Below are 144,179 nucleotides of genomic sequence, written 5' to 3' on the forward strand. Positions count from 1 at the left end.
AGAAATGATGAGCAGGCTGATTTCAGAAAAGCCTGGAAAGTCTTATATGAATTGATGCTGACTGAAGTGAGCAAAATCAAGAGAAAAATGTATACAATAATGAGAAGATTATATGATGATTAACTGATCAAAAATATAGTAGTTTAAGGGAATTCTAATAGATTTATGATGGAAAACACCATTTGCATTCAGAGAGAGAACTATGGAGACTGAATGTGGATTGAAGCTTAGTATTTTTACCTTTTTTATTGTTTTCTTGTGTTATTTTTACTTTTGATCTGATTTTTCTTGAACAACATGACAGATATGGAAATATGTTTAAATGAATTGTGCAGGGACAGTAGATGGTGCACAGTGAGAAAGCCTGCAGCACACTAGCCCCAGTGCAGTCAGTGAGAAGCCACTGTTGCCTGCAGAGGAAGATCAGGAAAACCTCTCCTATGCCCTAGGAGCAGATTTCAACCTTTTAAAATTAGCAAAAAACCAAAAAGAGCTCTGACCATACAACGCTACTATGGAGACAGGGAAGATCAGAGCACAAACCCAGAAGAGAATAGCAAGGGCAAAATGCCTTCAGGTGAAGCCTCAAAATAGGATATTAACTGATCTCCAACTCAAAGGGTTTTTTTGAAAGAGTTCAAACAGGATCTTAAAAGAGAGAAGAAAATGGGGGAAAGAAATGAGATCTATGCAGGAGAGTTATAAAAGTTTTTTTTTTTTTTTTTTTTAATTTTTTTTATTATATATATATATATATTTTATAATATTATCCCTTGTATTCATTTTTCCAAATTACCCCCCCTCCCTTATTCCCTCCCCCCGACGACAGGCAATACCATACATTTTACATGTGTTACAATATAGTCTAAGTAAAATACATGTGTGTGAATATCTTTTCTTGTTGCACAATAAACATTAGAATCCGAAGGTATATGCAACTGGGCAGACAGATATAGTGCTAACAATTTACATTCCCCTCCCAGTGTTTCTTCTCTGGGTGTATCTACCTCTGTCCATCATTGATCAACTGGAAGTGAGTTGGATCTTCTTTATGTTGAAGATTTCCACTTCCATCAGAATACATCCTCATACAGTATCGTTGTTGAAGTATAAAAGTTTTTTTTTTGGGGGGGGGAAATCGACTGAAGAAAACAACTCCTTAAAAAAAATAAATTTGGTGAAATAGAAAAAATATAGACTGGAGAAAATAACTTCTTAAAAAATAAATTTGGTAAAGTGGAAAAAATATACTGAAGAAAACAACTCTTTAAAAAATAAATTTGGAAAAATAAGAACAAAATAAACTGGGGGAAAAAAACAAACCTTAAATTAAGCATTCATATCTTTTGACCCAAAGATCCTAATTGCTAGGCAAATACTCCTAGGAGACAAAAAAATCCCATAGACTTTATTTTCTTCCCTTTCCAATCTCAATCCTGTACTTAACCAGTTTATATCTACCCTATTCTCTGTTCTTGCGCTTGTTCCCCTGTGCTATCATAGTTCTTTCTCTGCAAAATCTCAACCCTGGATTACTCCTACCATCTGCCTCCTAACTTCAACTCAGACTGCTGAACAGAATTGGAAGAAATCACCAACTAAGTCAATTGACTAATTTATGTTATCTAATATCGACTGAGCCCCCACCAGAGCAAAATTATCATTTTACTTCACCCTAATTGATTCCTACTATTACTCTCCTCAAATCCCTCACATTTCTTGCCTTACTTTCCTCCCTTCTCAGCTATGGACTTTTCCTCATACTTTACTGAAGTTTTTGTTTGTCCTTCATTTTTAGAAGATGACCATGATATCAGGGAGATATCATGACATGCAAGTAAATTGGATTTCAGTGAGGGAGGACTGCAGAATCACTAGTCTCATTTTCTCCTCCAGAACAATCTGGATCCAATGGCAAGATATAGATCAGAACTGGAGATGGTCCTAATGCAGTGGGAGACTATGGCCTTTTAAAAATTAATTTTAAACTTATTATTTTAGGTTATACTTGTACATTCATTTTTTAATATATTTCTATATGGGGGAAATCAGAACAAAAGGGAAAATCACAAGGGAAAAAAAAGGTGAAAATAGTATGCTTTGATCTGCATTCAGTATAATTTTCCCTCTGAATGCAGTTGGTATTTTCCAGACAAATTTTATTGGAATTGCTTTGGATACCTGAATTGCTAAGAAGACATGTCTATCATAGTTGATCATTACACAATCTTGTTAGTGCTATATACAATGTTTTTCTGGTTCTTCTTGCTTCCCTCAGAATCAGTTCATGTAAATCTTTCCTGGTTTTTCTAAAATCAGTCTGTTCAAGATTTCTTATAGAACAATAATATTCGATTATTTTCATATGCCATAACTTATTCAACCATTCCCAAATTGATGGGAATCCACTCATTTTCCAATTCTTTGCCACAACAAAAAGAACTGCTACAAACATTTTTGCATATGTGGGTTCTTTTTCCTCTTTTATGATTTGAGATAGAGACCCAGTAGAGACACTGCTGGATCAAAGAGTATGAAGAGTTTGACTGCCCTTTGGGCATAGTTGCAAATTCTATTCAAAAAGTTCTTCAGAATGGTTGGATCAATTCACAATCCCACCAATAATGCATTAATATTCCAGTTTTCCCATATCCCCTCCAACATTTATTATCTTTTCCTGTCATCTTAGCCAATCTGAGAGGTATGTAGTGGTACTTCAGAGTTGTCTTAATTTGAATTACTTTAACTAATAGTGATTTAGAGCATTTTTTCACATGAATAGAAATGGATTTAATTTCTTCATCTGAGAATTGTAGGTTCATATCCTTTGACCATTTGTCAACTGGGAAGTGACTTGTATTCTTATAAATTTGATTCATTTCTCTACTTTGGAATATTTTGGAAATGAGGCTTCTATCAGAAACACTGGCTGTAAAAATTGTTTCCCAGCTTTTTGCTTCCTTTCTAATCTTGGCTGCATTGGCTTTGTTTGTGCAAAACTTTTTTGATTTAATGGAATCAAAATTATCTATTTTGCATTTTTACAATGTTTTTTATTTCTTGTTTGGTCATAAATTTCTCCCATTTTCAAAGCTCTGACAGGTAAATTATCCCTTGCTCTCCTAATTTGCTTATACTATCATCCTTTACACCTAAATCATGTATCTATTTTGGACTTATCTTGGTATGGAATATGAAATGGTGGTCTGTTATTAGTGTCTGACATACTATTTTCCAATTTTCCCAGCAATTTTTGTCAAATAATGAGTTCTTATCCCAGAAGTTGGAGTCTTTGGGTTTATCCAACAGTAGATCACTATATTCAGTGGTTATTGTATCTTGTATACCTATTCCACTGACTCACCACTCTATTTCTTAGTCAGTACTAGATGATTTTTTTCTTTTTATTATTATAGTTTTTTATTTACCAGATATATGCATGGGTAATTTTACAGCATTGACAATTACCAAGCCTTATGTTCCAATTTTTCCCCTCCTTCCTCCCACCCCCCTTCCCCAGATGGCAGGTTGACCAATACATGTTACATATGTTAAAATATAAATTAAATACAATATATGTATACATGTCCAAAGAGTTATTTTGCTGTACAAAAAGAATCGGACTTTGAAATAGTAGTACTAGATGACTGCTGCTTTATTTTAAGCTAAGGTTTGTAACAGGTTCTTAATTTGACTGAAGCAATGGTCCATTCAGTAATTAAAACTAGTAAGAAAGGAATGAGGCAAAGTGTGACTTTCTTTTTTTTTTTTTTTTTTAAACTTAGTTTAAATATATAATTAATTAATTTTTAAAAAAGGGAATCCACCTGGGAGGGGAAGATTCAGAAACCAAAATCAACATGTAGAGGTGCAGATAATGCTTATAATGGAAGCTATCCTTTCCCACCTAAAGTCAAGTGAAGTCAAGGGGCTAAGTATTCAATAATCTTAAATTTCTATCAACTTTGCAAGTTGTGATCGTTCTTTACTAAAGTTACTAATACCTATTTTACTCTTCCTGGTGACAGTTTAATCCGTCATTCTCAGTTTTTTATTAACTTAAAAGCTTGCTTCCTCATGCAGGATTTCACTGGGAAAACGGCTACTATTACTCTGAAGTACTGGGGCCAAAGGAAAGACCAAGAGGGGTTGTCCTAGAACCTTTTGTTAGCCAATTAATAAGAGCCAGAGTGATTTGAGTTTAAGGTATGGTTCTTGGGGGAGGGGGGAGGAACTCCAAACTTTACCTGTTCTATATCTCCAACCACCATCTTGACATCCTCAATCTGAAGTAAGCAGTTGCTTCTAGAATCAAATACAAAATCTTCTCTTGGGCTGTATTTCCAGGCTTATTATATTTCTCCCATACACATGCCCTACAATCCATCCAAATTGGCCTCTGTTATTTCTCATAAATGATATTCCATGTCCTATATCTGTGCCTTTGTCAAGGTTGGTATTCCCCCATGCTTAGAATGCACTTTTTCCTATTTCTGCCTCTTGGAATTCCATGTTTTCTTCGAGGTAAGAAACTTTTCCTGATCTTCACTGTCTCCCTTGATTAGTGCCTTATCACTTGTGTATTTATTTTATATTCCTGTCCATTTATTTTGTACATATCCTATATCAATCTATAAACATTCTATCTGCCTGGTAGAATGTAAGATGCTTGAGGGCTAGGACTATTTTGGAAAATATATTATGAAACCCTGCACGAGGCAGCAAGCTTTTAAATTAATGAAAAAACCGAGAACGCAACAGAATAACCAATAAAACTCTCACCAGAAAGAGTAAGACAAGTATTGGTGACGTTAGTAAGAAACGATCAAAACTTGCAAAGTAGTTGATAGAAATTTAAGATTATTGAATACTTAGCCCCTCAACTTCACACCATTTTAGGTGAGACAGGGCAGCTTCCATCGTAACCATGATCTGCAGCTCGAAGTCCTGGAACATGGGGAAGAGGCTAAATTGGGCCGGTGGGAATCATTGGTCGCTCACTCGCATGACGGGCTCAGAACGGTCCAGGACCGCTTCCTCATCAAGTGAGCGACCGCGCCACGCTGGCTCAGGCGGTGACCACCTGGCAGCTCGGAGTCCGCGAACCGTCCCACCCAGACTAAGGATAGAACAGCCCGCCCTCCCAGAAGAGACACACCTCCCCGCAGCCGCTCTTTTATTGGTTTACAGCATTTACTGGTCTTTGTGACGTCAGGGACTGGAAATTGGAGAAAATCCAGATTAGGAGGGTGGAGTAAATCCAAAACGAAGGTGGACTCGTACACGAGGTGGGCGGGGACTGAAGAGAAGGTGTGCCGGAGGCCCGCTGGGGGCGGGGCTTCGTGCGCGGAGTCCGTGACGCGCTGGGAGGGGCGGGGTGTTACCGGCTCGCGGAGGTACCCGAAGCGAGGTAAACGGATCGTTCCGTGCGATATAAAAAAGAGCCGCTGCCTATTCCCGTAGCTCTTTGAGTCGTTGGCCTATCGATTATGTCTCTGAGAAGCAGGCTCTCGAGGCTTCTTCAGAAGCAAGGGCATTCTGTGCTCAAGAAATCCGTTCACTCGGTGGCTGTGATCGGAGCCCCGTTCTCTAAAGGGCAGGTGAGACCTAAGACTCCGCGATGGAGCATGCGGGGGGGGGGGGCAGGACCCCCTCCCTCCTCTTCCTGGAAACCGGAGGACAGTTTCCTCCGCGGAGCATCTGGGCGGGCAGCCTTCTCCCGCTAGAGGATGAGGTGGGGGGAGGGGTGAAGCCGAGCCCAAGCCCTTTGGGAAGAGGGGCGGGAGGGAGCACGTGGGGTCTTCCTGGGAGTGGAACACTAGGTACGGGGCGCGGTGAAGCCGGCAAATTTTAGCTTTAGGGGTTCCAAGTTCGGAGGAAAGGCGGGGAAGAATACGAGGATCTCCCTTGTTAGGGATGGTTGGAAAGAGAGATGATTTCTCCAGTGGGGCTGGAAGAGGAGAAATGGGCGGCTCCCCCACCACCACCCCGAGAGCATCGGGTAGCCTGAATCGGCCACTTAGTGAGGATTTAATGCTCGGGGTTGCAGAGAAGGGAATTCATCTTAGAGGGGGAGAAGGCGTTGACCTCGAAAATCTGTAAGTGGAGCAGACACGAAGGTGCAGCTGGTTTAGGAGAGGTTGTTTTGTTCTCCTCTAGATAGAAGTAGGGGCGGGGTAGAGGAAAGAGCGGGTCCTGGGAATGGGAATTCAGCTAGTCCTAGCTCTGTGACCTTTAATAAGTCGCTTTACCCCCCTGGCTAGTCTCGTTTCCTTAAAATGAATGGAACTAAATACATCTCCAAGGTCCCTAGTTCTGAAGTTCTGTGATCAAACTGAATGTGGCTCTTTTCAAAGTGAAATTATCTGTGATGATGTTTACCTGACTTTTCCAATTCTGCAGTCTCTCAGCCCCTGGACTCTAGCCTTTGGTGAATTAATAAAGTCTTGGGGGGGGATGGATGTTTGTGCTCTAAATAATTTAACCAGCATTGAAGTACAGGTTAACTTTTCAGAGACTGTCTTCACTCCCAACTTAAAATCAATGTCTCATGTGTTTGTGACAGAAGCGAAGAGGAGTAGAACATGGTCCTGCAGCCATAAGAGAGGCGGGGTTATTGAAAAGGCTCTCCAACTTGGGTAAGTGATTGTGGTTTGTATTTGTGCAATATAAAGAGGAAGAAGCTTTGAGTCAGTGATGAGTGGAAACTGATGTGGCAAACCAGGTCATTTCCTCTGAAATCTACTGTTGCTTTCAATTTGAAATAAACACTTAAAGATAATCTGTTTCAACACTAGTAATCATTAGCATCTTTTAATGCCAGGGACTTGAAGCAGAGCTGAACCAAATTGTTAATGTATGCAGTGTTGCTTTCTCTCCTAAGTGACCAGAAAATAAAGGAAGAACTCTCAGTGGTTTACTTGACTTTTATTTCTCAACAAGTCAAATAAGATGACTTAAGGGTTTTATAAAGATAAAGAACTAAGTGATTGTTTTGCTAATAAATTATCTCAATTTGCCCAGTTCAAGCATAACATTTCCACTTAAGACTCACCATAAGCTCATCCTCATTTCCTCTTTTAAAATTCTATTACTGTAAGAAAGTTGTGTCATATTATTGTTGCTGGAATAATTGACATGTGTGAGCATTACTTAACAGCTAGGGAAAAATGAAGTCACTAAATGCATGATAATAGACAAGATGTAGACAGTTTTAAAAAATATTTTTAATTTAAAAAAAGAAAATGGTGACTAAAAGATCAGTCATGATAATAGGAAAGCAATGTAGATAATTGAAAATTTCTAATTTTATTCATAGGTTTCAGCTTATTCCCTTGTAAATCCTCACACTTAAGCTGCCGATAAGTAACAAGACCTGAGTTTTCAATATATTGAAGTTTTTTAGTGAGCTGGAATTTTCAATCTCTTCTATGTACTCCTCCCCCACTCTATACTGACTAATGACTAGATGAATTTCCTGGTATAACTCCTCCTCTTTTATAGGATTTTGGTGTAAAGGATCCTTCATTTGTTCTCCCTTCTTCTTTTCCCCTTAGTCCCCAACCAAAGACAGAGCTTTGGCAAAATACCTTTCTCTACTGTCTTAATAATCTTTCTTCCCTCCCTTCATGAGTATCCTTCCAACTGCCTTTTGGACAAGTACATTCATAGTAGCCTGTTAAACTGTTTTTAAAACCAAGCATACCTTATTCCAGGGGGAAAGACTTCAGACTTAATTGGAAGAGCCCAAGAGTAGAAAAATACAGTTATCATTTGGGATCTGTAGACCAGGATCATGTTTCAGCAACACAGCTTCTGCCCTGATACTTAATCAGCCCAAACCTCATTCCCAGTGTCCTGGCCCTGTTTCCCCCAGGAGCTGCTTCTGACCAAATTACTGCACCTAGATTTCTTTTAGTTATCTTATCTTTGCCATCTCTGTTTCTTCCTTGAGCCCCTTTTTTTGGTCAGTTTCTTTTTTTCTCAATAGAATTTTATTTTTCTAAATACATGTTTTCATATATAAAGATAGTTCTAAGCATTCATTTTTTAAAAGTTTTTTTGTTCCAATTTTTTCTCCTTCCCCGCTTTACCCCCAAGACAGCAAACAATCCTTTTAATCATATTTCCATATTTGTTATGTTGCGCAATAAAAATTAGATCAAAGAGAAAAATATCACATGAATGAAAAAGCAAACAACAAAAAAGGTGAATATACTATGCTTTGAACCACAGTCTCCCATAGCTCTCTCTCAGGATGTGGATGGCATTTATCCCAAGTCTATTGGAATTGTCTTGAATCATTGCATTACTGAGAAGAGTGAAGACTAGCACAGTTTATCAGCACATAATTTTGTTGCTATGTACAATAGTCTCTTGATTCTTTTGAACTCCTTTTTTTGAGGCTGGTTTTAGGCAGGAACCATTCAGACAAACTTTATTGGGCTGCTAGTCTTTGTTGCCTCTTTCAGGCTTAACTACAAACATTTGGGTAAAGTTGTATTTCTCTTCCCCTCTCCTCAGAACAAGTAAGAATCCTTAATCTAGTCCTCTATTATCCTCTAATTCTGTTTCCTTTTTTGCAGGAGATAGGAGATGACAGAATTCTCACCCTTTAATAGTTTTTCATGGTATATAGGTCTGAGCCCCATAGTGAGAAAACTCACCCCTAACTTATGGCTATTCAATGTTTGCCAGATCTTCATTTTTGCAAAATAGGCCATTAAATGGCCATATATTTGCCCAATAATCACTACATAACTCGGATGTCTAGGTTTCCCCAGTTTTTCTTTATTTTTTTTTAAGTATTTGCCAGTAAATGAGTGGTATAGAGGCAGTCAAGTTGATTGGGTCAAGTTTGGTATTCCTGCTGGAAGTTTAATAGATGCTTTTATGATCTTTCCTTATGAAAATAAAACTCAAAACATTATCTCCTTTACCAGATGTAAGGTTATCTTGCTTCTGAAAGAAGCTCATAATTTGCTGGGTACAAAATGCATCTGATTCATATATAGCTTTACAGGTACGTTGCAAACAATTTATATGCTTGTTGATTTATGTACTTGACTTTCTTTCACTGTCTCTATATTGATGGGGCTGCTAAAAGGCAGATGGAGAGAGAAATCTGGATAATTAAGTCACAGAATAAGAAAGACATATCCTGTATAATATACACATTATGTGCTCAATAAATATCTTTTGACCAACTGATTTGAACTCTTGTGCAAAAAAAGATCCTGAGAAATCATAATAAATTAATCCCCTTGTTATATGCTGGACTAGATTTTGAAGTAGTCCAAGAAACCTGATCTGCTCTTTTCTTAAAACTCTAGAGAAAGAATTCCTTCAAAGTTAATTAGAAATTTCTTGTCTCACTACACTTTCAGTCAGGAAGGTTGATTCATGTATCTAGCTTGGGTTTTATTCTGTTGCTGTAAACAATAGTTGCTGTTCCTCTCTTTTTCAGGAGATGGTTTCTTGTTACCTTTTGTTTTTATATCACCTACATTACCTAGTGTGTATGTTTTTTCCTCTTCTGGAAAAGCCATCCCTTTTAACAATAAGAACAACAAAAACATTCAAAACTAACCAATGTATGAAAATATAATATTCAGTGTTTTTACCGTGTCCACTACCTCCAAAAACAAGCAGAGGTGGGTGCTGTCTCTTGTCTCTTCTTTGGGGCCAGGCTTCGTCATTATGGTTCCAAAGCATTCAATTTTGATTGTTTTGTTCTTTCCATTTATATTGTTACTGTGTATATTGTTTTCCTGGCTCTGCCTACTTTATGTTGGCTCATATAAATATTTTCATTCTTTTTTGAATTACTCATCTTCACTATTTTTAACAGTATGGCAAATATTCCATTACATTCATGTACCACAACTTGTTTAGCTATTCCCTAATTAGTACACACTTGTTTTATTTCCAGCTTTTGACTACCACAAAAGTGTTGATTTCTTAGAATCAAGTTTAGGGGCTTGGGTTTCAAAATTGTCCTTCTCCTGCTACTTGAAGTATGTCTTGTATTCTTGCTTTCTCCTCTTTTTCTCTAAACATTTTGTGTTTTTAAGCTCAGAAAGATGTCCAGCTGTTAAAACCAATCAAAATGCTTCTTAGATAACCATTAATTTTATGTCCTACAGTCTCTATTTTATGATGGGATATTTCAATTAAGACAAAATAGGAGAAAATCTGGATTTAACATACCCTGATCTCCCAGTTGTAATTTTTCTTTTTGCTAATGTCTATTTAAGATACCTTAATCCTTTAAGACTTAGAAGTCACTTTTTAAAAGAAATGTTGTTCTCCAACTTGGCTAGTTGTCTCCTAGTAAAATTTGAACAATCTTAAGCGTTGCTGAGATGAATACGTGTTTTTTATTCCACAACAATATAGCTGTACCTTTTTTGTTGACTTTTTTTTTTTAATATACATACTAAGTAGGATTTTTGAGTCAAAAAACATGGATATCTTAAAGTGTTTTTTTTTAAGCATAATTTCAAATTGCCTTTCAAACCACGTTCACAGCTTAAGCAAAAAATGTAATAGCACAACTTCTCCGATAGTGACAATTTCCATCTTTTATCATTTTTAAAAATTTCCTAGGTGTGAGGTAAGAACTTGGAGTTGTTTTGATGTGGATTTCTCTTATTTGTGACTTGGTGGTTAATAGTTTGAAATTCTTCTTTTGATAATTATTTGTTCATATCCTTAATTTATCCATTGGGAAATGATAGGCACTACCTTTTGATCCTCTTGACTCGAAAGTGAACTCTACCTTCTGGAGACGGCAAAAATAGATTCTGGAAATGGACTTCAAGCTGTAAATGACTGACCTAAGCATTAATTCTGCTGAGTCATCCTGAGGGCATGAGTCCATTCCAAAAGTAGACATCCTTCAGTGCCTAAACAATAGGGACAACAAAATCCCTTGCCACCTAGATCTGATTCCTTCATATATTTAAAACTTCTTATTTATACATACATATGTGTGTATACAGTCTCTCCTACATAAATATTAAAACACCAAAATTTCTTTTACTCATTATAACATCTAAATGAGTTTGTCTCTTCAAGAAATACTGAGTTGTTAAAGGACAAAAGTATGTAAGATTTAGTTTTGTTTTTAAGTATGTATAAAAGATTTTTTTCCCTTTTAAAAAATTGATGCTATCTCTTTAAATTGGTTTCTATAGATTTTTGAAAGGCTAGTTTTCAACTGAAGAAAGCAATTTTTTACTTCAGTAATTTGGCCTTTTTATTGCTTAAGTTTATTATATAATTTTTAACTTCACCAAGTAGCTATAATGTATTTTTTAAAAGCTTCTGTGGCAGCTAAGTGGTGCAGTGGATAGAGCACCAACCCTGAAGTCAAGGGGACTCAACCTGGCCTCAGACACTTAACATTTCCCCGTTGTGTCACTTAACCCCAATTGCCTTAGGGGGGAAAAAAGGCAAATCAAAAACAAAAAATTTCCTTGAAGACTGTTTTGACAGGCAGAGATTTTTCAGTCAGCACAGTGATCATTTATGAAGATTCAGTTCTAGCTGCCACATTAAGTAGGAGGGAATATTTCATATCACTTACTTTATTTATTCTTTATATTCCTATTATTTTAGCATTTTTTCAACCCCACTAGGGAAGTTTTTAAAGTGATAGCAAAACTTCAGTTTTCATTGTTCTACCCTTTTCATTTTTTTCAAGTATGATTTAAGTTTTTATTATATCATCTAATTATTGATTTGTCCAATATAGCCTATTAGCAGTCTAACACTGAATTTACGGTAACTAAATCCATGGTCCTAGATGTCTTCCAGCCTGCCTGGAACAAAAATAGGGAGAAGTTGTAGTAGTTTAATATACTTCGAAGCCCACAGGGCACAAAGTAAAAAGGCATCTAGGTGATACAGTATATTGGACTTGGAGTCAGGAAGATCCGATTTCAAATTTTATCACTTGCTGGCTCTGTGCTCCTGCACATATTATTTAACTTCCTGTTTCCTCAACTGTAAAATGGTAATAATAGCACCTTCTTCCCAGGATTTTGTGAAGATAAAATAGATTCCATTTGCAGAAAATATTTATGACAGCGCCTGGAACATAGGCATTGTATTCCTTCTTTCCCTTAAAAACCACCAACAAAAAAACAAACAAATAAAAACAAGGAACTTTCTGTGTAAATATATAAAAGTGACCTGCCATGGAAAGCAATTTTTCCATCTTTGACCTGGTTTTTCCAACCCTTTTACAGGTACCCATGGAACTAATTTAAACTTTGTACTTTTTTGAATAACTATCCAAAGGAGACATCCTTGGACTTTTTTTTTTTTTCCTTTTCTGAGTAGAAGAGGGGAAGCTTCCTGCTTCATAGATCTGTTCATTTTGGATAGCAGAGAAAGCCCAGAAGACCCACTTAAAGATGCATTTCCAGGGGCAGCTAGGTGGTGCAGTGGGTAGAGCACCAGCCCTGAATTCAGGAGGACCCGAGTTCAAATCTAGTCTCAGACACTTAAGACTTCCTAGCTGTGTGACCCTGGGCAAGTCACTTAATCCCAGCCTCAGGGAAAAAAAAAAAAAAAAAGATGCATTACCCTAATCCTCATTAACTACAGCAAATTTTTGATGAGGGTTTCCACTTTAAAATGTGGAAATTCTCTGAAGGAGAACTGAGTGTTCTAGAACTAAAATAGAAAACCTTAAATTTTAAGTTTCTGTCTTTGTAATTATGTGGTAGCTTGTCTCAGTACTTGACTTTCACCTCAACGGAGACATCTATTTTTAAGACTATGAGACTATGTATTGAGTGGTTAGAGAACTAGTTTTAGAGACACAGACACTGAGCTTCTTGCAGTTGGTATATTATAGACCTTCTGCTTCTTGGCTATTTGCTTAATCTCTCAGTGGGCCACAGGCAAGTCTAAAAGATAGTTAAGGATCTTCATCGGTAGAACTTTCACTGGGCATTCCCTACACTAACAAAATCACTTGTCCTGTTCTTTTCCCTCACCAATAAATTTAAGAGGGACTTAGAATAGATGAGTTGCCTTGGTGAACAGTTTCCAATCTTCTGGCTTCTAGTGACATCCTAGGCTTCCTAAATCACTCAGTGCTTATCAGGCACTAAAGGTGTTATCTGTCTTCCTGGATGAAACTAAAGAATCCAGCTTGCTTCTGTGACAACTATTGACAAAAGAACTGTGAGAGTGTTTTATCTATAAGATGTGTCTTAAAGAGGAGGATGGCTCCATTTAAAAAAAAATGATCATTTCTTTAGTTGCCTACTAAATGTGAGTATATTGTGTAAATATGTATTTCTTTTCAGTTTTGAGTGTTAATGATTTTGTCATAATAACTACTATTTGTAAAGCATTTTTAAGGTGTGATAGCATGTGCTATCATTTGATCTCATAACTTTGTAAATAAGGTAGATGCCATTATTATCCCTATTTAATAGATTAGGGAAATGAGACTAGGAGAAAGGCATTTGCCCAGAGAGTGGGGGGGAGTGTTTTGCATTTTAACTTGGGACTTCTGGCTTCAAGTTCATCTTTCAAGTTGCTACTACAGTATCTAGTTTTTCTTCCTGTTTTGAAAAGTCCTTGTCATTTTCCAGTTTTTTGATCCCAACTTTTAATATTGCTATGACTGTCCAATTCCTTCAGGATACAGCCTCAAGTATTTCAATAGATAATTTATTTTTTATTTTTATATTTATGTTCTTTTTTATTATTATAGCTTTTTATTTACAAGATATATGCATGGATAATTTTTCATCATTGACAATTGCAAAACTTTTTGTTCCAACTTTTCCCCTCTTTACCCCCACCCCTTCCCCCAATGGCAGATACCAATATGTATATAAGTTAAATAAAATATATGTATACTTGTCCATACAATTATTTTGCTGTACAATAAGAATTGGACTTTGAAATAGTGTACCATTAGCCTGTGAAGGAAATCAGAAATGCAGGCGGACAAAATTAGAGGGATTGGGAATTCTATGTAGTGGTTCATAGTTATCTCCCAGAGTTCTTTTGCTGGGTGTAGCTGGTTCAGTTCATTACTGCTCTATTGGAACTGATTTGGTTCATCTCATTGTTGAAGAGGGCCATAGCCATCAGAATTGATCATTATATAGTATTGTTGTTGAAGTATATAATGATCTCCTGGTCCTGCTCATTTCACTCAGCATCAGTTCATGTAAGTCTTTCCAGGCCTTTCTGAAATCCTCCTGCTGGTCATTTCTTAGAGAACAATAGTATTCCATAATATTCATATACCACAATTTATTCAGCCATTCTCCACGTTGTTGGATGGGCATCCACATAGTTTCCAGTTTCTGGCCACTACAAAAAGGGCTGCCACAAACATTCTTGCACATATAGGTCCCTTTCCCTTCTTTAAAATCTCTTGGGGATATAAGCCTAGTAGTAACACTGCTGGATCAAAGGGTATGCAGAGTTTGATAACTTTCTGAGCATAGTTCCAAATTGTTCTCCAGAATGGCTGGATGTATTCACAATTCCACCAATAATGTCAATAGCTAATTTATTACGGAAAGGGCCATCAACCTGTTCAAATCATTTTGTTCTTGTAGCGCCAACTTTCCTTTGCTTATTGTTTCTACTCCTGACGATGATAAGAAGAATACTTTTTCTGAATTCTTTCTAGTGTCCTCTAGTTGGGCAGATGGAAAAATGTCTTCAGGGAAAGTTAATTGGAGAGGTTTTTTTTCCCCTCTTCTGACTCATTTTCATGTGTCTAGAAACCCTTGGATTTTTCAATCCTAAATGTCTAGCCTTGTGTGGGATTATCCTCAGAATAAGAGGGAAATTGCAAATCTTAAAAAGCAGTTAAAAATTTTTTCATGATCAATTAGATATGAACTTTCATTTAGGGTTTTCAAAAAGCCAGGTATGAGTTAATAGATCCTGTCCCTAAACTATTCTTTAGCAACAAGGATCCTTTTGACTTACTGATACTTGAACTACTTGCTAAGTTAATGAACTATCAGGTATCAGTGGTATTTTTGTAAGGTAAGCCCAGATGTTTATGACAGAGAAGTATTCTTGTTAAATAACTTGTCTCAAAAAAGTATTATCCCTGAATATATAAGATGGCCTATTTTAAAATAAAATTTGCTACTTTCCATATTGTGAGGATTAATGTAATTTTTCACACAGAGAGCTCAAGACTGCTTGGATTAATAGGTTTCTTTGTATGCTGGCAATGGAGGCTTATGTTGGCATTGTCTTCTGGAATTTACCTTACTTTCATTGAAATCCCATCTACTTTGCTTTTTTTTCTTCTTCCCTGACCATGCAGTATTTTGATTGGGAGAAAAAAAAAATCTTTTCTGATGAGTAATAATGCTTAGGAAGTTTCCTAATTCCTTCACACTGTTCTGTTTATTTACTAGTATCATTTTTCCCCATTTTGATTCTCTTCTGTAGAATCCTGATATAAAGAATACGTGCACAATCTTTTAGCTATCTCCTTTTGAATTTGCCCTAGTTTCCCACTGCTATCTGAAGATAGCTTAAAATGCCCTTTGGACAAAGCCTGGTAGACATTTATTAATATACAATCATTCTTGCTTAGAAAGAAACTGGCAAACTTTTCCTTTTTAATTGAAATTCTGTGTCTCTAGCATTTCCCACTTACATTTTACAGTAATCCTAAAATAAAAGACAGTTCTACCCAAGAGTAAAACATAGGGGCATAGTTTAAGTTTAGAGGTTTTAATTTGCTTAAAAAGAAGAATAGTAATGTCCACTGTGGAAAAACTCCTTCCTGAACTTTGCTGGTTCTTTATCCCTGCCATGTCCACTAACTGTGGGTGTCTCTGAAGATTCTATCCTTGGCTTTCTAATTTTTCCCCACTCAATGACATCACTGTAATTTTATTATAGGTTCTTTATGGATGATTCCCAGGCCAAGTCTTTCTCCTCAACTTTAATTAGGTGCCTCACCAACTTCATTTTAAATAGCTTGAACTGGATGTGCTTGTAAGCTTTTCAAGCTCATCTTCTCAAAAACAATTTTTCTCATCTTTTCCCCAAAACCTTCCCATCTTCCAAACTTTGCCATTACTATTAAGAACACCACTACCCTTCAAATCACTCAGGTCAACGACCTTCACATCACTCTTACCCCCTTTCACTTTACATATCTAATTGGTTGCCAAGTTTTGTTTTTTTCTATCTTCATAACATACTTTTTATAGCTCCCTTTCTTTCACACAGATACCATCATAATTTAGGTCCTTATCACTTCTTGTCTAGACTGTAATAAGAAAGATGTGATTTCACTATATACCCAGCAAATTGGCAAAGGCAAAAAAAATTGGAAGAATTGATACTGAAGGGATTTTGGAAAGATAGGTGGAGCTGTGAATCAGTACAGCCATTTTTGAAAACAGCTAATGATTATACAAATAAAGTGACTCAAATTTTCTTTTCTTTTCTTTTCTTTCTTTCTTTTTTTTTTTTTTTTTTTTTTTTTTTTTTTTGCTTAGAGATTTTACTTCTAGGCATATGCTCCAAGGAAGTCACTGATAAAAAGAAAGAAGCCCTATGTGCAACAGAATGATTATGGCAACACTTTTTGTGGTAGTAAACTGGAAACAAAGTAATGGCTAAACTAATTCTGGTACATGAATAAAATGGAATATGATTGTACTATAAGAAACAATGAATTATAATGAATGTACAAAATAGAAAAATGTACATGAACTGATACAAAGTGACATGAGTAGAGTCAATAGTGATATCTCCCTATCCTACTTCCACTTCTTTGCAGAGGTGGGATAGGGAGAGTCTGTGGACATGGAACAGTGCTTATATTGCCATATTTTTCAAAATATTTATTGGTTTTTATTGATTCAACCCTCCCCACTCATTTTTTGGTGAGGCAATTAGGATTAAATGATTTGCCTAGGGTCACACAGCTAGTATGTATAGGTGTCTGAAAACCTCCTGACTCCAGGACTGATGCTTTATTTACTGTGCCAGCTAGCTTTTCCCTTCCTTAACTTTTAAAGAAAAGATTCCTTGTTTTAATGGAGTACACAGAAGGGAATAAATTAGGCAAAGTACAAAAGAAATCATTTTTTAAAAAATAAAGCTTTTTATTTTCAAAACATATGCATAGATAATTTTCGACATTCACCCTTGCAAAACCTTGTGTTCCAATTTTTTTCCCTCCCTTCTCCTCACCTACCCTCCCCTAGATGGTAAGCAATCCCCAATATATGTTAAACATGTACAACTTCTCTATACACATTTCCCAATTATCATGTTGCACAAGACAAATCAGATCAAAAAGGGGGAAAAATGAAAAAGAAAACAAAATGTAAGCAAACAACAAAAAGAGTGAAAATACTATGCTATGACCCACACTCAGTTCCCACAGTCCTCTCTCTAGTTGCAGATGGCTCTCTTCATCACAAGATCATTGGAACTTGTAGAGAGAGGGCTCAAACTCTGAAAAGGTGGCTTGAATCAGACAGCAGAGCACTTAGGCTAATTATTGTGAGATAATGGCTTTATAAGCATATACTTAGATGATATGGTAATGTGATGGCTCTCCTCATATTGGTGCTTGCTGAATGTGTGGTGGTGAGGTAATCATAGCAAGGATTGGAGGACTGAGGGAGAGAGGTCAGAGTCACTTGATAGCAGGACAAGGAAGAGAGAGGCTGGAGACTCAGGACTCCAGAATCCAGGAAGAGATCTTTGGCAAGCCTTGTGACAGCTTGCCTGCCTCCTTCACTTCTCCCCCTAAAGACCAAGGACTTTGATTTATCCTGACTCTGACTGATCCTGAGGCCCTCCAGGGAGCTAGTACGGACATTATAGGAACTAGTGTGAATCATCTCATTGTTGAAGAGAGCCCATCAGAATCGATCATTGCATAGTCTTGTTGCTGTGTACAATGATCTCCTGGATCAGTTCCTGTAAATCTCTCCAGGCCTCTCTGAAATCATCCTGCTGGTCATTTCTTACAGAACAACAATATTTCATAACATTTATATACCATAACTTACTCAGCCATTCTCCTTTAGGATACAAGCCCGGTAGAACACTTCTGAATCAAGGGTATGCACATTTTTATAGCTCCTTTAGGGCATAGTTCCAAATTATTTTCCATAATGATCAAATCATTTTACAACTCCACCAACAATGTATTAGTGTCCTAGTTTTCCCATATTCCCTCCAACATTGGTCATTATCTTTTCCTGTCATCTTAGCTAATCTGAGCAGTGTGTAGTGATACCTCAGAGTTGTCTTAATTTGCATTTCTCTAATCAATAGTGAAAATTAATTTTTTTCTTTATTTTTATTTTTTTACAAATGTTTTATGCATAGGTAATTTTTCAGCATTGACAATTGCAAAACCTTTTGTTCCAACTTTTCCCCTCCTTCCCCCAGCCACTTCCCCGAGATGGCAAGTTGACCAATAGATGTTAAATATGTTAAAGTATAAATTAAATATAATATATATATATACATATCCATACAGTTATTTTGCTGTACAAAAACAATTGGACTTTGAAACAGTGTACAATTAGCCTGTGAAGGAAATCAAAAATGTAGGCAGACAAAAATAGAGGGATTAGGAATTCTATGTAGTGGTTCATAGTCATCTCCCAGAGTTCTTTCGCTGGGTGTAGCTGGTTCAGTTCATTACTGCTCTATTGGAACTGATTTGGTTCATCTCATTGTTCTTCCATCAGAATTGATCACCATATAGTATTGTTGAAATCAAATTCTTTTTTAAAAAACAGTGATAATCTTTATTTGGTCTGTGTAAATGATAAAAACTTGAATCTTATTTTAAGGGACTCAAGATCCCTCACTGAACTTAATTAGCTCTTTTAGTTAAGGACAGTTTATTTATCTTTGATTTCAACATCAAGGAATTTAGACAAGAACCCTGTCATAATTTTATTTCTTGATAGTTTATAATATAATCGAGGCTTTGTGCTTCCACATTGCCTGCCTTCAGGAAGGATGGTATTCTTGTTGGAAAAGATTCCTTTTTTCATTTATTTTTTTAAGCTGCAGAGCATTTTTTTATTAAAGCTTTTTATTTACAAAGCATATGCATGGGTAATTTTTCCAATATTGACCCTCACATAACCTTTTGTTCCAAATTGTCCTCTCCTCACCACCTCCCCTAGCTGGCAGGTAGTCCAATAGATGTTAAATATGTTGAATACATGTTAGATCCAATATATGTATACATATTTATAGTTATCTTGTTGCACAAGAAAAATCAGATCAAGAAGGAAGAAAAAGAAAAAATTGAGAAAGAAAACAAAATGAAAGCAAATAACATGCTATATTGCATTCCACACTCTGTTCCCATGGTTCTTTTCCTGGATGTAGATGGCTCTCTTCATCATTGCATAAGTAGAACTGGTTTGAATCATCTCAATGTTGAAGAGAGCCATCTCCATCAGAATTGATTGAAAGACTCCTTTTTAAATGAATGAATTGTATTCTCTGCCTTCTTAAGTGCCAGAAATGGCACAGCAAGGAGAGAAACAACACTAAAGACAGGCCTATTTCCTATCATTTTGCTTTAGAACTTTGTAGTTTTTGTTGTCCTGCTCCTCATATTTTTGTTTGGTTATCTGTGGGCTCCTGTAAGGACTCTTTGTTTAGTCTTTGAACTTAAGGTCTTAAAAGTAATTTTGGAATTTGAAAGTCTGGTGTTAGATATGAGGCTCTTACTGCTTTTGTATTTGGAATGCTTTTCTTGAAAAAAGCTTGTATATGGAAAACCATAAATGCAAGGACTACAATGAAAAGCAGCACAAAAAGCAATTAAACTCAAGAATAAATGCAGAGTCTAATACTGAAGACAGAGGACAAATATCCACAAAATCTGAATATGATAGACAGAGTCACTGTATTGGTCAGTTTTACTTGTTATTCTTTGTACAAGGATTGTTACCCTTGTGTACATCTTTGGATAGGTTTGGGGATTAGGAAAGGTAGATAGGGAAAAGATTGTGATATTATAAAAATACATACACACACATAACTTTTTTTTTTAAACTCCCATCTATGTACAACAAAAGTATTCAAGTTTCTTTGAAAACTTTATCTCCTTTGGTTATACTGGCAAAGAAGAAAAATGCCCTTTCCTCTGCAATTTTCCTTCAGGCCCATGTATTTGGCTTCCTGTTTTGAACCTTTGTGTTTTGGTTAACCCAGATATCTATTTCTTATGCAAAAAGTAGACCTTTTCAGTTTGTAGGAAAATATCTATATCTGTAGATATTAAGCTGATATTTTGATACATTTTGATGTACATATTTATGATACACACATATTGTAGATAATAAATCCTTTTAGCAAAAACTGTGAAGGAGGGATACTTAAGAATATTTTTATCAGAATTCTCATTATTTTAGTCACAAACCTTTTGAATATCCAGAAATAATATTATAGAAATAATATATAATATTATAGAAATAATATTATAGAAATAATAAAAAAATGTTTTGAATATCCAGAAATAATATTAATGCCAGTAAGCTTACATTGTAAACGAGGCAACCAATATATAGATTCTTAGTTTTGTTTTCCAAACCAGTAACTAATTAATATTGATATTCCCAAGAATAGGGGCAGAATCTTGTTTTTCAACTTGAAATGACACAATTAGGACTAAATTCTTGAGGCAGCTAGGTGGCTCAGTGGATAGAGCACCAGCCTTGAATTCAAGAGGACCCAAGTTCAAATCTGATCTCAGACACTTCCTAGCTATGTGACCCTGGGCAAGTCACTTAACCCCAGCTTCAGGGGGGAAAAAAAGGACTAAATTCTAACCGGACTTAGAAAATATCATTCCTTTGTGCATACCTTATAGAGAAAATTGTTTAGTTATTTTATGAATTTGTAGTTACGCCATCTGGGATCCTGTGCTTCATTTTCTTCTATATAGGAACTTACTTAAATAATATTCTCAGGATTCTAAGAAGGTTGGATTATATTAATTCCACCATCCTTTCTGCTTTGGTTATCCTTTGATCCACTGACAGGTCAAGTTTATATAGCTCTCAATAATTTAACATGTACTTTCCTCACAGTGAACAAATGAGGAACTTCAGTGCTTCAGAAAGTACCATCCATGCCCTCTGGGTTGGTGAGTGTTTTGGGACACGTGATATAAAAACAAAAGATAAAAATCACAATTTAAAGCATTTAAAATTTGTGGATTTATGTTTTAGAGAGAAGTTTGAGTCATTAAAAGCATTGTACCGTTTTCCAAAGAGATAGCAACAAAACTAACCAATACCACTCAAATCTGAAGATATATACAGTATTTGATAATCATAGTATCCTACTTCTAAATAAGATACTCAACTTTTCTTAATTTCTTAGTTTTTTAGGCTTCTCTCTAAAATGAAGTTGCATAAAAAGGTGTCATCTTAACTCAGGTAGAGGGAGTTTCTCATTGGGAGCTCGCTACACCAATGAGAACTTAAGTCTAGTTCCAAGATTCTTTCTGCTATGTCTTTTGATCTCAGTTGCTATCTTTGATCTTTGTTGCTATCTCTGGTACATTTGTTATTATAATTATACCACTTTCAATTACCTTTTTTGGTTTCCATTCTTTCTGTTTACTCACATTGTTGCCATTTTTTGTGCATACTGTTTACCTGGCTTGGCTTACTTTATTCTGCAACAGTTCACATAAGACTTTCCTTGATCCTCCAAATTTTTCATGTTCATTATTTCTTTTGGTATAATAATATTCCATCGAATTCATATACCACAACCATTTCCCAATTAACAATATGTGCTTTTTCTTAATTTGACAACCCTAGAATAAAATTTTAAAATCATAGATAACCCTTTTATTCTGATTTGACACTTGCTAACCATAATCTAAACAATTTTAACTCCCCCTGCAAATTGTGCAAAGTGCCTTCCCTGAAATCAATTAAGCAAGTTTTGATAATAGCCACTCTTGTGACTGATTTCCTTACATGTTTAGTGACTGTTAAAAAAACAACAACAACAAAAAAAAAAAACAACAACTGGATTCTAGACTCGCATTTAGTGGATATATAACCTATCTTTGTCCTGAAATTTCTCTGCATAATACACATCTTTTTAATGAAAAGCAAGGCAATCTTTTATCTCAAAGGTCTTTTGTAATACCAACTAAAGTTGCTCTTTCTTGTTTGTGGGATGGCTCTTACATGCCTTCCAATTTGATTCTAGGATAGGATGCTTTGAAGTTGGAAGAGCTGGTAGTCCAAACAGAAGTTTGACCTCCATTGGGTTTCAGATTATGAATTATTTTTGCTCTATGGCTGCCATGTTTATGTTGATTAGAAGCTTCACCAACTTAATTAAATCCTAGAATCTGAGTTGAAGATATCTAAGACATCTTCTATACAACCTGAAACATCAATTCCTTTTTATTCCTATTTATAATCATTATTATTATTATTAAAGATCTCTGCTGGCAAAATTCTTTAGTGGCTTGGTCATAAAAAGGTCATTGAGGGGGCAGTTAAGTAGCACAGTGGATAGAGCACCAGTCCTGAAGTCAGGAGGACCTGAGTTCAAATCTCTTCTCATATACTTAACACTTCTTAGCTGTGTGACCCTGGGCAAGTTACTTAATGCCAATTGCCTTAGCAAAAAACAAAGAAAAAAAACAAAAAAAAAACAGTCATTGAGGAAAAATGAGTTGTTTTACCAATCCTTCAGTTACTGAAATTTCAATATCCTGTTAATGACTTTTATTCTAGGATTCCCAGGCTGAAGGTAACATTCATCCCGGTCAATTCTTCTATACCTTCAAGGGTATGTCCTCTTCCCACCCCAATCTTATTATACCTCAAAAAGAAACACAGAGTGATTATTTTCATTGATAAAATCAAATTGTTGAAGTCAAAACAGTAAATAAATAAAAACCAATGACCTAATGTGTCTGTGGCTTGAATTGATTATTCCATAACTTGACACTGACTTTTTTTTTTTCTATTTTTAAACACCTTTTCCTAACTGGTTCAGTTCCTTCAATTTTTTGCAAGTCCAACCTTGAAGAAAATTGTAGAATATGATTTTGTCACTTTTGGTTTTTTTGTTTTTTGTTTTTTAAACACAATACTGTTTCTTCCCTACACCTAATCTACTATCTCCTTGCCTAGAGCTGAGAAGCATGATGTATTATTATCAGTCTCCAGGAGTCATGATTGGTCATTAATCAGAGTTTTGAAATCCTTTCAGTGTTTTCCTTTATATTGTTAAGTGATCATTTCCAAAATTGTTTTCCTGGTTCTGTTTACTTGGATAGCATCAATCTGCACAAATCTCCCCGAGCTTCTGTTTTTTTTAATAACTGTCTTTATCTGATAGCACAATAATATCCCATCACATTAGCTGTTCCATAAGTGCCCACTTGATTTCCAGTTCTCTCCTAATAAAATTCTGAGTAGAATTCCTCATTTTCATCTCTAAAAGACAGAATTGGCCTCAGAATTTTTTAAAATAGTATTTTATTTTTTCAAATACATGCAAAGATAGTTTTTAATGTTCACCTTTGCAAAACTCTGTGTTCCAAATTTTTCTCCCTCTCTCCTCAACTCTTCCTCCCCAAGACAGTGATCCAATATAGGTTAAACATGTGCAATTCTTCCAAAAGTTTTTAAATGTCTAAAATAAAATAGAATTACAAAGGAAACCAATTATATTGAAATATATTTATCATAAAAGAAAACAAATTAATGAACCCCAGGTTAAGAAGCCCTGATCTAAATAATCCTCTACCTCTAAATTTTGTGGTCTATAATATCTCTACCAAGTAATTGATTTACATTTTATCAAGAAATTTCAGTGTCTTAGCCCAGAAGAACTAATTTTTTATTTCAGAGAACCTTTCTAATCATCCGGTACAATCAACTGCTTGTACCTCCTTCACTTAGAGCAGATACTCTAAGACAAATATTTACCACAGTCTTCAAGATTAATTCTTAAATAAACTACTCAGAAGTTCAGTACTCATATGTGTGTGAATGATCTAATTATTCACTCAACTTGAAAGTAATAACTTTACTTTCCTATATAAGAAATGAGCAGATATTTCATACTAAAATGCCCTAACAGTTGGGGTTCTAGTTAAAATTATGCAAGGGAGGCAAAGGGAGACAAAGAGTACCTTTCTTTAACATGGAAGAGACTTGTTGAATTAGAAAAAGGAAGATAAACAAACTTATTTGCTTGCTTCTTACCAAAGAAATGAATCATAGCTGACTGTGCTGGTTATGTGCTATTTTACAAAGAATGAACTGATTTTTCCAGGAGTGATTTTATTTATTTTTATATTTTTTGGTTTTACATTATCCTTATTTCTAAATATATTCCTTGTTCACAGTGCCATGCCTTGTAACATAGAATGAAAAAAGGGGAAAAAAAACCCTAGTAGTTCAGCAAAATATATGTGTATATCTTTTCTACATATATAGAAGTTTAGGGAGGTGTGCATTTTCTTTAGGGTCAATTTTAGTCAGTTATTTTTCAGTTATATTCAACTCTGTGATCTATTGGGATTTTCTTGCCATTTCTTTCTCCCATCAGATTTGACAGGTGATCACACTGAGGCAAACAGGGTTAAGTGACATGCCTAGAGTTCCACAGCTAATAAATGTGAAGGCTAGATTTAAACTCAGGAAAATGAGTCTTCCTGACTCCAGGACCTGCACTCTATCCACTGCACCACATATGTGCCATACTTGATCATAATTAAAACATTCATTGTTTAATTCTATTTACATTACTGTAGTCAATATTTACATTATTTTCCTTGTTTTTAAGCTCATTTCACTTTGCATCAATTCATATAAGATTACCTTGAATTCTTCATTTTCCATGTTTTAAATGGGAATTATTCCATTCACAGTCTATTACTCGATTGATGAACATTTACTTTGTTTCCACAGTAGTGCTTTGATATTAGAGGGTTGTGAATATATTGACATACATGGACTTTAACTTGGGGCATATCCCTAGTAATATCTCAGCATCAAAGGGCAACCACTTTTCAGGGGGAGAGGGTAAAAATAATCATTTATATAGTGCCTACTGCAGCAGTAGGTACTGTGCTTCACTGATATTATCTCATTTAATCCAGAACATCCCTACTAGGTCAGTGCTGTTATTATCCCCTTTTACAATTAAAGAAACAAGGCAAAAAAGGTGAAGGGGCTTGTTTCTGATCAAGTTCCCAAGGCTGAATTTGAACTCCCGGCATCCTAATTACATGTCAAGTGCTCTATCAATCTTACCACTTAGCTGTGTCACACTTTAGTAACTTACATTACTTTTCAGAATGGTTGGATCAGAATTCTTTTTTTATTTTATGTTTTATTGAATTTTAATTTGTTTTATTATTCTCAAATTTTAATCTGGTTTAGTTTCAGTCAGGAGTTTTGCTGAACAAATGCAGCCTTTGAGACCTTTTAAGTAGTGGATAAGACTTGGCTTTGAAACCAGGAATACTTTGGTTTTTGCTTGCTTGTTTTATTTTTTCCCACTTAATAATATTTTATTCTTTTTTCAATTACACATAAAAATATTTTTCAACATTCAGTTTTGTAAGATTTTAAGCTCCAGATTTTTCTCCCTGCCTCTTACCCAGGACAGCAAGCAATCTGATATAGATATACATGTACAGTCACATTAAATATTTGTTCATATTAGTAATGTTGGGAAAGAAAAATCAGAAAAGGGAAAAACCACAAGATAGAAAAAACAAAACAGTAAAACTATCATGCTTTGATATGCATTCAACTCCACTATTCTTCTTCTTGGATGTGAATGACGATTTTTTTTTTTAAATCACAAATCTATTGAAATTGTCTTGGATCATTGTATTACTAAGAGCTCAGTCTATCATAGTAATGCATCAGAATTCTTTCAAGAAAATTTCACAGAATCATAAGAGTGTATTCTATCTCTTTGCTTTGCCCTCCAGTTATGATAGATCTGGATAGTTTTGTTCTGCTCATGGCATTATTCATTTCAGTCTGTTCTATTCTGATCTTCTAGGAGTTGGCTATTTGGGTAAGATTTTACCACTTCTAAGCTATTCCAATTCTTTTCTCAAGAGTTTAAAAAAATTTCCTTGTTTTATACTTCTTGTGAAGAATTTTTTTCCCCCTCTTTTAGTTTCTGCTTGTGATCAAGGAGAGTTAATATCCCCTTAAGGGGAAATCTTAAGCAATAATTTCTTATACTGGTTGGAATTTGATTCATTTACTGATCTCTCCAGTTTTAGTTCCTCAACTGGGCTTTGAGCCAGAGCCGCCCTTGCTGTACTTTTAGATGAAATTGTTGGATCTGTTTGGTCTTGATCTAATAAGTCACTTATATTCCGAGGTTGACTTGCTCCTCCCAATGAAGGATCTTCTCAGTACACTGGTTGTTCATGATCTCTGTGGCATCTTAGGACAAGATTCTAGAGATACTTAGAAGCCTAATATATCCCACTCTAAATTGGCCTTAATTCTGGTCCATACTATTCCCCTTTGACTTTATAATCACCCTGGAGCATTTTTCAGATGCTTTTGCTGTTCCCAGACAACTTTACAGGCTCTTGGCTCTTATTTGCGCTAGGAGTGTGCAGACTTCTTTACTTGGACAGGCTTTGCTGGCTACCTGCTTTCCAATTGTCTTGTGAAAAACAAAATTTGAAATTTTGAAAGTTGAAATTTTGTGTGTATGTACACAATTCTGGTATAGAAAATGCATTTTCTTCTAAAAACTACATTTATTGTAGTTCCTTAATTTAAAAAAAATTTTTCAATAGTATTCTATTTTACAAATATATATCAAGATGATTCTCAACATTCTTTTTTGTAAGACTTTGTGTTCCATATTTTTCTCCTTCCTTTTCTTACCTCCCTCCCTCCCCAAGACAGCAAATAATTTAATATAGATCAGATATGTGTAATTAATTTACACATATTTTCATATTTGTCATTGTGCAAAAAAAAAAAAAAAAAAAAAAGTGAGACCAAAAGTGGAAAAAAACAAAAAGGTGAAAATACTAAGCTTCAATCCATATTCAGTCTCCACAGTTCTCTTTGGATGCAAATGGTACTTTCCTTACCAAATTTATTGGAACTGCCTTGAATCATTTCATTGTTGAAAAGAGCCAAATCCATCACAGTTGATCATCACATAATCTTGTTGTTAACTGTGTACAATGTTCTCTTGGTTCTGCTCACTTCACTTAGCTTCAGTTCAGGCTTTTCTGAAATCAGCTTGTTCATTATTTCACAAATGGTCAAAAGATATGAAACAAGCAATTTTCAGATGCTTGTTTCATATCTTTTGACCATTTATCTATTGGGGAATGACTTGTATTCTCATAAACCTTCCTTAATTTCTTGATAATTATTCAGTTTGGTACAAATGTCTTTTTTAAAATTATAACTTTTTATTAACAGTACATATGCATGGGTAATTTTTTACAACATTATCCCTTGCACTCACTTCTGTTCCAAATTTTCCCTTCCCTCCCTCCACCCTCTCCCCTACATGGCAGTCAGTCTTATACATGTTAAATATGTTATAGTATATCCTAGATATAATATATGTGTGCCGAACTGAACAGTTCTCTTCTTGCACAAGAAGAATTGGATTCAGAAGGTAAAAATAACCTGGGAAGAAAAACAAAAATGCAAACAGTTTACATTCATTTCCCAGTGTTCCTTTTCTGGCTATAGCAGATTCTGTCCATCATTGATCAATTGGAATTGAATTAGATCTTCTCTTTGTCTAAGATACCACTTCCATCAGAAAACATCCTCATACAATATTGTTGTTGAAGTATATAATGATCTAGTTCTGCTCGTTTCACTCAGCATCAGTTGATGTAAGTCTTTCCAAACCTCTCTGTATTCGTTCTGCTGGTCATTTCTTACAGAGCAATAATATTCCATAACATTCATATACCACAATTTACCCAACCATTCTCCAATTGATGAGCATCCATTTAGTTTCCAATTTCTAGCCACTACAAAAAAGGCTGCCACAAACATTTTGGCACATACAGGTCCTTTCCCTTCTTTAGTATTTCTTTGGGATATAAGCCCAGTAGTAACACTGCTGGATCAAAGGGTATACAGAGTTTGGTAACTTTTGGGGCATAGTTCCAAATTGCTCTCCAGAATGGCTGGATTCTGTTCACAACTCCACCAACAATGCATCAGTGTCCCAGTTTTCCCACATCCCCTCCAACATTCATCATTATCTTTTCCTGTCATCTTAGCCAATCTGACAGGTGTGTAGTGGTATCTCAGAGTTGTCTTAATTTGCATTTCTCTGATCAATAGTGATTTGGAACACTTTCATATGAGTAGAAATAGTTACAATTTCATCATCTGAAAATTGTCTGTTCATATCCTTTGACCATTTATCAATTGGAGAATGGCTTGATTTCTTATAAGTTAGAGTCAATTCTCTGTATATTTTGGAAATTGAGGCCTTTATCAGAACCTTTAGCTGTAAAAATGTTTTCCCAGTTTGTTGCTTCCCTTCTAATCTTGTTTGCATTAGCTTTGTTTGTATAAAGGCTTTTTAATTTGATGTAATCAAAATTTTCTATTTTGTGATCAATAATGATCTCTAGTTCTTCTTTGGTTACAAATTCCTTCCTCCTCCACAATTCTGAGAGGTAAACTATCCTATGTTCCTCTAATTTATTTATGATCTCGTTCTTTATGCCTAAATCATGGACCCATTTTGATCTTATCTTGGTATACAGGGTTAAGTGTGGGTCCATGCCTAATTTCTGCCATACTAATTTCCAGTTTTCCCAGTTTTTGTCAAATAATGAATTCTTATCCCAAAAGCTGGGATCTTTGTAGTTATTGACTATTTTGTCTTGTGAACCTAAACTATTCCATTTCTTCAATACCAAATGGTTTTGGTGACCGCTGCTTTAGATCAGGCACAGCTGGGCCACCTTCATTTGATTTTTTTTTTTTCCATTAATTCCCTTGAAAGTCTTGATCTTTTGTTCTTCCATATGAATTTTGTTGTTATTTTTTCTAGGTCATTAAAATAGTTTCTTGGGAGTCTGATTGGTATAGCACTAAATAAATAGATTCGTTTAATGAGTATTATCATCTTTATTATATTCGCTCTGCCCATATAGATATCCTCCCTACCTATAAACTAAAGCATTAAGCATTATTAAAGCCTACAAAGCATTCCCCTTCCTTAAATCCTCCTGAACCTGCTGTTCCCACATTGTCTTTTGTCTCCTCCCTCTTTCAACCAAACTCATTGAAAGAACTATCTATAGTCTCCAAGTCTTTTCTTTTGACTTTTAAAGTTTTTAATATTTTATTTTTATTTTGAACTTAAGTAAAAAAACAAAATTTTTATATGCAAAGTAGAATAGAAAGATGAATATACACAGAACTTCAAGTTTGTTATATAACAGCATATGTAATAAAGAGGAAAGAAACAAACTTGCCATGTACCAGAAATTGTGTACTTTATGAATATTGTTTGATTCGATTCCCCCAAAAAATCTCCTACCAAACTCCCTGGAGGTATGTGTTGTTCTCTCCATTTTACAGTTGAGAAAACTAAGGCAGATAGCTACAATTAAGTGAGTAACTTCTTTACTATAAGCCCTGCTGCAACATGTATTTAAAGCTGCATTTTTTTTTGATCTCTCACTATTTTCTAAAACCTATGCAATTTAAATTCCAACTTAGTCATCCAACTGCAATTGCTTTTCTCAGATTTGCCTGTGATCTCTTAATTGCTGAATATGATGACCTTGTCTCATTCTTTATCTCATCTGCAATATTTGATATTGATTACTCTCTCTCTGATGGTTATTTGAGAGCAGAGACTGCCATTTACTTTTTTTTTTTGTATCCCCAAAATTAGCATTAATGTCTACAGTAAATGCTTACTTAAGAAATGTTTATTGACTAATCATTTTTTCTCAGGTTTCTTTGCTTAATCATTGATCATGTTGTGTGTACCTGGGTCCTAGATGAAGTTGACAGAGAAAAATTGAAGCATTGATGGAACTGCTCCCTGGGACAGGCAGGGAAGGGCACTGATGTGAATTAGTTTATCTTCATTCCCTGGGATGAAAAGGAAATTTCAGCCTACTTGGTGAAAAATTTGATTTGACAAAGTAATTTCCAAGTTCAGGCCTAATCTAACATTTCAACTATTTATATTTGTTTCAGCTACAACTTTGATAGTATTCTTTGTAGTTTTCTGGAGGCAATTATCTTACTGCTTGCTCAAAAACACAACCAGACAGAGAATTTTTATTTGTAATTAGCTGTGGATTTGCCCACTGGAAATGTTATATAATACTGTAATTTTGAAAAATCCAACTAGCATTAAGGGGAGCTTTTTTTTTTTTTTAATCCTTCTCAACTATAACTGCAACAGCCTGCTGATGGGTCTGTCTATCTCAAGTTTCTCTTCACTTCAATTCAGCCATTAAAATGATTTCCCTAAAACTTAGGTCCTACCAGGTTACACTACAAACTCCACCCCCTCAGTAAACTTCTGTAGCTTCTGTGCCTTCAAAATAAAATACAAAATTCTCTGTGTGACACTCATAGCCCTTTCCAGTCCCCTTACATCTTACTTCTTGATGGGTAAGATCCAATGTCTGTTCCACAAAGAAATCTCTTGGTTTTAGGCTTTTTTTCTGACTGTTGCCCATGCTTGGAATGCTCCCTTTTGGCTAAGCCTATTTACTGGTTTCCTTAAGTACTACTTAAAATCTCAACTTTTCCTAACTCATTTAATTCTAGTGCCTTCCCTCTGTTAATTATTACTTATCTTGACTATAGCCTATATTGGTATATATTTCCATGTAGTCTCCCATAAGAGAATGTAAACTCCTTGAGGGCAGGGACTGTCTTTTGCTTTTTTTTTTTGTTTCTCCTTAGCATAAATTCTGATTTTAAAAAATTAATCAGGAGGACCTGAATTCAAATTTGGTCTCAGACACTTAATACTTCCTAACTGTGTGACCCTGGGCAAGTCACTTAACCTCAATTGCCTTAGCAAAAAAAAAAAAAAAAAAAAATTACGAATATGAACTCTGCTGGTGATCCATTCAATCTTAAAGGATATGTAAAAAGGAGTAGTTTTAGAAAGGCCTACTGGAGTCTGTAGGACTTTTCCTTTGGAAAGGGAGACAGAATGAAGCAACAAAGAAACATCTGGGGTGAATGATCAGCCTTAATTATTAATATAAAGAAATAAGCATGTTTATTAGGCCATTTCCCCTCTTTTTTTCCCCCTGAGGCAATTGGGGTTAAGTGACTTGCCCAGGATCACAAAGCTAGGAAGTATTTAATGTCTGAGACAAAATTTGAACTCAGGTCCTCCTGATTTCAGGGCTGATGCTCTATTCCACTGCACCACCTAGCTGTCCTCATTTCCCCTCTTTTTTAAAGAAAGATGCTTAGATAAAAGGTAGAAATGGGGATTAAGAGTGAATTTGGAAACTAGAGGTGATAAGTTTAACCTGGTGGGCATCTTGTTCTTTGGACTTCAGGAGAAGTATGCTAAAATTGTATTGAAATGCTGTTAAATATAATTTTTTAAAAAGTTAATTTTTTAAAAGGTGAATTTAAAATCTATTTTAAAGTTTAAAAAAAAAAAGTGAATTTGGATTAGAAGTCCTAAGATGATTGAATAGATAATGGTGTATAATTTCTGGATGACTCTGAGTGGCATACTTTATTTGGAGAGCCAGAAAAGGAAACAGACAATTATGCACTCTGCCCTGCCTTGAACCATGTTTTTGAGGGTTTTTTTTAACCAAAGTAATTCCCCAAAATCTAGTATCTTGGGATAGACAGAAGCATTATTGAAAAAAGGGAACTAGGAGCCATGTGCCCTGGATCACTTTCCCACTGTACCCACTTAGTAATTTGGTTTTTTCCCTAAGAGTCACTGGGGCTGGTCATTGTTGTCAAGCCATAAACTAATGCCATCGTCTACTACGGCATTTTTTTTTTTTACTTGAAGTTTTTTTGCTTTAAGTTTTTTTACTTGAAGCTTCACCCCGCCAAACTAAGTCCAATTTCTCCAACTTTTTTCTACAAGATTTCTACAATCTCTCAATCCTGTTCTCAGTAACTTATTTGATACTCTGAAAAATGTTTTTCTTGATTTATCAAAATACATGGTAGTAACTGAAAATTCAAAAGCAATAGCAATAATACTTCCTGAAATAAAGCAACCATTAGAAAAAAATGTTTTTCATGATAAATGTGAAAATATATAGAGAGGAAGTACATGTATTTAACATATATTAGATTGCTTGTGGTCTAGGGGAAGGAGTGGAGGAAGAGAGAAAAAAATTGGAACACAAGGTTTTGAAGGGTGAATGTTGAAAATCATGCATATATTTCAAAAATAAAGAGCTTTTTAAAAATGGTTTTGATACTTTATTCTCATCTATTCCTTAAAAAATAGTTCAGAGTTATTTATTTAATATAGTTTGAGCTCCTCACTGGCTCTTGTCTGAATTTTTGTTGACCCTGAAAATTAGAGAATTATCAGGGTGAATGGGTATTTTGATTCCTTTCCTTCTGTTTTGAAATATTTTGTCCCCAGCTACTTCAGCACTTTCTCCAAGGTCAAAGGTAATTTCTTTGCTGATCTAAAAGATCAGTTGGCTGTTAGAAGCTATAAGGCTGCCAGGATGTTGTTGGTTACTATAACTGGAAATATAGAGTAAGTAGGGAGGTAAATAGCAGTCCTATTAAATTCAGTAATTGGACCTGTACTGTGCCTTTGGCATGAATAATTTCTGTGTATCCAAAGGCTACCATGCTCAAAAAAACCCTAGATTCCTTAAATTACTTATGACAAGCTCATTTCCACAGTAGAGCAACTCTTCCTCTAGCTGCTTCAGACCTAATGTCTAGAATTTATCTTGAACCCGTTTTCTCCTAACTGCTCAGTTTTAAACATATTTTACCTTCAACTGGAATAAGTCTTGGTTTTTTTACTTCAACAACCTCATTCAAGCTAGTAAATTAAATGCCACCTCTTTGCAGACCACTTTGAAATCCTTATCTGTAGTCCTGATTTCTCTTTTGAGCTCCAGGCCTACATCTTTAACTACCAGCAGCATTTATAAATTTTCCTTAAGGACTTCAGTAAGTAGGAACTTGTGAGTTTATCTTTTTAAACTGTTTCTCTTTCTGACTTTATTACTTATGTTTGCTGAAAATACTATTCACTCAGTCTCTCAATGTTTAGGATTTTGGGTTTATGCAATTTGGCTGTAATCTTCTTTCAACTCTCCTATCCAGTAGATAGCCCAATAGATAGCTATATGAGCTTAAGCAAGTGAACTTAACCCTATTTGCCTCAATTTCCTCATCTATAAAATGAGCTGGAGAAGAAAATGGCAAAACTTTTAGTATCTTTGCCAAGAAAACCCTAAATAGAGCAACTGAAAACTGAACAACAAATACAATTAATTACTTAACAATTCTGTATACAAAAACAACTACTAGATTCATCCCATTTTTTTATCCCTACTTCTACATTTCAATATTCATTATCACCTTAGTATTGCAATAATCTCCCAATCTTCATTCTTCTATCCTTTTTATGCTACTGCCAGTATAACTTCCCTTGTGCCATGTCAGGCCTCAAGTGTTTGCATTAGTATTTTATTTTGCCCCAATAACATATAAAAACAATTTTTAACATTTGTTTTTAAAACTTTTGAGTTCCCAATTCTCTCCCTTTCTCTTTCCTCCTCTCCTCCCCGCATTGAGAAGGCAAGCAATTTATATACATTTGTAAATCATGCAAAACATAAATCATGGTCAGGTCTCAAGTGAAAAACAAAACAAATTGTCAATAGCTTATTCTTGCTTCCTTGATTAAAAATTCAAGCACTGTAGCCTGGCATTGAGCATCTTCACTGCCTTACCTTACCCAACCTTCCTCACCTTGCCTATTATTCTTCCCCATATCCTCTACACTTCAACCACATTGGACTAGTCTTTTCTTTTCCTTTACCTCAGCTTCTTTCCCACCTTTTTTCTCTTTGCCTCTTTGATTTGTACCCATCCTTTTAAACCCAGTTTAAATGCTGCCTCCTCCAGGCCTTCTGTGTTATGTTCTTTTCCCATAAAATTCACTGACCTACCTTTCTTTCAGCATTTAATGTGTCATTGTGTCTTATAGTTATACATTTGTGTCTTGTACTCCTATTAGACTAAAACCACAAAGATAGGGACATTGCTCAGTTTATTTGGTATGTAGTTCCCAGTGGGAATTTAAATAGATCACTGAACAAAACCTTCTCTTCAGACCTAAAAGTTAATAGTCATAGTCCTAACCTTTATAGCAAGGAACTATTTCTTTTTAGGTTTAAATTTTTTTTTAACAGTGCCCATTTGTGTTTTCTTACTGTTTTCAGTACAGAAGTTAAAATGGCCCCTAGCTTAGACCTAATTATCTAATTGTCTATCTCATTGAATTTACTGAAAATGGTATGGTGATAGGAACTAAAGCAGATGACATTTTAAACTCATTATGGCCAAGACAATTCATTATCTTTCCTCATATTCTACCTTCCCTATTATTATAAAGTACGTTATCTTCTTAATCTTTCAGCTTTACAACCTAGGAATGATTCTGGATTCCTTACTGTCTCTTCATCCTTCTTGCCAAGATCTGATTTCACCTTTCAACATTTTTCCAATGCCTTCCACCCCTCTTCTCTGCCACCATTCTTATCTACAGTATATACAAGTGTTTTCTTCTCTTTACTATGGCCAATACAATGTGTTCCTTGTAATTGTACTCTAAAACTGCTTTGAAAGGAGTTCAAGTTTATAGTGGCTGCTGGATGCTACTGGGGCCATTTGATCTAAGAAGGGAATATGAGAATGGAGTCAAAGGATTAAATACTTCTTACACCTTAGAGTATATATAGGTTATAAGATCTTAATCTTGACTGGGAGATCTCTGCTCATTATTTTGGGGAAAGGGTGCAACCTTAGAAAATGTTTACAGTTGGGGCAGCTAGGTGGCGCAGTGGATAGAGCACCAGCCCTGAGTTCAGGAGGACCCAAGTTCAAATGTGGTCTCAGACACTTAACACTTCCTAGCTGTGTGACCCTGGGCAAGTCACTTAACCCCAGCCTCCCCCCCAAAAAAAATGTTCACAATTTAAAAATGCCATTAATTGTCGCCAATATTTGTGTCAAGAATTTGTCTCTCCTCTATAGAGAAATCCATAGTCATCCTCTTTGCAGTTACTCAGTTACTATGTTGCATCAAAATAGAAATGATTTTCAGACAGAAAGCTTTTGTTGATTCTGAACCTAAGATTGTATTATGAAGCAAAGAGGTTAACTGTAATTAACATATAGTAAGTAGTCTTTTTAAGAAAAGGAAAGCAGTAGTTTGCAGTTATGGAAGTCAGTCTATCATGTTAGAATTTATGGGTAAGATGTAAGGTGATCTTTGAAATACTCAAAGGAACAGTTTCCATAATTAAAATACAAATATTCCCATTATTTCAGTAACATTTGATCCTTTCATTATCACTCCAAAAGACTGAAATGATCTTTGATCGCCCTTAGATCTCCTTCCCTGAACAAAAGATATATAGAACAGAAAACATTCCCTCTAAAAAAAGTCTCATTAAGTATACTGTCAATTTTGCCAGATAAAATTTTAAAACACCGTTTTAGATGTGGCATTCAACTATTTAGAAACCCACTTTAGTTTCCAGGTCCCTACCCAGAAGATAGAGATCACAGGACTTGAATCTAGGAGGGACCTTACAATTCTAATGTAACTTGTTCATTTTACAGATGAGGAAACTGAGCCTCAGAACATAAATAACTCATGGTTGAGTCAGGTAAACTCTGGAAATGCAATACAATATAGAAATAACAATTCTATTGTTCTTGACCCTAGCCTTTGCCAGTAGAGAATGCATAATTAATCATCTTCTTTGCCTCCCTTTGTTTTGCCCTCAGGTTGCCGGGTAAATGACATGGGAGATCTGAGTTTCACCCCTGTGACCAATGATGAGCTCTATAACAACCTGGTTGTGAATCCTCGATCAGTGGGCCTTGCCAATCGGGAATTAGCAGAAGCAGTTAGCAGGGCTGTGTCTTCTGGTCACCGTTGCCTCACTGTGGGAGGAGACCACAGGTAAGTGGGGTACAGGGATGTTACCTTAGTTAATCCCCTAGCTACTCTGGCACATCCATACATGTGACCTTGGGCAAATTTATTTGTCAGTTTTCTTATCAGAAGTAAAATACCTCACTGAGTTGTTGTGAAGATTAAATGATATTATATCCTTACTATTTATATGCTTTAATTGTATAGAGACAAAATAAAAGTACTTTATAAATGAACCTTATAGAATCTGGGAGCTGTAAGACACTTGACAGATCTTCCTATTTTAGATTGGGGAATAGGAAAGCATAATTGACCGAGTCTTCTATTAAGGAAAATTCATTAGGTTTTGGATTAAGTTGAAACCAAAAACTAGAACATTGTGTCAACTGGATTGGAACTGGCCTCTAACCTGTGGGTGGCTGGAGCCAAACAGAGCAGGGTAGAGGCAAGAGAGGCAGGCCTGGATCAAACAGAAGTTTAATTAATTTCAAAGTGAGGTAAATGCTTGCAAGTGGAAGTCCCACTTCCCAAGAAGGAGGGCTTAACATAGCTGGGGTAAAGGCAGTAATTACATACATATATGTGGGCTGGATCATGATATAGTCATTTTTAGGTTTTGTATAGTACCTGTCATAGCAGGCTCATGCATAGACAATGCAGGTATTCTTGGGTCCATTGGGAAGTCTCCAAGTTGATTGCCTTACAGTAGCATATAGAGCCAGAATTAGCATTGGCAGTACCTGGTTCAGTCACTTAGCAGTTACAAGAAACAGGGATTGTGAGCAGGTCAAGAGATATTATGGATCACCTGTTTCTAGATCTCAGATTGAGCTCTCAGTGAACACCTGGTGCTCATCAAAGCAATACACTTTGCCAGAGGGTAAGATCATTCAGAGTACAAAGGATTGTTGTTGGGCAAAGCTCAAGGAAAGCCTGCTTGCTGAGCTTTATCTCTGAGAAACAGAATATTTTGACAATTGTAACTAATATTAATATTTGACAACATAACTGATGCAGTATTGTTTTCACACTGGGAGTTAAGTGTTACTGTCGATCAAACATAATTGACATTTCTGCTAAGTTTTGAAGGTCTACAGTACTTTAAGGGGCTGATTGTTAGTGTTCTTATTCATACACTAGCCAGTATTTACTGTGCACCTACTTGTTAAGGACAGTATGTGACAATGAACCACATATTTGGAGAAATGAAAGACATACTTGGTTCAAGGAATATTGTAGAACTAATACACCCATACATAAAAATTGAGATGTAATTCCTAAGTAGGGATTTAGAGAGGTCTGTGAAAGTTGGAGCCTTAAAGAAGATAAGTAGCTTTTACAAAGGAGAAATAGGGCCCAGCAGACTAGAGCATGGTGAATGTTTAAGTGCTTTTTTAAATTAATGAAATTTCCTGAATTTCTAACTGGAAAAATCCAAAGATAGATAGGACTTTGAGACAGTGGAAAGTAAGTAGAAATAAAAAATCTTACCCCCACAACTCAGTGCTGTGGACACTTTTTTTTTTTTTTTTTGATAATTACTTCTTTATTTTTTTTTTATTCATTTTTCCAAATTATCCCCTCCCTCCCTCCACTCCCTCCCCCCTATGGCAGGTAATCCCATACATTTTACATGTGTTACAATATAACCTAGAGCTGTGGACACTTTTCAATCAACTTCCAATCAATCTTCAACCAACCAACTTTAGTCTGTGCTGTTTTTCCTGTCTTCTGCTAGGTACCTGTATGGCAATGATCATTAAGACTACTGTGTGGACTCTTTAACAGTCTCCATATCCCAGGCAGGCTTGGGGGAGAGGAAAGGAGCACGACTTTAAAAAAAAAAAAAGGGTGAATCTCAAATTGCTAACTTGTTAGCAACAAGTAAAAAAAGGTTTAGTGGGAAGAGAGGTAGAAAAGGGGGTTTGGTTCCCTCTCACCTTAAATTTTGTCACCTTTTAACATTCCCTGCCACCATCCATTATACTATCCTTTTACCAAAAAACTTTCTATAAGGCTGTTTCTATAACTGTCACTTACCATGGATGTTCACAATATAGAAAATAAGACTTTACCTGGTAACAAATATCATCCAGAAAAGCACATTGGTCATGCTTGAAAATAAGCACTTCTCTGCTGAGATAGGAAGAATGTTTTCACTATTGGTCTTCTCTCAAGGGTATTTTCCTTCACATTACTAGAGTTATTTTATAAATAGTTTTTGTTATTGTTAGTTTGTATCCATTCACTCACCTTACAAAGATTCTCTTTATTCTTTACATGTATTACAATGCACAAAATATCTTAGCAGCTAACCAGTTCAGCTGCCCTCACTCATATTCTCACTCACGGACATATTTTTCATCATCAGGTCCTTTCAAACCAAGATTGGTCATTCCACTTCATGAGTTTGGCTGTCATTTAGCTTTATGTTATAGTAGATTTTATATATTTTTGTATCCTGTTTACTGTAAATAAAAGATCTGGTATTCTACCTATTGTAAAATGCTTTCAACTCAACCAATTTAGAGCCTGCTTTATACAAGGTAATGTGCTAAAAGCTGGGGAGAAGGGAAAAGTTGAGATAAAAAGATAATGGAAAGCTTATTGTTTTATCTGTAGTTTTCTTATCTCATACAGTTTATTATTGGGTTTTAACAGGGATGACTCTCAATGATGGCAATTCCACATACTGGACTCAACTATTAGAGCATTGTTTTCTCTTTTTTTTCAGCTTGGTGGATAGGTCACTTTTCCAGGGTTTTCATTACATCCAGGAATGAAACACTGAAAGGAATGGGAATGGGGAATACTTCTAGGTATCTGGATAAAGTCAATCCAATGAAAAATGTCCAAATTAAGGTGTTTTTTTTTTAATTATTTTTTCTAATTCAGTGATCCTAGTTATAATGAATGCTGATTTTTGTCTTTATCTTTCTTTTTTTTTTAAGTTTCATTTTGATGTCTTTTTAAAAACATTAGTAATTTCCCAATATTTTTCTTTTCTAATAGAAGAAAAAAATAAGCAAAACTTTTGATTCCTTTTAAACTTTTGAAGTCTAGATTGATGATTTTTATCTTATTTAAGACACTGTAGACTTCAAATTCTTGTATTTCCTAAATTAACAAATGTTTGCTGGCTGCCTAAAGCAGTTGGTTCAAAGTATCAAAGTGTTATGATTATCTGAAGTTTATACACACACAAACACACACACACAAACCTATAAATGCATACTATTCAGTTATAAAATGAACATTTATAAAAAATAAAACTTTAATTACCAGAATTTCTTCATCTTTCCCTCTCCTAGAGTCTTCCTCTATGACAAAAAAATATTCTTTAAAGGAAAAAATTAATAAAAACCAATCAATATATAGAAAAGTCTGAAAATTATGCAGTATAACACAACTGTGGAATTCCTACCTCTGCAAAGGAAATAATATAGGGTGGCTTCTTATATCTCTTTTTTGTACTCATTTCTGATTGTCTTATGATAGTTCTTTCCATTTATTCTGTCCTTGTTATTATAGTTGTTTTCTTTTTAGGTCTACTTACTTCACTTTGCACCAGACTGTATCACTCCCAATGTGAGCCTATGTGTGATACACTCTTGACCTGTTAAGGTCCTATTAACAGATTAAACCTATAAAGAGGTTTTGGTTCATAACTGTCTCCTGTGGCAGTCACTCCTTTTCATCACTTGTTCTGCATTATCCAACCCCAACTTCATCAGTTTCAATTTTTGTCTAAAGTACAGAATTTGAGAATTAGATGTATTTTTATTAGTATGCTTACTATATTTCTTCTTTGCAGTCTGGCAATTGGTTCCATTAGTGGTCATGTCCGGCATTGTCCAGATTTGTGTGTTATCTGGGTTGACGCTCATGCTGACATCAACACACCCCTTACTACTTTATCTGGGAGTCTGCATGGACAGCCAGTTTCCTTCCTTCTCAGAGAACTGCAGGACAAGGTCAGTCAGTCAAACTGGTTACCAATGTTGAATGTGGACTTAATAAGGCACGAATTATCCAGGCTTTGGGAGGTAGTTGTGGAGGATGGGATGAATTTGATGTGTTAGAGATGGTTCTCACTCAAAGTAGGGAGGGAATGATCAGTGCTTTCACAATCACAAGTGTTTCTGTTATTTACTAGAGAACAGTTTTCCTTAAGGACATGGCTTTGTGAATAGTGAAGTCAGAACCAGGCATTTCTTCTGGCCATGTAGACAGCAAAGCTTACCCTCATTGCAGTGTGAGATGTATACTGCCTTCAGAACTGTGTGTGTGTGAGGGACAAACCTCATCACCATTACTCGGAGCTCCTCCCCATTACTTCCTCTGTCTTTACCCTCTTTTGGTACAGGAAGTAACTTCCTTAGCCTCCTTGAATATCTGTCTTAAAGGTCATATTAAATGGGTAAATATTAAAGTCATATTAAAACTCTGGCTCATCCTTTTTCTTAGGACCAAATTAGGACAAGTGGCACTACAGTTCAGTACAAAGACTACTCATTATAGCAGTTTGGGCTTTTGCCGTCAGCAGCTTGAAACAGTACCAGTTATGCTTCACTAGGATCTGATCTGTAAACATGAAGAGCAGTAGAGAAGGACTTAATCAGCAGTCCTTAAGCTATTTAGATTAGTTAATGAAAAACTGAGGCTACCCTCCAAGTGAGGGAAGATGTTACTCTTTTGGAAAACTATACTGCTGTTTTTTTAGAATTATTAATTGCAAGCGCTGCCCTTAGAAGTATTTTTTTCCAGGTTAGCATGTCCCAATCAGTTTTTCACACAAATACTGAAAGATAGGGGGTAAAAAGTAGATAGCAAAAGCTGTTCCATAAATGCAGTAGAAAGGAAATTATTTTATTATTTGAAATTATATCTCTTAATTTAAAAACAATGTTTTGGGTGAACATGTTCAAAATAAATTTTCATCTCCAAATTATCTTCAAGATTGAGAAATTTCCTGACTTTCAATGGGAGTGACAAAGGATATGTAGGCTGCCACAAAAAATAAAAGTAGGAATTTTGTTTAATAGTCTACTTGCACTGGACATGCCCCTCCTCCCCCAATCCAGCTTTTCCCCCTGTAGGTTTATTAGAGGTAGAACTATATATCATTAAGCATATGACAGGGCTCTGGAGATTATTTGAAACTCTAGTCACATTCTGTACTACTACTTGACTGACAGCTCAGTTAAAAGGGAAAGATCAAGGAGGAAAAAATGATATGCTTATCATTAGGAGGGTTTTCATAGTAAACAAAGCCTAAGTTTATTTTTATTTTTTCCTTTTTCATTTTTCACTTAGGTGCCATCCCTTCCAGGATTCTCCTGGATCAAGCCCTGTCTCTCATCCCCAGATATTGTATATATTGGTCTAAGGGATGTGGATCCTGCTGAACAGTAAGATTTGTAAATTGATTGTCAACGATCATTAGGCCTTATTTGACCTTCTCACAGTATCCCAGGCTCTAGTTCTTCCTTTTGGAGATGATCCAGGGGAATTGTCTTTTGTTTTTGAGGTTCTGGGCCTTCTGGAACTTGCTTGTTTTAAATTTTGTTCTTTTAGTTCAGAGATCTTACCTAAAACCTACTACTGCTAATAAGTTGCCATTCTTGATGTGTGTTTTAGAATTTACTCCTTTCTTCCCCTTGTACATATTGACTTATTTAATTAGGTAATTGATATTAACTAATAATTATAATATCCAATCAAACAAATTAAACAAATTAAATATCTATGTTGAACTATATTTTAATTCATTTTCCTAAACATTTCTAATTTTTATCTGGTACTTTTAGAGTTTTGCAGCCTGAATTTGAAATTTCTGCTGTGGACCATGTGTGTGTTTTTAAGGCTCTTTGTTAAGGAAAAGAACATAATGCAAAAATAAAAATAATACACCAGTGGCATAATCAGAAGGGTATTTTCTTTCTTCCTCTGTTTTTTAAAACTATTTCAACTAGACTAAGTTGCATTCAACCTTCCATTTTTGTTCTTAACAAAAGCTGCTTCCTCCCAGTTACTTCTGGGACAGAACCTCATGGTCTTTTCTCTACAAGTACATAGAACAAACTCATTCACCTCAGCCTAAAAGCCTAGTCTTTCTAAGCCAACCAGAGACATTTCCTGGCTGGTAGAATTTTGAGTGCTCTACAGTTACTAGAAATTTTAATTTATGTTTATCTCTTAAATGTTTATATGTTATAAATAATTTTCTTCACAACAACCCTATGAGGTGGGCAATTTAAAAATTATTCCCATTTTTAATTGGGGAATTTCAAGCACCTGATCACAAAAGCCATTGCCAAGAACACACCTATTCAAGTCCTTCTAGGTTTTCAATCCTAGTGTTCTTTCAACTCCACCAAGCTGAATTACTTAGCTAACTAGTTTTCCCTCCCTCCAGACAAGGATGTACAAATAGACAAATCACAGTCGTCCATGACATGGGTTTCCCTCAAAATTTGCAATAAATGGTCTCATATGGCCGGTCAACTTTCATTAATGATTGTTTTTCATTTGGGAAGTTGCTCCGATATGTTTTGATATATAGTCATCTTTAAATGTGAAGTATATTTGGAAATGAATAGCTACTTTGGAACCCTTAATACACACAAGTTAAAACAAAATCATTAACTCAGATTTCCTTTCCTTTGCCTCACCAGTTTTATTCTAAAAAATTATGACATCTTAAACTTTTCAATGAGAGATATTGACCGCCTTGGAATCCAGAAGGTCATGGAACAGACATTTGAACAACTGATCAGCAAGTAAGCAACTTTAAGAAGAAGAGTTTGAATACTTATGTTCCAGAGGGTAATGGTGCAGGAATTTATACATTGTAGTTTAATCTTCCATCTATTCATTGGGATGGCAGTTCATAAGAGAAAGTAAGGCCTATAAAACTAGAATTTTATACCTTGTCCAATATAGAATTTATACTCATAATTACAGCTTGGTTGCTATTTGTTTAAAAAAAAAATGCACTAGAGAGGCATTCTAACTACTGCTTTCCAAGAATCACCATCAGTTTCCCTGAAAGCAGTTTCACTGACAGTTTTTAGAAGTTAAAGGATTTTATAAAGGTATTTGGAATCAGAGCAGCCTTTTCCCTTAATTACTATTTCTTCAGTATTGAGTGGGTTGCCATCTAGTATCATATTACATCATAAAAGCTGTTAGAAATCTGACCCTTTCATATGCATTAGTCTCACATTTCAATTTCAACCATTAGAAAACTGATGCTTGAACCAAAAAAGGAGTGAGTAATAAGATATGGTATATAAACATTAAGGTCAGAGTCAAATCATACTGTTGTGCCTGGTTAGAGAGCAACAGAAATTGTAATCCAGATTAGCAGAATTTAATTTACATCAGGCAGTTGGATTTAATACAATCAGTGGGCTCATCAAGGACACACATTCAGTAGAAGTAAAGAATTCATTTTGTGGATAGTTCTGATCACATTAGGTTCTTCTGGCAGGTCTCTAGGCCAAGCAGAAATTCTTCCTGGTTGGTAGATTTTTAACTATTCTACTATTAGTATAAATTTTAATTTATATCTATCTCTTTAAATGCTAAAAATAACTTTCTTCACAACAACCCTGAGGCAGGCAATCTAAAAATTATGACCTGGAGTGTTTCTGTCCTAAGCATACAGAATAGGTTTAAGATTGTCTTAAAACAGTTTTATGTTTATAAAATCTGAAAATAGATGTCTACAATAACTTCCAGAAAAAGGAATCATTCCAAACCTGCAGGTTCAGGAGACCACATTTCTAGATGTATCAGGGAAGCTATGGAATTTACTAGACAAATGCAGATCAAAGTATGATTAAATGATAAATATTTCCCCATTTCTGTCTAGAAAACAAAGACCAATTCATCTAAGCTTTGATATTGATGCTTTCGACCCTTCACTGGCTCCAGCAACAGGAACTCCTGTTGTTGGTGGGTTGACTTATCGGGAAGGCATGTATATTACAGAGGAAATACATAATACAGGTATGTAAAAACTAATTACATTTTTTTGGACCTCTTATATGCAGGACATTTGTTCAAAGATCATATTACAGACTTCGTTTTGGACTTTTAAGATACACTATAGTTCTATAGCAAAAAGGCTATTATTACTTATTTATATTCTTAGATGTTGCATCAGCATCATTATGCCCTACTTATAAAAATGATTTTAAAGACTCAGGTGATTGTTAATTTTCTATGTTTCAGTCCCTAAGCCTCTAGAGCATGATTTCTCTAATAATTCCCCTATGTTACCTGTCTCTCCTTAAAAAATAAACAACAAAAAAACTTCTTCCCCAGATGTTTCTTAGACTCATTCCATCATTAAAACTTTTTGGTCTTGATCCATGGAAACATACATCCTAATTAAAACTCATTTATTCAACAGTAAATGCTTCTTTAAATTTTTGTTGATCCTACTACCTGTATTGACAACATTTTGAGTTCTGGGCAGATTTTTTGGTCTAATCAGATATAATCTGTAGAAGGCTAGCATGTATAAAAGAACATTATAATCAAAAAGGAAGCAGGATATCTTTGTCCCTAAGAATAACAAGGTTAATACTTAAATCATTTCTCTAGTTCTAGACTTTCCTTAGTGATCAGGCAAGAAAAAAAAGCTAGAGAACTTGTCAAAGTCTTCCTAATGAAGAAGAGAGCATTTCCATTTTATGACCAGCCAGCCAGCATAAATTTTTAGAAAAACAGACTTGGCAAGTTCCATCCCACTCTCCATCTCTTATTTCTAGCTTTGACAATTTTTCCTCAGTCATAATCATAAAGAAAAAAACAGAGATTGAGCCTCCTCAAAGCAGAGGAAAAATAATAGATACGCATTGGCTCATTGCATTAATTGTTGATCTCCTAACTGCAAAAATTATTGAAGGTAAAATCCCTGATGAAAAAAGCTGGGGAAGATTATGGATTTTTGTGTATGGAAAAAATAAAAAATCACCTTGTGATAAAGTAATGAAAATAAGTTTGATCTTTAGCAGTTAGAAAAGGACAGATCATATTAAGGTTTGTCTGAGGATTTTAATTTAGTATCTTCTTTTTAATCGAAAAATTAAGAGTGAATGGCCAACAGAGGTGCATGTTCTTATAAAAACTACTAAAAAAAATCTTTTATTTTAGCCTACCAAACAATGTGACAGATAACTAACATCTTTCATTTTGATTGCATGCTTTTAAATTTTGTTTTCTTATCATTATGTTAATGGCAGCACATTTGAAGTAGAATATCAAAAGTAGAAGTCAAAACACTTAGGCCACAGGCCTTTTAAAATGAGAGGTAAATCTCCAGAAACAAGCACCATGCTAGGGCTCTGATTAGGATGACAAGCCCCACCCTCCCTCTAGTTGAAATACAACCAGTAAAGAAAATAGAATTCCACTTTACTTCCTAGAGCAAAAGTTATATATTCCAGTAGAAGAATGTTAAATCATAGCAGCTTGAACCATTACAATATAGCTTCCTGAAATAAGCAGTTGGAAGATGGCTACCTTTCTCTCCCAGTCCTACTGACTGACTTCTTTGGTAGGAGGATCATTTTCATACAATTTGTGTGGCTCTGTTCCCTCAGGTTTGCTGTCAGCCCTAGATCTGGTTGAAGTCAATCCTCTCTTGGCTACTTCAGAGGAAGAAGTGAAGGCCACAGCTGGACTGGCTGTGGATGTGATCGCCTCAAGCTTCGGCCAGAAGAGGGAAGGACAGCATGATGGTTACGACCATCTTCCCACTCCCAGTTCACCAGATGAATCGGACAGTGAAGAATGTGTTCGAATTTAGAGAGTTTGTATTTTTTCCACAGGTTTTTTTTTTCCACAATGGGCATTCCAAAGTTCTACAGAGGCACTTAAAAGGGATATTAAAATTGGCAATGTTAATACTGCCTTCATGAAAGCATAATTGTTTAAAAAAAAAAAATCCCTCCTCATTTTTGGTGACCAATGTTACTGTATTCTATAATTGGTTTTATTTAGTTCATTGTGAATTAATATATTAGGTTACTCTATAAATTTAAAGAACTAATAAACACAGCATTTGTTACCTTGGTATATAGCACCCCAGCTTTGTTACCATTACTTCACATTTCCAATCATCATCTTCCTTTCTTACACAGACAATTTGACTGCTTAAACTGCTAGGGCCCTAGCAGTAAGTAAATTTAGTTGGTCCTTTAGCTCTTTAAGGATCCACCAGGAGAATAAAGAGGCAGGGGATTTTCCTTATTATCGAAAGAACTTGTAATAGACTAGTCCTCCCAAGATGGCCAGCTCCAGAAGGATAACCATGGAAAGCAGAAGTTTATTGGTTGCCACTCTACAAATGGAAAAAAGTAAAGGATAGAAGTTAGGACTTGTAAGCCCCCTACTGTGTAGAATGGAAAAGCATTGCAGTTTAGTGGAAAAAAAAAACACTCCACTAAGTCAAATCTGCCATCTCTCTATTAATGACTATATGTGCTCAAGGACAATTCACTAAACTTCTGTTAAGTGTCATGTATCTGTAAAATAGGGATAATATTTGTTTCACCTGGCTGGTTTAAAGAATGAGTAGGAGAAAAAATGAAAATTTAATATTTATACATGCTGGGTGTTTTCTATAATCTCACACAATACCACAGGCATGAAGTGGTGACACTTCTTTCTCCAAACTGTATCATTAATGCAACTTAAGTCCTCTTCCATCTCCTTCCTATCCTTTATTTTAATCATTTTACAACTGGAAAATCTTGTCCTGGTTCTCTTAGATCTCAATTTCTGACCACAAGATGCTTACTATTCAAAAGATAAACTATTCTTATCAGTCTAATAGTACTATGTATCCTATCTAATTTCAGACTGCTCTTATAGGTCCTGAGAACATTATAATCAAAAACAAAAAAACTCACTTGCAACAGCTTAAACAGGGGTCAAGCTACCTGTTGGTGGAGGTATCCACTAATAACTAAGAAAGTGTTATTAACAGCAGGAACTTTTTTAACCTGACTTCAAAGCTGGAGGCCAGAGTAGAAAGAGGCAACAATAGCCAAAAATGGGGTTTACTATAAAATATGTATTCTTATTTCTTCCCTGGTCCTGAGCTGCATAAGACACAATTAGGCCCCTGCAAAGGTGTCTCTGGGAAAGTCCTTACTGTACTTCATCTCTCTATGAAACATCTATGTTTTCTTGGTGATACTGTCATAGTCACTAACCTAATTTAGGTCTTTATCCCTGAAACTCTTGCTTCCAAATTGGTGTCATGGTCTAAAATCATTCCACAATTGCTAAAGGGATTCCCCCCCACCCCAAATGCAGGTCTCATATGTCACCCCCCTATTTCAGTAGCTGGCTTCTTACTGACTTATACTTATTTTTTAGATATTTTAATTTCTCAACTAAGTTTTATAGTGTATAAAATTTAATGTAGGCAGTACATGTACATATGAAAGCTGGAAGAATTCTTTGAAGTAATCTAGTCCAATCCTAATTTTTCCAGATGACAACACAGGTTAAGTGATTTGCACAAAGTGACATAAGATAGTGGCAAAATAGGGTTTGGGTCCATGTCCAAAGATTTTTCCATTGCATATCTCTATTTTTGAAGATGAATGTCATCATGAATTTATTAATGACAGAAGTAGAAAAATGTAATATAAAAGTAACTAGTAAAACTAGTTACACTCCAGTTTCAAACTCACTTTCTAGACATCGACCGCAAGATCTTTCGACTTTTGCTCAAGTTTTCATTTGTATTCACCAACTGAAAAGAAAAAGGAGAAAAAAACCAAGGGTTTGTTTTTTTTTTTTTTTTTCCCCCAATTACAGAATGCTTAAGTCAAAAAATTGAATTTGTGATAATTGATAAATCCTGCTGAGTGTATAGGGACTTTAGTCTATTTCTATAGCTTAAATAATCTTGGGTTCTTCAACTATGAGTTTTCCAGGCTCCTCATCTTTGGGATATACTCTAGGTTTGTCAATGTCCCTTCTAAAATGTACCTCTAGACACTCTTCTATATGCAGTCTGGCCACGGCATAAGTCAACTAGATTATCACTTTCTACCTCCTAGAGAATAAAGTAACAGGTATTAAGATACTGATCTATCTGATGCTTCACTGAACTTGATTGATGCAGAGTGCAGTGCCCATTCAAGTTTGTCTCAAATTCTTTTATAATATATATTTACGTTCTACTTTCTTCCACTAATCCTATACTTATGTTTTTTAACCCAACTGCATAAATTTACATTGAATAAATAAATAATAGGGCTTTAAATAAATAAATTTACATTGAACTTTCCAGCCAATTATGATAGCCTGTCCAGATATTTCTGAATTCCAATTCAATTCCTGAATGTGTTTTCCTGGCTTCACATCAAATTCACAAAATCACAACAATTTCATGTGTATTATCTACACCTTCCTTAGCAATAATGATGAAATATCTTTAGAAGAGGGACAAGAATAATTCTGTGATAAGAATCTGCTGGAACACTTGCTATAACCTAGTCAGAAAGGGAAATTAATATGGCTCTTAGTAACCACCCCTCCCCTTTAAGTATTTATAAACCATTTCTTTTTACTGAGACAATTGAGGTTAAGTGACTTGCCCAGGTTCACACAGCCAGGAAGTGTTATGTGTCTTGACTTCAAGGCTGTTGCTCTACTACATCAACTAGCTGCCCCCCTCAAACCAATTTTTTTTTTATTAAAGCTTTTTATTTTCAAAACATGCATGGATAATTTTTCAACATTAACCCTTGAAAAATCTTGTGTTCCAATTTTCCTTCCTCTTCTCTTACCCCTCCCCTATATTGGCAAGTAATCCAATATATATTCTCTCACCCCCTCACCCTATATTGGCAAGTAATCCAATATATATAAAACATAGTAAAAATACATGCTAAATCCAACATATACATACATATTTATACAATTATCTTGCTGCTCAAGAAAAATCAGCTCAAACAGGAAAAAAAAAAGGCAAGCAATACAACAAAAAAAGTGAAAATGCTATACTGTGAACCACACTCAGTTCTCACACTTCTCTCTCTGGGGGTAGATGATTCTTCATTCCAAGATCATTGGAACTGGTCTAAATCATCTCAATGTTAAGAAGAGTCATGTCCATCAGAATTGATTATCATGTAATCTTGTTGTTGAAGTATATAATGATCTCTTGGTCCTGCTCATTTCACTCAACATTAGTTCATGTAAGTCTCTCCAGGACTTTCTGAAATCATCCTGCTGGTCATTTCTTACAGAACAATATTCCATTCACACACCATAACTTATTCAGCCATTCTCCAACTGATGGGCATCCACTCAGTTTCCAGTTTCTGGCCACTACAAAAAGGGCTGCCATAAACATTTTTTGCACATGTGGGTCCTTTTCCCTCCTTTAAGATTCCTTTGGGATATAAGCCCAGTAGAAACACTGCTGGATCAAAGAGTATGCACAGTCAAACCATTTCATTAAAGAAAAAAATACCTGCTCTCAAATTCTGGCAGGAATTTTCTTAGCAACCTGGAAAGTTTATCCAAATCTAAGTACAATTTATCAATTATTTGTCAGTTTAAGGCTAGAAGGGACCTTAGAGTATTAATAACTCCGGTTAAATTTCCTTATTTTATAGGTGAGAAAACTGAGAATCAGAAAAATTAAGTGACTTTGTAAAAACAGTTGACAAAGTTAGTATTGAAATCCAAGCCCTATTTTAATGACCTAGAAAAAATAACAACAAAATTCATATGGAAGAATAAAAGGTCAAGAATTGCAAGGGAACTAATGAAAAAAAACTCAGAGGAAGGTGGTCTAAGTGTACCTGATCTAAAGCTATATTATATAGCAGCAGTCACCAAAACCATTTGGTATTGGCTAAGAAATAGACCGGTAGATCAGTGGAACAGATTAGATACAAAGGACAAAAAAGGGTACATCTATAGCAATCTAATCTTTGACAAACCCAAAGATTCCAACATTAGGGATAAAAATTCATTATTCGGAAAAAACTGTTGGGAAAACTGGAAATTAGTATGGCAGAAATTAGATATGGATCCACACTTAACACCATATACCAAGATAAGATCAAAATGGGTCCATGATTTAGGCATAAAGAGGGAGATAATAAATAGATTAGAGGAACAGAGGATAATCTACCTCTCAGACTTGTGGAGGAGGAAGGAATTTATGACCAGAGGAGAACTAGAGATCATTATTGATCACAAAATAGAAGATTTTGATTACATCAAACTAAAAAGTTTCTGTACAAATAATACTAATGCAAACAAGATTAGAAGGGAAGTAACAAATTGGGAAAATATTTTTAAAAACAAAGGTTCTGACAAAGGTCTCATTTCCAAAATATATAGAGAACTGACCATAATTTATAAGAAACCGAACCCATTCTCCAATTGATAAATGGTCAAAGGATATGAACAGACAATTCTCAGAGGAAGAAATTGAAACTATATCCACTCACATGAAGGAGTGTTCCAAATCACTACTGATCAGAGAAATGCAAATTAAGACCACTCTGAGATACCACTACACACCTGTCAGATTGGCTAAGATGACAGGAACAAATAATGACAAATGTTGGAGGGGATGTGGGGAAATTGGGACACTGATACATTGCTGGTGGAGTTGTGAAAGAATCCAGCCATTCTGGAGAGCAATCTGGAATTATGCCCAAAAAGTTATCAAACTGTGCATACCCTTTGACCCAGCAGCGCTACTACTGGGATTATATCCCAAAGAAATACTAAAGAGCGGAAAGAGACATATATGTGCCAAAATGTTTGTAGCAGCTCTTTTTGTTGTAGCTAGAAACTGGAAGATGAATGGATGTCCATCAGTTGGAGAATGGTTGGGTAAATTGTGGTATATGAAGGTTATGGAATATTATTGCTCTGTAAGAAATGACCAGCAGGAGGAATACAGAGAGGCCTGGAGAGACTTAGGTCAACTGATGCTGAGTGAAATGAGCAGAACCAGAAGATCACTGTATACTTCAACAACAATACTGTATGAGGATGTATTCTGATGGAAGTGGAAATCTTCAACATAAAGAAGATCCAACTCACTTCCAGTTGATCAATGATGGACAGAAATAACTATACCCAGAGAAGGAACACTGGGAAGCGAATGTAAATTGATAGCACTAATATCTGTCTGCCCAGGTTGCATGTACCTTCGGATTCTAATGTTTATTGTGCAACAAGAAAATGATATTCACACACATGTATTGTACCTAGACTATATTGTAACACATGTAAAATGTATGGTATTGCCTGTCGTCGGGGGGAGGGAATAGAGGGAGGGGGGGCAATTTGGAAAAATGAATACAAGGGATAATATTATAAAATATATATATAATAATTAAAAAAAAAAAAAAAAATCCCCCCTTTGCCTCTAAATCTAACGTTTTTCCCCAGTAACTCATGTTGCCCATTGTTGTGTCACCAAGGAGAAAGAAATATCAGTATATCTCTGGAATTTCTCAAGGAAGGTTAGGAAAGTCATGAAGAGGTAGTCCTTATAGATGAGTCCTCTTCAACCATTTGACCAACCAACCTTGGTAGATTGAACTCCTCTCATTTCTCACCTTTCAAAGATAACTTATATATTTGCTAAATCTAGAACTCAAAAGTGCAGACAACCAATCAATCTTTTTCCAATACTTTTTTTTTTAAATGAGGCTATCTAGGTTTGCTATAAATATTAGAAGAAGAGTAGACATTCATTTCACTATTATGTTCTGCTATTTCTAATTCTTTTATTCTTGAGGAATCAAATCAAACAATTTGAAGTGGGAATGCAGGAAATAAGGAATCATTTTCATTCTCCAAATCTTTTCTGGACTTGAGCCAAGATGTAAATAACAGGCAAATCCAAGGTCAAGTCTGGTCTGCAAGCTCACTTATGATTCTAGTCTTTATGGCTAATAGTAAAAAGAAGATGGGACTACTTTTATTAGCTTATCATTGATAATGCATAGAAAAGTACCCCCCAAGCTAAAAATTATAGGGCAGTTATAGTCTGGATCAATGAAATAAAAGAATAACCTGACCTTCAAATATGGGAAAAGTAACCTTTCCTGTCAAGTAACTTTGCTGTCTCTCCCAATAGAAAAAAAAGATATAAAAATTAGTAAAAGGAACATTAGTCTTGTGACATTTGTCAATAAATAAGAGGCAATATAGCATAAGGAATAGAGAGCTAGCCAAGGAAACCTGGAAGAATTCCTAGTCCCACTTTCAACAGATAAATAGCTGTGAACATGGGCACCTAAGTCACATAAATCAATGTTCTAGGTAACCTTCTGGTCAAGTAAACAAGTATTTGTTAAAAGCCTACTATGTGCCAGGCCCTATGCTAAGTACTACAAATATAAAGGATGGTAAGAGATTCCTGTTTTGAAGAACAAACATTTTAATAAGTCATATACCAATGAAAATTACAAGTCCAATCTCTATTCTTTTACAATAAATGCAGAAATTAAGATGAAAAAAGATCTCTACATTCAAGGAAAGACATCTACTTTAAAAGGTAATTAGTTTACCCTACTAAGAAATTCTAGTTCTTAGGTTCAAAGAAAAGGAAATTTAAAGTTCCCATCTTTGCCTCTAATTCCTAAACTCAGAGCTAATGTAGTTTCTAGCTTTTGTATATTCCTAAATCATAATAAACCTTAGACTTTTATGAAAGACACCTAACTCACCTCTTTCCTTGCCTCTGCCCTCTTCCCCAATAAATCCAGGCAGAACTTACTCGGCTCTTTGTGCGTTCCAACTGGTCTCTTTGGTCCCCCAGTTCTTCAATGATTTCAGAACCAATCTGATCTGTCTCAGTGGCAATCTGGTAGGAACGTTCAATACTCTGAGTGGCTCGATTTAGGCTTTCAGTTCCTTGTAGAAGTAAAACCCTTTGAGACTGCAGCTGATTCTGACCAAAAAATGGAAAAACAATCAGACACTGTAGGCATTTTCTTTATCACCTTTGTTAAGAAAGGAGACAAGGGTACAGTTTTCTAGATAGGAAGAAGAGAATTCAGGACCCAGAACATAGACACATCACTCTCAATTCTTATCCCCTGTTGCTTTTTTGGTTGTATGGGAAAGAAAATACCAAAAAAGTGAGAACTTTTCCTATTTTTAAAGGCCATCAAGAAGCCCTCCCAAAGGGAGTTGAACTGGTTTCAATATTATAAGAATTGTATAGCTTTCTCTGTACTTACTAATAGTAACTTTCCTTTTCACTCATTAAAAATTTTAATTCTATAATGCTTCAAGGTTTATAAAACATTATAGAAAAATGACAATTAAGTGAAGGGAAGGGTCATTTATTAAGCAACTACTTCATGGCAGGCAGCATGTACTAAACACTCTAAAAAAATTTCATTTGATTTTCATAACAACCCTGGGAAATAGGTGCTATTTTACAGTTAAGGAAACTGAGGTAAACAGCACTGACTGAGTGACTTGCCCAGCATCACATAGCAAGCAAGTACCTGAGGCTAGACTTGACCTTGGGTCTTGCTGACTCCAGACCCAAATCACTATCCACTTTGATATCTCATGCTGAATAGCAGTTTATGTTGTCCTAATAGACTTAATTCCTACTTTTCTAAATCTTCACTAAAGCTAAATTCCATTTATATTACTGAGGCAGTCTAAGTACAAACAACATACTTTTTATTTTTAATTTTCTTTTTAAACAAAAATTTTGTGCATAGGTAATTTTTCAGCATTGACAATTGCAAAATCTTTTTGTTCCAACTTTTCCCCTCCTTCCCCTCACCCCTTCCCCCAGATGGCAGGTTGACTAATACATGTTAAATATGTTAAAGTATAAGTTAAATACAATATATGATACCATGTCCAGTTATTTTGATGTACAAAAAGAATCAGACTTTGAAACAGTGTACAATTAGCCTGTGAAGGAAATAAAAAATGCAGGCAGACAAAAATAGAAGGATTGGGAATTCTGTGTAGTGGTTCACTACACAGAGCTAAATCTTTCGCTGGGTGTAGCTGGTTCAGTTCATTACTGCTCTACTGGAACTGATTTGGTTCACCTCATTGTTGAAGAGAGCCACGTCCATCAGAATTTATCATCATATAGTATTGTTGTTGAAAACAGCATACTTTTTTAAATAAAAGTTTTGATTAGTTTTGTTTTTATAACTACAGAATTTCTTCTATCATGCTTCCCCTTCCCTGACAGCCATCCCATATGATATTTAAAAAGCACACATTTCTAGCTCAGAATAAACAATTTAGGATTACAAAACAATGCCATTAGAAGAAATAAGGCTAATGAAAGACTTTTATTGTATTCTATGTATTAATAATCAAACAGGATCCTAGGATACCCATAGCAACTCACTTATACATCAAAACAACTGTCTTTCATTAGGCAAACAGTACCCAGTACTACAGTCAGATTAAATACAGGACACTTCAAAGGAGGACCTGGATTCAAATTCTACCTCTGATACTTACTGCCTCCTAGGTAAGCTTGAGTATGTCACTCAAATTCCCTGGGCCTCCATTTCCTTATTTGTAAAATGAGGAGTATGGACTGGAAGGTCTGAAGTTTCTTCTTCTAGATTTATGATTCTAAACCTAAAGTTGGTTCTTTTTATTTAAAACAACACTATTCTTCTGACTGACAATTAACTAATCATCTATAATTAATTTATTTTGACTGGCCTTATCAGGCCTTCCCTTCTTTACAACCTCTTCCTAATATTAATTATGTCTTAGTCTTTATCCTTTTTAATCTGGATTAAAGATTTTATCTCCTCTACTCCTCAGATTCTAATAAAAGCATCATAAAATTTAATATGAAGAGACTTAAAGTTTGGGTCATATATTTCAAACCCTTACTTTGCAGATAAAAGAGGTCCACAAATTGCCTTACTTAAGGTCACATGATTAGACAGTGGCAAAGGTGGGATCAGAATTAAAGTCTCTAGACTTTCAGTCTCATGCATTACTGTTGCCATCCCCTAAATCATAAAGATTAAGAAAAATCTCTCATATTCCATAGTACCTGAAAAACTTAGCAGCATCCTATATTTTCTGGAAAGCTTAGGCAAAATTATATACATGGTCACTAGATCAAATTGCAAATTTTCTGTGAGAGAATTAAAACTAATGTAGTAACAGCCCTCTCTTTACAGGCTACTTGTCTTGCATAAATGCACCAGAGTAGAGCTAAGATGATGGTATACAGGTAGCTAAATGGAAAAAGAGATACCAAAGTCATTGAAGAAAGTAATTCTTTAAAAATTAGAATTAAGCTAGTGGAAGCTAGTGACTTCACAAGACATCAAGAAACAACAAAACATCAAAAGAATAAAAAAAAAAAGAAGAAGAAACTGTGAAATATCTCAACAGGAGAGATAATTTAAGAATTATTCAACTATCTGAAAGCCATGGTCAAAGAAAGTTAATATGTCAGGGAAAGCTGCCCTGATATCCTGAAATTAGAAGGTAAAACACAAATTAAAACTAAAAAAAAAAAAAATTCATCCCAAAGAAATTGAGGGGATGCCCATCAATTGACGAATAGTTGAACAAACTGTGATACATGAATACAATGGAATACATATTGTTTTGTAAGAAATGGTAAGCAGGTGGATTTCTGAAAAACCTGGAGAGACTTCCATAAACTAATGCTAAGTGAAGTGAGCAGAAGCAGAACACTGAACACAGTAATAGCAACAGTGTGCTACTCTTCTCAGCAATACAATGGTCTAAGAAAATTCCAAAAGACTCATGACAGAAAACACTATCCGTATCCAGAGAAAAAACTAGGAATTTAATAGCAGATTGACGCATACAATTTTCACTTTTTTTTGTTGTGGTGGTTTTTCCCTTTAGCTCTGATTCTTCATTCACAACATGACTAATGTGGAAATATGTTTAATATGATTTCACTTGTATAACCTATATCAGATTGCCAATTTGGGGAGGTGGGAGAAGGAAAACTGGATATCAAAATCTTATAAAAGTAAATGATGAAAATTAATAAATAAATAGAAATAAAAAAAAAAAATCCACCAATTATTTTCTGAAAGAAATCCCAAAATAAAAACTTCCAGGAATATTGTAGACAAATTCCAGAATTCTTAGGTAAAGGAGAAAATATTGTAAGCAACTGGAAAGAAACCCTCCAATATTGCCAGGATTATACAAACTTCCACATCAGAGGACCAAAGGACTTGGAATATGAAATTCCAGAAGGAAAAGAAGCGAGGATTACAATTAAGAATGATCTATCCAGTGAAACTGAGTATAATCTGGAGGGGGAAAAATGAACATTTAATGAAATAGAGAACTTTCAAACATTCCTGATGAAAAGATCAGAGCTGAATAAAAAATGTGACTTTCAAATACAAGACACAAGAGGAAGGAATGGAAAGATGATGTTTGTAACTCCTAAGAACTTTTTTATTATCATGGCAGTATACAAACATAGATGTGAGATGACTGATGGGATGATTTTAAAAAATTTAAATTAAGGAATGAGAAAGAGAGATGCACTGGGAGAAGGGGGAAGGGAGATGAAGAATGGGCAAAATTAAATAAAAATAAAAAATAAAATGGGCAATACTAAAGAACTGCAAAAGGAAGGGAAGATGCATCTTATTAACATTCAGAATTGGTTCAAAGAAAGAATAACACACTCAGGTATAAAAATCTATCTTATACTAACGGAAAATAGATGGGAAAGGGATAAGAGGAAGGAAAAGGAGCTGAAAGAAATGAGGGCATGTTAAAGTAGGTAATGATCAGAAGTAAAACAGACTTTTGAGGAAGGATAGGGTAAAAAGAATAAATATAAAAATAGGATAAGGAAAAATATACAATAAACATAACTCTGAATATGAATGGAATGAACTCATGCATTAAAATGGAATTGTATAGCAGAATAGATTAGAAATCAAAATCCAACAATGCTATTTATAAGAAACATACTTGACAGAGACACACACACACTTGGAACAGAATCTTCAGCTGAGGTAAAAAAGGCAGGGATAGCAATGAGGATCTCAGGCAAAGCAAAAGCAAAAACAAATATAATTATAAATGTATCTGAAATTCAAGAACTTACCATGTGATCATTCTCTATAGCATATGCCCCATATCTACTATCTCCTCGGCCTCCAGGCGGCATTGTCAAAGGAGTGCTCCTCACTTCTCGCTGGAGCTTGGCCAGGTCTCTGCGATAGCTCCGAAGTTTGGCCATCATAGGGTTGCGAAAAGACAGGGGGGCATAGCGCAGCTCCTCTTCCATCTCTGCCAGCTGTCAAGTCAGGAAAGCAGCCAGGAGTATTAACAACTCATATTTAGACATAGAACTTTAAAGTCTTCAAAGTGCTTTCATTATTCCAATCACAGGATGAAGCAAGGGGTGAAGCAGTATTACAGAAGTCAGTGGGATACAGTAAAAGGACCATTGTAGTTGGAACCACAAGTCCCGAGTGTGAATGCTGACACTATTCTTTACTTCCTGTGTGACCTTGTGCAAGTCAGTACATGTCACTTTCCTTACCTGTAAAAAGAACTAGACAACCACTAAGATCCCTTCCAGCTCCAGATCTAAAACCCCATCTAACAGATGAAGACCTTGAGGCAAAAAGAGGGTCATTAATCTACTCCTGGTCACACAATTACTTTTAAGTGTGAGATACAGGAAGAGAAGCCAAATGACCCAGGTGGAGTTTAGCATCTTTGCCACTCCATGGTGACGCCACTAAATCTAGCCCGGTCTGGCCTGGTTGCTCACTCTACCAGGGAATGTACCGGCCTGCAGGCAAATCTGCTGCAAAGCCACAGGCTACTAAGGACACTAGAAGGTGAAGAACTAGAGGTGGGGACACAGTTGGGACAGTCAGACACACTTGTCCTCTTTAGGACAGAGCTGAACAAGTTGTTGTTGAAGCATTTCAGACTCTCCCTGACCCCATTTAAGGTTTTCTTGGGAAAGATAATGGAGTAGTTTGCCATTTCCTATTCCAGTTTTTATAGATGAGGAAACTGAGGTAAACAGGGTTAAGTGACTTGCCCAGAGTCACACAGCTAGCAAGTGTCTAAGGCCAGATTTGAACTAACAAAATTGAATCTTTTTGGCTTCAGGCCTGGCATTCTCTTCATTACATCACCTAGCTGCCCCAAACAAGGATCAGATATCAAGCATTTCTTCTTTTTAACTACCTGAAAATATTCAGTTTTAAATCCCTAATGACTCAACCTGCTATTCAAGGCAAGAATCTAGAAAACAAATTTCAAATTGAAGGCGATTACAAACGTCTCTGAGATAATGCTCACAATGCTCCGGGCTCTGATCATCTCTCCAAATTCAGTTTTGGAGCAAAGAGTTTGGAAGCATAAACCTGGCACAAAAAAGATAAAACCAGATATGCTATTGGAAATAAAATACTATGTCCAAAGGGCTATGAAACTGGGCATACCCTTTGATCCAGCAGTGTCTCTACTGAGTCTGTATCCCAAAGAGATCATAAAAAAAGGAGGACCCACATGTACAAAAATGTTTGTAGCAGCTCTTTTTGTAGTGTCAAGGAACTGGAAAGTAAGTGGATGCACATCAGTTGGGAAATGCCTGAATAAGTTATGAAGGTAATAGAATATTATTCTATGAGAAATGATGAGCAAGCTGGTTTCAGAAAAGCCTGGAGAAATGTACGTGAACTGATTCTGAATGAAGGGAACAGAACTAAGATAACATTGTACACAGTAACAACAAGATTATGTGATGATCAAGGATGATGGACTTGGCTCTTTTCAACAATGAGATGATTCAAGGTAATTCCAATAGACTTGGGATGGAAAGTAGCATCTACATCCAAAGAGAACTATGGAGACTGAATACGGATGAAAACAATATTTTCACTTTTTTTGGTGTTGTTTGCTTTTTTTTTTTCCTTTTTCCTGTTTTTTTCTCTTTTGATCTGATTTTTTTTTTTTTTTTTTTGCATAGCACAATGAATATAGAAATATGTTTAGAAGAATTGCACATGTTTAACTTAATGGATTGCTTGCTGTCTTGGAGTGAGTGAAAGGGGAAGGAGAGGGAGAAAAATTTGGAACACAAGGTTTTGCAAAGGTGAATTTTGAAAACTATTTTTGCATGTATTTAGAAAAATAAAATACTATTAAAAGAAAAAAAAAAAAAAAAGCCTGGAAAGACTTACATGAACTGATGCTGAGTGAAATAAGCAAAATGAAGAGAACACTGTACATAGTAACAAGATTATGTAATGATCAACTGTGATGGACTTGGTTCTTCTCAGCAATGCAATAATTCAAGGCAATTCAAAAACTTGGAATGGAAAATGCCATCTGAATCCAGAGAGAAAACTATGGAGACACAGTTCTCTTGGTTCAGGTATCCTAGAAACAGGAAGCCTACCATCTTTTTATTTTCAGTAGAAACTAGAAAACAGGTAGGAACTGTAACCTAATGAGTAATTTCTAACTATATAACTACCTCTCTAATTCTGAGCACTTGTCTTCCGTGATTAGAGCCTTGAAAAGTGAAAACTTGGATTCAAATCCCATTTGTGACACAAGCTGGGCAACCACTTAATCTCATTCAGCCTCAGGTTCCTCTTTCACAAAATAAGAGCTAAATATTTGTTATGAGGATTTTCTTTTTCTTTTTTTTTTTTAATTTCTGTATTGGGGAAGAGAGAGAAAAAAGTCAATTTTTTGAAGAGAAAAAAAAATAATACACCTAAAAGATAACCTTTAGTAATTACCTTCTAAGAGTTGTTGTGAGGATTTAAAAAAAAAAAAAATGTGCAAAGTGCTTTGCAAACTTTAAAGTATTAGATACTGTTGATTAATATTATCACTACCAACAACAGCTAAATGCAACTTTGGAATCTTAGTTTTAAAGTGTGAACTTTAAAAGTGTGATCAAAGTGTGAACATCACTTCTCCAAGAGGCTTTCTTCAATGGTCCCTCTAAGTTTTCAATATAGATTTATAATATTCACTTTAAGAGAGAAATGACTATCAAGTAAGGATAACCCAAAAGGCTCCTTTGATTCCATTTATGTATGTGCACAAAAATTCTTAAAATAAGATTAGGAAGGGGCAGCTAGATGGCGCAGTGGATAGAGCACTAGCCCTGAAGTCAGGAGGACCTGAGTTCTGACCTCAGCCACTTAATTACTTGGTAGCTGTGTGGCCCTGGGCAAGTCACTTAACCCCAGTCACCTCAGCAAAATAAATAAATAAGATTAGGACAGACTCATTTTAGAGCAGCTATCAAAACATGATTATTCAGAATTATTCCCAAGCCTTCCTTATCCACAGATGCCATCTATCTTTTCTACAGCACCCAACCAATACCAATTTGCCTCACTTTTTAGTAAGGATGACATTCAAAACTAAGGCCCCAAATCGGGTGCAGTCACAGGTCAGATTCAGGCACTGCTTTGGAGAAACCAAATACTAGTAAAAGAAAGATGTCCCTTACTCCCCAGATCTCACCGTTTCATTTGCTTCCTGTTGTTTCTCATCAAAGTCTCTGATTAACTTCTTTTTCTCTTCTGAGAAAAAAAAAAAAAAGTTATATTCCAGTCTGCTTCTATGACCTTTATACATGCCATCAACTCTACTTTCCACCTATTCCCTGCTAACCTCTGGTAATTCTTTTTTTTTTTTTTCTTTTTAACATTAAAAAAAAAATTTATATAGCTTTTTATTTACAAGATATATGCATGGGTAATTTTTTTCAGCAATGACAACTGCCAAACCTTTTGTTCCAATTTTTACCCTCCCCACCCCCCCAGATGGCAGGTAGACCAATACATGTTAAATATGTTAAAGTATATGTTAAATACAATATATGTATATATATATATATATATATATATATATATATATATATATATATATATATATCCAAACAGTTATTTTGCTGCACAAGAAGAAATGGACTTTGAAATAGTGTACAATTAACCTGTGAAGGAAATAAAAAATGCAAGTGGACAAAAACAGAGGGATTGGAAATACTTTGTAGTGGTTCACACTCATTTCCCAGAGTTTTTTCACTGGGTGTAGCCAGTTCAGTTAATTACTGCTCTATTAGAACTGATTTGGTTCATCTCATTGTTGAAAATGGCCACATCCATCAGAATTGATCATCATAGAGTATTGTTGCTGAAGTATACAACGATCTCCTCGTCCTACTCATTTCATTTAACATTAGTTCATGTAAGTCTCTCCAGGCCTTTCTGAAATCATCCTGCTGATCATTTCTTACAGAACAATAATATTCCATAATATTCATATACCACAATTTATTCAGCCCTTCTCCAATTGATGGGCATCCACTAAGTTTCCAGTTTCTGACCATTACAAAGAGGGCTGCCACAAACATTTTTGCAAATACAGGTCCTTTTCCCTTCTTTAAGATATAAGCCCAGTAGTAACACTGCTGGATCAAAGGGTATGCACAGTGTGATAGATACCTCTGGTAATTCTATGGTAATAACTAATTATGGTCATGACAATAACAACCAATAAATATAAATATTGGTAGGGTATTTTCACGTTAATTCATTTAACCCCTTTAAAACAAACTCTATTAATGTAAAAAAAGGGGGGGGGAGGGGTAGCTTTTAAAAATATCTTAATGACTGCTGTCCCCTTCAACCCAGATTCCTAAAACTAATTTTTGTGATGTTACCACTGATCAAAACACTTTGGGAGCTTTTCTTTCAGAAATTTCTTTAATACTTAAGGAACATTTTCCCCCCTCTTCTCAATGGTGGAGAACAGCCTCTTTTAAAGGTAGATTTTACTTTTCAAAATGGTCATTAAGAAGCACATATGGTAAATAAAATGAGGAATCAACAAGTATTTAATAAAACCCTGTTGTGCCAGACATTGATACGTAAGGCATTGATGACAAAACTGAAAGTCCCTACCCTTACAACATACCCATTTTGTAAATACCCTACCCATGTAAAAAGTAATGGGGGGAGGGGAGAAAGGAATACTTCACAGGAGAGTAGAGGAAAGCATTTATTTTGGAGGTGGGGCTTGAGCTGATCTCTGAAGCAAGTGAGGGATTCTAAGAGGCAGACATGATGAGGGAAAGCAGTAGGGATATGGTGCAACAGCAGAGGTGAAGCTACAAGATAAGAGAAGGAATATCTTCAATATTCAACAGTATTAGTAAGGCCAGTTTGGCTAGAATGTAGGATTAATAAAGGGAAGATATAGATGAAAAGGAGTGGATGCCCATTAATTGGGGAATGGCTGAATAAGTTATGATACATGAAAAAAATGGAATATCATTGTTTTATAAGAAATAATCAGAATGATTTCAGAAAAGCCTGAAAAACCATGATTGAAGCTAGCAGAACCAGGAAAACAACAGCAAGATTGTTTGATGATCAACTATGATGGACTTGGGCTCTTCTCAGCAATGTGGTGACTCAAGACAATAGATTTGGGGTGGAAAGTGCCATCTTCAGGCAAAGAAAGAAGTATGGAGACTGAATGTGGGTCAAAGCATGATATTTTCACCTTTTTGTTTGCTTTTTCTTTCTCATGCTTTTTTCCCTTTAGGTTGATTTTACTTGTACAACATGATAAATATGGAAATAAGTTTTAAAGGACTGCACATGTTTAAGGAGGGGGAGGTGTGAGAGAGAAAAAAAATTTTGGAACACAAAATCTTATAAAAGTGAATGTTGGAAACTATATATGTATTTGGAAAAATTAAGTACTATTTAGGGGGAAAACAATTTTTAAAAATGAAGCTAATTCAGCCAAGTAAAAAGACTTGGGGGCTGAATTAACCCCAATTTATTTAAAATATAATGTAGATACAATTGAAACATTTTTAGTCATTAAGAGTAAAATAAATGCTTCACAAAGTAACTTCAAAATAAATTGCCACAAGTATCAGTAGTATCATTGTATTTTAGGATCCCTGGAATATACTCTTTCTTCTGCATAACCCATCTTCTACTCTGAGTGAAATCCAATAAGTTTCTATAGCTCTCTCTCTCTCTCTCTCTCTCTCTCTCTCTCTCTCTCTCTCTCTCTCTCTCTCTCTCTCTCTCTCTCTCTCTTATATATATATATATATATATATATATATATATATATACATACATATACATATATATATATATTTTTTTTTTTTTTTTTAAATGAGCAAGCATGAACTGTCTTTCCTTTCTTCTTGGCAATGAAGAAACCAAGATTTAAGAGCTCAGTGGTCAGATTCCATATAGTACCGCAAGGGAATAAATATTAATTATCAGTTTTGGGGTATGCAAATCAGTTTTAAACAAAAGCTCTCATCAACTTCTAAGACTACCAGCATATACACTTTTTATTTGGAGACCCCTTCAAAAACTCCTCCAAGGCATACATTTATATATACATTTTTCCATTGTATTTACTGATTACTACAAAAAAAAAAAAAAAAAAAAAAAATCTTGGCATTTTTTTCAGCCTTTAAAAAAGTTTCTCCAATAAGGAATCTCTTATGCAAAATTAAAATACAAAATTCCTTGATAAGTCAAACTACTGGGTCTAAATAGGAGGAAGATTCCTCATAAATGAGTGAAAAGATTCAGTTGTTCCGGTTTACAGATAATCAAGCCCCAAAGCTTAAGGAATTCTATGATTACAAGAAAGAGGTCAGCCTAAAAATCAAGTCATATAAGAAAAACCAAATGGATAATATATTTTCTGTACTGTAACATACAGCTAGAGACATGAGTATTTTACACATATGGGACAGCACATTTTAAGGACTTAAACTTAGACCCAGAATTAAATAGGAAAAACAAATCTAAATGCCGTTGGGAATTTGTGACAGTGCTATCGATGATCCCAACTTGGTTGCCAACACACAAAAAACTTATCTTTATTAATATTAATGTCCTTCATTTTCAAAAGTTCTATGAAGAAAAATACTATACATCTCCAGAGAGAGAACCGATAAACTTTAAATGCAAAGAAAATTATACTTTTTTTAACTTTATTTTTGAAGGTTTTTGTTTGTATTTTCTTTTGTAACATGATAAATATGGAAATATATTTTACATGACTTTATATATATATAAGTGATATCAAATTGCTTGCTTTCTCAAGGAAAGGGGAAAGGAAAAAAAGGAGGGAGAGAATTTAGATCTCAAAAACTTTAAAAATGTTATTTTTTTTTACTTTTAATTGGGAAACATTTAATGAAATTAATATATATTTTTAAAATGCTAATGTCCTTTTGTTCATGTTGTATGGATGCAAATGTGGGAATATCACAATAATCAAATAAAGTTCTGGGTGTCCAAGAGTGCAAAGAAAAAACATACAGCAGGAGGCAGCAATGTATTTTCATTAATTATCTGTGTGCAAAAACTGGTATAAGGCATACACTACCATAAAACAATAATTAGAAACTCTGACCTCTTTTTCTTGCTCTGTAAACAGTAATCAGATTAATATAACCCCACTTACTTGTTACTACCCCACAGCTCCACTAAAAATTCCTGTAAATCTGCATACCAAAATTCCCTTCCCTGGATACTATTCACAGATGGGCACTGCAATTCTTTAATGGAATGTAATTTCTTTCATAGAAGGGATATATCTCCAAGTTTAATACCGTGTCTGGGTAGGCATGTAAGTGCTTTTTCATACAACATTTACCCATGCTTAAAACCTCAGTGTAGGTTACAAAGCAATTCTCTACTCTGGAGCAGAATGTAAGTTACAGAAGAGCAGAGAATTGTCTGATTTTAAGGAATGGAGAAAGGAAGCACTGAATGCCTTACACATATTAAGACAAATGTTAAATAAAGTAGTTATGTTAAATAAAATAATAGAATGTTAAATAAAATAGAACTAGATAGTAATACATTTGACAAGTCTTCCTTTGCTAACAGTGAAAACTATGAGAAGATTCTGAAAGAATCCCGATTCTATTTTAGTCTGGAATATGCAGTAACATTTATGCTTGGAGGAGCAGCTAGGTGGCACAGTGGATAGAGTACCAGCCCTGAAGTTAGGAGGACCTGAGTTCAAATCTGGTTTCAGACACTTAATACTTCCTAGCTGTGTGACCCTGGGCAAGTCACTTACCCCCTCCCCCACCAAAAAAAAAATCTATCTTTGGGTCAGGATGAACTCAGGCAGGAGGAAGAGAGTACCTTAGGTTGAAAAATACTTTGTCACAGTCTTTATAAAGTATACATTGTAATGCTTTACAACAGGGGTTCTCAAACTACGGCCCGAGGGCCAGATATGTATGGCCAGCTGAAGAATGGAGGGGTTATGGCAAATGGACTGAGGGGTGGAGACAGTGTGAGGTTTTGTTTTTACCATAGTCCGGCCCTCCCACAGTCTGAGGGACAGTGAACTGGCCCCTATTTTAAAAGTTTGAGGACCACTGCTTTAGAACATAAGCTATAGAACAAAGGATAAAAATAAGGGGGCTATGAAACATGCTCGATTTCCTAATATTTCACACAAATAGAAAAAAATTTTAACAATTAAGAAATGGCCAGGCAAAGGTCTAAATAATAAAGATGAAACTGACCAGCCAATCTGCAATTTGCAGACTAGTAGACATTAGATTTATCTTAGACATTTTTCCTAACCTTTTTCTGGCTTTTTTTGCCCATGATGGACAAAGAACTGAATAGAGGTGAACAGATTGAGGATGAGACAGATGTAATCTATTGAGTTTTCTGATTTTCAAAGAAAGCTGTACTTCTGTATCACACCAGGCTAGAAATCACTCAACTGTTACTCAGTTCAGGCACTCCTAAGCACAGAGAACATATTTCTTGTCTTGAAAATTAATCATGAAATATTACTAGACTTCAAATAAAAAACAATCAGAAATGTGCATTGCTTTTCTCTTTAACATTGTAGCTTTTCTTATGATCTCAAAAGAAAAGTATTACTTCCTCTTTAAAAATTGAAACATTTAATTCCACAAGGATTAGGCATCCAAATCATCAGAGCTGAAAATCTGTTGTTTTTAAAGCCCTAGAAAGACAAAACTTTCATCTACTTCTCACTAATTTATCCCTAACTCTAATATAACCTTTGACCCAAATTCCCGATGGCATAAAGTGCCTAAAGATTACTACTAAAAGCATCTAATATTTATATAGTGCTTTAAGGTCTGCAAAGAATTTTACAAGTATTATTTTATTTGATTATGCTATTCAATGAATTAAACCATCTTTCTCTAGTACCTTTCCAGGTAAGGCAAGCAGAGAGAATGAAGGAGAGCTTATCTAGCTCAGAGAAGGTAATTAATAATTAAACATAATTGAATCAGTTAAACAATGTGAGGATGCATAATCGGAAGAATAGAAAAGGAGCTGTATCTGAAGATGAGCTTCCAGAACTATAAAGCAGTTGAACTTTTGAGACACTAGTACTGAAATAGATCGCTGAAGGTTTCTCAAACAGGTGTCCTAATTGGAAAAGCAAAAATGGGGGAGAAACACATCATCTGCAATATTCGTCAGTTACCTCCATTAAGCAACACAAGGGAAGCTACATTTAGAGGCACAAACTAGGAAGATGGTTGGTAATCATCCATCAAAGCACATAGAGAACATTTTGTTTCCTCTGTCCAGGCACCCAATTTTAGGAAGGGCATCTGAAAAAGAAATAACTTCAGGAGGAAACAGAGTGAAGGGTTCCAAGAGGTCTTTCCCCTGCCCTTTACTAATAGATACTGCCTTCTCTCCGAGAGTTTTCCCAATTTATCTAGTATATGTCTTGTTTGTTGCAAGAATGTATCCCCTACAAACAATATTACTTATTGGACAGGTGGTTTGTTTTTTGTCTTTTTTGCATGAGTGGAGCTCAGCACAGTATCTGGCACATAGCAGACAATGCTTGAAGATAGGATTAACATACTTAAATTGCTCAAACAATAGAGGAAAAATAAATAACAGTTCTTCTCTTAACTGGAAGAAAAGAGTAAAAGGGAGCTGTAATGTCGAAATGAGAGGAGCTAGTTTTGCTTGTTCTCACAAAGCAGAATTAAAAAGATAGCCAAGAGAAAAATTTAGCTTTGACTTAAAGGAGGAAAAAACATTCCTAAATAATAGTTGTCCAAATGAGGAAGCATCAGCCTCGGGTTGGTTCCCCAAGAGAAGGTTTCGTCCCTCATCGGAGTCCTCAAAAAAAGCATCGGTAGGTAGTTGACTGACTATGGTCTTCAGACTACGTGGGAGCGGATTCTAACCATTAAGCACTAAGCAAAAATTAGAGCACACCCACATCCACCACTCATCCCCAGCACGCAAACAATCTCCTACAAAGAACAATATACACCACGGTAAACAGAACACAATAGTAGGAAGGTGCTGGAATTCAGAGGAACAGGGAGAAGCTTCCCGTAGTGGAAGGGGGGATTTTTAGCAGGAATTGGAAGGAAGCCGGGAGGTGTCAAGAAGAGGTAGAGCACCGCAAGCATGGGGACAACCAGAGAAAATGCCTGCAGGCTGGAGATGGAGGCTCTCGTCCCAGTGTCACTGGATCCAAGGGTGCGCGGGGAGATGCAAAATGGGAACACTGGAAGGGGGGTTGGGGTAGGCTTTGAACACCTGCAGAGGATGCTGCGTTTGAACCTGGGCATGATAGGAGACTACTAAATTTACTGTGGAAGGGCGGAGAATAGCCCCGTCGGACTTGCGCTGATCGTTCTGGCAGCTCCAAGGGTAAGCTCCTTAAAAAAGTAAGAACCCCCTCCTTGTTGATTAATTGTGCCCCACGCAAAGAGGCGCTTAGCAAATGTAGCTTGGGATGGACGGGAGTGGGGGGCACTAGTGGCCCCCGAGTCCTTTCCTCCTAAGTCCATGACTGTGACGCAAGTTCCAGAAGGAATGGGGAAACCAGAGGGAAAGGAGGCGCCCCGGAAACTCCCGGACACCCGCCCCCTCCCAGGGGACTCACCCGTCCCTCCGGTCCCCAGGAGCCTGTCAGGGACCCCTCGCAAGTCATCATAGAGCCCGCGGAAGATTTCGTGCAATTTCTCGAAAGGCTCCGAGGACACGGCGGCTGCCATGGCGCAGGGCGAGCTCTCCCCACCCCGGCAGGGCCGAGGTCCTGGGCCCAGGAGCCAGCTTCTCGCTCAGCTTCGCGGATCAACCCGCGAATCTCGAATTCATTGCCCCCGGCAAGTGTCCCTACAGCCCCAGCGTGATGGGAGGGGTTTCCGGGGAACTGAAGCGACGGGGTCCTTCAGAGCCGGAACTCTCGCCACGAAGTCCTCGCCTACCCCCCCCCCCCACGGGGCCATCCCACGATGTGCCTGATGAGAAACCTCAAACATTTCCGCGTGGGGGCTGCAGTGAGTACAGGAAAGAGAAGCCGAGGCCTCCCGCCCTCTCTTTTCCCCTCCCTGAGCTGTGCTGTGATTTGGCTGCCAAATTCGATACGACTAAGCTGTCACATTTGGGGAAGCGATAACTACAGTCACCCGCCCCACTAGACGGGGAGGGGAGGAGGAAAAAAAAGGGCCGTGGGAAAACACTGGTGTCGCAGTGCCTTGCGGGAGTTGTAGTTCGAAGGAACGATTCGTGACCGTCCCAGAGATAGGAAATCCTGGAAGGTACTCAAAGAGCTTCCCCGAGACGCAGTCGCACTGTGCGTCATCACGCATAGTCACCTGTCAGCAGTCCCTAGTACTCTTTGCGTCTCTTATAGTGAATGAGAGGGCTCCAGGTACTGGCTGGTTTGTTGTATTTGTGAGAGTCATGATTCCTCTTTTACTGGGGGGACCACTAAGGCCGGGAGAAGATTTATTCCCAGAAGCATAGCCAGTATTCCTATCCCCAATTTTAGGAAGTTTTATTTTTTAAGCCTTACTGATTTTACTTATGTTTTTACCTTAAAAGTGTCCCGCCTCTTCAGAGTTCTCATAGCTAAATAGCTGAAACTCGTCATAGAGGAGCCTCATCTGAAAGTGCGTGCAACATACTTTTAAAAAATTTGTTACTTTTTTTTTTTTTTTTGGCGGGGGGGGGGGGGTTGATCTGCTTTTTTTTTTTTTTTTTTTTTTTTTTTTTTTTTTTTTTGCAATATGGCTAATATGAAAATGATTTGCCTGTCTGCACGTACATAATCTATATCAAATTGGTTGTTTTCTGAAAGAAGGAGAATGTGGAGCTCAAAAAAAAATTTAAGAATGCTAAAAATTTTTGTCTTGAGAAAAAAATGAAAAAAAAAAACCAGTAAAAATGTAATTGAGAAATATTTAACAAATTTAAATCCATAAAAAAGAAAAAGCATCTAACACACCAAAAAATAAAAAATGAATTAACAAAATTAGATCAAGTATGACTGGAATGAAGAAACATGAGAAGACACTTCTTTGGAAAGTTCAGGGGATGTTGCACATGTTTTCTGATTTTTTTTTCAAAACCAAACAGTGGTACTGATATTTCTTCCTCCAAAACAAAACAAATAAACAAAAAAACTTATATAGGGCATTGCTCTCTGGGAAGGATATGAAGGGTTTATTTGATATTAAAAAGAAAAACATTTATTTTAACAATAATCCAGCTTCTCTTTCACTCTGAACTCCATTTAAAAAAATAAAAAGGAAAGTTTTATAGATACTATGCTGCCACTTAGCAGCCTCAGCAAAAAAAAGAGGCCACAAAACTAGACATAAAATGAAGACTACAAATACATATTTGTTGTCTGTCCTTCATTCTTGAAGAGAACCAGTGACATCAGGACGGTGATGTCATGACTTGCAAGTAAATTGGAGTTTTGTAAAGCAAGGGTTTGAAAGTCACCAACATTACTCTCTAGTAGATAGCAAGTGAAGGATTAGGTCCTAATGATTAGGGTCAAACAAGCATCCAAAAAAACCACTTACTGGTTTCCAGCTTAATTGGGTTGATCAATCAGGGATGGCTGTCTGGCAGGGCTGGGGTCAGTTATGACAGGTTTCACTTGAGAGTGATGTGTCCAGGTCTCTCATTTGGTAACACTGATCCTAATATGACTGTTCTGCAGGCTCTGATAAATCCCTACTGATTCATTGGTGTCTGTATACCAAAACATACCTGTAGCCCATAGCCTTTGGCAGTTAAGTCTGCAGGTGTTCAAGTGCTAAGCTTCTCCACTTCTTCCCCTTTTTTTGGACACTTTTCTTCCTAAATTGGTTTTAATCCAGTGATAAATTCGTAGATCAGGTAAAAGGTCCAGAACACACACAGGACTAATAAGAAATATTAACAGGAGGATGAATAAAGAAATCCAATATAGGTGTAGCTTTAGGGATATCAAGTCCTTTGGCAGTCAGCTACCATTTTCTTCAGAAGTCTGCTAAGCACCTCTTATGTATCTCAAATAGCTTTTCCTGGATCAGGACAGATTTGTGGAAGTATTTCCTCATCTCTGGGTTCCAGGCATTTGGAAAATTCAGTAATGCTTGTGAGTGATAAGACAATATAATTTAGTAAAATGTGACAAAATCTAATTAGATTGGTCTTCAGTAATTAGTTCCTCTGGTCCTACTAACAAGAGAGTTAAAAGAATATCAAATTAGAAACTCATAATTCACTTGGAACTAGCACTTGTTCTTTCTATCAGTACCTAAACCCAGTATCTGGTATGAACAATGCCATCAAGAAGTTGCAGGAAGAACCTTTTTTAAAAAAGGAGCCATACTATGCTCAAAGGGCTATAAAATTTGTTCCAGCTGCACCATTGCTGGATCTATACACCAAAGATATATATAAAAAAATGTAAAAATATTTTTTTTCCTCAATGCTAAGACCAAGCAAGTAGGCTGTGTCTTAACAATAATCCCTTACACCCAGGATAATATATATCACCCTCCATCAAAGAACATTGCTTGGATCAGCACCAGGTGTTCCCTGGAGGATTTAGCTCCTCTTATTTCTTAGGGCCAGTCATCACATGTTCACAATCCCTGTATCTTGTCACTGACAGGTTCTGCACTGCTATTTATAAAACAAAGCTCTGGTTCTGTGCCCCCTAATACTTGGGCCAATGGATGTTCCCAAGGACCCAAGAATACCTGTATTATCCCAAGAAATGCTAACCATGAGAATTATTTCAATATCTAAGAATGATTGTATTTAAGTATGCATGTAAGTGATTCCCAGCATCAGCAGAAAGCCCTCCTGGGCTTCCATCTGCAGGAAACAATATCTCACTCTGAGGATCTGACTTGGATGCTATGAATAGGCAATTTTAGGACAAAGTATCAAAACTAAACATGCTCTAACATGAAAAATGCTCTAAGTCACTACTGATTAGGAGAATGCAAATTAAAACAATTCTGAGGTACCATCCCACACCTATCACATTGGTCAATTTGATAGAAGAGGAAAATAACAAATTTTAGAGGGGAAATTACAAATACTTTGGGAAAGTTGAGATACTATACATTGTTGTGTGTTAGGATTACAAGGTATAACTCGGGCTATCTGGGCAATTCTTTAGCTCAGAATTCACACCTTTGGTTCGGGCCTTTAAGGGGAGTTTACACCTTTGGACTTCTAAAGAGGAGTTTACATATTTAGAGGAGTTTACAACTTTAAAAGGAGCAAGTTCATTGGCTGTGGGAGTTCTCACAGGCCCATTCTCTGGGAGGATAAAAGAGGTAGCATTGAACCTGGAGAGTTAGTCTGACTGGGATTGAGTTTAGATGGTGGTCTGGAAGGATAACTTAGAGACGCCAGGACCTTTACATTTTGGCGCCCAATGTGGGGCAAGGACTTATTTTGAGCCCTTCAGAGGAGCTAGCCCGACCTTCACAGTTGTGGACTGATTGAACAATTCTGGGGAGCAATTTAGAACCAAAGGGCTATAAAATAATGCATACTCTCTAACCCATTAGTAGAACTACTGAGAGTATCCTAAAAAGAGATTTTTTTAAAAAAAGGAAAAGGATTTTTATGTGCAAAAATATTATTTTTTGGTGGCAAAGAATTGGATGCCCATGAATTGATGAATGGCTGAACAAGTTGTAGTATATGATTGTGATGGAATGCTATTGTGCTATAAGAAATAACAGAATGCTCCCAAGAAAAACTTGTAAAGACTTCAATGAACTGATGCAAAGTAAAATGAGCAAACTCAGGAGAACATTGTACACAGTAATAGCAATATTGTATGGTGATGGACTGTGAAAGACTTAGCTATTCTTAACAATACAATGATCCAAGACAATCTGAAGAACATATAATGAAAAATGCTATCCAGACTTAGCTATTCTTAACAATACAATGATCCAAGACAATCTGAAGAACATATAATGAAAAATGCTATCCATCTTCAGAGAATCTGAATGCTTGTCGAAATCTACTTTTTTTTTGGGGGGGAGGATTCTGGTTTTATCATATAACTGATGTGAAAATGTTTTGCGTGACTACATTTATATGACCTCTTTCAAATCACTTGTCTTCTCAAAGAGAGGAGAGGAAAAGAGAAAATTTGGAACTCAAAAATTTTAAAAACAAATGGTAAGGCCATTCTGGAGAACAATTTGGAACTATGTTCAAAAAGTTAGCAAACTGTGCATACCCTTTGATCCAGTGTTTCTATTGGACTTATATCACAAAGAGATCTTAAAGGAAAGGGACTCACATGTGTAAAAATATTTGTGGCAGCCTTTTTCGTAGTGGCAAGAAACTGGAAATTGAATGGATGCCCATCAATTGGAGAATGGCTGAATAAATTGTAGTATATGAATGTTATGGGATATTATTGGTCTGTAAGAAGCAATCAGCAGAATGATTGTAGAGAGGCCTAGACTTACATGAACTGATACTAATTGAAATGAGAAGAACCAGGAGATCATTATACATGGCAACAGCAAGATTATACAATGATCAATTCTGATGAACATGACTCTTTCCAACAATTGATACCAGTTCCAATGATCTTGTGACAAAGAGAGCCATCTATACCCAGAGAAGGGACTGTGGGAAATGAATTTGGATCACAACATAACATTCTCACTTTTTATTGTTGTTATTTTGATTTCTTATTCATTTACTTTTTTTTAATCCGATTTTTCTTGTGCAACAAGAGAATTGTATACATATTGGATTTAACATATATTTTCACATGTTTAATATATATTGGATTACTTGCCATCTAGGGGAGGGGGGAGAAGGAAAGAAGAGAAAATCTGAAACATAAGGCTATGCAAGGGTCAATGTTGTCAAATCATTCGGGCATATATTTTAAAAATAAAAAGCTTTAAAACTTTAAAATTATGGTAAACATAATTTTCACATATAATTAGGGAAAAATAAATGATATGTGCATGTATATATGTCTGTGTATGTGTGTATAATTTAATTTAGTCATCTCATCAGCTCTCATGGATTCAATTATAATCTTACTCAATTGATTCTAAAAAATATTTGTTCAACCCTAATCTCTCTTCTAATCTCCAGTCATGCATTTCCAACTGCCTATTAGTCATCTCCAACTAGATAGCTCATAGATATTTCAAACTCAACATGTCCAGAACTGAACTTAATATCTTTCCCTCTAAACCTTCCTCTCTTTCTACTTTCTATTATCCTTTTTATTGTCAAAGGCAACACCTTCTTCCCAGGTACCCCAACATATGAAGTTCTTTATAATTTGGCTTCTTTCTGCCCTTCTAGTCTTCTTACACCTTATTCCCCTGGCCTCCTTACATTTCTGCTTGTGCAAAAACATACTTCATCTCCCAACTCCATTCATTTTCCCTAACTAACTATTCCCCATGTTTAGAATTTTCTCTTATCTCTGCCTCTTGGCTTCTCAAATCCCAGCCTAAAGCTCCACCTTGTACAAGAAATACTTATAGGTCCTTCTTGATCTTAATGTTTTCCCTTTGAGATTTGAAAACTTGATCTTAATGTTTTCCCTTTGAGATTTGAAAAATATATATGCATGCATATTCATTTATCCTAAGATTATCTTCCATTTATCATATATATATTAGCATAAGTATGTATGTTTTTTAAATAGTCCCTGTGATAAACACTGGAGATACAAAAATAAATAAATAAAATAAAAACCACAAATTTGCATATATATGTGGGCATGCAGATAACTGTGTGTATGATATTCATATATATGTATGCATTTATACACACAAACACACACACACATATATATGCAAACATAAAAATCTTATTTGTATATAGTTGTTTGCCTGTTGTCTCCCTCATTAGACTGTGAGTTCTTTGAGAGCAGATGTTGTGCTTTGTTTTTCTGTGTATTGCCAGTGCTTGACACAAGGCCTGGCACTGCTAGGCACTTGATAAATGTTTGTTGACTTATGCGTTTTATCATAGTTGACTATAATAAGAATCATGGAACTTGAGAGTTGGAAGGAAGGTCAAGAGTCTACATACATATCGTCAACTGAGAATCAGTGGTCATCTAGTCTGAAGCATCACATTCTACTTCAGTATACTTTGATCATTAGGAAATTTTACCTGACATAAATCTAGAAAGGCAATGTGGCATAGTGGATAGAAACTTAGCCTCCAAACAAGAAGTTCCTGGATTTAAGTCCTATCTGGGATCATCCTGGGCAAATCTCTTAACCTTTTAGTGCTTTAGGTTAGATTCAAATAGAAAAAAAAAAATCATAATCTTTCTGTAAGGATCCCTGTAGACTAGCCATAATCTTAAAAACACACAATAATATTACCTATATTCTATTGTATTTCTAATTTTAAAAATATTTTTCAGTGTTAATCTGGTACTCCCACAGTCAGGATTGTTTCAGCCTGGTCTTAATGTTTGACATCTCTATTATAGGTCATTTTCTAAAATATAAAAAAAAAATGAATGAATGAAGTAAAATATCCTTGAACTGGAAGCAAATTTTTAAAAAATCCTTTTTAGTTTCTCTAGAAATAGTAAGAAATATTTTTTTTTCTCTAACAACCTCTCCAAAATCTTTGGAAAGGTGAGTGATGGGTCAGAAAAAAGGTCTGATCCAGAAGGAATGAGATAGTGGCTTGATTATTCAATACAGGAATGTTAACCCAGAATGAACCACCTATTTTTAACTAATTAAAGAGATCTATCTATAAAAAAAGTTAACTGAAACTGTGGGACAGAGTGATGCTGGAAGACATGGGTATAGTCTGGACATCTCCTATCCAAGCTAAGGATGGCTTGTATATAAATGATAAAATTGGGAAAGACAAGCCAAAAAATTACAGATTTTGGATTTTTTTTATTAAGAAGTATTTTTGAGGTCTCATTTCCAAAATATATAGAGAACTGACCCTAATTTATAAGAAATCAAACCATTCTCCAATTGATAAATGGTCAAAGGATATGAACAGACAATTCTCAGATGATGAAATTGAAATTATATCCACTCATATGAAAGAGTGTTTCAAATCACTACTGATCAGAGAAATGCAAATTAAGACAACTCTGAGATACCACTACACACCTGTCAGATTGGCTAAGATGACAGGAACAAATAATGATGAATGTTGGAGAGGATATGGGAAAACTGGGACACTAATACATTGTTGGTGGAGTTGTGAAAGAATCCAACCATTCTGGAAAGCAATTTGGAACTATGCCCAAAAAGTTATCAAACTGTGCATATCCTTTGATCCAGCATTGCTGCTATTGGGCTTATATCCCAAAGAAATACTGAGGAGGGAAAAGAGACTTGCGTGTGCCAAAATGTTTGTGGCAGCTCTTTTCGTAGTGGCTAGAAACTGGAAGATGAATGGATGTCCATCAATTGGAGAATGGTTGGGTAAATTATGGTATATGAAGGTTATGGAATATTATTGCTCTGTAAGAAATGACCAGCAGGACAAATACAGAGAGGTTTGGAAAGACTTACATCAGCTGATGCTGAGTGAAATGAAGAGAACCAGAAGATCGCTGTACACTTCAACAATGATAGTGTATGAAGATGTATTCTGATTGAAGTGGATTTCTTCAACATAAATAAGATCCAACTCACTTCCAGTTGATCAATGATGGACAGAAACAACTACACCCAGAGAAGGAACACTGGGAAGTGAATGTAAATTGTTAGCACTACTATCTATCTACCCAGGTTACTTACACCTTCGGAATCTAATACTTAATGTGCAACAAGAAAATGGTATTTACACACATATATTGTATCTGGGCTATACTGTAACACATGTAAAATGTATGGGATTGCCTGCCATCTAGGGGAGGGAGTAGAGGGAGAGAGGGGATAATTTGAAAAAATGAATACAAGGGATAATGTTATTTAAAAAAAAAAAAAAGTCTTTTTGGTCAAAAGTTTACTTTTTTTTCATTAGTGTTAATAAATTTTTTTCTTGGATACCACAGATCTTGTCATCTATAAATTTTCATTTTATGCTTCTCTTGTCCATGCCTTCCTATAAATCCTGCAGGAGAGGTTTTCTGGCAAACTAGGGAGAAGGGGAAGTTGCATTTAGATCTCTTGACATTGCATGAATCCATACCAGGGGAGCATATTCCACTAGTGATTCCTCATTCTTACTATCTGACTATCCCACTTTGTTTCCTAGTCATACATCTTTCCATTAATCTTAAATATTCTCTTAGTTTTTACCCAACATTGTAGCCTTTATCCAGTGTGTTTATTTTTTGTCTCAGATTTTTGTTATCTGTAAATCTGAAGGTATATTATCTTTGTTTTTATCCATAAAATGGATAAAAATGTAAAATAACATGGGATCAAGGACAGATTCTTGACGCATTCAGGTTGTGGAGAATTCTTTTCCACCGTGACAACTAACTATTAACAATTAAGCATAGGAACCAACGATTCAACCATTCTCAAATCTATAAAATCTACTCTATTTTTTCTACTCCACATCTCTCCATTTTTTTCCCCATAAGAAAAGCATGAGAAATTTTTTTTCAAATGATTTGTTAAACTTATTTGTAGCATCTTCTGAATTACCAGTTTGACAATCTTATTTAAAAAATAAAACTAATTTGATGACTTAAAAAATAATTGTTTTTCAGTTATTGAGCTTTTTTTTTTTTTCTTACCTCCCCCAGCTTATTAGAAAAAAGAAAGAAAAAAAAATCAGAGTTGCATAACAAGAGAAGGGAAGCAAAACAAAGTTACAAAATGGCTATGTCCAAAAATGTATGTTCTAAAAAAGTTTATAAATTGGTATTTTTAATGAAGAATGAAGATGATACGGTTATCTGCTGTGGAACCTGGTGGCCAACACTCTGGTGATGAACCTCTATAAACCTAGCTGGGTTATTTATTAGGCCACAGAATGTCAGGCCCATTCTTAAAGCCTTTCCAACTTGGTAGAACCTATGTGAGCATGTACGTCAGTGGCAAAACCTTCAAGAATCCAAGGTCACCTTCATGCTGGAATGAGGCATACTAGGATTTTATGGTCAGTTACATACACATGGCCCATAATTTTACTAGTAAAACACACGTCAGAATATTATAGTCAAATCAGAGTTAATTTTTGTTGCAGTTTCCAAGCCAATGGTGGGGGGGGAGGGGGAGAAAGAATGCTAAGGACATGGAATGATGTCATCCACTTTCTCTGGAAAAATAGTCACTGAACCACTCTCCTCCACAACCACATCCCCTGCTTGGGCTGAAGGTGGGGGTTATCAGTAAGATAATATTTTATAAAGTGCTCAACATAGTAATATGTGCTGGCACATAATAATAATGTAATAAGTAATTAAGTAATAAATTAATAATAAATGCTTGCTACTTTTCCATTCTCTCTACTCAGAGAAGCTGGGAAAAGATGATGGAGAATAGAAAGTGATTCAGCTTCTATTATTCCTCAATGGAGGAGTGACTCCATTAACAGAGCCAAGATAATGGGCCTAAACCTCAGCATTTAACACACTGCCTGCCCTTATAGGCACTTAATAAATGTTGATTGATTGCTTGATAAAGAAGCACAATAATAAAAGTATACCTTTCAGAATTAGCTGAGGTAATTGGCTAGGTACTCTTTGGGCACAGGTACCAGAAAGTTTTTTTTTCTTCCTTTTTTCCTAATAAATTTCTCTATATAAGAAATTATATTCTTCGGGGCAGCTAGGTGGCGCAGTGGATAGAGCACCAGCATTGAAATCAGGAGGACCAAATGTGGTCTCAGACACTTAACACTTCCTAGCTGTGTGACCCTGGGCAAGTCACTTAACTCCAGCCTCAGGAAAAAAAAAAAAAAAAAAGAAATTATATTCTGCATTTTTCTTGCTATAGAACTGTTTCTATCCCTATTAGAGTTGTTTTTAGAGAAAAGATGAATATATAGATCTCTGCAATATAGAGGGAGAAATTTTAAAAATAAGCAAAGTACTTTGTCACTGGGATGAGAAAACTTAGCAGCATAATGCTTCAACATAAACACCATTATCTGTAGAACTAAATTTATATTGTTTTTCAAGTACATGATAATAGCATGTAATAGCTTTATATCATTAAATTAATAAATATTTTAAAATTTACCTTAGTTTCTAATACATTAAATACTGATAGATATAATCCATGTAAACAAAAGTTCTTTGAGTTCTTTCATAATTTTTAAGAGTATAAGGGATCTTATAAAGCAACAATCATCAAAACTTTTTGTTACTGGCTAAGAAACAGCATGGTGGATCAGTGGAATAGGCTAGGTACATAAGACGGTGGTCCTCAGATCATGCTCTAAAACTGAACAGAAGAGTCACTGCATATTGCTTTGATGGAAGGGAGTTTCCTCACCAGGACTTCTTATATCAATCAAAGTCCAATTAAAAAAATAACAGTATGTTTTGTTGCTTGTTTTTTTTTTTTTTTCTCATTTTTCCCTCTTTTGATCTGATTTTTCTCCCACAGCACGATGTGGAAATATGTTTAGAAGAATTGCTTATGTATAACCTATTTTGGATAACTTATTGTCCAGGAGAGATGGAGGGAGAAAAGTTTGAAACACTAGTTTTGTAAAGGGGAATGTTTAAAACTATTTTTGCATGTATTTTGAGAAATAAAAAGCTATTATTACAAAAAAGAATTATGTTTACCATGAGGAAAAATCAATAACAATACAGAATGAATAGCATCTATTTTTATTTGTCATATTCCATTCCATATAAGTTAAAAACCAGTGTTAATTCAATTCTTCTATCATAATGTCTTATAAAACAGAAAAACTTCCCTTCTGTTGCAGTAACAGATCTGTTTTCTAGGCCATAATGATGACAACATGGAAGAGAGAAATGTTTAAATAGGAATAGTCATAACTAGGTCTAAAATTATGCCTTGTCAAAGTTAAACATCTGAAATGTCAGTACTGGAAAAATAACATCTAAACTCTAGCAAGTTTACTCTGAACAGTTAAAACAAACACATTCTAATTCCTGTGTTTTACTTTGCAAGCATTAATGTAAAAAGTTAAATTACATATATAGCAGTTCTAAGCATACCTACATAATCCCAATGGAAAACAAATACTCTGAAATAATAACAATAAATATTATTATTATAGCTAATGTTTACATAATTCTCAATCTATGTCGAGTAGTACTCGGATAAAAACTTTACAACATTTGATCCTTATAACTTCCTAGGAGGTAGGTGCTATTATTATCCCTATTTTACAGATAAAGAAAGTGAGGTTGAATGACTTGCTGAAGGTCACAGTTAATAAGTTCCTAAGGCTAGATTTGAACTCTTCTTGACTCCAGGCCTAGCACTCTATCCATTGTGCCACCTAGCTGCCTAGAAACTGAATAAAATGATGCATAATTTCAATATGTTTTTATCTGGGTTACAGAAAAAGATTCCTTACACTATGAAGGTGCTTTCCCCAGCTATATTAGTGCTGATTAGGACTACTGTTTTTAGTTTATCTACTATCTCACAGACAGGCCTCTTCTATTCCTTCTAACACCATTTTGACCCTACAATCTGTTCTGTTACCATCATTCAACTTGCAACAACCCTACCCTGCCCTTTTCTAATCCTTTGCTTTCTGTGTAATTGTTCCACATACTTCCCCACCATTTGCACAAACATACAACTGAAAGGAAGACCACAAGTCACTTAACTGTTTTGTAATCATCAATGACACAGAAGGGCAAAACTACAAAGATAGACTCTGTTGAACGTATGAAGACCAAATGACATGTTTCCTTCTCTCACTCATATTATCTGTTGTATAACAATGGGATCAATCTCTACTGTTTTGTAGCAGTCACTAAATTAAAACCAGTCACACATGTGACTGGTGATGAACAATAATTAAATAGCCTTGCCCTCTTCCTTCTGACTTTTTACAAAGAGAAATTAAGGGAAAAGAAAGAAGGAAACGAGAGGCCTGATCCTTTAGATTTTTTATTCCTCTTTTTTTTTTTAAACTTTGTCAGAAACAGCAAGAAATGACAAAGACCATTTAGCCTTTATTTTCTCCTAAATGGAATGGAAGGAGAGGTTTGGAAAAAAAATTTTAAGCTATCCTATTGGAAACACAGCCTGCTTCACCATATAATTATGGTGTTTCAAAATGCTCAAAGGAAAGAGTCAAAGGTCTCGATTTAATAAAGATTTTCCTGAGTGAGTCTAGATATCAGTTTCAGATTGGTTTTACCAAAGGAGGAACCTGGTAATGGTCTTGAAGAAGGCTCTCTAGACTGTTTACAGAATTATTTTCCTGAAGATGAAGATCAGTTTGGTGGGAAATTGATACTATGCAACTAAAAGTCAAAGAGGGCTAAACTTTCATTATAATCCTTTCCTCTTAAAAGTTTGGTCCCATTCACCTGGAGGTGAATAGAAAGAATGAATTATCTGCACACGTAATTTGGGGTCTTACTGACCTGTAATATTACAAATGGCCCTGGCAATGATAGAGACAAGGCAAAGACATACAAGTAAAAAAGACATAGAAAGATCTGGCAGTGCATTGGATTATTACCCTGAAGTCAAGTAGGCAAATGTGTTATCAGCAGAAGGATTGTGCTCCCTTTTAATAAACTTGGTAGAAGACCTTTTGGCACTTTAAAACCAAGCAGTCTGAAGTTGTTCTTTGGTGACAGGCCACCCCATCGATCAGTCCCGCTGGATTCCCAGCAGGTTACAGCTGACATCCCATAAGCGCCTTGCTGTTGTCATGTTGCATCCCCGGGAAGAAATCCATGCAGGACTGCATTCACTAGAGAGAAAAGAGACACTGATGTCACCGACTGTGTCCATGAAGCAGACTTGTTTGATCCAAGCTCTAGATAAAGCATGGCAACAATAATAATAGCTAACATTTATATAGCATTCTATGTCAGGTGCTTATTATCTCATTTAACCCTCACAACAATCCTAGGAAGTGGGTGCTATTATTTATTAACAAATGAGGAAACTGAGGCAAATCTGGCTTGCCCAGGGTCACATAGCTAGTAAGTGTCTGATGCCACATTTGAATTCGGATCTTCCTCCCTCCATGCCCAGTGCTCTATACTCTATTTCACCTAGCTACCTAATATAACAGAAAAAAGCACTGTATTGGGTTCCACAGGTTTGAGTTCAAATCCTAGTTTGAGCCAGAAACAAATCCAGAGGATTAAAGATGAAACATACTGTCCACCTCTTGTCAGAGTCGATAGGCTTAAAATACAGGATGAGACATGAATTTTTGAACATGGTCAGTGAGTAAATTTGTTTTGCCTAGATTATTTGTATTATGAGAAAATTAACATAAAATTTTCCAATAGGATAGAAAGAGGAAGAGTGGGAGGGAGAAATTTTGTTTCTTTTACATATGTCATGTGACTTCTCTAGCCCTCAGTTTCTTCTTCTGTAAAATTAGGGGACTGGACAAAATGATTTAAGATCCTTTACAGGTCTAACATTCTTTGATTAATGGATGGTTGTTGAAAAGATAGAATGAGTTATTAAAATGAAACTTTTACTTTACCACTTGATAGTGGTTGGTACAGTGTACATTGTCATTATTTATGAACCAATAAGCCTTAAGTATTTATTATGTGCCAGGTACTACATTAGGTACAGCAGATACAAAGATTAAAATGAAAAGAGTCTCTATGTCCAAGGACTTTCCAACCCCTCGGGAGAGACAACATATATATTTAAGAAAATATAAAATATATAAAAAACAATTATACGATATTTTGAAGGAATGTTTTGAAGTAAAACACAAGCATCTGGGGAATTAGAAAAGATTTTATGTAGGAAGTGGTCCTCAAGTGGAACTCTGAAAGAAGTGAGAGACTTTTAAAAGAAAGAGATGTAAAGGGAATGTGTTCTAGGAATGGGGGAACTGTCAGTGAGTAGGAATGAATAACATGAATTGTTATGTTTGAAAAATAGCAAGGTGAGTTTGCTTGACCACAAAGCCCACGAAGGGGATTAATGTATAATAATTACATTTTAAGCTTCTTGATAGCAATATTGGTGTTTGCTTTTTTTAGTATTCCTAACACTTACCACAATACCTGGCACATAGAGGCTGCTTAATGAAAGCTTTGTTGTTTGCTAGGTAATGATCCTGGAAAGGTAGACTGAAACTTGCTTAGAAACGCCAAAGGAGTTTGATCCTAATGGCAATGGAACTTATTTTACAAAAAAGTAAAAAAGTTAAACTTGTGTGAGGAATGGATTCCAGGGAAGAAAAAGAGGCTAATTAGCTTATGAGAAAGATAATGACTGTTTGAATTACAATAGTGGTGTATTACAAAAGCTCCATAAGTACAAGGAATGTATCTTATTTATCTTCTTTATATGTCCTTGTGCCTCAATAAATGCACGTTGAATGTACAACTAACCAAGCAATCAGACTAAAATTAAAGTCCATAAAATTGGAAAGGGATCCTTCTTCAAAGATCATCTTTGCCTTGATTTGAAGAAGATTGCTCCTAAGCCAATGAAAATAAAGATTTATCTATTTTCTTTTTCAAAATTTATAGACGATAAGGATATTTTATGGTTGTGTTTGGAAACCTGCTGGTGACTTATGGTGATTTATAGTAAGAGTATAGCCCCAGGTGAAATGAAAACCTGTGTAACTGAAACTATGATGTACCCACAAGGGAACACATCTGAGGTTAACTGACTCAGGTATTCCTGTTTTATATGAATGCAGGAGTGTCTGTTTTGGCTATCCTTAGGCGTCTGAGAGCCAGTGTTGATTAACTTTAGGAGTGTAACTATAATCATTATAAAGTGTATTTTTATATTAAAATTGATGGGGGTTGAGGTCCCTTTAAGATTCCTCTCTAATTGTCCAACCCCCATGGCTGACCTTGATTCACAAATCCTGGTCAAAAGCAATCCTTTTGAATATCCAGGCCCAGCCCCACTATCTGCTCAGCTTCCCCCAGCCCTCACCTGATCCAAGCTAACTGAAAAGCCCACCAAGAACTTGGGGGTACCGCCCATCATCTTTTAGGTATAAAAGAGCCAAGCGGAGCTCCCTCTTTGCAGGAGCCCTCCCCACCAACACATGGTATCCTTCTAGCCATGTAAGGGTTCCTGCCCGCCCAGCAGCCACCTTTAGCTCTTCTAACTGAGCTTTACTTCCAAATTCCTACAATAAACCTTTTATTTATCAATCTAGGTTTTCGGGCCTGTAAATTCATTTACAGGAGACACTGCGCCTCATGGGATTATCTTTGCGCCGAGAAACGGGGTTCCCCCTTTCCTTTCCCTCATTAGTTGGTGGCCCGCCCGGGGACTCCAAAAATTGTTACCCTGAAAACTAACCTTAACCTTTTCAGGTCTCTCAGAACCAGTCTTCGTCCTTAACAGTTTGAGCAGCTTCCTAGAAGAATATCTGTGTTCCTACCCTCATCTCACTCTATCTCTAAAACATGGGGCACCCAGACCAGGTTTGGGGTGGGAGCAAAGCCTCCCGTGGAGATTGCTTGCTTTTCCGGGAAAAAGCCCTCCTTTTGTCTAACTCCATCTCTAGAGACAAAAGACCTTCTTTTCCAAGGCATTTCTAATCCCTTTATCTTGCCAGAAAAACCTGCCCTCAGACTGTAACTCTGAAGTGTCTCTTCTTCACCCCTCCCCCACCATGTGGCCGTTCATTCTGAGGATCCCTCTCAGGTCCCAGGCCAGCAGTCTCCTTGATCTCTTCTGGGGGAGAAATCTGAGCTCCTCTCGAACTCCACCGTAGTGGTCAGTCTGTAGCCACACAAGGAGACAGTCAATGAATCAGGTGAACTTGGAGATGTGTCTCTACCCAACTGCATGAGCCTTCACTTTCACAACTGGAGAAGCACTGGGTAAGATAACATCTCTCCTTTCCCCCATTTCCTCTCTTTTCCAACCTCTCCCATATGGCTTAGCAACCTGCCATTTAAATGCTCCCATCCTGTCCCCTTCTTGGGGTACAGTGGGGAGATTTGGGGACTCTTTTCAAGATCTCTAGTAACACCCCTCCCATAGTTTTTACCTGGCTCTTAAAGGTTTCCAGCACTCTCAGAGAACTAGCTTGCCCCATACATTTTAAAAAGGGACTCGGTTTCCTGATTTAGTCATCCTGTATTAGAACATGCTCTCTAGGCTGGATATAGGATTTTCTAAGCCTCAGGGCATACTTATTTGCTCTCTAAAGCCTAGACAGAGAATTTAAACTGCTCAAGCCTTTCTCTGTCTCAGTACCTTCTCGACTGGTATTCTATGCCCTCTGCCAATAATTAAAATTTCTTTTCTGAAGTGCAGCTTTGGCCACACTGTCATTTCAGAAAGGAGATCTTTGTAATTTTGGCTAGGGAACAAAATTCCGAATCCAAGCAAATTAATTGTTAAGAGAGTGAAAATAGTTTCTTTTGATTTCTCCTTTTTTCCCCCCATCCTGACTGCAGGAAGGCAGGGGTGAATTAAAGAGAGAGATTGAAACTATTTAAAAAAAACACTTCTTAACTACTTTTAATTTGGCGCTTCTCTAGAATCTTTCTCTGTTCCTGGTGTGCGACAGTTCTCTTTTTTTACTGCCTCAGTTTCCTTAAGCTGATCTCTTTCTTGCCTCATTTCTGGCATTTCAGTCCAGGAAGCCAGGGATATAGAATAAGAATAGATTCTCCCTCAAGCTGCCTTTTAGAGAATGGCTAAATTAACACCTGAATTCTATGTAGAATTCCAATCTCTCTCTCTCTCTCTACTTGCCCAATCCCCAACTTTCTTTTCAGGGGTTGAGTATCTCCAATTAGGGTCTGACTTTTCTAAAAGTACATACTAGCATTATGTGCTAGCTGCCTTCCCCTCCCCTAGCCTCTTCTAACAGAGTAGGGAGGGGCCACGTGGGATTTCTCCACACCTAACTTCAGCCCACTTTCAAATTAATCGATCTATTTTTTAAAGACTCGTTAAAACTGAGGGACTTGCTAAAACTGATTATTGCTCTGTATGAGAAAAAACTTTAACTATTGCTGTATAAAACTGTTTACTATAATCTGATAATTTCTGCAAATAGGGGAGGAAGGAAACTGAGATTTCAGCGGGTCAAAAAAAATTGGGAAAAACTGACGTCTTATTTCATTAAGTTCAGGCTGAATTGGAAACTATTTTACTCTTTGCTTAAAATTTACTGGACTATGATTTGCTGGGTTTTGTTTTAACTTTGAAATCCCTTATTCAGTCTTTGGGATTATTCTTTAGAAACAACCAAAAATCAGACACCTGTCCAAGGACTGGCAGTCTCTCTGATCTGTTTCTCCACCCCTGTTATCCCAGTTCCTCAATTAGTATTTCAGCATTTCAATATTAGGACTCTAACGGTTTGGGGTGGCCTATCTTGGTCTAATTGCATAATTTGCTCTATCAAGAGAGGACAGATAGAGCTGCTCCAGGTCTCATTTTTCCTCTTGGAGTGCCTTCTCAGGGCAGCAGGACTGCCTTGAGCATTGCTACACAGCGAGGCTGAATTAAATGCATAAATAAATGCACAGACCTAAAGACTGTCCACCTCTGGCTAAGATGCCTCCCAACTGCAGAGATTCCAACAGGGAAGCTTGTGTGTCTCTCTGAATAAGGAGTGCTGTTCTATGCTAATAATTCTGGGGTTATCGGGGAGAAACTGGTCCTTGCCACAAGTCCTCGCGTTTTCTAGTTTTAGTCTGGTTTGTTTATTATTGTTCTGACTCAGTTTCCCTAATTATCCTGACTCAGTCCTGCCTCAGTTTCTCTGCCTCTTAGTTCTGCAAAACCTCCCCCTGCCTCTTTATCAGAATACTTGATAAGATCTTATGTTTCAGAATAGCAGAATGCCTCTCTCTTCCCAAGCTATCAGAATCTCTTATCAAGATGCTGTCTCCACTGATTGTCATCTCTCTAGAGACCTATACTCCAATATTGCTCTCGCCTCTATTTGAGTCTTCCCATCATGAGGTAACACAACCACACGCACACACACACACACACACACACACACACTCTATCAGTGAGGTGGGACAGCTCAATTTCCCGGGACTTGATTGACGCTGTCTGGAGCTCTATGCTCAAGCCAAGCATTGCTCATTGAGACATCATGGCACAGCTCTGGCCAAATTAAAAGTTTTTGTCGTATCTCTCTCTCTTAAGGACGCCTAAAGGGAATGAAGGCTATAGGGTTAGGGTCTGGTTACTGCCTCTCTATAAACTTCACTGAACAGATTAACTAATCTATCTCCACCCATCTTGACAGGGCTTCCCTGCTGTTAGGACACACCCACCAAAGCTAGCCTCTTTGAAGCAAAAAGGTTGGGAAAAGAGCAATAATCAAACTTAGCCTGGGCTTCTGTGAATGTCATCCATACTTCAATAGGATTTATTCCTAAAAGTTTAACTGCTAACTTCTTGAATTCTCTTATGTGGAATTCTGTATATGATTGTATTTGCTTTGGGTATTTTAAAGACAAACTAATTTGTATGAATAATGTTCACTTATGAAACATCTACTTGGATATGAACTCATTGGGACAAATTCCTTATTGTTATCAACATAAGGTTATGACAAATATTTGTTTAGAATTTATGTTCTTGCATTTTTTCCTCATGTAACTGATTTTAAGATCAGAGCAACAGTCAATAGAAACTGTTAATGCAATTCGATTATGTCATACCTTGATGTTTCCAGCCTGATTATATGTAATCATTGTATTCTAAATGCTTGGGCAAATAAGGATTTAACCTGGTCATCTAATAGAGATCTGTAAGACCAAAACTGATTTCTAACACCTGTTGGTTTCCTTTATCTTGCTAACCTGAGACGCTCAGTTCTCTTCTCAGGGCAACTCCTGCCTCCAGACACTCAGAGAGACGGAGAGGTGCTCTTTTAATGCAAATCTCTTCTAGACTTAAGCCTTAGAAGACCCCAGTCTCTGCCCTGAATTCAAGCAGGAGAAACTGCCTTCTCACCACTACACAACAACACAAGGGTTGAACTGGCCCCCCAGAGTCCTGCTCCCTGGTAGGAATTTGAGGTATGGCCCTCTTTCCCTTTTATCTCAGGACAGCCAGAACACCTCAGGGGTTGGTAAGCTGGGTAGGCTATGCTGATACTGTGCACCCCTCCTCCATAGAGTGGGGAAACTAGGAAAGAAAAGATTCAGGATCTTTGCTTATTGAATAACTAACTCTCTTCAAGAAAAACAGCATAGTTTTTCCAACACTTCCAAGAGCTTAAACCGCATTCTTATCTTGATCTGCAGCTCTGACAATGGGGATATACCCATCCCTAGACCCTGCCTTACAGAAGAGCAGTGGTTCAATAAATCTACTAGATATCAAGGCCTCTTGCCTCTCCTGACTTCTGAGTCCACACCCTTTAATCCCAATCCCAGGAGAAATTAGCTCTCCTGGAAATTAAGGGTGAAAGAGCTAGGCTACAAATAATCTTTTCTCTCAGCATTTTCTCCTATTTCTCTTTGATAATTAGATGGGCCATCAGACAAGCAGCCCACAGAAGGGACCTGATGCATTTCTAGTTAAAGGCCCCATTCTCCTGAATGTCACCATCTCCACCCTGGATCACACCCCACTTTTAATCTGTTCCCGAGATCTGTTTTCTCTAGGCTTCACACCCTTGGATTCTCAGCTGGCCTTTCAGCCTGGAGAACATTGACTGGGGACAACTGACCCGGACACCCCCTCGATGATGCCCTGCTGCCATCCCCCTCATCTCACGCTTCACCTCTTGGCATGAAACCCCAAATCTCTATGACCCTTGTCAGCTCGAAGCAGTTAAGAGGGATCAACGCCCCTTTTCCCACATGTATCTGGAGGCGATGGTTTGAGAGGGGAACAAGACGAGAGGACCCCGCTACTCTGAAGATCTTTGGAGAAAATCTTCAACCTTGCCTTAAATGAAGGACACTGCCCCATATTTTTTCTTAAATGAATTTAAGTCTCAACTGTTTAAGGGGGGAAATGATGGGGGATGAGGTCCCTTTAAGATTCCTCTCTAATTGTCCAACCCCCATGGCTGACCTTGATTCACAAATCCTGTCAAAAGCACCCTTTTGAATACCCAGGCCCAGCCCCACTATCTGCTCAGCTTCCCCCAGCCCTCACCTGATCTGAGCTAACTGAAAAGCCCACCAAGAACTTGGGGGTACCGCCCATCATCTTTTAGGTATGAAAGAGCCAAGCGGAGCTCCCTCTTTGCAGGAGCCCTCCCCACCAACACATGGTATCCTTCTAGCCATGTAAGGGTTCCTCCCCATCCAGCGGACACCTTTAGCCCTGGCGCCTTTCTAAATGAGCTTTACTTCCAAATTCCTACAATAAACCTTTTATTTATCAATCTAGGTTTTAGGGCCTGTAAATTCATTTACAGGGGTCACTGTGCCTCATGGGATTATCTTTGCGCCAAGAAACGGGTTCCCCCTTTCCTTTCCCTCATTAAAATGATGGAAGAAACAAAGGACAAAACCTTCTGGCTTATTATAAGGACAATAGAGCTTACTAGAAAACCTTCCATCATAAAGTTCTGAAATCTTGTACAGAACAGATATACAGGACAAAATTAAACTATACATGAATCAAGAGAATTATAAATAACTGAATTTTATACTCATGGTATCATAATTAAGGTGCAGAGGATCCATAACAGTTCAAATATGACTTAGAAGCATTATGGACAAATCATTCAGGAGCTGCCGTACTCAATATCAATATGCGAAAAAAGTATCTAAGTATTTATCAGTAACATGAAGATAACTCAATAATTTGTATTTCTATCAATATAAGGCTTGTTTTTAACTCTGGATATGTTTTCATGCAATTGACATTCTATGAGGGAAAAATTTGACTTCATACCTGAAATGTTTCCCACTCAGAGGCTCAAGGCCCTCGGTCAAAGCACAATACAGGCTAGTCTGGGCTCCCTCCTGAGGGGTCTTAATAAAGGAGGAGAACAGCTTAAATATCAGTTTCATGCAAGTTGAATGCCGGAACAACTCAGAATTGACGGTTCCAGGGTGCACAGAATATGTAGTTACTCCAGTACCTAGAATTAGAAGAATAAGGATTGTGGGAGGTCACATATAAAAACTCAAAATCTCAATCACTGGTGTATTACCAACATCATCTTAGAAGTCTAGGTCATAAGGTAGGACTCAATAGGACTCATTTTTACACAGAACAAGCCTAGAAACCTGCTGCTTTATTTGACTTAGAAATGGTGAGATTCCAAACTTCTACCTTGATAAATGAAGGTCAAGTCCTTAGCTACCTCAGATTGTGGGTCCTTATTTATTTTCCAACTGGCCACTGAGCAAGAGATGCTTGAGGAAATAATAGGTGAGGCCCAAATTGTAGGATTCTTTATTCTGTACATTTTAGGAGGATTCTGTCTAAGTGAAGAAGAAGGGAAGACAACTGGATTCCCTACTGCTTTTTACCACTTCTGTTCCACTACTTCCATTCTTCTGCAGGTCTACCTTTTAGTCTCCGAGCTAACTCCTGGGTGAAAAGCACATTGGCCAGCTTGCTGTGGCAGTAGGCAAGGCCCCGGTTATAGTACTTCTCGCCATGTAGGTTGTAAAAATGGATCCTGCCGAGGTGAAATGCCAAGGAAGACAGGTTTATCACCCTTGATGGGGCTGATTCCTTCAGCCTGTCCAACAGCAGATGAGTCAGAAGAAAATGACCTGAGAAGGAATACAGAAAAGGAGAAAGTTCAGAGGTAATAATAGTATAGAGCCAATTAGAGAAAATGTCAAGCATCACTAGCATTTATATTTACAGAGCATGCTAAGGTTCAGAGTGCTTTACATATGTTGTCTCATTTGATTCTCATCAAAAACTTGGGAAGATTGGTACTTAGTGATCTTATTCTCATTACAGATGAGGGAACTAAATTTTCGACTTGCCCTATGTTTCTCAACTAGTAAGCTGGGTCAAAAGTGGACTTTTGGTTTCCACTGTTCCATGCTATCTTTTTAATGAAAAATTAGGACTATCCCAAAAAGAAATGTGAAGTAGCCCAGATAGAGTACCAGAATCCAATCTTTTGGATAAATAGTGGATCAAATCTTTTTGCATACAACTTAAAGTGGCTTCAGAAGTAAGATGCCAGAGGGTAGTTTCTGTTCAATAGGAACTGACTGAGAATTAGGAATTTCTCCTATAACAGGTTCAAAATATGGACAGGGTGATAAGGATTATTGCTGAAGCAACTGTAAGCATAAATGCAATGTGGTAGCTATGAACATCCTAAGCTAAAATGAACCTAAATCAGAGAGTTGTAAGGAAAGAGGACTTAGTAATATCTTCAGCTTTGTAGCTGTTAGATTTCTTACCTAAGTGGTTGACTCCGATGTGCATCTCAAATCCATCAGCTGTCTTAGAGTAAGGGCACATCATCACTCCTGCGTTGTTGATCAGGATGTGAAGCTGTTTTTCCTCTGCAAAGAGAAAGAGATGAGGATTTAGCAGCAGCCATCCAAGGCTACCCATGGCCTGGATACATACCCAGCCTTCTTGCATATGATGAGGCATGGGGAAAAAAAAGAGACTCAAGAATCAAATCATTATTTTTCTATCAGTTGCATAGGTCACATTCAGTCCATAGATCAATAATCAATCCTGTACTAATAAATTTTTATCTAATTCCATATGCTACAAAGAAGATAGACTTGCATGAAGCAGGCATGAAATTGATAGACCAGGTGACTTTGAGACCCTTAAGAGAAGAATCAAAAGTCATCTATTTATGGAAAGCTACCTGCCCACCTTTCCCAGTGAGAATGGCTTCCAGGGGACAGAAGAGAATTGACACTCCTATTGGTAAGGCAAGATTAGAACCTAATTTGAGTTATTCTTCCAGCTTAGCGTTTCTTAAATGTAGAGATTTTTTTTTTAGAACAGCCAAGATAGTTCTTACACAAGCCACACAGTGAGAGTGCTATTCCCATTCTTATTTCTTGTCCCTTCTTTGATCCTTTTCTCCTGATTACTCAGTTTGACTCTCACCTGCCAAGAAGGCCTCAGCAAAGGCTCGTATTGATTTGGTGTCAGACAGGTCCAGCTTCCGCACCAGCACCTGGTGGTTTCCTGTCTTAGCCCGGATTTCACTGGCTGCCAACTCCCCTTTTTGTAAATCCCTACAAGCAATATATACTCGAGCTCCTAAGAGTAAAGATATAAACAAGATCAATTTTTGTGTATAGCACAATACAATTTTAACTTGATTTTAAGAGCAAATCTGGTGGTGATGCTCATGATGGACTTAGGGAAGGTTCTTATACAATTGAAGGGGCATTGTCTTGTAAGTCTATACTCCATATACATCACCCCCACCCCTAATTCTTCATCATGGGGAAAAGGGAATCACAAGTTGGGATCCAGAATATGGGGAAAGTTAAAAAGGGAAGTTAAGTCATTCTATCTGGGTGAAGAGAGAGCATGATCCACTCAGTTTAATTCCCACCAGGCTTGGGAGCCCGTGCATTGAGACGAAGTACAATAGGGAAGACAAAATAGTTACTGAATAAATCTAAGGTAATCAATGAAGACAGGAAAGCAGGAAGATGCCCAAGTTCAGGATGGGTATAAATAGGGTATAACAACAGAGATTCTTTTTTTTAATAGCTTTTTATTAATAGAACATATACATGGGTAATTTTCCCAACATTGACCCTTGCAAACACTTCTGTTCCTACTTTTCCCTTCCTTGCCTCCACGCCCTCCCCTAGATGGCAGGCAGTCTCATACATGTTAAAGTATATCTTAAATACAATATATGTGTACATATTTATACAGTTCTCTTAACAACAGAGATTCTTAAAAAGGACTGTAAGCTCAGCCCAATCTGACCGACCAGGATGAGCTGTTCTTTAAAGTTTCAAGGAGGAATCTATTAGACTTATTTTACAGAGAAGGTAGCTGAGGCACAAAGTATTAGAACTTTACTCGGCAAATTACTAACATTCATAGTACATACCATGGTATGCAAAGCTTTGTGGTAGCATAGGTTCAGAACTCAGTGGGGACAACTGAAATTCAGATTCCAAGGATACTCTTAAATTATGAACCATAGATACCTAAAACTAAGAGGGAAAAGATAAAATAACAAAAAAAAGAAAATAAAAGCTGTAGAGGACTGGAGGAACATAAACTTACCTCTCTGAGCAAGATCTTTGGCTGTCTCCTTCCCAATACCTGTGTTGGCTCCAGTAACTATTACTACCTTTCCAGGAAGCTGAACTGTTGATGTACATACTCCTTTGGAAACTGCTTTCCTACAGAGAAAAAGAAAAAAATTCATTTTTTCCCCCAACAAGCTCCCTACCTCAGCCTGGGTTTTTTATGCTTATTTGATTTTTTTTTTCCCCATTGCAGTGTCTTTCAGACAATAAACATCTTTTATTATCCTGTGAAAGATTTTTTGAGGGTGGGCTTTTTTTTGGAGGGGAAGATGGGAGGAGCTTGCAGAGGCAAGTAGTTTTAGTGCTCCCAGTTAAATGAATTGCATCTATTTCAAGCTGCTAGTAGAGGCAACTAGATGGTTAGTGGATAGAGCCCTGGACTTGGAGTAAGAAAGGCCCAAGTTAAAATCCAGTCTTAAACATTTACGATTTATGTGACTCTGGGTAAGTCATTTAACCTGTTTATTTTAATCCACTGGAGAAGGAAAAGGCAAATCACTCCAGTATCTTTGCCCAAAAATATCTCATGAACTCACAATCTTCTCCAGTCATCCTAATCTATATTTTCCCACTGGACCCAGATGGCTCTGGAGGAGAAAGTGAGGTAGGTGACTTTGCACAGCTCTCCATTACTTAAATCTAATTTACTTGCATGTCATGGCAACATCTCCCTGATGTCAGGGTTCTTTTAGAAAATGAAGGACAAACAAGAAGAGCATAACAACTTAGGACTAGAAAAAAATGGAAACAATGGGTACCCATCAATTGGGGAATTGTGGTATATGATTATGATGGAATGTTGTTATGCTATAAGAAATGATGAGCAGGATGCTTATTAAAAAACCTGGGAGTCTTATATAAATTAATACAAAGTGAAGTAAGCAAACCAGAACATTGTATATGATAACAGCATATAGTAATAATAAAATGTGAAAAACTAAGCTACTCTGATCAAGACAATAATCCAAGACAATTCTAAAGAACTCATAATGAAAGATGCTATCACCCTCTCCCCAGAGAGATAATTGATGGACATTGCATACAGACTGAAGTACTTTTTTTCACTTTCTTTTTACTTCCCCCTCTCTCAGGATTTTCTGTGTTTTCTTTTGCAACATAGCTAACATGATATTATATTTTGCATGACTTTGAATGCATAATCAGTATATTGCTTGTCTTCTCAAAAGATGTGGGAGGTGTAGGAGGGAGTGAGAGAATTTGGAACCCAAAATTAAAAAAAATAATAAATGTTAAAAATGTATTTAAATGTTAATTGAGAAATATTTAACTAAATGCCATGTATATGTATATATTTAAAAGTAACAAACTAATTTTAAAAACATGGAAAAAATATATGAACTGATGCAAAGTAAAACACAATACAGATCTACTATAATGGAAACAAATAGCCAAACTTGGGTTTACTGGAAAGACCAATTTTGATCTTAGAGAACAAGCATTGAAGGATACTCTATACCTATCCGGAGTTTGAAGTGCCTTGGATATGGAATGTCAGAAAGTTGACTTGCAAGATATTTAACTGTTTCTTTATTACAAGTGAGGATTCATAATGAAGGCATATTGGGAAATAACTGTGATGTGAGAAATGAAGTTAAATTTTTTTATTTTAAAATGGCAATTAAAAAAAAAAAAAAAGAGGATTAGACTCTCAGTCAGCAGGACATTGAGCTTCAATTTCAACAATTAACTTTATGCCTTTGTATCCCTAACACTTAGCTCGGTGCTTGGCACATAGCAGGAGATCATAAGCCTTATTCTGTGGAATGATTATATCTCTATTCCATACTGGGCATGCTTTCTTATTGCCTTGGCACAAAGCTAGTCCTGTTGATGAGAACTAGATAAGGGGTACCTAAATGAAATTAGGTTTAATTGAGGTCTAGTGGCAGGTTCAGGGTACAGGGAGTCAGATAGAGCTCCCCTGCAACCCCTTTGGATTCAGTACAAGGATAAAGAGTTAAATGAGGTCTAATAACAGCACAAGAGTTCTCTGTAAAGGAATTTATAGACCCGAAAACCTAGATTGATAAAAGAGGTTTATTATGGGATTTGGCAGGAAGGTTAAAAGGTAGGAAGACTCCAGAGCCAGGGTTGGTTCCAGTGGGCAGAAATCCTTGAAATGGCCAGCATAAAGATGCCATGTTTGGGACCTCTGCCAAGAGTAGACTCCAGTTTGGCTCTTTTTATAATATGTGGGCTTTGGACAATCTGAAGGAGCCTGTGGGTGGAGTCCCAGGTTGGCTTCCTGCTAGAGTTTCAGGCAGGGTTAGAATTTGAATAGAATTCAATGGGTTTTTAGATAAGGGTGAAACTGTGCTTGGGGTGGGGTCCCTTCCCGAAGGCAGAGTCCAAGGAGGTTTTAAGAGTTTTGGGGTTTCCTCATCACTGTGAAAAAATTTTTTTTGAAATTATAATACTTGATCCTTGTATAAGAGGTTTTGTTTAGTGGAGAGGTAAGATGGAAGAAGACTGCTTGGACTGAAACCAATTCTGGGATAGAAATTTAGTGCTGACGTTAATATTCATTTCTGTGAAACTTTATGTGTTCTAAATTTTTCTCCCTCCTTCCCTTATCCCACCTCTATCCCAAAACAGCAAGCAATCATATTAATTAAATATGTACAATTCTGGTGCTGACTTTAGCTAAGTGTCCCTGGGTATAGCAGCTACACTTTCTGGGCTAGAATACCCATAACTTCCAAGTGTGGGGCAACATCTATGCTACTTTCTTCAAGCATTAGGAAATATTTTATAAAGCTTAAAAAATAATACAAATATAAATTATTTCCTGGATTGCTTCCAAAATCTTTAGTTTGCACCTTTATTTCCAATCTGCCGATAAGATTATCTGTACTGTATATAGGATCCTAAACAGGATCTCTAAAAGTAAAGAAACAAAAATAGTAAATAACCAACATGAGGACAGACAGTATTCAGATTAGGAACAAATATAGCTAAAACTTGTTAAGGTTTGTTTACCCCATATTATGATTTCCTTTTCTACCAAGCCATGAAAAAAGCCAGCTTTTTGATTCTTAGAACTCTTTAAAAAACAATCTATCTATCATGGCACAGAGGATATTTCAATGGCTTTTTTTTTTTCATTCAAATCTTGAATCTGTAAGATGCAATTTCGTATATACACACTCACTATTTTATAGTTGTAATAGCCTCCATGGTCTATTTCAAGGACTATTCAATGTTAAAACAAAACAAAACCAGAGAAAATCAAACCACCAAATATTGCCAACAGGGCTTCCCTCCTGATTTCCCATAGCACTTTGGTGTTTCAGTCCCTAAAGTTAAAGAATCTAGACACAGTATCTAAATGTGCGATTTCATCAGTTTCACCCAACTACCTCTGCCAGTGCTGATCAGTAACCGGTCTGCAGTCTGTCTACAATGTAAGCCATTCGTTTGCCTGTGACACTGTGAATTTAAGGAATTTTCTCACTGTCACAAAACATTCTGTGCCAGAGGCCAAACCTTAACTCAAATCTCTTGAATTTAAGGAGAAAGTTACAGAAAGAAGCGAATATAAGAAACTTAAATTTAAATCCTTAAATGCCATTTAATGCCACTAGTTGCCCCCCATCTTTTGATGCTCCAAACTTATTCTTGGTTAATCATCCAAACTCAGCCAGTCAACGCATGGCAGTTTTTCCTCTTTGCTCAGAGGAAATCTCTGTCTTTCCCTAGATTTTGCCCTTGATTTGGAGAAACTGAAGGCCATTCAAAAAAGTGAGCAGTTATGTTTCTAAATCCTACTGAAAGGAGATGCAATGCAGGAAGTAACACGTGTCCCCCTCAGCCTTAATAAAATATCCTCTGTGAACTTTTTCATTTGACTCTGAGACTAAGAGAGCAACTGAGTAATTTTTTTTCTGCTCATACTGCTAATGAATAATGGAATAAGTCTCTGGAGCCTAACTCTTTCTGGGAGGTTGTACTTGGGCCGGAAGGCGAAGAGATAACAATCAAGATGTAGCAAGTACCGCGATTTCGTAAATTTTCAGGGCCAAAGGGAATTACGGTTGGGGGTGGGGGGAGGAGGAAATGTGCTCTCTTATCTGAAGCTCTGAGTTAAGAATTGGAGTTTGAGGCGAGGAGCCGGTGGGTGGGTGGCGGAAGTTGGGTCCTAGGTCTAAGATTTCTTCAAACTATTTCCACTAGAGAAAACAATTTCGTGGGTGTTGCATTGATCCCAAGGAAAACACTATTTTTTGCTTTTCATCTTCTCTCACAAGGACTGTCCAAAACCCCACTTGAGCCCCTGTGCCACCAAGGGCATATTAAACTTCCTAGAGGAAGGGGACACCCAGATCTCCTAGGATCTGGCCATGGGAGTGGATCAGAGATTCCCAGTCTGACTCTTTCACAATCTATCCCTCACCAGACTCCATGCCGGGCCCGCAAGCTCAGCCCTCCTCTGCGTTTGGCTAGGACCACCCTTTGCAAGGAGCCCCCGTCAGGCTCAGCCCGCCGAGGCCCTCCAGTTAGAAGCTTTCTCCTCAGCGACAAGCTCCTCATCTCCATAGGAAGGTGGGCTGAGGGAGAAAACGGGAGGGGAAGGGAATGGCCGCAGCCGGCCGGCTATGAGCCGTCACTCACCTGATGTAGGGTGCGGCCAAGATCAGGAGGAAGACGAATGAAGCGAAGAGAGCCAGAACCCAGAACATCTTTCCCTAAATTTGCAGGGTTGAGCCCCAGTCAAGGATGCTGCAGAAATCTTGGCTCTAACTGGCACCAGATACTGTGGCTGGCTCTCTCCGGGCACTTCCCATTTAAATTGCAATAGGTTCAACTGGGGGGGGGGGGAAACAAAGGCTTCTGGGCAATGTAGTCTAATTTAGACTTTTCCTAGAAGCCGCAGAATCCCAGGCTGGGATTAGTGCTACAGGATTTCTAGTAAATCCCATCCCAGAGGTTTTCTACCTCACTTGGGAAGGGGATGGAAGGGCAAGCTGAGGATAAAATGATTTTGAACTTACTAGTGAATAATTGTCCTACCTGAAAAAAAAGTTTATCAGTTTCATTTGTCTATGTTTTAATCACACATAATTTAGTCACTTAACCTTTATGACCTATAGTTTCGTCATCTGTAAAATGGGGATAATAATAACATACATCCTCCCCTCATTCCACCAATGAAATAATAATTGTAAATAACTTAATACAGTTCCTGGCACATATTAGCTATTTTGGTGGCTTAGTGATAAGTGCCAGCCCTGGAATCAGGAGGACTGAATTCAAATTTGACCTCAGACACTTATTATCTGTGTGATCCTGGGCATGTCATTCTACCTTGTTTGCCTGTGTCTTGTAAAATGAGCCAGAGAAGGGAAAAAACCACTCTATTATCTTTGCCAAGAAAGCCCCAAATGAAGAATCAGACTCAACTAATCAATCAAAAAATAAATCATCATCATTATTATATAACTTGAAGGAGAGGGGAAAGATAGTCTTTGTTTCAAGGACAGTTCTCTGTAGTAAGCTGATATTTATATAGTTTATCAAGTATTTTCCAGAGATTATTTTATTGGACTAACAAGCCTTTGTGGCCCTGAGAGTCAGTAATTTCCCCCTAAATCCCAGAGAATTATCAGAGGCAGGATTTAAATCCAGTTTTGCCAACTTAAATTCTAACATTCTCTCTACTATACCATACAATCTCTCCATTGTATATAGCAAACACTTAACTAATTCCTTTCTGGAAAATTTCAATCCCTATTTCATTCAAAGTCAGGAGGTTTAAGATTAAATTGGGTAGATTATAGTTTTTAGTGACTCATAGGATAAAAAACTTCCATTGGTTTAACATTAATCTTCAATTCAAATCAATAAACATTTATTAAGTACATTTGTTACATATATAAAAAAAAAGGCAAAAGACAGTTCCTGCTCTTCAAGGAGTTTCAGATTAATGGATCTGATAACCATTAATCTCTATTATGTTGTAGTCATAATGTCTTACATTTGCAGTTCTACTGAGACCTTCACTCACCTCATTTGAGCCCCATAACTATATAATATACCAACATAATTTGGTATATTAAATTGTCTGAGTGGAATTTTTTAACTGTAATTTAATATTTTATATTTTCCCAGTTGTATGTGCAAACAATTTTAACATTTTTTCAAATTTTGAGTTCCAAATTTCCTCTTATCTCCTCTTCCCCTTCTCATTGAAAAGGCAAGCAATTTGACATAGGATATACAAGTGTAGCATCTCACTGGGTTTTTTAAATAGTATTTTATTTTTCCAAATACATGTAACCATAGTTTTCAATATTCATTTTTGTAAAACTTTGTAAATTTTTCTCCCTCCCTCACCTCCTTCCTCCCTAAGACAACAAGCAATGATATACATTAAATATGCACAATTCTTATAAGCATATTTCCACATTTGTCATGTTATGCAAGAAAAATCAGAACAAAAGGGAAAAAAATGTAGTGTCCTTCTGGAGGCCCCACATTGGGTGACAAAATGTAATGTCTGGGCTAGCTTTCTGGAGGTCCTCCATATGGGCCTTGGCCTCAGCAGGATAGTCACCACAAGGATGGTCAGGAATAGAGTCTAAAGTCTTTATTCTCTCCTTCACAGTCTGCCCAGTCTGACTCCTTCACAATCTATTCACTCTGACTCACTGTGTCTCCAGTTCTCTCAGCCCTTAAGTACCCTATTACAATTACATCATTACAGCCTACTGAGTATATGCCAACTAGAGTGATTATATCATTATATCTTACTAGATATATGTGAACTAGAGAATCATCTTATCAATCACACTGAGTAAACACCTTATTGTAAGTATCCTTGTTTCAAGTATACTTCTCCAGAGTTCCGGCCCTCTACAAAAAAACACCCATTTCACTGTTTTTAAAGACATAATTGTTCTGTGTAGCCAGCATTTCATCTTTCTTTTTCTAGATTTTGAAACCTAAATCCATGAAAAATTAGTTTTAAAAAATGAAAATGACAGATATTTAATTTTATTTTCAGTTCCAATTCTCCCAACTTAATAGACTTTAAAGTGAAAGACAGTTTCTATTCTTACTCTCTTCTTTCTCTTCTGAACATGTGGCTTTAGACCTTAACATCTTTCCTTGAATTTCTCACCAAGGGAGAAAAGAATTTGTCTCCTCTATACTCTCCCTCCCACTTCCCAAATATAGCAGCTATGGGTACATGGCAGAAAGTACATATGCTTAAGTAGGTGTCCCTGAGATTGGACCTCAAATTTCTGGTTTTCTTTTATGCTTTGGGTTTCATTCCATGAGCATAGGAGCTTGTGGCTCTGACTGCTGACTATTTAGCAGGAAGTGATCTGTGAAAATAATTTAAAAGAGAAGATGACCATTGCCAGGAGTCTGAGCCCAATCAAAAAATACAGATCTTGAGCAAATGATCCAGACGTTTCTTATGGGGCAGTCATATCCCAGCACATAGATATACCAAAATATATTTAGTAATTTCTCAATTGAAGTAACTTTAATCCCAAAAGCCATTGGTAAGGGACTCTCTCCTCATTGGTGGAGATGAATACCCTGCTTGTATGTATCTTTAGGTGCAATAATGGTCCTCAAAATTTTCAGCATTACAAATAAATCAAATTATTAGTCTTTGAACTCTTGTTCTGGTTTTGTGGTTTGGTTTTTCCTCCTATTTTTTAACCATATCCCTAGAGAAAGAATTTTCATGTCCTCTGGAAGTTAAAAGACCAAATGCCACAAATTATTGGATATTTTTTAGGTTAGCTTTTACATAAGTATTCTCATTGAGTCACTTTTCAGTCATGTCCCACTTTTCATGGCCTCATTTAAGGTTTTCTTGGTGAAGATACTGGAGTGATTTGCTATTTCCTTCTTTAACTGATCTTACAGATGAGGAAACTGAGGCAAATTGGATTAAGTGACTGGCCCAAGCTCAGTAAACTAGTGACTAGGGTCGGATTTGAACATACTTTCAATTAAAAACAACAACAAAGTATTAAAAAATAAGCTTAATGAGATAAATTTGTTCTAACCCTTTTTGGGGTAAGCAGAAGGAGAGTATAATGGGAGAAGTATGCAGTAGACAGTAGATCTAGGTGCCAGCAGTAAGGAAAGAGCTCACTGTGTTTCCCATCCTGCCTGCTCCCCCACTTTCACCCTCAGCCCAGAACTCTAATCACCCATCTCCTCCTTTGACTAGGGAATGAAGTCTCAGGGGAAGGTCCTGATTTTTTTCCAGAGGGAAAGAGAATAGGTAGTTTTCTGGCAGATATCCTGCCTATTGGTAAGTCCATATTACTGTTTCCTTAGGAACATTAAAACCTGCAGAGGTTTCCCAGTGACCTTCCGATCTGATACTTTGTGGCCCCATTTGGGTCACAAAGTACATGGTAGGCAACATATAAATACTCAGTCCTTTCTCTTTCATGCTAAATCTGTGACTAGGAAATTGTGGTAAGACTCTTACTGATATTTTGTCTTCATATAGAAATTCTAACAGCTAAGTATTGCAGTGGTTAGAGTGCTGGGCCTGGAGTCAGGAAGACTCATCTTCATGATCCTTACTAGTTGTGTGACCTTGGGCAAGCCACTTAACTCAATTAGTCCTCAGTTCCTCATCTGGAAAATAAACTCAAGAAGGAAATGATTCACCAATGCAATGTTTCTCCCAAGAAAACCTCAACTGAACACCCAGCTGAAACAACTAACCACCAGCAACACTATTTTTTTTAATTATAGCTTTTTATTTACAAGATATATGCATGGGCAATTTTTCAGCATTGACAATTGCAAAACCTTCTGTTCTAACTTTTCCCCTCCTTTCCCCCATATCTGTTAATATAATAATATCTGTTAATTTAATCTCAACTAGTTTAGTGACTCCTTCCACTATACACTTACACAAAATATAATTAGGAATAATGAGAAAACATATTTACCAAGACAAGTAAGCAAAAGTGTATATACAGATCAATTTAGCTAATAAAATACTTTTAATCACCTGTTCTTCAGGAGACCAATAAGTAGCCTGAGTGAGGAAGAAACTACACTTATTTAAGATTTTGTTTTGTGGGTTACAAAGAGTTAGTACAAGGATTAGATTTATTGGTATAGGGAACTCTTGGGTGAGGAAACTATGCAGTTGGGCAACTTCTCTGCTTCCAGAACACTGAGGTTTACACAAACAGTATGTGTCAGGGACAAAGCTTGAAATCAGGTCTCCTGGCTTTGAGGCCTGCTCTCTTTTCATTACTCCACACTGCTTCTGTGTTACAGAATTGTAATAAATTCTTAATTTTAATTGAATAAAATGTCCACTAAGAAAGACACCAAGGTGATACATTGGATAGAGCACAGGCTTGGAGTCAGAAGTACTCATCTTTGTGAATTCAAATCTGACTTCAAAAAAATACTAACTGTGTGACTTTGGGCAAGTCACTTATCTGTGTTTGCCTCAGTTTCCTCATCTATAAAATGAACTGGAGAAGGAAATGGAAAACCACTCCAGTTTCTTTGCCAAGAAAATCCCAAATGAGGTCATAAAGTCAGACAGGACTGAAAACAACACTAAGAACATTTTTTGTATAGATTGTTTTATGAAAAATAGGGCATTGTTGCTTTTTAATGAAAAGGGAACCATTGCTACATAAATTTTGGAAATCACCACTCTCAAGGATCAAGATCATAAGATAACCCAGAGATTGAGGACTTTTTCAAATGCATATAAGAAACTGTATTGCCTCATTTGGCTCAACTTAACTGAATGGGAACAGTTAGTGCCATTTACTCATAATCAATCAGTCAATATTTATTAATCTCTTACTATGTGCCTGATACTGTACTAAGCATTCAACTTTACTCAGAGTCCTGGAGTCTACACTGGAGTCTAAATATTCTCCTTCTCTGGGCTGCATACAGGATTCCCATCAAACCATTCCCCATAACATCCCTTTGTCCTACCCCAAAAGAGCTCTGCCAACACTCCTCTTGTCACCATCAGATACCTCTGTCATAGAAGTAAGCCCTTTATCGCACATATCCTTTAAGCCTTAAAGTTAATACCGGACATTGGGTAGGCAGCACTTCCCCCAACTATTCTAATTAAAAAAAAAAAAATTCTTACTAGTAGATGTAAATCTTCATTATCTTTTTATCTGTTTTTTGTTTATATGTTCTCTTCTCTTTCCTTCTTCAGAACAATTGTCCCATATAACCAGCAATCAATCCTTAGGATATTGTCACATTCCCTACCAAGGAAAAATTGGCAAAGCAAAAAAAAGAAAAATCTCATATCTTCCCTAAAGCTATCAGAAACATTTTCAGATTTTATGTTCTGGGGCCTGATCCAGTTTTAACCCATGTTTATTTTACCTAATTTGACCTTTTGGTCACTCTAACAGCTCCTTTGAATATAGTTTTACAGATAGGTCTTCTCCCCTCTCCCCCTTAATATCATCCTTAAACCTATTGGTAGTCTCAGTGTATCAAAGGACACAATTAATTTGTTAACCTTATTATGTAGTTATGTTATACACAAATACATATAAAATGTACATATATATTTCTTGTCTGTTTTTGTCTGTGTGTGTATGAAAAATGTGTAATGGAAATAGATCACCAAGGTAAGCAAGAAGACCTCTTCTACTGGTCTGAGACAGCAATACATACACACATACACATATACACACATATACATATGTACATATGTATATATATTAAATAAAGATGTCTTAAAGTCTTATTGCAGTTCTAAGCTTTAATAACGTTAAGAAGTATAAATGATACAAAGTTATAAAAAAATGATTTGAAAAGATAATTCTTTAAATTTTAAAAATATTTAAACTTCTTATTAAAATATAACATAATCATCATCTTATGCTATATAGCTCTATTCAGTTTTCTAATTTTGTAAAAACCTACTTCTCAGTGATTGAGAGAATTGTTTCTGTCAGATCTGAAAACAAGCGACCAAAAAGGTATAGAAGTTATGCAACCCATGTTAACTCTGAAATTACCAGAGTTCACAAAAATTATCATAATCACAATTAACTCTAAGAAATAAAATAAAATAAAAACAAAGAGTTAACAGTGATCATAAGCAGAAAGCTTTCTTTATTCTGTTGGAGGAGAGAAGCTCGAAACATGTGCTAGAAACTGTCTTTATTGAGCCCACATCTCAATACTATAGCAATGGCTATGCAATGAGCTGTAGCCCTGACAAAGAGGCAAAATGGGAGAAGTTTAATTCAGAGCAGGGCTTTATGACCAGAACTGGGTTTCTGCAAGTGTTTGTCCAACCTCAGAGACCACCTGGTACTGGTGTGAAACAATTCTGGGACTGCGCTGCAGCTGAGTTTATTCAGAAGGTAAACACAAAGAATTGCTTTTATACCATAATGAGGGTACAGTTTGCTTGCTGGGTCTTAGCTCTAGAAAACAGGATTTCTCCTAATAATAAGAAGAGAAGAATAAAAAGAAAAGAATGGTCTTGGCATGGAGAGCTTAACAAATCTAAGCCTTAAGATTATCCAAAGAATGAGGTTTTGATGCACACTGACGTTACAACACACACACACACACAAAACATCTAATGGAAACAGATCAAGTGACTGAGTTAAAGCAAGAGGATCTCTTCCACTAGTTTGGTAAAGCATCATTCAGAAACTTGCACCCATAATACAAAATGGAAGAATGCCTTATCTTGTTCAAATATAATTTAAAATATTATTCAAAATTCACAAAAAAAACAAGTATATTTGAAATACAATTCAATTCAATTCAAATAATTCAACTTTTAAAGGATGTTTTTTGTAAGTTTGTAGGACATATCTCTGAAGTTATTAAAGCTTAAAATTCCCCTAAGATTTTTGGGACAATCTATAAATGAAGAGCAGCAGTCTGATATTGTGGATAAGGGGAGAACCTTAGAAGTCCCCAATTGCAAGTCCTGTTTGTGATATATACTGGCTTTGTGACTCTGGCAAATCATTAAACATCCTGGTGTTCTAGGCAGTTCTCTAAAACTATAATTTGCAGAGCCCTTGCCTGGTGGAAATAGTTTCCTCACTAAAAACTCCTTTAAAAAATGAACTCAAAGACCTAAACAAAAAAAAAAAAAAATTCAGATTTTTCCACAAAATTCACCATTTCATAGCTCCCTCATCAATGTAATAGCTTTTCTGTTTCCCTACAACCTTTCCAATATTTGAACTGTAATATTTTGATTATCTTTGCAATTGAATGGATCAAAGGAGGTAGCATTCTTGCCCAATGTATGTCAGTACTTTTAATGTGGTTTAGCACTTAGGAAAGATGTAACAATAGACTAAATGCCACTTGGTCTTGGGAGTATTGTGGTTAGAAATGATATATTTCTTCCTTTAGGCTATCTTGCCTCAGTTTACTTTATATGACCAACATGTTGAGCCCACAAATAATGCTGTCAGTTAACAGCCTGTTGGTCAGTGATAACAGGATTCTAAAACTAATGAGCAACAATAATGAGCTACTTAAAGTTAACACAGGAGAAAATTGGGTGCCTGCCATTTGTTTCAAATCTAAAAACACGTCTCTGGAAGGTTTCCCCCTTCTTCACCCCAGCTCTGCCCACATCACTATGGGTACTGCACATTGTGCACAATCAGAACCACTCCTCAACTCTACCTCTAAACCATAAAATTAGCATATCAGTGACAAGAAGCACTTGGATCTCTAACATTTACCTTCCTGCTCCTGATTCTTTGCTAACTTCTTTTGGAATTTACCTCACTTTAATTGACATTACAATTATAATAAACCTTGCTCCTTAACTTGGAGATGAGTCCAGGCCTGTAAGTTCTTTTGAGACACCTCAATATACCAATCTGGAGTTCCAACATTTTGGGGATCCTCTGAACCCCAACACCTAGAGGCAGTTGGACTCCTGGCTTGGAGTCAGGAAGACCTAAGTTCAGATCTAGCCTCAGATACATATAACTATGTGACCCTGGGCAAGTCATTTAATCCTGTTTACTTCAGTTAAATATAGAGTTAAATATGAAGGAGTTGGAAAGAAAATGGCAAACCCTCCAGTATCTTTACCAAGAAAATCCCAAAAGAGGTTACAAAGAATGGGATACAACTGAACCACAACAACATAATGGTGCTTTCTTTCTTTTTTTTTTTTACATTTTAAATTTATTTAATAAAACAAGCATTCCCATGACAGAGTACAATAAAAAGATGATTGCATATAAAACTGAAAACCTACAATACACAATCTATTATTCCTTTCAAAAATGCAACAAAATTATCATGTAAATTTCTTTTTTTTCTTTGTCCTCCCCTCCCTAGAAATGGCTACCATTAGGCCCCAAATGGCAGATATATGTACACTTATTCTATAAATACTTCTATCAGTTTTTTCTCTGGATGCAGATAGCATTTTTCTTCAAATGTCCTTTATAGTTAATCTGGGTATGTATTCAAAATAATATTCTCTCAAAGTAATTTTTTAACCAATTTTGCTGTTATTTTATACAATGTTCTCTTAATTCGGCTCTTTTTACTCTTCATTATTTTGAGTAAATTCTTCCATATTTTTCTAAGATTATTGAGCTCAATTTCTTATAGCATAGTAGTATTCCATCAAAATCATATATCACAGCTTCTTTAACCATTCCCCAATTGATGGGCATATCTGCAATTTCTACGTCTTTGCCATCATAGTAACAGCTGCTAAAAATATTTTAGAACATATAGAGTGTTTTCCTTTTTCCCTAATTATTTCTGGAAATAGACCAACTAGTGGTATTGCTGGGCCAAAGGGTAGTTTAATAACTCTTTGGGGCATATTCCACCAACAATGAATTAGTAATACCAAAGACTCTAAAATTGTATATCCAATTCTAGTTTTGTCCATAACCAATGTGTCTCTATTTAACTCATTTGTACATCTCTTTTATTTTATTTTTTGCTGAGGCAATTGGGGTTAAATGACTTGCCTAGGTTCATACAGCTAGGAAGTGTTAAGTATCTGAGGTCACATTTGAGCTCAGGTCCTCCTGGTAAAGGGCTGGTGCTCTATTACTGTGCCTCCTAGCTGCCCTTGGACATCTCTTTTAGACAAACACTTCATCAAGGATTTTGTAGGACATACGAGGGGAGATAATGTGAAAGGAAGAATAGAAAAATGGATGGCACTTGGCAAAATATAAAGAGGGCAATCCCTTTTTACAACATTGATAAAATCAAAGAAGATGACTGCCTTCAAAGGGAACTTCTTTTGATAAATAGATCTTATAGATAAAAGATGGGAAAAGTAAATGTTGGGAGTTTTCTTGGCAGAGATACAGAGTTTATCATTTTCTCCTCCAGTTCATTTTATAGATGAGAGGACTGAGACGAGCAGGGTTAAGTGAGAACCCCAGGGTCTGAGGCCAGATTTGAACTCAGAAAGATGAGCCTGCCTGACTTCAGACCTGGCATTCTCTCAACTGTGCCACTTAGCTATTTTATAACTTACCTTGCCCTCTCCTAATTTCTTGATCTTTATTTTTCAATATTCTTATTCTTTTTTCAAATTTTCAAAAATAAAACTGAATGTAATTCCATCCTCAAAACATCAAAGTAAAAAATTAAATAAAATAATAAAACTAGTATTTTTCAGAGTTAACCCTGTTTGCTTCCATTTCTTCATGTAAAATGAGGTCATGTTTGGTCTCATGTGACTTTTATCTCAGATGTAACTAGGTGAATCCTTTATCCCTCAAAACATTTAACAGTAAGACTTTTTAAAAAAAAAAAGTTATTTTTTTTCAAAAACATACAAAGATAGTGTTCAATATTCACCTTTGCAAAACTTTGTGTTCTAAATTTTTCTTCCTCTCTCCCTTCTTTCCCCTCCTAAAATAGCTAGCAATCTGATATAGGTTACACATGTGTAATTCTTCTAAACATATTTGTTTATGCTGTGCAAGAAAAATCAGATCAAAAGGGAAAAAAGGCACAAGAAAGAAAAGAAGCAAGGAAACAAACAACAACAAAAAGGTGAAAATATTATGCTTTGATTATCATTCAGTGTACACATTCCTCTTTCTAGATGCAGATGGCTCTCTCCATCCCAAGTCTATTGGAATTGTCTTGAATCACCTAGTTAAAAAGAGCCAAAACATCACAGCTGATCATCACCTAATCTTGTTGTTGTGTTCAGTGTTCTCTTAGCAAGGATTATGTCCACTTTAAAATAAACTTTGCTCTTTGTGAATGTTATTGTTATATCCTTCATTTTCAAAAAATACCAATGACATCACCACCAGTGATGCATTGATTTGTACATGAATTGGATTTTAGTGAGGCAGAGTTGAACAAAGTCATCAGCCTCATTTTCTCTTTTTGAGTCACTGAAGTTCAAAGAACAAAAGTCAAGATGACTGGTGATGGGCTGGAATGCAGTGGACAATCTTGGTGTCTGCCTGACCAAGCTCTAAAGTCTCCACAGTGCCTGCATCAGAGTTGGAACAAATTGCTGTCATCCACCAATCCACATGCTTGGGGATAGACATTCACTTAACATACCAACAGGTCTGAAGTCTCCGTCTGGTTTAGCTCAGTCCGCTGAGATGGTTTTTACCAGCATGTACCACAGCTTCTTAGAGGCGAGGTAAGAGCTGGGTACCAGGCAGACACCAAAAGTGCATGAACAGCTCTTGTTAACTCTCCCACCAGAGATGCTAATCCTTCTAAATACTCGGTATCCTTTTAGTATATTATATATATATTGAAAAAAAAAAACTAGCAAATCAGATCTGATCAAATCAATAGAGCAATTCAAAGTAATCAATAGTAGACATTTACATTTATATCCAACATAGGAGTATGACAGATTGAGTGTAATACACATGAGTCTAAAAATAAAAAAAAAAAAAACTAAAGCAAAATTAAGAAGAGAAAGAATGAAAGAAAAATCAAAAGACTAAAAAAAATTCAATGAAAATGAATGTGATTTTTTTTGCTACATACATTCAAAGGAGAAGTAGATTGAGAGCAGTTTCATGAAAACCTAAGAGAGGAGAGATATCCAGGAGAAAAGAAGGATGGATAATATCAAAGGCTGCAAGACAAGTCAAGGAGAATGAAAAATAAGAAGAGGTCATTAGATCTGGAATTTAAGAAATACTTGATTACTTTGGAGAAAACAGTTTAATAATGAATTAAAAGCCAGATTGCAGAGGGTTTAAATAACTTTCTCATAAAATATAGACATGAAAAAAGATTAAATGGAATGATAATTAGAGGGATTAGAACAATAGAATAGAACAAGGGAATAAAACAATTAGAATAATAATTGTAAGATTGAATGAGAGTTTTTAATGGGCAAGTTTTGAGAGTATTTATAGTCAAGAGAGAAGCTAGTATGTAGGGAGAAACTGAAGACAACCAGGATTCTGAACCCCAGAACTTTGGGAATAGTAGTGCTCCCCAGGGCACCAGACTTATTTCCAGTCTAGTCCTGCAGCCATCATTGAAGGAATAAATCATGGTGAAAAGGAGGGTTATCTTCTCATCATCACCACCATGGACTGCTGAACAACTGCTACCAATAAGAAAATGAGCATAGGATCCCCAAGAATGGCAACGTCCCTCCAGACCTCTGGTCCCCTTTTTACTAAAGCTCTCACAACCATCATCTGGAAAAAGAGCTATTATTATTATTATTATTATTATTATTATTATTATTATTATTATTAAAGCTTTTTATTTACAAAGCATATGCATGGGTAATTTTTCAACATTGACTTTTGCAAAACCTATTCCAAATTTTCTCCTCTTTCCCCCCATTTCCTTCCCTACATGACAGGTAGTCCAATATATGTTAAAATACATGTTAGATTCAATATACGTATACATATTTATCAGTTATCTTGCTGCACAAGAAAAATTGGATCAAGAAGAAAAAAAAAAACTGAGAAAGAAAACAAAATGCAAGCAAACATCCGTAGAAAGAATGAGAATGCTATGTTGTGAACCACACTCAGTTCCCACAGTTCTCTCTCTGAGTGTAGATGGCTCTCTTCATTACTAAACAAGTGGAACTGGTTTGAATCTTCTCATTCTTGAAGAGATCCTCGTCCATCAGAATTGATCATCATATAGTCTTGTTGTTGCCATGTATAATGATCTTCTGGTTCTGCTCATTTCACTTAGCCTCATATTAAGTCTCTCCAGACTTCTCTAAAATCATCCTGCTGGTCATTTCTTACAAAACAATAATATTCCATAACATTCATATACCCTATTTTACTCAGCCATTCTCCAATTGATGAGCATTCACTCATTTTCCAGTTTCTTGTCACTACAAAGAGGGCTACCACAAACATTTTTGCTCATGTGGGTCCTTTTACCTTCTTTATGATCTTTTTGAGATACAAGCCCCATAGAAACACTGCTAGTCAAAGGGCATGCCCGGTTTGATAACTTTTTGAGCATAGTAGGAAAACAACTTTTGAGGAAAAGAGAGCAGACAGTTCCACCAAATGCTAACCGCCCACAGGGGAGGCAAGATAATCTAATTGAGGCAGCAAAGTATCTTGAAGGAAAAAAGGAGGTAGCATGCACCACATAGCTCAAACCACCACCATCGAATCGACCACTATATCCTTCCATATCTGATGGATACAATTTAGGACCCTGAATCCAAGAGCCTTGGAAATTGCAATGTATCTTGAAAGTGATCCAGTGGAGATTTAATGCTTTTGCAGGTACTACATCACAGCTACTGAAAACTCAGAAAAGAAAGTTCTTGTTACTGTTGATAAAGCTGTGATTTCTTCCAACTATTCTGGAAAGCAATTTGGAGGTACCTTCCAACAGCTATTAAACTGTGTAAGAAAGAACTAGAAAAAAACTAATTAGTAATCATTTCACAAAAAGTTATTAAGCTACTAGGTTTCAATAGGTACTGGGGATGCAAATAAAATAAATGAAACAACTCCTACTGGTTAATGACCTTACAAAGGGGAAACGCTTTAATAGGATTGCAGGAAAAACTGAGTAAATTATGAACAAAGATTTAAAGGATCACGATGAAGAAAGGGTAAGATTCAAAGACCATCTAGAAAGACTTGTATGAACTGATACAGAACTAAGTACAACTAGTAAAACTTTCTACATCATGCCTAATTACAATCTTATGAAAGAATACAACTTTGAAAAACTTAAGGACCCAGTATCGAAGAGGACAATGAATCATATTTTCTACCTCTTGACAGAGAAGTGAATGACTAAAGAGCATTTGACTTAAATGCAACATGAAACTTAGTCACAGCCAATGTGTGGGTCTGTTGTACTTTGCTCTATTATTTGTTGCAAGGTAGGGTAGAATAGGGGATTGCTAAGAGTTATGGAAGGAAGGATAGCAGTAATGATACCAAAAAAAAAAAAAAAAAAAAAAAAAGAAAAGAAAAGAAAAGAAAAGAACATCAACAAAACAAAAAGTACAAGAGCATAAAGTGTCACACAAAAGAAGGAGCATAATCAAGGTGGCATTGGAAAGAGTACAGGACTTAGAGTCAAGAGTCCTATTTCATTCAGTAAAGCTTTGTGATCCTCAGCAAGTCATTTAATTGGTCTTAGCCTCAATTTCCTCATCTGTAAAATGGGGATAATAATAACTTTATTATTAGGACTGTTGTGAGCATTAAATGAAATGATTTATGTACTTTGCAAACCTCAAAGAGATATGTAAATCTTAGCTATATTTATTAATTATTATTATTAAAAATAAAACTGTTAGAAATGGTGTTATACTTATTATATGCTTTAAAATCTGTGTATAATAGAAACTTATTCATAAATAATTATTTTTTCTGCTTTTTTGTATATGGGAATGGTTGGGTCTGTTGATATTTGCCAAGTTCAAATTAATAAAAAAAAGGAAAAATCATAGAAGAAAAAACATCTTTATGCTAAGAGAACTGCTTCTCTTGAACTGAATATTATTGCAATTTTTGTAAACACAGAGATTTCTCCAGTATTTTGGGGATATACAACAAATAGTGAAATTGACATGAATCTCATAGATAAGTGGGAAACAATAATATTAGCTAAGCATTCTTTATTGTTTCTAAATACTTTGATCAATACCATAGGAAATGGTTAATTGTTGAGACAGAACAATAGAGCCTTTGCTTTAACAAGTTATGGTTTTCTTATTGGATTATACATACATATATACATATACATACACATTATATATATATACACATAAACATATAATGTATATACATGTGTGTGTGCATTCTCTATCAAGTAATATCCATTTATGTCCATAATGGAAGACTGGTTTTGAAGTTATGAAAATTCTAAGTAGCAAGTCCATGGTAAATAAGAGATATAGAATAACAGAAGCCAAATATCATGGAAAGAATTATTTTGTTGGCCCTGTGGCAACAAGGTACATAAAGTTGGCTGAAATGAAGAGATAGAATTGGGGTGAGGGTAGACCAAGATGGGCAGTGTGAAATCATTCTTGCCCTTTGCCTTAAATTTTATCTGGCTTTTACTATAAGCTGCTATGGAGGCTGGGATTTGGTCAGGGGTCTTTAGGATTTAGCATAATATCATGAGTAAGTAGGCACATGCATTTTGATAATGATAAAAGCAATAATGATTGTTTTCCTTCTGTTGTAATACTAATATGAGAATGTCCCAATACTGGGTTGAGAAATATCTTCCTTTTGATATCATATTTTTTTTTCACTGAAAAAAAAAAAAAAAGAATTCTACAAAATCATTTGAGTACTTTGGGTTATGGAGATCATGTTTAATAACTATTTCATCAAGTTATTTCTGTTTCCTCTTTAGGCCCTGATCACATAACCTACCATTAGATGAATGGGATGTTTTATGATCCCTTTCACCTATTATCCCACAATACTATATAAAAGCAATGTGTTTCTCTTGGACTTTCCTGTCCCTCAGTCAAACATGTTCCATTGAATCATGATGGGAGGAGTTGGGATTGGAAATGAGATTCAATATAAAAACAATCAGAAGTCACTGTAGATTTTTATTGAGGACATAATTTCACCCAGATGACAAGTACCTCCTTCTTCATCCCTTTAGTCCCTTATGACTGTCTTAGATTTGTGGGAATATAGCAGGCCTGCTGTGATAACAGCTCTGACCTTTGGCAATCTGACCCTCCCTTCCATTCTTCCTATAGGATCCTACTGCTTTCTTACTGGCTTTTTTTTTTTTTCTCCACCTCTGCAATACCTCCTTCTCTGTAATAATAAAAAAAGAAAATGTCAACATCAGCAAATGTGGTGTGGAGGAAAAATGCACCCAAAGACCCATGACCAAGCTTTGACCACATTGATTACCGGGATGACTTTGGACAAGTCACTCTGAGCCTCAGTTTGTTCCCTGGCAAAATGATGGTCAAGTATTTGTTATGTTTCCTTAATGATAAAATGAAGGATTAGGAATTAAATTATTAGATTCCTTCTAGGTCTAAATCCCATTCATTTATTAAGTACCTGCTATATGTAAGGCATAAAAAGTCTCTGTCCTACATTTCTATTAAAAAAAAAAAGGGAAAAGGACATACATGTGTAAAAATATTTATAGCAGCCCTTTTTGTGGTGGCAAATATTGGAAATTGAGGGGATAACCATCAAGTGGGGAATGGTTGAACAAGCAGTGCTTATGAATGTAATGGAATACTATTGTGTAATAAAAACATGAACAGGCAGATTTCAGAAAAACCTGGAAAGACTTTTATGAAATGATGCAAAGTGAAATGAGCAGAACTAGGAAAACATTGTACACAGTCAATAACACTGTGTGATGATAAATTTTGACTGACTCTACTCAATATCACAAGTACAAAGGATTTGTGAAGGAAAATGCTATCTGCATTTATTAAGAACTGATATATTCAGAATGCAGATTGAAGCATTCACTTTATTTTTTTTTTTTAGTGGTTTCCCCCTTTTGATCGATTTCTTCTTTCAGAACTGAAAAGACAAATCTTTTTCATATCCTATATATACAACATAACACAACTGGCCTCAAGAACAACTGGAGACAGGATAAATAAAAGTCCTTGGTCTTCAGGAGGAGAAGTGAAGGAGATAGATAAACTGCCACAAGCTCACCTCCAACTTCCCTTCTCCTGGTCTTGTTGCCGAGTGAAGTTTTCTCCCTCTCTCACTCTACCGCCTAATCCTTCCCTAAAATTCTCTTAACCCCAAACATTGAGCTAGCATTAACTGTGAGAAGAGCAATTCCAAACATATGCTAACAGTATTGTCCAATAAGTAATTAGCCTTAAGTGCATTAAGTGATTCAAGTGCACCTATTCAGAGCCCTTTACAAGAACTGTGACTGATATGGAAATATGTTTTATATCATAGTACATGTATAATCTATGTCAAATTACCTACTATTTTAGCATGAGGGGAAGGTAGAGAGAAAAATTTGGGGATTCAAAATCTTGTAAAAATGAATGTTAAAAAATGTCTTGACATGTAATTGGGAGAAAATACTATTTTAAAAAGCTTAAATTCTATTAAAGGAAACAATGTTCACACAGAGGAGTAAAGACAAAGTAATTTTGGCAGGGGTGAGAACATCAGCAACCTTAGGATCAAAGGAGATCCTATATATATATATATATATATATATATACATATATATATGTAATGAGGCCACCTTTGAAGGAAGTTAATCCTTTTCTAAGACAGAGTTGACAAGGAAGTGAAGTCCAGGCATAGAGATGGAAAGGAAAATGCTGAAAATATGAGTTATTACTATTATTGCTTATTTTTTCTGATTTCTATTGCTCTTAGGAAAAGAAGTAGAAAAGGAAAATAATCACTATTCAAATAGGGTAGAAGAGATTCTCTTCAAAGATAGACCAGAAAACTCCTAGAGTCTCTTCCAGCTCTGTGGCCTTTAAGGAAAAATTCATGTATAAATATATAAAGATATTTTCATTCTATTATATTTCAAATAACATCTCTTTTTATGTGTTGTCTTCCCCCCATTTAGAATGAAAACCCCTTGAGGAGACAAGCAATTTTTGTTTGTATTTGTAATACCAATGATTAGCACAGTTCTTGGAACATAGTAAGGACTTATTTAATGTTTATTATTCATTTATATTTATTACTTTTATTATTAGATGGTGCTGTAAATAGAGCATTGGACCTGGAATCAGGGAGACCTGAATTCAAATCCAGCCTCCTACATTTATTATCTATGTGACTCTGCTTTCCTCAGTTTCCTTATCTACAAAGTGGAAAAAAAAATACTAGTTAATACCTCTTAGGGTTTTTGTGAGATCAATCGAGATAATAAATTGAGATAATAGTACTTAATAAGTGCCTGGCACATAGTAAATCCTATATAAATATTAACAATCTGAAGTTTTGTTTTGTTTTGTTTTGTTTTTTATTTGTTTTGTTTTGAGTTACCTTTCAATTCAAGACCCTAAGAGAGGGGGAAAAAAGACCCTTCTTAGGGATGTAAATGTGATGGGAGGAGTGAGCTGCAAAGAAGTTTCTCTGGTTTCCCTACAATCTCTTTCCTAATAACCTGAAGATTTTGATCTTTCTTATCAGTCCCATTTCAACATCTAAGAATTGGACTACATCTCCCAGCAGGCCATGCTCTCACAACTCACAAATTTAAATCCGATTCTGAGTCAGGCTCAGATCCAGTCTGCTTGGGAGTCGCAGAGAAAGCAGACAGCCAGGAAGGAACCTGAGAGAAGTGAGAGTTGCAACAGCAGGAGCAGCAGGTTGGAAAAATGATAGGCATCTTCGTGCTGCTTACCTCCTTCTGTTCCTTCCTGTACATGGCACTTCCCTATATCAGGTCTGTGTCATTCATTGGCTCATTAAAAACTTTTTTACTCCTGAATCAGGGACCCACTTCTGCTGAGAGAGGAAAAAGTGATGGGGAGACTGGGGGAAATGAGTGGGAGCAGGAACAGCAGGAAGGCAGTGGTTATGGCTATCACCCTGAAAGATGAGAAAGGAGGTCAAGCCAATTTGCCAAATGGATCATGCTGTGGAGAAGGGATGATTTTGCTTTAGCTGAAGCATACTAAATTCTCTTCCAGCCTTTTATCTTTACTCTGAATGTGTCTCTCTGTGTCAATGGGTTTCTTGTAAACAACGTATTGTAGGGTTCTGTTTTTTAATCCACTCTGCTACCCACTTCTGTTTTATGGGAGAGCACATCTCATTCACATTTAGTTATGATTACCAGCTCTACATTTCCCTTCAGAGGATGGGTGATTTTGAATCCTTTGGGAACTGGTAAGAAGAGTGAATGACCTTAGTAGATAACTTGCTATGTGAATCTAACTGTATTGATTATTCTTAACATATGGCTGCCTCCCTGTCTACTAAGCATTCCTAGTCCAGATGGCACTATGGATTGACATGGGTCATGAGTGCTGAGGGATTAATTAATGAATGCTTAGGGGAATTTTGGGAAATAAATGAATAAACTTGTTTCCTTTGAAAGCGCCATACTTTACAGACCTAGTTTCTCATTCTGTTTTGTGATTTCTATGGTTAGACTTTTGTAAATCTCAAGAACTGCTAGGGAAAATCTGAGAATTGTCAAAAAATCGGAAGAAAAGAACAGTCACATCCCTTTAGGCCTGTGTCCATGAGTTGGCAGCTATGGGTAGTAAGGAAAAGCTCTACACTCAAGAGTTGTCTGTTTGTTAATCGTGTTTAAGTGCTGGGATTACTACTGTAGCAGCAGATGGCTCTCTTCCTATACCTAGGGAGAAGTAGAGAGGTGACTGGAGCTGAATATTCCTATAACAGATGACCAGCATCTACTCAGAATTTGTCCAGTGGTCTTGGGTAGACTAGTAAAAAAATTAAGGTTAAAGAGCATGTTCTCCATGTCTTCAAATTGCATAGAGAAAGAATGGAAAAAATTTATAGTCATTTCTTATGCAAGTCAGATAGGAATTGGGAAAGAAAATGAGTTTTAATAACCTTTCCTATGTATCTATAGAAAGTATTTTGCTGGTGGAGTTTGCACATCAACTGTGCAGCTTCCTGGAAAGGTAGTTGTGGTCACTGGAGCCAACACGGGCATTGGGAAGGAGACGGCCAAAGAGCTTGCTCGTAGAGGTAAGCCCATGTTTTTCTTCCTGACACTGTCATCCAATTAGTCCCATTTCACCTGTCTTTGCTATTAGTTCTCTTGTTTTAGGCATGTGGCTAGGAGTTCAAGAACATCTTTAGCAAGTATCCTCATTTGTAAGATATAACGGCCTGAACTAAATGAGTGGTTCTCAATATTTTTTGTACTGCAAGACCCTTTCAACCAAAAACATGTGTTGTGAATTCCCAGGGTAATTTGATATATTTCTCATCAAATTCTTGATAATTATTTACTGCTTTATGGCACCATTAAATAATTTTTAGCTCAAATTCCTCAGACTTAAAGGTTTCAAACACTGGACCTGAGTCACATTGTGGGCAGCATCAAGAGAAAAGTGTAATTAGGAAATATTTAATTGAATAAATGAAAATGCAAGAGAATATAGGTAATGTAAATATATAGTTTTCTAAGTCATTATGAGTTTTTTAGGGATCCTTACAAATAATTTAGTGATCCCAGTTTCTATTTAAGTTTAACATTTTTGCCTTAGACCATTGTTGAAAACCCTTGAAGGTCAAGGACAGATTAATGAGAATCACTGGACTAGTTGATCTTCAAAGTCTCTTCAAGGAATACAATTGTATTTCTCTACTGTAATAATTCAGATCCTGGAGGTTTAAATTGAATGAGACCACTTACTTATCTTGTGGTCCTCTGTAAACCTCTCTTTCCCTGTTGCTTCTTCTTACTATGTGACAGATATAATTATTAATCTATCTATAAAGTTTTACTATCTTTTATTAGAAAAACTGCATGCATACATTCAACACCTGTGCATTTTATCTCTCCATCTCATTAATGCTGAAAATTCTAAAATTGTCACTATTATGTGGAAGAATGTAGCCCACTTATCTTCTATGAAAGTACTCAGCTCTGGATACCTCCTCATTGGTTACCTCTCAAGTCTCATGCATGAATTTGAACCCAGAGATGGAAGTAACTGGTTCTTTTCCTCTTTCCTTTGCCTAGGAGCCAGAGTATATATTGCCTGCCGGGATGTACTAAAGGGAGAGTCAGCAGCTAGTGAGATTCGGGCTGCAACGAAGAACCAACAGGTGTTCGTTAGGAAGCTGGACTTATCTGACACCAAGTCAATCCGAGCCTTTGCTGAAGGATTCCTTGCAGGTGAGAGGGGAGCCGGGAAGCTAGAGAAGAAAGAATACAGGTTGTAGGAGTGGCTTCTCCACCCAGAGCGCTTCTCCTTGCATCAGAATCATAGACCCCATCCAACTGGTTCTGCTACTAGAACCTGCAGGACAGGGACTGGAAGCAAAGGGAAAGGCAGCTAGACAAACTGGGTGGGGCACTTATTTTCCTCTAGTCTCAGCTATGAGAATATGAGAAGTGCTAGGCTCCTTGCTGGGGGCTTGAATTATAACATCAAGGTGTGGAACCAACATTGCAGAAGCCCTACATTGTCCTTTCTTGTTTGATAGTCAGTGAGCCAACAACATTTTGTGGCCATTGGCACACTAGGTGAGGCATATCAGCTGGTACTGCACTTTGCAGTCATGGAAGTTGGATAAGCAACTTTTGCCTGCTAGTTAGAAAGATATTTAGAAAGCTTAGGATGGAACACCATCCTAGATGAAGCACATCCTACAGGATGCACACTTGGTTACTGTAGGAAAGGTTATACATAATATTTGTAACTGCCAACATGCACACTTTCATGCTTTCCATTGTATATTAGACACGATTAGATGGTAAGCTTCTTGGGGACAGGGATTGTTTTTCTTTTTATTATCCTAATTTTAAATTATTTTTAATTAAATTAAATTTAATAAAATAAAATTAAAACAATTTAAATAATAAATGATTATAATTATATTAATATGCATTAATTATTATTATTAAACTTATTATCATATCTAGGACTTAGCATAGTACCTGGCACATAGTAAGTGCTTAATGTTTATTGGATTAGATTGGATTTGATTGAGTGAATCCTCTAGGTGCAATCATGAATAAAGGCCCAGGTCAGGTACTCAGGATCTTAATAATTAGGACTATGGCAAGCTCATTCTATTTTTGTTGTGTTTTGCCAGAGGAAAAGCAGCTCCACATACTAATTAACAATGCAGGGGTGATGATGTGCCCCTACTCCAAAACAGTAGATGGCTTTGAGACTCAGTTTGGAGTCAACCACTTAGGTAAGTAGTTTACCCATGGTGAATGCTGACCCATGCATGCTCTTCCTGTTCTCAGTCTCACCTCCGGAGAATGAAGACATTTATGTCAACTTCCTTTGATTTAGGTATGTCTAGCCCAAATTCAGGGTTCTCTTTTCTTGTTATGGACAATATTAAGGGTTTAGAACCACCATAACCTGATATAGCATCTGGCAGAACTCTTGCCCCCAAATGCTAGGATTGTACTCTGGGACACACAGAACATTTTTATTAGCACAAATGTGCACTTTTACATATTGAACACACAGACTGGGAATAATTGTCATGTTCTTACAAATTCCATATTCCTACAAATTAAGATTCATCCTAAGGACAAACCTGAACCCACTGGGGAATACACCAAGACCTATTTCCTTCAGACTGCCCAGGGATCTTCACATGATCTTCAAAGAGGCATTATTTTCCATACATTAATGTCATTCTCTAACTCATTCTCCCTCATCAGCACACTGATATTCTACTCATTTTTGGTACTCATTCAATAACTGTTCCATACTCAACACAAATAATCAGACAACTCCCTAACATGTCTGTGCTACTAATTAATTACCAGAGTTAGAAGAATATGATTGCTAGTTTTTGTGGCCTCAGGATAGCTCTGGTTATAAGCATCTGTGAGGCCTCAGCCCAACTGTGAACTCTTTAAGGCCCCTCCCTGTTCTTCATAGGGGGATGCCCCAAAACCAGGATATGGAAGATTGAACCAGGGGCACAATAAATTGGACAAACTGATATCAAGCAGATTGATTAGTGCTGATTCATCTCTCTTCCCTGATCTCTCATTTAAAATGGAATTTTCTTCCCATATAAACCAGAACTTCAGGAGATACTGGAACGAATGGTGTCAGTCTAGTGTGGGGATGGCACTAGAGCAGGACATATTGAGCAAGGTCAGGTCTGGGAAAAGAGTTGTGGCTAAAAGAATTCAGCAAAGGCACTAGAGAGAGACTCAAAGCTTGAGAAAATTGGGGAGCACTCACAGGTGGAAAAACCAAATGGGAAAGGAAGTGAAGGCTATTGTGCTAATAGCAGTGGGGAAAACTCTTGGCAAGAGTGCTACATTTGGAGAGAGGGTCCTTAGGTTTGAGCCTCAGTCATGTTATCTGATGGGGCAGCCAGGTGGTGCAGTAAATAGAGCGCCATGTCTAGAGTCAGGAAGTTCATCTTCCTGAGTTGACATCTGGCCTCAGACACTAGCTATGTGATTCTGGATAAGTCATTTAATCCTGTTTGCGATGGTTTCTTCATCTGTCAAATGAGCTGGTTAAGGAAATGGCCAATCACTCTAGTATCTCTATCAAGAAAACACTAAATGGGGTCATGAAGTTTGTACTTGTTACCTATGTAGAGTCAGGCAAGCCTCCAGGCCTGTTTCCTTATGAGGGGGTTGAACTGGATGATATCCCAGATCATTCCAATTCTCAGTCTGGTAGTCCTCCAAGGCCTTTGTGACTTCTGCCCTCTTTTCTCCTTCTTGCCTATGGCTTGGATCCACATAGATATAATCATGGCAAGAGAGGGAGGCAAAAGCTATTAGTGTTCTCTGCTCCTAATTGGGCAGGAGCAGAGACTGGAATTATCAAGAGGTTATTACAAAGAGAGGCAAGAAAAAGAAAGAAATTGCCTGTCCTGCCCCTTGTTCATAAATTTGAAGAAAAATGGAAAGACTAGTGGTACATGTGGTAAAAATTACCTTATGGACTCATTTTCTTTTTTCTTTCTTTTTTTTTAAAATTAATTTTTATAATTATAACATTTTTTTGACAGTACATAAGCATAGGTAATTTTTTTTTTTTTTTACAACATTATCCCTTGTACTCCTTTCTGTTCCAAATTTTTCCCCTCCTTCTCTCCACCCCCTCCCCTAGATGGCAGGCATTCCCATACATATTAAATATCTTATAGTATATCCTAGGTACAATATATATGTGCAGAACCGAATTTTGTTGTTGTTGTTGCAAAAGAAGAATTGTATTCGGAAGGTAAAAATAATCTGGGAAGAAAAACAAAACAAAATAAAACAAACAAACAAAAAAACAACAACAATGCTCACAGTTTACACTCATTTCCCAGTGTTCCTTCTCAGTGTGTAGCTGATTCTGTCCATCATTGATCAAGTGGAATTGGATTAGCTCTTCTCTATGTTGAAGATATCCACTTCCATCAGAATACATCCTCATACAGTATCATTGTTGAAGTGTATAATGATCCCCTAGTTCTGCTCGTTTCACTCAGCATCAATTAATGTAAGTCTCTCCAAGCCTCTCTGTATTCCTCCTGTTGGTCATTTCTTACAGAACATAATATTGCATAACATTCATATACTATAATTTGCCCAACCATTCTCCAATTGATGGACATCCATTCATTTTCCAGTTTCTAGCCACTATGAAAAGGGCTGCCACAAACACTTTGGCACATACAGGTTCCTTTCCTTTTTTTAGTATTTCCTTGGGATATAAGCCCAGTAGTAGCACTGCTGGATCAAAGGGTATGCACATTTTGACAACTTTTTGGGCATAATTCCAGATTGCTCTCCAGAATGGTTGGATTCTTTCACAACTCCACCAACAATGCATCAGTGTCGCAGTTTTCCCACAGCCCTTCCAACATTCATCATTATTTGTTCTTGTCATCTTAGCCAATCTGACTGGTGTGTAATGATATTTCAGAGTTGTCTTAATTTGCATTTCTCTGATCAATAGTGATTTGGAACACTCTTTCATATGAGTGGAAATAGTTTTAATTTCATCATCTGAAAATTGTCTGTTCATATCCTTTGACCATTTATCAATTGGAGAATGGCTTGATTTCTTATAAATTAAAGTCAATTCTCTGTATATTTTGGAGATGAGGCCTTTATCAGAACCTTTACCTGTAAAAATGTTTTCCCAATTTGTTACTTCCCTTCTAATCTTGTTTGCATTAGTTTTGTTTGTGCAGAAACTTTTTAATTTGGTGTAATCAAAATTTTCTATGTTGTGATCAATAAATGATCTCTAGTTCTCCTTTGGACTCAAATTCCTTCCTCTTCCACAAGTCTGAGAGGTAAACTATCCTATGTTTCTCTAATTTATTTATGGTTTCATTCTTTATGCCTAAATCTTGGACCCATTTTGATCTTATCTTAGTATGTGGTGTTAAATGTCCTATATTTAATTATAGTTCTGGATTCATTTGTTTTTTTTTTTGTTTTGTTTTGTTTTGTTTTTGTTTTTTTAATATTATAGTACTAAGCTCTTGGTTTTGGCTTTGTTTTAAAATTCCAAATAGATTTCTATTGAAGGAAGCTATCCTAGCCACTTGAAGTCTATTAACTCATAAAGGTACTCTTTAACAGTCTAGCCCCTAACCAAATATATCTTGGCTATTTCCACTAATTGTGGGTTAGGATTCCTAGTAGGTGAATTTTTATTTCATATTGACAACTTTAGGATTCTGTTGTAAATTAATTTAACTCAATATAGATTATTCCCTAATCAAAGTATTTGCATATTGCTGAAAATCTTATCTATAAGTTTAAAAAAAAAAGCGAAAGATAATTCAATGAAAAGAGTTCAAGACATTTCAGGTTATTGTATTGTTTTAATTGGTTTGGTAAACTGCAATAATATTTGGAGTAGAAAAATAAATATCATAAAATTTTTTCTGTCAAATTAGGTCCATGCCTAGTTTCTGCCATATTAATTTCCAGTTTTCCCAGCAGTTTTTGTCAAATAATGAATTCTTATCCCAAAAGTTGGGATCTTTGGGTTTGTCAAACACTAGATTGCTATTTTTATTCACTATCTTGCCCTGTGAACCTAAGCTATTCCACTGATAAACTAGTCTATTTCTTAACCAATACCAAATGGTTTTGGTGACTGTTGCTTTATAATATAGTTCTAGATCAGGTACAGCTAGACCACCTTCATTTAATTTTTTTTTCATTACCTCCCTTGAAATTCTCGACCTTTTGTTGTTCCATATGAATTCTGTTGTTATTTTTTCTAGGTCATTAAAATAGTTTCTTGGGAGTCTGATTGGTATAGCATTAAATAAATAGATTAGTTTAGGGAGTATTGTCATCTTAATTATATTCGCTTGGCCTATCCAAGAGCACTCAATGTCTTTCCAATTATTTAAATCTGACTTTATTTTTGTGGCAAGTGTTTCATAATTTTGCTCATATAATTCCTGACTTTCCTTTAGTAGATATATTCCCAAATATTTTATACTATCGACAGTTATTTTGAATGGAATTTCTCTTTGTATCTCTTGCTCTTGGATTGTGTTGGTAATGTATAAAAATGCTGAAGATTTATGTGGATTTATTTTGTATTCTGCAACTTTGCTAAAGTTCTGAATTATTTCTAATAGCTTTTTAGCAGAGTCTTTGGGGTTCTCTAAGTATAGCATCATGTTATCTGCAAAGAGTGATAGTATGATTTCCTCATTTCCTACTCGAATTCCTTGAATCTCTTTCTCGGCTCTTATTGCCGAGGCTAGCGTTTCTAGTACTATATTGAATAGTAATGGTGATAGTGGGTAACCTTGTTTCACTCCTGATCTTACAGGGAAAGGTTCCAGTTTATCGCCATTACACATGATGTTTACTGAAGGTTTTAAATATATGCTCCTTATTATTTTAAGGCATAGTCCATTTATTCCTATACTCTCAAGCGTTTTTAGTAAGAATGGATGTTGGATTTTATCAAATGCTTTTTCTGCATCTATTAAGATGATCATATGGTTTTTATTAATTTGATTATTAATATGGTCAATTATACGAATAGTTTTCCTAATATTAAGCCAGCCCTATATTCCTGGTATAAATCCTACTTGATCATAGTGTATTATCCTGGGAATGATTTTCTGAAGTCTTTTTGCTAATATCTTATTTAAGATTTTAGCATCAATATTCATTAAGGAGATTGGTCTATAGTTTTCTTTCTCAGTTTTTAATCTACCTGGTTTAGGTATCAGTACCATGTCTGTATCATAAAAGGAATTTGGTAGGACTCCTTCAATCCCTATTTTTTCAAATAGTTTATATAGCATTGGAGTTAGTTGATCTTGAAATGTTTGGTAGAATTCACATGTAAATCCATCTGGTCCTGGGGATTTTTTCTTAGGGAGTTGGTTAATAGCTTGTTCTATTTCTTTTTCTGAGATGGGACTATTTAGATTACTTACTTCTTCCTCTGTTAATCTGGGCAAGCTATATTTCTGAAGGTATTCTTCCATTTCATTTAAGTTATTGAATTTATTGGCATAAAGTTGAGCAAAGTAGCTCCTAACTATTGTTCTAATTTCCTCTTCATTAGTGGTGAGTTCTCCCTTTTCATTTTCAAAACTAACAATTTGCTTTTTCTCTTTCCTTTTTTTTAATCAGGTTTGTCTACTTTGTTGGTTTTTTCATAGAACCAACTCTTAGTTTTATTAATTAATTCAATAGTTTTTTTACTTTCAATTTATTAATCTCATCTTTTATTTTTTGAATTTCAAGTTTTGTGTTTGTCTGGGGTTTTTTAATTTGTTCCTTTTCTAGCAATTTTAGTTGTAAGCCCAATTCGATGACCCTCTCTTTCTCTATTTTATGCAAGTAGGCCTCTAGAGATATAAAACTTCCCCTTATTACTGCTTTGGCTGTATCCCACACATTTTGGTATGATGTCTCATTATTGTCATTTTCTTGGGTGAAGTTATTAATTATGTCTATGATTTACTTTTTTATCCAATCATTCTTTAGTATAAGTTTATTTAGTTTCCAATTATTTAGTTTCCAATTGTTTTTTGGTCTATTTTCCCCTGGCTTTTTATTAAATGTAATTTAAATTGCATTGTGGTCTGAAAAGAATGCATTTACTATTTCTGCCTTACTGCATTTGATTTTGAGGTTTTTATGCCCTAGTATATGGTCAATTTTTGTATAAGTTCCATGAACTGCTGAGAAGAAAGTATACTCCTTTCTGTCTCCATTTAGCTTTCTCCAAAGATCTATCATATCAAACTTTTCTAGTATTCTATTTACCTCTTTGACTTCTTTCTTATTTATTCTGCAGTTTGATTTATCTAATTCTGAGAGTGCAAGGTTGAGATCTCCCACTATTATAGTTTTGCTGTCTATTTCTTCTTACAGCTCTCTTAATTTCTCTTTTAAGAATTTAGATGCTGTACTACTTGGTGTGTATATGTTTAATATTGATACTGCTTCATTATTGATGCTACCCTTTAGCAGGATATAATGCCCTTCCTTATCTCTTTTAATTAGATCAATTTTTGTTTTTGCTTGATCTGAGATGAGGATGGCTACCCCTGCTTTTTTGGCTTTACCTGAAGCATAATAGATTCTGCTCCACCCTTTTACTTTTAGTTTGAATGTCTCACCCTGTTTCAGGTGGGTTTCCTGTAAACAACATATAGTAGGATTCTGACTTTTAATCCAGTCTGCTAACTGCTTCCTCTTTATGAGGGAGTTTACCCCATTTACATTTATGGTTAGAATGACTAATTCTATATTGCTTGTCATCCTGTTAACCCCTGCTTATGCTTTTTTCCTTTCCTTCCCCTCTTACCCCCCTACCCAGTATTAAACTTGTGAACACCACTTGCTTTTCACAGCCCTCCCTTTTTAGTATCCCTCCCCCACCTTAAAGTTCCTCCCTTTATTTTACCCCTTTTCCTCACAATTTCTGTGTTCCCTTCCTCTTAGCTTACTCCTTCCCTCTCACTTTTCAATGAAATGGAAGAAGTTTCACCATAAATCGAATATGTCTATTGATACACACTATGTTCATCTCCCTCCTTTCTTTCTCTCAGATATAATAGGTTACCTTTGCCTCTTCATGAGATGTAGTACCACCACTTTACCCTTTTTTATGATATAATTTCCTTTTGTTTCTAGGACAAATTATACATGCATTCTTTACATATCTTTATGGCAGAAATATAGTTCTCAAGATTTATTTTTACCTTTTTAGAAATCTCTTGAGTTCAGTATTTGAAGATCAAACATTTTGTGTAGGTCTGGTTTTTTCATCAAGAATAGATGGAATTCATTTATTTTGCTAAATGTCCATCTTCTTCCCTGGAAAACGATGCTCATTTTTGCTGGGTGGACTCATTTTCTAATTTCTTAATACTGGGGCAGATTTGAGATAGCTTCAGTGGATAGAGCACTGGCCCTGGAGTCAGGAGGACCTGAGTTCAAGGCCAGCCTCCGATCCTTGATATTTAGCTATATGATCCTGTGCAAGTCATATAACCCTAATTACTTGCCAAAAACCACAGTGGGTCAGAGTAGCAAGAATGATTTCTTCACAATACCCTATGAGATAGTTTCTGAAAATAGTATTTTTTTTTTTATAGATTTTTATAGATTTTATAGATGAGGAAATGGACTCAGGTTGAAGTGACTTCAACTAATTAATCAATCAATCAATAAACATTTATTAAGTACTTACTGTTTGCCAGGGATGAGTTAGTATTAAGTGATTGAGATACACAGATAAAAATGAAACAGGTTTCAGCTGGAAGAAACAATATATAATTATATATAAATAGATATAAAGGCACTAGCAGCTAGAGGGACGGAGAGAGGATGGGCAGGAATAAAAATAAATAAAAATTTCATGTAGAATATAGTTTAGAAATTGAAGAGATGGTGGTTGTGAGAAGGGAGTGTGTTCCAGGTATGGGGTATAGTCAGTACAAAAGTATGGAGTTGGGAAACAGCAAGCAAGGTAGTAATGTATAATAAAACTGGAAAGATCATATCAAAGCATACATACAAGCATTTATTAAGTGCCTAATAGTTGCTAACTACTGCGTAAATTCTTGTTATTATGTTGCATGTAAGTATGTATAAACATAGAATGAATTAAAAATGAATGGTTATGGAGAGAGGGGGAAGATTTGGGGGAATCAGGAAGCTTTCAAGTAGAAGATGGGGTTTAGGCTGAAACTTGAAGGAATAAGGATTATATGAAGCAGAGATGAGTAGTGATGGCATTCTAAGCATGAGAAATTGCCAATACAAAGGCTTGGGGATAGGAGATGAGGGTGTCATGTGTGAGGAAAAGAGAAAATCAGATTAGCTGGACTGCAGGATATGAGAAACAGAGAAAAACATAATGAGACTAGGAAAATGGGTTGGGGCAGATTGTTAAGGATTCTGTAAGCCATTCATGGAAATTTGTATTTTGTCCTAAAAACAATAAGAAGGCATTAAAGTTTATTAAGTTAAGGAATGACATGGTCAGACTATCATGCTTAAGAAAAATAATTTTGGCAGCTGTGTGAAGGATAGAGCAGAGTGAGGAGAGATTTGATAAAGTGATTGGCTATTTCCTTGACCAGCTCATTTGACAGATGAAGAAACCATGGCAAACAGGATTAAAAGATTTTTGATATATATTTAACAAGCAATTCTTCAGGAAAACAAAACAAAACAAAATGTCTAAATGTATCCATTTAACTTTAAACTGTGTTTTCTCATTTAAGGTTTAAGTGCTCACACCTAAAATTTAACAACTAGTTCAAGCTAGCTCCACCCTATCTTGGACTTGAGGCAGGGAGATTGTACAATTGATAAATGTCAGAGTCAGGATTTGAAACTGGTTTTCTCCTCGCTCAATGTTCAGCATTCTTTTCACTCTTAAGTGGAGGTAGTCAGTTCCTCTTCTTATTTCCTGTTTTTTGGACAGTTACTTTCATTTTCATAGCTTTCTCCATCATTCTAACCCTCTATTCTTCTCACAGGTCACTTTCTTCTGACTCACCTGCTCTTGGAGAGGCTAAAAGAGTCAGCTCCATCCCGTGTAGTGAACTTATCTTCCGTGATTCATCATTTTGGTAGCATTTACTTCTATGACCTGCAAGGGGAAAAATATTACAATCGTGCCTTTGCTTACTGCCACAGCAAGCTAGCCAATGTGCTTTTTACCCGTGAATTGGCTTATCGGCTAAAAGGTGAGTCTTGGGGCAGCTAGTTGGTGCAATGGATAGAGCACCAGCCCTGAATTCAGGAGGACCTTAGTTCAAATCTAGTCTCAGACACTTAACACCTCCTAGCTGTGTGACCCTGGGCAAGTCACTTAACCCCAACTGCCTCAGGAAAAAAAATAAAGATGAGTCTGGAACCAAGAAATAGAGTACAGATTTAATTTTCAGGAAAAAATAGTGGGAATAAGGATCAGAAAAAGTAAGAAAGACCCTCAACAATGAGAGCTCCTCATTCCAATGAAGTCAGAAGTGTATATGCTGCCCTACTCTCCCAGAACAATCCTCCCCATGTTACCCTCACTTTTCCCCAATGCTCAAGAAAAAAAAAAAAAAAAAAAAAAAAAAAAAAAAACAAACAAGAACATTCCTTGAGTATGTGTTAAATACTGGGCATAAGTACAGTTACTAGTACTACTGCTACTACTACTACTACTACTATTATAACTACAACAACTACTATGACTACTATGGCAACTACTCTACTATTACTACTATTACTTTTTCTATTATTATTACTTCTATTGCTACTACTACTAGTAGCACTAGTACAATTACTACTATTATTATTTCTATTACTTTATTTTATTTTTTCTGAGGCTGGGGTTAAGTGACTTGCCCAGGGTCACACAGCTAGGAAGTGTTAAGTGTCTGAGTTCACATTTGAACTCGGGTCCTCCTGAATTCAGGGCTGGTGCTCTATCCACTGCGCCACCTAGCTGCCCCTATTATTTCTATTACTACTACTATTCTATTAGTACTGCTGCTACTAGTTTTGCTACTACTACTACTACAACCTGACCTTTATACAGTGATAATGCTTTAAAATTTGAAAAACACACTTTATGTACATTATCCCCATTGTGAAAACTGAGGAAAAGTGATTAAGTGATTTACCCACACAGCTAGTTAGTGTTTGAGGCTGGATTTAAACTCAGATCTACTTGACTCCAGCCTGCAATTCCATCCACCCTACCATCTGCATTCCAATTGATTGTAGGACAGACCCAGTGAGTCTACTGGTGAAAGGAAGAGATTATTTATCAGTTTATACTCTGATGGGAAATGGCTTCTATCAAACCCTGCCATAATTCAAGTGCATCAAATGGGAGCTATAGGCACTTATTCTACCTCTCCTTCTCCAGTATAATTCCTGTCCTTTGTGTCATAGGAACTGGTGTCACCACATATGCAGTCCATCCAGGCATTGTCCAATCTGAATTGATGCGTCACTCATTCCTTATGTGTTTATTGTGGCGTCTGTTTACCCCTTTTGTGAAGTCAACTCAACAAGGAGCTCAAACCAGCCTCCACTGTGCTTTGGCTGAGGGTATTGAGTCTCAGAGTGGCAGATATTTCAGGTGGGTATTAGCCCGATTCTCTGTTTATATGGAGGAAATGAAATCTCTAAACTCTGGAGAAGAAATGACAGGCCTTTGGCACAGCAGAAAGAATACTAGATTTGATGTCGCATGAGTTCAGCCATTTGCTAATACTTATGTGAGACAAGTCATTTGTCTTTTTTAGTGGGAACTAGTGTGGGGTCCAAAATTGTCCAATCTACAATAAAAGTAGAACTCTAAGTCAATAGTTCTTTATTAAAGAGGCCATGGTCCCCTCTAATGAAGAAGACCTTTGATCTTCCTCACAACCTGAGAGGCTTCCTTTCTTTAAACTCTTAGTTTTATAGTGTTTGATCCCCAAATGATACAGAAAACACAATAAGTCTCATCGACTATATTTTGACTTTTCAGGAGAATCTTCAGCTCATGTGTGATGGTGGAGGATATCCAAATATGGACAGAGTTGACTGTCTCTCATTGGCCTTATGTAGGGCAATAGATAGGGAATAGATTCACAGCCATATCCATATAAGGTCACCCATTGGTCAGATACTCAGAGGATCTCTTGGTCCAATACTCACAGAACCTGCCATAGTGTTTGTTGCTTAGAAAATTAGTGACAAGGGTAGAAGTACAATTCAAAAATAGCTAGGGGACTTTTCATGCCATTGAATCACCATCTGCCACATTAGGTTTGATAATTTACTCATCAGGCATTAGTTAAGCAAGTGGATTCACTAGATAGACTAACTGCATATCAATGGACAAGTATAACGGAAATAATCATTGCCCTCAAATTCAAATAATACTAATTGAAAATAAATTAGGTGTCTAAATTAACCATTTCCCACACTGAAGGTTCTTTCTAGTACTAGTAGTGAAAAGGAGAGGATGTGTTGGGCTGAGGCTAGGGGTTGGGACAAACATTATGCTGTTATTCTCTAAAAAAAAAAAAATAGAAATGTGAATAGTTCACGAGATGAAGTTCTTTTATGGGTGTTCATCTTTGTTGCTCAGCCTTGTGGCTTGCTAACAGGTGCCAGGAAATGGAATATTTTTTAGATGTGTCATAACTACAATTTGCCTCTTCCTGCTCTTTTACTCCTTGATTCTTGTTAAAAATGGTAATTGAGAAACAGAAATCAAGACAGTTTGCATAAAAGTAACAGATTTGTTGTTTAATGCTTTAGCCATGTTTTACTTGGGTCCAACTTTTCATAAGTCCATTTGGGATTTTCTTGGCAAAATTCCTAGAATAATCTGCCATTTCCTTCTTTAGCTCATTTTATAAATGAGAAAACTGAAGTAAAAAGGGTTAAGTGACTTGTTCAGGGTCACACAACTGGTAAGCATCTGAGGCCAAATTTGAACTCTTATGCTAGACCTTGAATTCTTTCTATTGTCTCACATAGCTGCTCCATAATTAAAGGTAAATATTTGCAAATTTCAAATTCTACAAATTTGAAATTATACTAGAATCGTCATGCTTTTCTCCTTCTGTAGGATGGGTAGTATTGCTCACCTCATTCTGTGCTAAGTGCCAGTTGTTCATGTTTCCAAAAGTATATGATGGAAAGTCCAGATCCTCTTTGTCCTTCCCCTTTAACCTTGAGATTCCCTGTTAGTTTCTTTCCTAAATTGTTTAATACAAAGCACTGAGTGAAGATCAATTATAGCAGCTAGATCTATGGCTAAAAGGAACCTTGAAGGACATCTGCTGTATCATTCTGGGAAGATCAGATCTGAGAATCTAGAGACCACAAACTTTTAAATTTCTAGATCTTCATAATAAGCCAGACTAGTGTCTAATGGTCCAGTGGTCCTCAAACTTTTTAAAGAGGGGCCAGTTCCCTGTCCCTCAGACTGTGGGAGGGCCGGACTATAGTAAAAACAAAACCTCACACTCTGTCTCCACCCCTCAGTCCATTTGCCATAACCCAACGGGCCGCATAAACGTCCTCAGTGGGTGGCATCTGGACCGCAGGCCATAGTTTGAGAACCCCTGGCTCTAACCATTCAGCCAAGTACTAAAAAAAGGTTTTATGAGTCCAGAGCCACTGTTCTTTCAAGTCCATTTTGATAGCAATTGACCTTGCCAAGAACAGCCATCAAGGACATAGAAAATGGAAATCTCATAAGACATTTGTCTGGCTTAGTCTCCAAAAGCTGGACCTCTACACTTTTCTCCCATATTCTAAACATCTTTCTCTCTTAATCAGTGATTGCAGGAAAGCATGGGTGTCTCCAAAGGGTCGTAACAACAAAACGGCCAAGCGCTTATGGGAGGTAAGCTGTGAACTACTGGGCATCTAGTGGAAATACATGGTGGCAGAAGAGAGGTGACTTTATACTCTTAGCCTGGACTAACTGAGCCCATGCAGCCAGAGGAGAAGACACACTGAAGGATCAGCTGCTGCCTGTGGACACATTACCTCCATCACCTGTCTGAGAACCTTGTCCTCCCTTTGCCCTCCTACCAGTTTGGATCATTTGGTAGACATTCACATTTATGCAATCTTCTTACCAAAGAGTATGGTAAGTAGTGCATGTGCATTGTTGGCTTACGCCTAAAGGGCAGGCCCCAACTCACAAAAGGCAGCATGGAAAAGCTTCTGAAGAAGCTAACATTGCTTTCCCCCTCATCATACCTGGTTCCAGCTGATTAGTCTTCCATTTTAGAAGCACTCTTTACTTGACCTCAGATGAATTGAAAAGGGCCTAGAGTTACCATGACCAATCCTTCTTATCTTTAGAAAACCAATCCTTGTCAATGATGTCAGGACACCCTCTGGAAAATCCTCCTTAAATCTGGACTCTCCTTCGTCCACTTCCTCTGAGCCACCTTGCTTTGCTGCTGTAAAGACAGTCTTTCTCATCTCTAAGCATGGGAATGGTTTCCTTTTTTTTTTTTTTTTTTTTAAGTTTTTGTTTGTTTGTTCTCCTTAATTTTTTGGAGAAAATAAAGACCAAATAAATTCTTCATCTCTGCTTTTCTGTTGCTGTTGCTCTCAGAATAATAAGATCATGGAAAAGAAGTTGTTATGGAGAGTTTAGTAATTCTAACTTCATTTATGGCCTTACATATAACCTACACTTTATTTTTATTTTGCCCTTAGAGCTGTGATTTCATCCATCTAGAATTATGAGGAAACTAACTCCCTCCATCAGTGCAGACTCAGTATTTGCTTTGCTATCTGAATTTTTGGGAGTTGGCTGGGGACTTGAAAACTAATTCTCCCACTATTCTTAATATGATTACAACAGGGAGCCCATAGGCTCCCAGGAGAATTAGTGTATGTATAGATCCATACTAGTGCTCTCTCATCATTTGTAAATAGATCTTTGAGATCCTGTCAAGCCTTAATGATTGATGATTCAGAATATGACAATGATCTAAATCACACAGCTATTGCTCTCTCCTATGGAGTAAGACCAGAGAATTTGATTAGATAGCATAGGTTACTTAGTAGAACAGCTGTAAGACAGTCAAATGCAGATATTTCCCTAATCTAGATTATCTAAAATTCCATCTTGGCTCAGGTTCAAATCTGATCTGATCCCTATCTTCCTACTTCTATAGACAAGAGGTCAGAAAGAAATACACAAACACACACACAAAATACAAATACACAAATAATAGTACCTGACCTCAAGTTGCTTATTCCATGAGGGAGGCAATTGTACATAAGCATAGAAGTATATGAGGATAAAGAATTATAGCAGAAGGTGAAAATTACTTACAAAAATATAATGCAAAATAGAGCATGGTGGAAGCAAATGAGAGATTCACACAAAGTGGCTTAAGAACATTTGAAGGAGGAGAGAAAACTTTCAGTTGATGAGACACAAGGAATGTTTCACAGAGGCACCAATAGATGGCCAAACATGCCAATCTTACTTGAATCTTGAAAGAAAAAGAAAGGCTTTCAGTGGGTAGACATGCGAAGTGAATGCATTCCAGGCCTCTGGAGGAGATTATATGAATACATGGGGGCAGAAAGAGAGCAGCAATAACTTAGCAGTCTGGTTTGTCTGGATGTAAAGGAGAATAATAGGAACAATGAGTTAACAGTGGAGAGAGAGCTGGACTTGAATTCAAATCTTGCCTCAGATATAACTTCAGTTTCCTTAACTGTAAAATGGAAAACACCTATTTCACAGGCTTGTTGTGAGGATACAATGAGACATTTGTGAAGCATTAAAATTCTACATGTTAACTGTCTTTATTATTATTATTATTAGCTATTATAAGTTCACAAAGGTAGGACATAGCAAGATTGTAGAGGGCTTTAAGTGTCAGAGGTTTGTATTTTATCCTTGATGCAATAATTGGCTATTGAATGTTTTTCAGTGAGAGGGGTATGGTCAGGCCTGTATATTAGTGCAGATGATACAGCAGCAACAAGAAATTAGCATTCATATTGGGGACAACTAGATAGTGCATAGGCTTGGAGTTGGGAAGATATTGAAATCTGGCCTCAAGGATAGTCTAGCTCTCAGACCTGTGGAGGAGGAAGGAATTTATGACCAGAGGAGAACTAGACACCATTATTGATCACAAAATAGAAGATTTTGATTATATCAAATTAAAAAGTTTCTGTACAAACAAAACTAATGCAAACAAGATTAGAAGGGAAGTAACAAATTGGGAAAATATTTTTACAGTTAAAGGTTCTGACAAAGGTCTCATTTCCAAAATATATAGAGAACTGACCCTAATTTATAAGAAATCAAACCATTCTCCAATTGATAAATGGTCAAAAGATATGAACAGACAATGCTCAGATGATGAAATTAAAACTATATCTACTCTTATGAAAGAATGTCCCAAATCACTACTGATCAGAGGAATGCAAATTAAGACAACTCTGACATACCACTACACACCTGTCAGATTGGCTAAGATGACAGGAACAAATAATGATGAATGTTGGAGGGGCTGTGGGAAAACTGGGACACTGATGCATTGTTGGTGGAGTTGTGAAAGAATCTGGCCATTCTGGAGAGCAATCTGGAATTATGCCCCAAAAGTTATCAAACTGTGATCTTTTGATCCAGCAGTGCTGCTATTGGGCTTATATCCCAAAGAAATATTAAAGAAGGGAAAGGGACCTGTATGTGCCAAAATGTTTGTGGCAGCTCTTTTTGTAGTGGCTAGAAACTGGAAAATGAATGGATGTCCATCAATTGGAGAATGGTTGGGTAAATTATGGTATATGAAGGTTATGGAATATTATTGCTCTGTAAGAAATGACCAACAGGATGAATTCAGAAAGGCTTGGAGAGACTTACATGAACTGATGCTGAGTGAAATGAGCAGAACCAGAAGATCACTATACACTTCAACAATACTGTATGAAGATGTATTCTGATGGAAGTGGATATCTTCAACATAAAGAAGATTCAACTCACTTCCAGTTGATCAATGATGTTCAAAAACAACTACAGAGAAGGAACACTGGGAAGTGAATATAAAGTGTTACTTAGCACTACTGTCTTTCTACCCAGGTTACTTATACCTTCAGAACCCAATTCTTAACGTGACACAGGAAAATTGGATTTACACACATATATTGTATCTAGGTTATACTGTAACACATGTAAAATGTATGGGATTGCCTGTCATCTAGGGGAGGGAGTAGAAGGAGGGAGGGGAAAATTTGGAAAAATGAATACAATGTTAAAAAATGAATAAACAATGAATAATAATGTTGAAAAATGAATAACAGTACAATGTTAAAAAAATACTCATGCATATGTACTGTCAAAAATAATTTTATAATTATAAAATTAATTTAAAAAAAGAAACTGGAAAAAAAGAAAAAAAAGAAAAAAAGAAAGAAATCTGGCCTCAGACAGTTTTAAGCTGTGTAACCCTGGGAAATCACTTAACTCTGTTTGCCTTAGTTTCCTCACCTGTAGAATGAACTAGAGAAGTAAATGGCAAACTACTACAATATCTTTGCTAAGAAAATCCCAAATGGAGGTCACAAAGGGTTGAACATGACTGAAAAATGACTCAACAAAAGCATTCATAAAGTACCTACTATGTGTCAGACATGGTGCTAAATGCTCTATAAATATTATCTTATTTGATTCTCATAACATCCTTGGGAAGTAGTTACTATTATTACCTCCATTTTACAATTGAAGAAACTGAGGCAAATAAAGATTTTTAAGGACTTGCGGAAAGATACATAGCTAGTAAGTATCAGAAACTGAATTTAAATTAAAGTCTTCCTGACGGGGCAGCTAGATAGTGCAGCGGATAGAGAACCAGCCCTGAAGTCAGGAGGAACTGAGTTCAAATGTGATCTCAGACACTCAACACTTCCTTCCTAGCAGTGTGACCTTGGGCAAGTCACTTAACCCCAATTGCCTCAGCAACCCTCCCCCCCCCCAAAAAAAAAACAAAACACTGACACTAGACCCAGTAAAACCCAATCCAGGACTTATTAAATGTTTTCCACTTGCAATCCCTTTTTTCCCTGAGAAATTTTTGCATAACTCCAGGTATATAGGTATATAAAATTGGCATACAAATCAAACATTTACTGATAATAAATAGTAATTATGTGACCCCCCCATATTCAGTTGTGAGACCCCAACTGATGTCACGACTCACAATTTAAGAAGCTTTGCTCTAAATCACCTTATCACCCAGCTGGGGCAGCTGTATAAAAGGATGTGTTACTTGAGGCTGTAATTTCAGGTTTACACAGATTCTCACACAGGATCCGGTCCTGGAAGCTGACAGTTTCTCTGTCTGCCTTATTTTCCCAACCTCAAAGTTGGAAATAAAAACTTGTAGTTTTTGTCTGGGTTTCTCGAAAGATAGTTTGAGTTAAATTGTGGCAGACCACAAAGCAGTTGGTTGGAGAAGTGAGCTTGGGACAAGATTGGTTGGTTGTTGTCCTTCATTCTGGAAGAGGACCAAAATAACATCATTATGATAGAATCAAGCTACAGTGGGTCCACCTGTAGCTGATGAGACCAGTATGAGCTTGGAATGCTCTGTCACAGGTTGGACACAAATAGTCCATGTGAATAACATTTCCTGGATTCTTAATTTTGTGCATCTCCTGTTTTTTCTCAGCTAACTCAATTCTACTTTGCTCATAGAACACAAGAACTTCTCCGATGAGGGCATGACATGCTGGGCAGTCCTGTGCCAGTGTCTTCCAGGTCATATAATCTAAAGCTAAGAGATACCTTGAGAGTGACCTTGTATCACTTTTTTGACTACCTTGTGAGTTCTTGACTTGTGTGAATTCTTCCTTAAAATTTTTTTTCCAAGTCTACATATGACATTTGAACAATGTGGCCCAGCTCAATGGAGTTGTGCTCTCTGCAGCAGAGTTGAATGCTTGGCAGTTGAGATTGAGAAAGAGCCTCAGTGTTTGGTATCTTATCCTGCCAGGTGATCTTCAGAATCTTCCTCAGACAGATAATAAGTTAAACTTTGGACATGTGTTTAAGATGCTAATTGAATGGAGATATCTAGATGGCAAAGTTTTGAAGATCAGGAAAATGGATGAGGAAGGCTGGACATATAGATTTTGGGAATCACCTATGTGGATATGATAGTTGGACCTGTAGAAGCTGATCAGATCATGGAGAGTGTGGAAAGAGAATGAGAGTCAGAGATAGAGAGAGATAAAGACAGAGACAGTGATAAGGTTTCTTATTTCTGAAGTAAACTCACTAATAGGGGATATCAAACAAGCAAGCAAACAGCTATCATGTGCTGGGCACTGTGATTAAAAAAGGCAAAATAGTCCCTATGTTCAAGTAGGTTATGTTCACCTGGGGTACAAAATACAAAATATATGCAAAGGAAACCCTACGTAGTGTGTGTATATGTGTGTGTGTGTGTGTGTGTGTGTGTGTGTGTGTGTGTGTGTGTGTGCATATGCTGGGGGGAAGGGGAGAAAGAAGTAAAGGATGGGGAAAGATCCTAACAGGAAAAGCCCTTATGTAGGTGGGTGACATTTAAACAGATCTTCAAATGGAGTTAAAAGATCCTAAGAGTAGAATTGAGAAGGGAATGAATTTCAAGCATGGTGGATAGCCTGTTACAAAGGTATGAAAAAAAGACATGGAACCTCATGTACCAGGAATACCAGTAGACACAAGTTTAGTTGGTAATCAATCCTGAACAATAGGCTGAAGGCAGATGGTAAAGGAGTTTTAATACCAGAGGAGTTTGTTTGTTTGTTTGTTTGTTTGTTTTATCTTGGAGCAATAGGGAACTCCAGGAGCTTTTTGAGGATAGGATCAAAATTAGGCTTGTGCTTTAGAAGTATGATTTTGGTAGCAGCAAAGGAAATTGAGGATTTTTTTAAAAAATGGGTAGGAAAAAAAAATGGGTAGGAAAATTTTTAAGTGAGGTATTCTGGAGAGCCAGTGAGGAGTGAGTATTCAGGATGGGGAAGACACTCCTGGGATGGAATTAAGAGTATGAGGAGGGGAGCCTGAATATTGAAGTCATTTGTGAATTTAGAGTTGGAGAAAAGAAAGTTTGCAAGAGATAGCCTCAAGTTTTTCTGTGAAATGTGAGATACCTTTGTTGAGAGGGAGAACTGATGGATGGGGTTTGAGAGAAGTAATGGTGTGGAATTGATGCTGTGGGGAGTGTGATAGATGTCCAAACAAGGGCTTAAGTTACCTCTGAATTTCTCAAGTTTCTAAGCATCACAAGATGTCTGACCTAGATTCAACTTTTCTGCTTTTATCTTCCTCCCATCTGATGCATTTAAAAAATGGATAGCTTTTGTTTTTTTCATTTCCAAACATATCTACTTCCTCTCCCCTCTCCAGAACATCATTTATTGTTAACATTTTTTTATTTTTAAAAACTGGGGCAGAAGCAACGGTCAGACTAACTAATACATCAGCTAAGTCCAACAAAACATATATTATTTTACATCTATTCTATTAGTCTTCCTTCCCAGCAAAAGAAGAGAAAGAGATGAATTTTCTCATTTAGTCTTTGGGACCAAGTTTAATCATACATCAGTTTCATTTTCTCTTGGTGTTCTTCCCATTTACATTGTTGTAGCACTTGTGTGTACTGTTTTCCAACTTATCCTTACTGCATTTAGTTATCAGTTCTTCCCAAGTTGCTCTGAATTATTCTTATTTCATATGGTGCCATAATAACATACTTGTTTAGTCATTCCTTAATCAAAGAACATCTACTTCATTTCTTGTTTTTGTTACTACCAAAAAAATGCTGCATTGGTTATTTTTCTGTATAAAGACACTTACATTGACACATATATGCAATTACATGGCCATTTAGCAGGCATTTTAGTTATTTGCTTAGCATAATTTTAAATGGTGTTTCAGAATGATTGGATCAGCCTCTGATGGATTTTTATTAGCAGTGGCTTTATGTGACTTATTTTTCAGGTTCTGCTTTTATGGTAGTAGAGCAAGAGTCAGAGAATTTACTATGAGACCATGGACATTACTTAATCTTTGTGGGATCCTTAGTTTCTGTATCTCTAAACTGGAAAGATTAGAGAAAATGGTTTCTGAGATTTCTTCTAGCTCAAAATCCTATGATCTTACTAAGCAGTTATGAACATTTTTTTTTAAAAAGGGTCTTTTGGGGGCAGCTAGGTGGCGCAGTAGATAGAGCACCAGCCTTGAATTCAGGAGGACCAGAGTTCAAATTTTATCTCAGACACTTAACACTTCCTAGCTGTGTGACCCTGGGCAAGTCACTTAACCCCAGCCTAAGGGAGGGGGAAAAAAAGGGTCTTTTTAACATTTAATTTTTATTTTTTCTTATATGTAAACAAAAAATTTTAATATTTGTTTTTAAAGATTTTGAATTCCAAAATCACTCCTTTTCCATCTCTTCTCCCTTTTGAGAAGCTAATCAATGTGATACAGATTATGGATGTGCAGTCATGCAAAACATTTCCATGTTAGCCATGCTGTAAAAGAAAACAGAGCAAAAAAAAAAAAAAAAAGTATGCTTCAATCTGCCTTCAGATTCTTTCTCTAGAGACAAATAGCATTTTTCATCACAAGTCTTTTTCAACTACCTTGGATCTCTGTATTGTTGAGAATAGGTTGTCATTCATAATTGGTCCAATATTGCTGTTACTATGTACAATGTTCTCCTGGTTCTGCTCATTTCACTTTATATCAGTTCATGTAAGTCTTTCCATGGTTTTCTGAAAGTATTCTGCTGGTTATCCCTTAAGGCAAGCACAATAGCATTTCATCACAATTATGTACCACAACTTGTTCAGTCATTTCCTAATTGATAGGCATTCCCTCATCCAATTCTTTGCCTTCAACAAGAACTGTTATAAATATTTTTATACATATACATGCCTTTTCCCTTTTTAAAATGTCTTTGGGATACAGACATAGTAGTGATATGGATGAATCAAGGAGTATGAAGTTTCATAGCAAAATGGCCTTTTCTGACGAAGGCAAGCAATTGTCTTTGAAGTAGAAAAACAGGAAGGGAGGTTTTGAGAGACAGAGAGAGAGAGAGACAGAGAGACAGAGCGAAACAGACAGACATTGTCTATGTGTGAATAAATTCTGCAGCAACACTGTGCCTAGCATTTCTGGATTGAGTATTGTGCAGCAAACTAAAAGGAGATGAAGAATATTTCTGCTGAGTTTAAAATATGACCTTAATTTTGTTTTTTAATGATTTATACCAATATTTTTGGTCAACACTACTATGAAAGAAATACTGGCCATGTGCAACCACACAAAAACACACAAAGCATTTTAAAAATACTTTACTTGCAATTCTTTAAAGAATCTTCAAAACACAGCATTTAAAAAAATACTTCATTTGTAATTTTTTAAAGAATTTTTAAAAGACAAAACAGGAAAAGATATTTTATTCGTGGTAGCCCTTCACTGCTAATTTTGAGAACACATAATACTTAGGTTTATTCTTTTTAAGTTTGAAAAATAATTTGATGAAACCCTAACATGCCAAATATAATAGAATTAAAAGTATAAGCACGGTTAGCTATAACTTAAAGTTCAAGTTATAAGAAAAAGTTATTTTGAGTTAGACGAAATGCTAAAACATGATTTTATAGTTCGCTAAGTGATTTTTCTAATAAACTGTGCATCCAGTCAAAGGAATCTCTACAGATGTCAGGAACAAATGAAGATTTTTATTATGGATGTGTGTATTTATATATGGAACTAGGGGTATGTGAGATATTCTGAACCTGAGCAGTAGAACTAGTTTGTGTGCAGCACACATACAGCTTGAGCCCAGTATCCAGAAATGTTTCATATCTGAATCTTGGAACAAAAGTCAAGATCTATTGATTGACACCCCCCAAAAAAAGAAAACTCTTGTTTTAATTTTTCATCTACATCAGTTCAGTATCCCTGAGATAGGAACCACAGTGGGGGGGGGGGGGGGGAAGACTCCCTGCTGAGAACCTCTCCTTTCAGTTAATTGCACTTATATCATTATGGTAGCCCATTCTCCTTTATCCCAGGCTTTTAGGACAAACTCCTGGTTCCTTTGAAGTTTAATGTTCACTTGCACCAAGCTAGTTCATCATAGTCCCAAAGCTCCATCTTCATAGAATAATCTGGTTTCCCACTGGACTTCTTCTTTCTCTCCTAAGAGTCAGCTTTGTTTTTTAGTCTGTTTTCTTTTGCTTGTTTGTTTGTTGTCATTGCTGCATCAATATCTTTGATTTTTAAGTTGTAATTGACATCCTTCCAGAAGCAGCATGACTTGTACACTTTTATCTTACTTTCTCACTTTCTTGATTATAGGCATCTTATCTGTAAAGATCTTTCCTGTTTATGTTCATGGTAGCATCCCACTCTCCTTTAATCAAGCTAGAGATTTCTTAAAATTTGGAGGGAAAATTTCAGCTCTGATCAGTGCTTTTTGTCCCCATAGAAAGGTATTTTTGTAGAGGATGGTGTTTGTGCTATAGCTGGTCTTGGAGCTGTTAATACTGCATTCTCCTCCCAGCTTCACTGGAGGCACAAGAGCTTTCCATAACCATTGGGAGAGTTGAGAATATAAGGCTCATCATAAACTAGATAAGACAACACATTTCCAAGAATTTGGACTTTCATATGTGTACTGAATTAGATCCTCTTGCTAAAGCAACTTGGCTTAAAAAGCTGATATGGATGATGGGAAAACTGTTCTGCTACAAACATTAGTTTTTGGAAATCCCAAGCACAGGACCTTCTGATGTGAGCTCTACATGCTATTCTGTCTCCATGGACAGTGTAAAATAGCCCTGAAAGACCTCATCCAAAATGTAAATCTTTTCAGAAACCATTCCCATTCTTACTGCTTAGAAGGTATAAAGACAACATCGTATGACCTTTATTATTTGGTCCTTTTTTATCACTGAGGTTCACAAACAAATCCAGATCGGTGAAAAACAGTCAGCATTCCTTTGAAAATAAATGTTGGAAGAGCTACCTTGCTAATATCTGTTCCTAGTCTAATAATCAGACACGTGATACATGTTCTTTTGCTTTTTGACAGAACCAAACTGTTACCTTAGTCATCCTGGAGTCAGAGGTCAACATCACTTATTCTACCAGATATAGAATAAGAAAATCTGGTATTGGGGTATTTAAAAGTGTTCCTTAAATTGCTGTGTCAAGACTGAGGCAGATTTAGAGCAATCTATCAAGTGCTTTCGAAAAGTGCTGCTTTGTTGGAATTCATTTGCATCATAGAACTAATCTTTGCTGCTACATAACTGAGCAAGTTTTGAAGGTAAGATAGTTTGGGTAGGCTGTGAGCGGATCACTGGTTCTAAGGAACTAGGCTGATATACTGAATTTACTGGGTTAATAGTACCTATCATTCTGTATGTATGCTTCTCTTCATTGCTATAGACTTTAGCATTTTGTAACAACACAATACCCTGTTCAGTTGATTCTGCAGTCATTTGTGATATAATATTTTCTTTGTTAGCCATCTCTACAGTTTTGAAGCTTATTATCAAAGAACTTAAGCTAATCTCTCAAGATCTGTAAATATGCATTAGCCCCTATAAGCTTCTTAACAAAATTCTGAACACTGGAAACAATTCAGAATCTATAGGTGACCTTCAGGAGTCTAGCATCCAGCCAGCTTCAGAGGCTGCCCTTGGGTTATCTGAGTTTTGGGTCTGGCTAGTAAGAGACAGCTAAGGGTGCCAGTGTGGAGCCAGTATATCTCCTGGGTGCAGTCACACATAATGGAACTGGTATTAAGCATGGGAGGCACAATGGTACAGTAGAAAGAACACTGGCATAGAGATCAGGAGGCTTGGCTCCATAGTGACAACCAGCTCAGTGACTCTGGAGGAAATGATTCCTAATTTTCTTTCTGCATTTAATATTCTATAAGAAGAATTATTTAATAAAAGTCAAAGTTCACCTACCCTCTTCTATGAATACAAAGAAGAAAAATACGAAGTAGAAGGAAAAAGAGAGCAGAAAGACACAGCAGAAGCAGAAGAGCTTTTAGGACAGACACTTTATTATGATTAGTTTGTAAAAACACAATACCCGAGAACATATTTTCTCATAAGAGATCCCAGCATCATGCTCAAAAATCTTTAGCCCTTTTACATATCGGACCGCCCACCATCTGTTTTAATTATGAGAGGGGAACAGTGTGAGTTTAAAACCCAGAACTGGACTGAAAAATCTGTAACCCATTATATAAAGTGCATATGGCTCAGTGCAAAGAGGAAAGAATTGGAAGGAGACAGAAATATCTCTAGAGATATACCACTGGCTCCATGGAAAGAGTTCACTCTTTGACAAAAGGAAGGAAAAGTTGCTTATACACTTTAAGCTTTTCCCAAAGGGGATCCAACATTTCCTCTGGACTTCTCCCTAGATAGAAGTAAACACATAGATCCTCCAAGCACCACATCCACATGAGTGTGGAGCATCCCTTGCATTCAACTCTGCAACAAATGAGATGATCAGATTAAGTTCCAAATGGCAAGAAGCCTCTCTAGGAGCTGGAAGATAGTCTTGACTGATAAGCTATTTTTAGACTTTTAGGCTCAAGTCAATATGTACCATAACTCTATTTACAGCAGCCACATTTTGTTTGGAATCCATCAAAAGGGAAGCAGCTTTGTACTAAGTGATTTTCCCCTATCTTTTCCCTTTTCTTTCTCCTTCTTCTGACTTTTCCCCCATAGGGTCAAGAAGAAATAAGTTTTTTTGTTTATAAGTTCTTGAGCATTTTCACTGTTATAACATAGAGAAGATATAGGGAATCTCTGTAATATTTAAAGTATCCCAGACCTTAATCTTGAAGAGATGCCAGGAAACAAGAGGAGAAAGGGAGACCTCAGTCCACATAGCTTCCCAAGTTTATCTGGCAAAATTGCATTTTCTAGAATCAGCAATGAGATGCTATTCTATTTAGTTAGAATAGATGTTCAAACCTAGCCTGTTGTTTTACTTCTTCTATCCTAAGAGGGGAATGCTGCTCTCTTACCTAATCATCTTTGCTGTAAAGATATTGTAATTTGTAGAAATCACAAAGGCCTATGTATTCCTTTTTCCCTTAGAACTGGTAATACCCGAGTGG

The 144,179-nt window shown here is 36.3% G+C and overlaps 4 protein-coding genes across 7 annotated transcripts; 2 read left to right on the top strand and 2 right to left on the bottom strand.

Annotated features, from left to right (window-relative positions):
- Window positions 1–5,064: 5,064 nt before the first annotated feature.
- Window positions 5,065–46,302, top strand: ARG2 (arginase 2). Its single transcript, XM_074290450.1, has 8 exons — window positions 5,065–5,600; window positions 6,566–6,638; window positions 36,060–36,237; window positions 40,025–40,184; window positions 41,527–41,621; window positions 42,888–42,992; window positions 44,090–44,226; window positions 45,828–46,302. The coding sequence occupies exons 1-8, from the start codon at window positions 5,490–5,492 to the stop codon at window positions 46,031–46,033; spliced, it is 1,065 nt and encodes a 354-aa protein (XP_074146551.1). The 5' UTR covers window positions 5,065–5,489; the 3' UTR covers window positions 46,034–46,302.
- VTI1B (vesicle transport through interaction with t-SNAREs 1B) lies at window positions 42,865–68,505 on the bottom strand. Of its 4 annotated transcripts, XM_074290451.1 has the most exons (6): window positions 68,224–68,501; window positions 60,766–60,824; window positions 57,359–57,550; window positions 53,006–53,179; window positions 47,931–47,992; window positions 42,865–46,567 (listed from the first exon to the last, which is right to left on the bottom strand). In XM_074290451.1, exons 1-6 carry the CDS (start codon window positions 68,333–68,335, stop codon window positions 46,477–46,479), a joined length of 690 nt encoding a protein of 229 aa, XP_074146552.1. In that variant the 5' UTR covers window positions 68,336–68,501; the 3' UTR covers window positions 42,865–46,476. The 4 variants fall into 4 exon arrangements, with proteins under 4 accessions (XP_074146552.1, XP_074146553.1, XP_074146555.1 ...); XM_074290452.1 differs by lacking the exons at window positions 42,865–46,567; window positions 47,931–47,992 and adding an exon at window positions 47,996–49,669 and having other exon boundaries at window positions 52,956–53,179; window positions 68,224–68,505; XM_074290454.1 differs by lacking the exons at window positions 42,865–46,567; window positions 47,931–47,992 and adding an exon at window positions 47,996–49,669 and having other exon boundaries at window positions 68,224–68,502.
- Window positions 68,506–79,352: 10,847 nt separating this feature from the next.
- On the bottom strand, window positions 79,353–97,710 carry LOC141556398 (retinol dehydrogenase 11-like). The gene is made up of 7 exons (XM_074290455.1): window positions 97,516–97,710; window positions 92,858–92,976; window positions 91,709–91,864; window positions 91,036–91,140; window positions 90,175–90,384; window positions 89,552–89,741; window positions 79,353–81,452 (listed from the first exon to the last, which is right to left on the bottom strand). Exons 1-7 carry the CDS (start codon window positions 97,581–97,583, stop codon window positions 81,350–81,352), a joined length of 951 nt encoding a protein of 316 aa, XP_074146556.1. The 5' UTR covers window positions 97,584–97,710; the 3' UTR covers window positions 79,353–81,349.
- A 17,885-nt stretch (window positions 97,711–115,595) lies between these two features.
- On the top strand, window positions 115,596–132,575 carry LOC141556399 (retinol dehydrogenase 12-like). Its single transcript, XM_074290456.1, has 7 exons — window positions 115,596–115,761; window positions 116,926–117,044; window positions 118,048–118,203; window positions 119,127–119,231; window positions 128,013–128,222; window positions 129,424–129,613; window positions 131,815–132,575. Exons 1-7 carry the CDS (start codon window positions 115,694–115,696, stop codon window positions 131,906–131,908), a joined length of 942 nt encoding a protein of 313 aa, XP_074146557.1. The 5' UTR covers window positions 115,596–115,693; the 3' UTR covers window positions 131,909–132,575.
- The last annotated feature ends 11,604 nt before the right edge of the window (window positions 132,576–144,179 follow it).

Source organism: Sminthopsis crassicaudata, chromosome 2, assembly GCF_048593235.1.
Source record: "Sminthopsis crassicaudata isolate SCR6 chromosome 2, ASM4859323v1, whole genome shotgun sequence".
In the NCBI taxonomy this organism is placed as follows: Eukaryota; Metazoa; Chordata; class Mammalia; order Dasyuromorphia; family Dasyuridae; genus Sminthopsis; species Sminthopsis crassicaudata.

What these genes read in the sequence shown, in the direction of transcription:
- LOC141556398 (XM_074290455.1), bottom strand. Translation starts at nt 97,583, where the DNA reads ATGTTCTGGGTTCTGGCTCTCTTCGCTTCATTCGTCTTCCTCCTGATC. An exon ending in TTGGCCGCACCCTACATCAG is followed by an intron (nt 92,977 to 97,515) that starts GTGAGTGACGGC and finishes TTTTCTCTGTAG; the next exon opens with GAAAGCAGTTTCCAAAGGAG. An exon ending in CTGAGTGGGAAACATTTCAG is followed by an intron (nt 81,453 to 89,551) that starts GTATGAAGTCAA and finishes TTTTCTCTCTAG; the next exon opens with TGAATGCAGTCCTGCATGGA.
- VTI1B (XM_074290451.1), bottom strand. Translation starts at nt 68,335, where the DNA reads ATGGCAGCCGCCGTGTCCTCGGAGCCTTTCGAGAAATTGCACGAAATC. An exon ending in CTATAGAGAATGATCACATG is followed by an intron (nt 53,180 to 57,358) that starts GTAAGTTCTTGA and finishes TTTTTTGGTCAG; the next exon opens with AATCAGCTGCAGTCTCAAAG. An exon ending in TGGAACGCACAAAGAGCCGA is followed by an intron (nt 47,993 to 53,005) that starts GTAAGTTCTGCC and finishes TTTTCTTTTCAG; the next exon opens with TTGGTGAATACAAATGAAAA.
- ARG2 (XM_074290450.1), top strand. Translation starts at nt 5,490, where the DNA reads ATGTCTCTGAGAAGCAGGCTCTCGAGGCTTCTTCAGAAGCAAGGGCAT. An exon ending in CCCCGTTCTCTAAAGGGCAG is followed by an intron (nt 5,601 to 6,565) that starts GTGAGACCTAAG and finishes TGTTTGTGACAG; the next exon opens with AAGCGAAGAGGAGTAGAACA. An exon ending in ACTGTGGGAGGAGACCACAG is followed by an intron (nt 36,238 to 40,024) that starts GTAAGTGGGGTA and finishes TCTTCTTTGCAG; the next exon opens with TCTGGCAATTGGTTCCATTA.
- LOC141556399 (XM_074290456.1), top strand. Translation starts at nt 115,694, where the DNA reads ATGATAGGCATCTTCGTGCTGCTTACCTCCTTCTGTTCCTTCCTGTAC. An exon ending in CAAAGAGCTTGCTCGTAGAG is followed by an intron (nt 117,045 to 118,047) that starts GTAAGCCCATGT and finishes TCCTTTGCCTAG; the next exon opens with GAGCCAGAGTATATATTGCC. An exon ending in CAGAGTGGCAGATATTTCAG is followed by an intron (nt 129,614 to 131,814) that starts GTGGGTATTAGC and finishes TCTCTTAATCAG; the next exon opens with TGATTGCAGGAAAGCATGGG.